General features: G+C 46.2%; 1 protein-coding gene across 2 annotated transcripts; it reads left to right on the top strand.

Moving 5' to 3' along the window:
* The first annotated feature begins 39,650 nt into the window (after positions 1 to 39,650).
* LOC143768056 (uncharacterized) lies at positions 39,651 to 117,117 on the top strand. Of its 2 annotated transcripts, none has more exons than XM_077256725.1 (7): positions 39,651 to 39,746; positions 77,668 to 77,808; positions 77,934 to 78,110; positions 78,193 to 78,316; positions 78,400 to 78,497; positions 78,696 to 78,786; positions 114,420 to 117,117. In XM_077256725.1, exons 2-7 carry the CDS (start codon positions 77,731 to 77,733, stop codon positions 115,877 to 115,879), a joined length of 2,028 nt encoding a protein of 675 aa, XP_077112840.1. In that variant the 5' UTR covers positions 39,651 to 39,746; positions 77,668 to 77,730; the 3' UTR covers positions 115,880 to 117,117. The 2 variants fall into 2 exon arrangements, with proteins under 2 accessions (XP_077112840.1, XP_077112841.1); XM_077256726.1 differs by lacking the exon at positions 39,651 to 39,746 and adding an exon at positions 62,190 to 62,325.
* Positions 117,118 to 144,179: the final 27,062 nt, after the last annotated feature.

Raw genomic sequence — 144,179 nt, 5'->3', positions numbered from 1 at the left:
GAAGTCCGGGGAGGAGGGGGCGGAGTTTTGGCCACGCATGCGCGGTAGAAAATGGCAGATGCGACGGACGTGCCAACGGTCCGCCAAAACATGACGCATCCGTTGCACGATGGACACGACGTGTGGCCATCCATCGCGATCCTTCACTAATACACGTCTATGGGTAAAAAACGCATCCTGCCAGCACATTTGCAGGATCCGTTTTTTTCCCAAAAAGATGGATTGCGGAAAACGCAAGTGTGAAAGTAGCCTTATAGAAACATCGGCCTTTCTATTATATATCTATGGATATATCTATCTATAGATATATTTATCTATAGATATATCTATAGATACATAGATGTACCTATCCATATATTTGGCTGCTTTCACACATCAGGTTTTTGCCGTGAGGCACAATCTGGCGAGTTTTGAAAAAACGGATCCATTTTTTTCCGTCGGATCCGTTTTTTTCTCATAGAGTTTCATCCGTTTTTTGCCGGATCCGTCAAAAAAGCTGTTTCCGCCGGATGGAAAACACATACAGAGGAACGTTTTTTCTGTCCGGCGAAAAAACGCACAGCGATGGATCCGGCAAAAAAACGTATGAAACTGAGCTGTGAAATTATGAATCCGGCCTTGGAATCCGTTTTTTCATGCACGTTTCCATTCAAATCATGCACATTTTCCGTTTATTTACTTATTTCCAAAAACGGCATTAAAACCGCGCATAAACCGCACCAAAAAAAGCATCAAAACTGCACCAAAAACTGCATCAAAACTGCACCAAAAACTGCATCAAAACCTGGTGCAGTTTTGCAGTTTTGGTGCGGTTTTGATACAGTTTTTGGTGCAGTTTTGATGCAGTTCTTGGTGTGGTTTTGGTGCGGCTTTTTCCGCAGCATGTGCACAACAAGTCTGCGGCTCCCATAGACTTACGAGGGGCGATCCAAAAGTAATGATAATCGGTTATTTCTATTGCACACAGAGATTAAAATAAAATGTTTTCTTCTCTCTCAGGTACCCACTAGTCCAGGAAAAAAAAATCACTTAAATAGACCACAATTCCCGGGAGCTACATTCATTTGAATATGAACTGCCGAGGAGTGAACATCAAAATGGAAAAAAACGAGCTCAGAACAGTCATCAAATACCTCTGCTAGAAAAAAAATGACTACCATGACTCTTCTCCTCCATATTCCACTGTTGCACGCTGGGCCAAGGAATTTAAGCTGGGAAGAACATCGACGGAAGATGAACATCGTGAAGGACGACCATTCACTTCCCTCAATGAAGAAAACATGAAAAAAGTTGAAGAAGTTGTATTGGCAGATCGAAGAGTGACTATCAGGCATGTAGCTGAAGTCACAGGGATCTCATATGGCAGTATTCAAAGAATCCTTGCAAAAGAATTGCATATGAGAAAGGTCTCCGCGCGTTGGGTGCCAAAAATGTTAACCGACGAGCAAAAGAAGAAACGAGTTGACATTTCAATAGCAAATCTCGAAAAGTTCCAAGCAGACAAGGAAAATTTTTTGTCACGTTTTTTGACCATGGACGAGACCTGGATCCACCACTTTGATCCAGAAACTAAACAACAATCGATGACATGGAAACGAGCCGACGAACCGACGCCGAAGAAATTCAAAGTGTCAAGCTCAGCAGGGAAGGGTATGGCGTCCGTTTTTTGGGACGCTGAAGGAATTATTATGGTGGACTATTTGGAGAAGGGAGCCACTATTACGGGCTCCTACTACGCAGAACAAATAAGAAGATTGCGGGAGGCTATCAAGGAGAAAAGGCATAGCAAACTGCGGGCTGGAGTGCTGTTTCACCAAGATAACGTGCCGGCTCACAAAGCTGCAGTTGCCATGGCTACCATTCAAGAAGCGGGCTTTGAACTGGTGGAACACCCCCCCTATTCACCAGATCTAGCCCCCAGTGACTTCTTTCTCTTTCCTCGGCTCAAGGAACACTTCCGGGGCAAGAAATTTGACGACAATAGCGACGTGATAACCGCTGTTGGGGATTTTTTTGAGGGTCAAGATCAAGAATTTTTTTCAAAGGGAATTCTAAGTTTAGAAAAGAGATGGACTAAATGTATAGACTTGTTAGGAGACTATGTAGAAAAATAATTTTTTTTTTTACTATATTCATTGTGTTTAGTATTGATTATTGGTTACTTTTGGATCGCCCCTCGTACATTGGTTGTACACTACACTGCGGATTTGATGCAATTCAGTGCAGCAAAAAACGCTGCGGATCTGCAATCAGATCCGCAACGGGTGCACACAGCCTTAGCATTTAGTGAACCTAGCCAAAAAGCCAAGCAAAAAAACAAGTGTGGGATTGCACTTTTTTGCCATTTCATTGCACTTTGAATTTTTTTCACATTTTCTGCTACACGACATGGTAAAACCAATGGTGTCGTTCAAAAGTTGTCACGCAAAAGATCACATGGCCATATTGACAGAAAAATTATGGCTCTGGAAAGAAGGGGAGCGATAAACGAAAACAAAAAAGCTCCAGGGGTGAAGGGGTTTAGAAACATGGATATGGACATAGATAGATAGATATATCTGTATCTATCTATCTTTTATCTATCTATCTATCTATCTATCTATCTATCTATCTATCTATCTATCTATCTATCTATCCCATATCTATCTATCTATCTATCTGTCTATCCCATATCTATCTATCTATCTATCTATCTATCTATCTATCTATCTATCTATCTATCTATCCATTTATCTGTGTGTAATGGAGTGTGGGTTGGACAAATGTAAAGAGGAGGTTGGACAGAAATGACATCACAAATCTTTCTGAAGCTAGAGGAGGGAGAGGAGGGAGGGGTTGGGTGTGTTTTGGAGTGGGTGTGGTAGGTTCGTGCTTAGTAGCAGTGCAATGCATCATGGAACTTGTAGTATTAGAGCACAGTAACTCAGGAGAAAGGAAGTTGTCGATTAACCCCATGAGAGCTGAATCCAGCACTAAAGATGTGCTGCTACAGCATGATAAAAGGTAATATTGCTAAAATAAACACAGTAGATGTTTTCAGTGGCCCATAATAGCAAGATTTATGAAAAAAAAAAAAAAGGTTATAGTAGTGGACAACTTCTTTAAGAAACTGATAGTCAAGTAATAGGTGTTACCATACACATGTGTGGTATCCAATTAGGGAATATCAAATGCCATACAAAAATTAAAAAAGTGCTCGTACAAAATAGAAATACAAATGAATTATTAAGCAAAGCATAGCAAGTAATGACAAACCCATTTGCATATAAAAATATTGTTAATATTGAAGAATAAGATCTTGTATTAAAAGAAACCCATCTGGTTTCTAGCATAAATATCCAAAAGGATTCTGTATTAAATAGTTTACGTTTATACAATTTTTCTATCACTGAAAATCTTAAACTAGAGACATCTCTACTATGGATCCTAGAAATAATGTTTAGACATCTGGAAGACATCCTTGAAGAAGGCACTTAAAATGATTGGCCTCCGGCTGTAGTAGTGGAGCATAGATATGTCTCGTCAAACTCAATTTGACAGGTGGACACGCCCCTATCAAAGTGTATCAAAGTGTGTAACCCCACCCCTCCCTGTCTTCTAACAGCAGCTGTGTGCCTGCTCCCCCTCCCTTTTTATATAGTTTAATATTATTATCACTGTATTTGATACAGTGAATGTTATCCCCGTAATTGTTTTATATTAGAGTTTTATATCTCATTTATATGTGATTTATAATGTTATCACTGAACACATTCTAATTGCAGAAACGACAGGCAAGGACTCTCCTACATAATTACACTAACAGCTGTGATCGTGATGCTTGGGATATGTCCGCGAAGTCTGTTCACACACACACACACAACATGCAATCGCCGGCATCATCATACACATGGTTCATCAATCAACGCAGCAAAACTGTCTGCATATGCTTCAAACCGATGTTTGTGGGGCTCCCCGCAGCTGTTTCTCTGGTACCCCAAATAACTGCGCAAACAGAGGATGGCTAAAAATATTTTACTGTGTGAAGTAAAGCATGGTAGAATTCCCACTAGCTGACCAAACACAGAATTTGCTAGCAGCTGTCGCCCTTGAACGTCCTCTAACTAGATAACAGGCCTAAACAATTATTTAGATCAGTGAAGACAAGTGCAGTTTTGATTAAATTGATAATTACAATTAGAACGAGTTAAATTTGAAAATGTTGACGAAATAAAAGCTGTTACGGTTCTTTCGTTACAAAATAATATGTTGTTACAAGTCATTTATCCACTATAAGTTGTGCTTCATTATCACTGAGCACATTCTAATTGCAGAAACGACAGGCAGGGGCTGCCTCCTACATAAGTAACTGCTAACAGATGCTAAGATTTTCAGTGATGGAGATACAAACATTCCACTAGCTAGCAGCTGTTAAAATGTATCTGTACTGATCACTAACTAGATGTCAGGGTCTGTGTGTTAAGAGGTGTTTACCAAATATGTGAAACTTCTTACAAAATAATATGTTGTTACAAGTCATTTATCCGCTATAAGATGTGCTTCTGACATTTTCATAAACCTATAGTCCCAATAATATTTATTTGGCCAGCAGATAATTAATTAAAAACGGATAAAATGTGTTAAATAGACATCATAGTGAGTATAAAATGTATTAAATTGGTTACTGATACTCTTCCAACAAATTAATAATAATATCAAAAGTGTACCAATAATATTTATTCTCTTTTTATTGACATTTTCATAAACCTATAGTCCCAATAATATTTATTTGACCAGCAGATAATTAATTAAAATCGCATAAAGCGTGTTAAATAGACATTACACCAAAATCATAGCGAATCAAAATGTATTAAATTGGTTACTGATACTCTTCCAACAAATTGATAATAATATCAAAAGTGTACCAATAATATTTATTCTCTTTTTATTGACATTTTCATAAACCTATAGTCCTAATAATATTTATTTGACCAGCAGATAATTAATTAAAATCGCATAAAGCGTGTTAAATAGACATTACACCAAAATCATAGCGAATTAAAATGTATTAAATTGATTACTGATACGCTTCCAACAAATTGATAATAATATCAAAAGTGTACCAATAATATTTATTCTCTTTTTATTGACATTTTCATAAACCTATAGTCCCAATAATATTTATTTGACCAGCAGATAATTAATTAAAATCGCATAAAGCGTGTTAAATAGACATTACACCAAAATCATAGCGAATCAAAATGTATTAAATTGATTACTGATACGCTTCCAACAAGTTGATAATAATATCAAAAGTGTACCAACAATATTTATTCTCTTTTTATTGACATCGGATATCGTAGTGACTGTGCCGTCTATTTGCACACAACCATTTTGAATCCATGTTTTGCTGACCTTAAACATTTTGTATAACAGCTGTGTTTCTCCTGATTTTTCTAGCGCGGCTCGCTGAGCGTTACCACTGCACTCATTTCTCTTTGCTGCTTCTGAATGTACACTATTCCCACCCATGGACAGTTTTCCTTTAAAAAATATGAGTATTATTGAATATAATGTTTTACATATGTTACAGTATTTTATTTTTTATTAATAGTTACTTTTAACTATTCTTTTAGAGTGTCTAGTAGATTTATATTCTTTGCCTGATATATTTCTACACAATGCTTCAAACTATTTTGTAATTTATAATGTATCACAGTAGTTTCATATGAAGTTACATCTTAGGCCCCATTCAGACTATTGTAATATCTGTAGCTTAAAATAGAGTCAAATAGCTACTTTCAAATCCGGACATACACCATTGATTTTAATGGGGTCTAAGGGGGTTCTATCAAGGTTTCCACATAATAGTTATGGAAAGAATAATGCTACAGAATTGGCCGCTCCAGTTATAAAACAAAAATGATGAAAATTATCCATGATGATAATGTGAAAAAGGCTTATGCAGTGGGTTTATGGATCTCTACAATAAACACCATGTGTAGAAATTTGGTTCTAGAACTTGTTGGATTAGTGAATATAATAACGTTTGTCATATTTTATAACATGCAGCTAATGATTCTTGCTTTCAACTTGTATGTAACTGGATTAAAATAAAGAATAATGACCTAGCTGATTTGGGTGATATTGTAAAACCATTTATTGTTTCTACTACTTGGCAATTGTTACATTCAGTTATTTTTATTTATTTATTTATTTATTTTTATTTTTATTTATTTATTTATTTATTTATTTTTTCCTTGGAATTTGTTAGTCATTACAATTATTTTTGCTCCCAAGATAGGTTTTTAGAGCCACCAAGCTACATAAATGTGCAGGCTCCTGAATATTACAATTACAAAACATTCAAAGTTTGTTTCTCTACTTTTTGCAGATAATAAATCTTAATTTCTTTATAATTTGACTTTTAGTTATAGTTTGTTTCAGTTCTTTGGCGTTCTATGTATACCGTAAATTTTGCTTCCTTTCAGTGAATGATATAAGACAAATTATTTTTATTCAAAAACATCTAACTTATGTATACTTTTAAAGCTTTGTTACATTTTTAGCCAGTCTACACCATGCTGTGTAACATAAATACATGCGGCCTTGTAGTGATTTAATATAGTGCACCAAACATGATATGGTTTTTGGTTTCTCTGAACTGGCGCAAACAAAACATATAAGGTAGTACGGCACAAGACGTGAGCGTACCCGCAGCTCACTGAGCATTACCACGGTACTCACTTCTCGTTGCTGCTTCTGAATGTACACTATTCTCATCCATGGAGAGTTCTCCTTTAAAATATGGATATTATTGAATATAATGTTTTACTTATGTTACAGTATTTTATTTTCCTGGTGTTACTTTTGTTCATGTATTACTGGTCTCTTCTGCAGTTGTGATTCGTACCTTTTCTATAAAAATATGGATAAATGAATTGTCCATTATAGAACCATTTTGAATCCATGTTTTGTAGACCTTAAACATTTTGTATAACAGATGTGTTTCTCTTGATTTTTTATTTTTTTATTTTTATTTTTTATTTTTTATTTTTTTTTTCTTGGTTAAGGGATCACTGATGTTTTAATAAACTTTGAATAAATAACTGTGCATACATAAGAAACCTTGCAATATATCTTTATAGAAATAATACTTCTGCACTCATGGCCACTTCTCCTCCACCTTTGCCTCCTAAACTCATCATTCACTGTGAAATAATGCAAAAATCCATCATAGCAGCTACTTTTCAATCACTACGTTGACTCAGCAGAGCCTTCAGCAGCACGCGTGTGTTGTGTGTGTTTGTGTTTCTTGTGTGTGTTGCATGTGTTGTGTGTGTTCTGTATGTTGTGTGTGTATGTTTGTTGTGTGTGTTGTATGTGTTGTGTGTGTTTGTTGTGTGTGTGTTGCATGTGTTGTGTGTGTTCTGTATGTTGTGTGTGTGTATGTTTGTTGTTTGTGTTGTATGTGTTGTGTGTGTTCTGTATGTTATGTGTGTTTGCTGTGCGTGTGTTCTGTGTGTATGTTGTGCGTGTGTTCTGTGTGTTTGTTGTGCGTGTGTTCTGTGTGTTGTGTGTGTCTGCCTCCAGCTCCTTTCGACAATTCTCATCTCTCTTTACAGAGCCATAAACTTATAATGGCAAAATGTTGATGCCTCCATCAGCACAAAGATGGATTTTTGCATTATTTCACAGTGAATGATGAGTTCAGGAGGCAAAGGTGGAGGAGAAGTGGCCATGAGTGCAGAAGTATTATTTCTATAAAGATATATTGCAAGGTTTCTTATGTATGCACAGTTATTTATTCAAAGTTTATTAAAACATCAGTGATCCCTTAACCAAGAAAAAAATAAAAAATAAAAAAAATAAAAAAAATAAATAAAAAAAAAAATCCAAAAAAAAAAAATCAAGAGAAACACATCTGTTATACAAAATGTTTAAGGTCTGCAAAACATGGATTCAAAATGGTTCTATAATGGACAATTCATTTATCCATATTTTTATAGAAAAGGTACGAATCACAACTGCAGAAGAGACCAGTAATACATGAACAAAAGTAACACCAGGAAAATAAAATACTGTAACATAAGTAAAACATTATATTCAATAATATCCATATTTTAAAGGAGAACTCTCCATGGATGAGAATAGTGTACATTCAGAAGCAGCAATGAGAAGTGAGTACCGTGGTAATGCTCAGTGAGCTGCGGGTACGCTCACGTCTTGTGCTGTACTACCTTATATGTTTTGTTTGCGCCAGTTCAGAGAAACCAAAAACCATATCATGTTTGGTGCACTATATTAAATCACTACAAGGCCGCATGTATTTATGTTACACAGCATGGTGTAGACTGGCTAGAAATGTAACAAAGCTTTAAAAGTATACATAAGTTAGATGTTTTTGAATAAAAATAATTTGTCTTATATTATTCACTGAAAGGAAGCAAAATTTACGGTATACATAGAACGCCAAAGAACTGAAACAAACTATAACTAAAAGTCAAATTATAAAGAAATTAAGATTTATTATCTGCAAAAAGTGGAGAAACAAACTTTGAATGTTTTGTAATTGTAATATTCAGGAGCCTGCACATTTATGTAGCTTGGTGGCTCTAAAAACCTATCTTGGGAGCAAAAATAATTGTAATGACTAACAAATTCCAAGGAAAAAATAAATAAATAAATAAAAATAAATAAATAAATAAAAAATAACTGAATGTAACAATTGCCAAGTAGTAGAAACAATAAATGGTTTTACAATATCACCCAAATCAGCTAGGTCATTATTCTTTATTTTAATCCAGTTACATACAAGTTGAAAGCAAGAATCATTAGCTGCATGTTATAAAATATGACAAACGTTATTATATTCACTAATCCAACAAGTTCTAGAACCAAATTTCTACACATGGTGTTTATTGTAGAGATCCATAAACCCACTGCATAAGCCTTTTTCACATTATCATCATGGATAATTTTCATCATTTTTGTTTTATAACTGGAGCGGCCAATTCTGTAGCATTATTCTTTCCATAACTATTATGTGGAAACCTTGATAGAACCCCCTTAGACCCCATTAAAATCAATGGTGTATGTCCGGATTTGAAAGTAGCTATTTGACTCTATTTTAAGCTACAGATATTACAATAGTCTGAATGGGGCCTAAGATGTAACTTCATATGAAACTACTGTGATACATTATAAATTACAAAATAGTTTGAAGCATTGTGTAGAAATATATCAGGCAAAGAATATAAATCTACTAGACACTCTAAAAGAATAGTTAAAAGTAACTATTAATAAAAATAAAATACTGTAACATATGTAAAACATTATATTCAATAATACTCATATTTTTTAAAGGAAAACTGTCCATGGGTGGGAATAGTGTACATTCAGAAGCAGCAAAGAGAAATGAGTGCAGTGGTAACGCTCAGCGAGCCGCGCTAGAAAAATCAGGAGAAACACAGCTGTTATACAAAATGTTTAAGGTCAGCAAAACATGGATTCAAAATGGTTGTGTGCAAATAGACGGCACAGTCACTACGATATCCGATGTCAATAAAAAGAGAATAAATATTGTTGGTACACTTTTGATATTATTATCAACTTGTTGGAAGCGTATCAGTAATCAATTTAATACATTTTGATTCGCTATGATTTTGGTGTAATGTCTATTTAACACGCTTTATGCGATTTTAATTAATTATCTGCTGGTCAAATAAATATTATTAGGACTATAGGTTTATGAAAATGTCAATAAAAAGAGAATAAATATTATTGGTACACTTTTGATATTATTATCAATTTGTTGGAAGAGTTTCAGTAACCAATTTAATACATTTTGATTCGCTATGATTTTGGTGTAATGTCTATTTAACACGCTTTATGCGATTTTAATTAATTATCTGCTGGTCAAATAAATATTATTGGGACTATAGGTTTATGAAAATGTCAATAAAAAGAGAATAAATATTATTGGTACACTTTTGATATTATTATCAATTTGTTGGAAGAGTATCAGTAACCAATTTAATACATTTTATACTCACTATGATGTCTATTTAACACATTTTATCCGTTTTTAATTAATTATCTGCTGGCTAAATAAATATTATTGGGACTATAGGTTTATGAAAATGTCAGAAGCACATCTTATAGCGGATAAATGACTTGTAACAACATATTATTTTGTAAGAAGTTTCACATATTTGGTAAACACCTCTTAACACACACACCCTGACATCTAGTTAGTGATCAGTACAGATACATTTTAACAGCTGCTAGCTAGTGGAATGTTTGTATCTCCATCACTGAAAATCTTAGCATCTGTTAGCAGTTACTTATGTAGGAGGCAGCCCCTGCCTGTCGTTTCTGCAATTAGAATGTGTTCAGTGATAATGAAGCACAACTTATAGTGGATAAATGACTTGTAACAACATATTATTTTGTAACGAAAGAACCGTAACAGCTTTTATTTCATCAACATTTTCAAATTTAACTCGTTCTAATTGTAATTATCAATTTAATCAAAACTGCACTTGTCTTCACTGATCTAAATAATTGTTTAGGCCTGTTATCTAGTTAGAGGACGTTCAAGGGCGACAGCTGCTAGCAAATTCTGTGTTTGGTCAGCTAGTGGGAATTCTACCATGCTTTACTTCACACAGTAAAATATTTTTAGCCATCCTCTGTTTGCGCAGTTATTTGGGGTACCAGAGAAACAGCTGCGGGGAGCCCCACAAACATCGGTTTGAAGCATATGCAGACAGTTTTGCTGCGTTGATTGATGAACCATGTGTATGATGATGCCGGCGATTGCATGTTGTGTGTGTGTGTGAACAGACTTCGCGGACATATCCCAAGCATCACGATCACAGCTGTTAGTGTAATTATGTAGGAGACAGTCCTTGCCTGTCGTTTCTGCAATTAGAATGTGTTCAGTGATAACATTATAAATCACATATAAATGAGATATAAAACTCTAATATAAAACAATTACGGGGATAACATTCACTGTATCAAATACAGTGATAATAATATTAAACTATATAAAAAGGGAAGGGGGAGCAGGCACACAGCTGCTGTTAGAAGACAGGGAGGGGTGGGGTTACACACTTTGATACACTTTGATAGGGGCGTGTCCGCCTGTCAAATTGAGTTTGACGAGACATATCTATGCTCCACTACCGGCTGTATTCAAAGAAGGAATTGGGTATCAGTAAGAAGGCTGACCACTTCAATTTGTAGGACACCGCATTAATTTGATGACTTCAAAGGGATTTGATGACCATTGAAGCGAGGACATAAGTTGCAGAATGGGAATTTAAGACAAATGTTCTTAAAGGACAACCACACCTTATCTCCATGACAATGTGAATTCAATAATCTTTATTACACATGTTTATTCATACGCAGAGTCTCCCCAGAGTGACCTTAGTGTCAAACCATATCTTCAAGAAATCCCCAGTAAGATCATCGGTGGCATGAACACCAGAAGCCGCCGATACATGACGAGGAATTCCTGGCTGTTGTCCAAAAACAATTGTGATGACACAGCATTTGATCTTAATTTTCCAGACATCTATTTTCAGTAGGCCAGGAGACATAGGCTATTGTCTGAACGTGGACTATTGAAATTGTGTTTTTTCTTTAGTTGTTCAAGACACATGGACTATTGTCATATGAATCTGAATGTTGACTCTAGAATGGATGATTGTGAAATTGCTGAATGGATGCTGTTTACCTCTTATATCAGCTCCTGCAGGTTATCGTCTGCTATCTTTGCAAGCAAGGGAGGCAGGGTCATTGAACAATCAATGTTTGCTATTGTGTTCATTACTCATTGTACCAGATCATCCAGTTTGTTAACCTGAAAAACAGAGGACAAACTATGCAGATTGATTAAATATTCAAACATTGAGAGATGAGCCCCTGCCACAATTCACCCAATCCTGTGGAAAAATGCCTGAATAAGAGCTGTGAACTATAAAAGGGATCTGCCCGTTTATCAGAGTTACTTTACAAAACCACAGCCAGGAACACAATACAGGACATCTGCCAAGCTCCACCATGGCTCCATCAAAAGGAACAAAGATTTGACATTGTACAGGATGCCAGCTTAAGGACCATGGCCCTAGCTGCAAGAATACAGATCTGCTCCACTGATCATCACTGAACCCATGGTACGTTTGGGGAAGCACCCTTCACCTTGCTCCATGGAGATGTACGGACAAGCCAGGTTGTGACCCTTCAGTCATATGCCTCAATGGACTGTCAGCTTCCTAAGCTTGTCCTTACCTCCTCTCTGTGGATGCCTGACAAAAGTGGGGTGCCACAAGTGGGAGTAGTTGGCCCTGAAAGCTCCGAAGTTGCATCTGCTCTACACCCAGCGAGTCAGCGGAGGGTGAAACCTTTTAATTTTGCACCACCATGTTATTGTCTGTTGGTTCAATAAAATATTGCTACACTGTTTTTCCATCATCCTGTGTTTCCTGAGTGGTATTATGCCCACGGGAAAGGAGTTTGGATGTTCGGTGGGATGAGCCCAGGTCCATGCGGTCTTTTTTAAGGCAGCCGGGCTAGCTGATGATAGCAACTACTAACCCGCGTGTCTCTACAACAATGGAGAACTTGCAAAAGACTCACTTATGTGGTTGTTATAGGAGAACTCTGCTCAAGGTAAGAGTTTGACCCAATTGTCATGATGTGCATTAGTGAAGTGCCTCAAGAGGTTTGCCAGTATCTGCCACTTGTCCATTAGATTGAGGATGGTATGCAGATGAGAAATTCAAGACAAGGTTTAGAAGTTTACACAAAGCCCACCAAACTTCATATCTGAACTGGCCACCTTAGTCAGAAATGATGTGACACTAATTTCCATGAAAACAGAAGGTGTGCTGAATGAAGTTCTCAAGTTCTGGAGCAGACTGAAAACCTGACAATGGAGTGAAATGTGCCATTGTCGTGAAGTGATCTACCACTATCTAAGTGACAGTACAGCCTGAGGACACAGGAAGATCTTTGAAAAAAAAACACAGGAAAACCCTAAAAACGTTACTTTTATTAAATATGCTTTAAAAATTCCAAAAAAATGCAGATACAAAAAAGCACCTTTCAGTCCTTAAGACCAAGGTTTGTGTATATTAGTATAGACACACTTATACAGGGATTTTATGAAAAAAATATTCCTGTCATGTCCCTACCAACACCCTAATAATCTGGTAGCCTTCCTGACAGCAGAGGTTGGCACCCTAAATTCGATATGGCGCCCCCGCTCCATGTTGACTGTCCCTTATATCCCTGCAAACCCCTCGTCTAGGAGAATATGTCCAACATGCATACCAAACAACAAGATGTGTATGACACTAAGTTCAGCCCAGCTAGGATATAAAATAAAAATGGGTGGAAATGGGCTGTTCACGCCTCTTATTTATAGCCACGGACCCATGATTACCTCAGAGGCACTTGTGAGACCCTAGCTGTCTTTGCAATCTCGTGTCTGCTGCGCTGGATAGTACTTCCGGTATTCGGATATTCTTCCGGTCGGTGGAACGTATATGCGTGTCAGCCTAGCTTCCTAAAAGCAGACTTCCGGTCTTTGGCACGCAGATTGCGTTCCACTGATAGTAGGAGCGCACCGTATTTACTATTCTGCAGCTACAGGCATTCTTTCCGCATTATCCATCTAGCCCGTAGTCAGACAGTTTAATCTGTTATACGTATTTAAATCCACTGAGGTGCGCATTATGCATCTTTATTACAGATGTTTATTTATTTTTAAAGCGCCCCCGATATATAATTTAAAACTTAGCGGCTGATTAAAGACAAGTTTTGATTGTCTTTTGTAAAATTGTGCACAGTCCACAAGGTAGGTTATACATATTGGATCCAAAGAGAATAATGGGACCCAGAAGAAGGGTTATCGATAACCCCCTCCCGTATATTTACATACTATTATAAGTGCTTCCATTGCTATAGTGCTCAATCCAATATTGGCACACATCAACCGATAGTAGGTTCAATTAATAGGGTTCTTTTATCAGAAATTTTTCTACAAAACAACAAACTCATATGAAACTTACAAAGCTAATTTGCTCATTTAAACCAGCTGGACTCAAACTCTCTAGCCAAAATGTCCACCTACTTTCCCTCTGTAGAATTTTCTTGTATCAGTTGCCTTGTCTTAGAGATGGAGTAACCACTTCAATGGTTCTAAATCTAATGTTTTCAAGGTCACCCAGATGTTGAGAATTCACATGCCTTGCTATTGGGGTGTGTCTCTTGTTCCTGATATCTCCCAGATGCTCTCCTATTCTAATACGTAATTGTCTCTTGGTTTTACCCACATAATCTTTTGGGGCAGGAACATGTGCACAAGCAGATCACCCCCTCGGTCCTACAGTTTGCAAAGCATTTGTTTTTATAAATTCTTTTGGTAACTGAGCTCTGAAATGTGTTTGAAGGTGTAATTTATTTACAGAAGCTGCAATGTCCACATCTAAAGGTCCCTACCGATCTCTGATCTAACCATGTCCCTTCTTTTTTTGGGGGGAGGTATAATGGCTGCTAATGATTTGACATCCCCATCCCCAAACACCACGGTATCCTCCCAGCAGCCCAGGAGCAGGTTAGCATAGGTGGGGGCAAGGGGCTCCCCATTGCTGTGCCCCTGAGCTGGTGGTAGAATTTTCTGTTAAACAGTAAAAAGTTATGTCTTAGGATATACTCAAGCAATTCCACTACAAACTTGTGTGGAAATAGATGTCTGCCTCTTGTATTAAGAAAATATTCGGTGGCTGCAACACCTGCCTCATGATGTATGCTTGAGTATAGAGCTTCAACATCAATGGATATAAGAATGGTGTTTGGTTCCACTATTACCCCATCAAGTTTGGTTATGAGGTCAGTGGTGCCCCTTAAATATGAGGGCAATGCTGTAACGAATGGTCTTAATAGCATATCGAATTTAGGGTGCCAACCTCTGTTGTCAGGAAGGCTACCAGATTATTAGGGTGTTGGTAGGGACATGACAGGAATCATTTTTTCCTAAAATCTCTGTATAAGTGTGTATATACTAATATACACAAACCTTGTTCTTAAGGACAGAAAGGTGCTTTTTTGTATCTGTGTTTTTTTGAAATTTTTAGAATTTTTGAAGCATATTTAATAAAAGGAACATTTTTAGGGTTTTTCTATGTGGTTTTTTTTCAAAAATTACAACCTAAGTGAAAATTTGACACAGGAAGATCTGTAATAAAATCCATACCAATATGCTGCCAAGGAGCTGAGGACACCAGGAGAAGTAGGAGTCGCCCAGATGGGATTTGCTTAGCATTCTTGTTACAGGCACAGGGAGAACAAGTGGAAACCAACTCCACAATTTCGTTATGCATGGTAGGCCACCAGTAGTGGCGAGATATAAGCTGCAAAGTCTTTTTCTGTCCAGCCACCTTGGAATAATGCCCTCATTGCAGAACTCACCTCCTAGCCGGCTCTGCCACTAAAGTCTTTTCCAGCAGAATTTGGGACAGGTTTTCCTGAGCCTCAATAACCATCTTGGATGGCTTGATGAGGATTTGAGGTTCTTGCTCTTGATCAGCGGACAGAAAGGAGCAGGAAAGTGCATCACCAGGCTGAAAATGCCGGATGAATTCCTAATGGGCAAAAAACAGGAGACTTCTGAGTAAGAATGGCTTTAGCTCCAGATGATGAAGCGTCAACCTCCAGAAGTACTGTTTGTTCATGTCTGGACAATGTAATACTGGAGCAGAGAAGAAGGCCTGCTTTAGAGAAAGAAAAGCACTCTCGGCTTCTGGAGTCCATACGTTAGGGTCGGCATCCTTACGGATCATGGTGGAGATGAGTGGTCCAGGGTGAGAAATGTGGAATGAACTGCCAGTAGTAGTTGGCGTATCCCAGGAATTACTGGATAGCTTTAACTCTGTCAAGACGCAGTCACTCAAGGATGAAAGACACATTTTGTGGATCCATCTCCTATATAACCTAGGAAAGGGAGAAGAGATTGTATAAAGAAACATTTCTCAAATTTAGCATACAGGCGGCTCTGAGTCATTGCAGAATTGACGGACTTTCCACCTATGACGGTCTGCTGAAAAGATCAAGGTATCTAACAGGTAGAAGACACAAATGTAGAGAAGGTCTCACAAAAGATATTATTTGTAAATTTTTGGAAGGTAGCTTTGGCATTGCTGAGCCTGAACGGCATAACTCAGTACTCATAATGATCGCCCCGGGTTTTAAAAGCTGTCCCATCTTTTTCTTTTTTTTAACAAAGAAGAAGCAGGCTCCAGCTGGAGAAGATTTTTGAATAAAACCCCTAGCCAAATTTTACTTGACATACTCAGACATGGCTAGAATCTATGCTTGGGACAACAGGTAAATATGGCCTTGTGGAGGTTAGGATGCCGGAAACAGGTCTATAGGACAATCATGTGGCCTATGTGGAAGCAACGTCTCAGCTTCTTTCTTGTCAAATACGTCCTCATATGCCCAGTAGGCACATGGTAATCCCATTGGAGAAGATGGTGCCACCAGTGGCAGGATTGGACATATATGTACAAGACACTTCTCATGACAATACTGAACCCAATGAAGCACCTCTCCAGATCTCTAGTCCAGAATGGGTTGAAGCAGGTGGAGCCACGGAAGGCCCAGAAGAAGCTGATGAGACAGGCAAGGAAGCACGTAGAAGGCGATCCTCTTATTGCAGCATTCCTATCTGGAACTCAACTTGCTCGGTAACCAGTTGAAGGGCTAAAGATAGGGGCTTCATATCAACTGTGTAGTGCTTGAACTGTAATTTGGTAGAGATCTACCACAGCTTGCTGTATGAAGTTCCCAGCTACGCCGGAATCTAGATAAGCTGTCTCTGCGACCAGGGAACCTCCACAAATCACAGATATGGTCAAAATCAAGGGCGGAGAGGAATTGTTTTTGCCCAGGGCAGCCTCTCCTAGCAGCCCTAGGCTTGGACCTTTTCTGGTTTCTTGGGAAAAGCATGAATGAGATGACTGGTGTCTACACAATAGAAGCACAAACTCTTGTCTAGGCAAATCTGCCATTGCTCAACCAGACCCATGTCATCAACTTACATAGGTTCAAGAAAAGCTGAGGATGTGGCAGGTTAAGAAACAAGCAGCCTTTGGAAGGACAGAGACAGGCAGCGTGACTTTCGCTCCTGGAACCGGAGGTCAATTCGGATGACAGAGAAACTAGGACGTCCAATGTAGTAGAAATGTCTCGGCCTGCTTGTTAATCCTTGTTAATTCTTCTGGATAATCCCTCCCTGAAGGCAGCTACCAGCTCCTCGTTGTTGCAGCCAAGTTTAGAAACGAGGCTGTGGAAACTGTCTGTGGGCTAATACTCAGTCTGAGTGGCCTGACGTAGTCTGAGGAGGAATGAGGCAGCAGAAGAAACTCAGTCTAGTTCATCAAACACTTTGGGGAATGCTTCCTGGAAGGTTTGCAGATGCGAAACTATCGCATCTCCTCTTTCCCACAAGAGGTTGATCCATGCCAGAGTTTTTCCTCCAAGATGAGACATTAGAAAGGCTACCTTTACCATGTTGGTGGAAAACGGGTGGGCTAGCAGTTCAAAGTGCAGTGAGCGCTCATTGATAAAACCTTAGCGTTGCTTTGGATCTACATCAAAGCATTTTGGTGTAGACATATTGGGTCTAGGGCTAGAAGCATGACTTGCAGATTGAATGCCAAGGTTGCCGCTGCTTGAATCGGGGTGATTGTGGTGACTGTTGTCAAGACATCTAGACGGTTATTAACAGTCCGTAGGTAAGATAGGATCTTGTCTTGCTGATCACTCTGAGTCATCTCATTGTATAGGTCCAAGACTGGAAGAGTATGAGAGTCAGCGGATCCCATGGCCTTACCAAACAGTTATGCATGTGGTTGTGGAACCACTGTGCCACTTTCCGGGGAGAGCCTGGATGGACATAGCTAAGCCCGCCCCTGACTCTTCACTAGAGCCCCTGATGGTTGACTTAGACTTAGCTCCAGGTGCATGCCAGGTGCTACTGCAAGATGGACCCATGGATTCATTGCAGTTGACCTCCCCCACGGGGACAGGGAAGCAGGACTGGCCAGTAACTAGTGAGGTGGTACGGTCCAAGCATGACTGGAACAGGAATACAAGATGGGCACAATCCTGGACCAAGGTGCAGTTTCTCAGGTGCAAGTTCAAAGTGCCTAGATAAGCGCCACGAGAACAGGTCATGTGGATTAGCATCGGGGTAAGGCACATGCAGGCCAGATTTGGGGATGAAAATAGCAGGGTGGACTGGCACAGGAACAGATAGAGCAGATTGGATCAAGAACACGGGGACCTAAGCCCAGTCCCAGGAGACCTGCGTGCCATGCACAGGTTCTGCAAGCAGAAAGACTCTGAGGGAGCACAGATGGGAAAGTACACTCACATGCATCCCTGCAGTATGAAGGAAGGGGACACGTGCAGGGGCGACGGTAATTTCCTAACCCCACTAATGCAAATGCTACCCATGCAGCATTTTCCTTGCCCTGCAGCGAACCGAGAACCTCATCATCTTGAAGGAGTTTACAAACCTGAGGTCCAATAAAGACTTAATGAGATACTTAAATGCTTATGCATTTTTATCCATTGCCTTTACAAAGTTCTTCATTATGCCCAATATGATATGCAATGGTGGTAACAAAATTTTATGTGGGTCAACAAGCACTGGACGCAGGACCTTTTACTCCCTGGCTGAACTGAATGATGGAGAGGCCTGTCTTTTTTTTTTGTAGTGATAGTCTCTTGCACGCCTATCCCACTCACAGAAAGCAGCACTACTTTGTGTGTCTCACATGCCATCAACCATCAACAATCAACGCATGCGCTGTGTCTGGCGGTTACGTCCCGGACTTCCGTTTGCATCGGCGGCTAGTGCATGTTAGTATACTTATCTGCGTATGGGGGCATATTTGGGCTTCTTTATCATGGCGGTTGCTTTAGCTGTGCATTGCGCTGTTGATTGTACTGAAGGACAATTGATCTAGGGGTATAGTGGATCGTTAAACAGGAAGTCACTTTACTTTAGCGTGGATATTTAAGCGGGACCCACAGGTAACTAACTGCAGCCCTATCTTTTGGACAACTCCATACAGCCATGTTTTCATCCTGTCTCTCCTGATGAACCCAGTTATGTGGGGGAAACGCGTCGAGAGTTTTTTTAGAGGTCTTTTCGCCTTAAAGTCATCTTAAGAGCCACTATATCTGGACTAGCAATCATCTGTGGACCATGAATGCAGCAGATGAGTATACTATTATCCTGATTATGTACATGTACTAATTGCATTGTCCACTCTGCTGTTTTTAGCAGTTTATTATAACCATATATCCAGGTGTATGTGGTGGCATTCTGTTATATGTATGGTAAATGTATCCTTTATGTGAGGTTATTAGTCAGCAAAGAATGGTTATTGGTTGCACATTGGTACTTTTTTTTAAACCAAATATTTTTATTGTTATTATACATAAGAAAGACAATAAAATCCATTCAAATAACAGGGTACATTTGTGTTTTTGATTTAAAAGAAACAACCCCTCCCTCCCCCCCTACCCCTCTGGAAGACCAACTCCCACCATACAATACACCTAAAAAGAAGGGAATAAATATCACATACATATTCCACTATTAGCATCATTTTACCACAATTTCTCAGTCGTTCCCATCTAGCCATGGCTGCCATAACTTTTGAAAAAAAACCATCTTATTCCTCTTATTATATATGCTTTTTTCGAGATGGACAATATGATTCGCCTGAGCAATAAATTCTCGTCTAGTAGGAGGTTCCTCCCTTATCCAATACCTTGCAATCACCTTTCGTGCAATGAATAATAATCTAGCAATTGCCATTTTAGTAGTTTCATCGGTCATGATTTCCTCCACATACCTGAGTACACAAACCACCGGATCCCTGGGAATCGAGCACCCATATATCACCCCTATCTGGTTCAGCACCACAACCCAGTATGCAAATAGTCTGGGACAAAGCCACAGCATGTGCAGTATACCTGCCCGAGTCTGTGAACACCTAGGGCACCCAGAATCACCTCTCAACCCGGCTTTAAACAGCATATCAGGTGTCCTATAAGCCCTATTTACCACGTACAGTTGCGACAATCTCCCAGGTTCACTCATCGACAGCCTAGGTATGTATTCCAATATAGATTCCTACCTATCGTCGTCTATTTGCCCCAATTCGGCCTCCCACTTCTCTCTGGCCTTAATAGGGTAATCTATTAGAAAGGTGTGTAGTAAATCACCATATATTCCGGATATTGCCCCCTTTGTACCGTTGTTATTTAATATAAAGTCCAGCATTAAATCTATCTGAATCTTTATAGGCCCTCTCCTTTTTTGCGCCTGAAAAGCATGTTGAACCCTTCTATACTGATATACCTGTAACCCGGAAACTGAAATTCCTGCTGCAGTATACCATAAGATTTAAGATTCCCCTCATGAATCAACTGACCTATCAACCAAATACCTTTTTCCCTCCACTCTCCCATTCCTTCCATTTGATTGAATTCTTGAAAAGAGGGGTTATCCCAAATAGGTGAAAACTCTATGAATTTCGTAACTCCCCTTATTCGTTTAAGCGTCTGCCAAACCTTATGAATTAAATTTATGGTGTGGAGACAAGTTCCAGATTTCCTAAATATTCCTGCTTCTAGACCTTGGGTTAAGGGCCAAACACCAATAATGTATTCCAGACTGCTATGACTTTGACCCCTCTCACGCCCTTTCCCCCATCCCCTAAGATGTTGGCTCTGCGCAGACAAAAAATATAACCAGGGATTAGGCAGGGCAAGTCCCCCCTCATCTTTCGGTGTCTGTAGTATCTCCTGCCTAATTCTCGGACTCCTCCCGCCCCATACCAGTTCTCCAAATAATGTTCTTAATCTATGGAATCTGGTTAGTGGAATCCATACCGGAGAATTATGCAAAACATACAAAACCTGTGGCATCACAACCATCTTAAGGAGATTTACTCTACCCACTACTGACAGATGCAACTTATTCCAAGCCAAGACCTTGGCTCGTAGTTTGGACAATATTGGCTCAAGATTAAGCTCCTCAAATTTTGTCAAGGGGAGGGATACCTGGATCCCTAAATATTTAAATTGTGAGACCACCCTTAATTCTGTACTTTCCTCCATCTCCCTCGTACAATCCACTTCCCTATCCACCTGCAAAACACTTGATTTATCCCAGTTGATAACCAATCCTGAAATTTGTCCGAATCCTTCAATTATTGAAATTACATTCTTTAAAGGTTCCCCAGGCCCCTCTAGAAAAAGCAAAATGTCGTCAGCATACAGAGCAATTTTTTCCTCCCTCTTCCCATATACAAACCCCTTTACTGTCTGTGACCCTCTAATAGCCGCTGCCAGAGGCTCCACAGCCAGAGCAAACAGCAACGGGGACAACGGACACCCCTGCCTCGTACCTCGAAACAGTTGAAAGCTTTCAGAAACCGCATTATTCACCCTGATTTTAGCCACTGGAGAGGAGTATAGAAGTCTCACCCACGAGATAAAAACTGGTCCAAACCCACAGCGACTCAGCACCGACCACAGGTATTGCCATTCTATACTATCGAAGGCCTTATGTGCATCGAGGGAAACCACTACCCTCCTACCAGCGTTCTCCGCCGGGATCTGCATATTAAGAAATAGCCTTCTCAAGTTGATGGCAGTAGATTTGTTAGGCATAAAGCCCGCTTGGTCCGAATGAACCACCTTTTCTATCACCCTGGTCAGTCTGTTCGCCAGGGCCTTGGCCAAAATCTTAACATCAGTTGTTAGAAGTGATATCGGTCTATATGACTCCGGCAACCGTGGTTTTTTTTCGGGCTTAGGAATGACCACAATAATGGCCTCCCTCATGGAAGTAGGCAATATTCCCCTCTGCAGTGACTCCTCAAATACCCCCAGCAATTTAGGCAGCAGCTCCTCAGAAAGAGTTCTATAGGTCTCAACAGGGATGCCATCAGCCCCCGGAGCCTTCCCCCCCGCCATGGACCCCAAGGCACCCTCCAGCTCCTCCACCGTAAGCGGCATATCTGTCATGTTCCCAATGGCAGGGAATTAAACACATAACACGGGCAAAAACAGGACGAGCTCTAGGGTGATGGAACCTGAGCTGACCGCGATCCTGAACCTCAACACTCAACTAACAGCAGCCGGGGAACGTTCCTGGGGGGACTCTAGACGTCTCGAGCCAGCCGGAGATCTAGCTACCCCTATCAGAAGAATCACAGACCTATCTTGCCTCCAGAGAAATATTCCCACAGAAATAGCAGCCCCCCACATATAATGACGGTGAAATGAGAGGAAGGCACAAACGTAGTTATGAAAACAGATTCAGCAAAATGAGGCCCGCTTAAGCTAGATAGCAGAGGATACAAAAGGTGAACTGCGCGGTCAGCTTAAAACCCTTCAAAATACCATCCTGAAATTACTTGAACTCATGTGCCAACTCATGGTACATGAGTGGTAATTTCAGCCCACTAGAGCAACCAGCAGCAGAGAATTACATATCTGCAAGCTGGACAAAAAACATGAAAGCAAACATGAAACAGGGAAATCTGTTGTGAAATTGGATTTTGGGCTCCCCCGGTGGCCACTGGTGGAATTGAACTGGTGTGCATCATCCCCTCTGTTCACCTGTTTCCATCAGGATGTGGGAGTCGCTATTTAACCTTGCTCCTCTGTCACTTCCATGCCGGTCAACATTGTAATCAGAAGCCTTTCTGTGCATGTTCCTGCTGCTAGACAACTCCCAGCTAAGTTGGACTTTAGTCCTCGTTTGTTTTTGCATTTTGTTCCAGTTCACAGCTGTAGTTTCGTTTCTGTGTCTGGAAAGCTCTTGTGATCTGAAATTGCCACTCTGATGTTATGAGTTAATACTAGAGTCTTAAAGTAATTTCAGGATGGTATTTTGATAGGGTTTTCAGCTGACCATGAAAGTGCCCTTTCTGTCTTCCTGCTATCTAGTAAGCGGACCTCAATTTTGCTAAACCTATTTTCATACTACGTTTGTCATTTCATCTAAAATCACCGCCAATATATGTGGGGGCCTCTGTCTGCCTATCGGGGAAATTTCTCTAGAGGTGAGCCAGGACTATATTTTCCTCTGCCAGGATTAGTTAGTCCTCCGGCCGGCGCTGGGCGTCTAGGGATAAAAACGTAGGCAACGCTACCCGGCTACTGTTAGTTGTGCGGCAGGTTTAGTTCATGGTCAGTTTAGTTTCCATCCTTCCAAGAGCTACTACCTATGTTTGCTGGGCTATGTTCTCTTGCCATTGAGAACCATAACAGTTTGACCGGACCAAAAAAGGGTTAAATTAATTGACAGAGAAAGGAGAGAAAAGAGAAGTCTGCTGAAGATTTTTTTTTTTTTTTCCTTCCCTTCAGTTCTGAGTGTGCTTGTAATTGAATCTCTTGCAAGTCTGCCTATATTGCAGCCTTTCTCTCTCTCTCTCTCCTTCTAATCCTGGAATGGCTCTGTGTTCACCTGTTTAAAATGGATATTCAGAGTTTAGCTGCAGGTTTGAATAATCTCACCACGAAAGTTCAAAATTTACAAGATTTTGTTGTTCATGTTCCTATATCTGAACCTAGAATTCCTTTGCCTGAATTTTTCTCGGGGAATAGATCTTGCTTTCAAAATTTCAAAAATAATTGCAAGTTGTTTTTGTCCCTGAAATCTCGCTCTGCTGGAGATCCTGCTCAGCAGGTCAGGATTGTGATTTCCTTGCTCCGGGGCGACCCTCAGGATTGGGCTTTTGCATTGGCTCCAGGGGATCCTGCGTTGCTCAATGTGGATGCGTTTTTTCTGGCCTTGGGGTTGCTTTATGAGGAACCTCAGTTAGAGCTTCAGGCGGAAAAGGCCTTGATGTCCCTATCTCAGGGGCAAGACGAAGCTGAAATATACTGCCAGAAATTCCGTAAATGGGCTGTGCTTACTCAGTGGAATGAGTGCGCCCTGGCGGCGAATTTCAGAGAGGGTCTCTCTGATGCCATTAAGGATGTTATGGTGGGGTTCCCTGTGCCTGCGGGTCTGAATGAGTCCATGACAATGGCTATCCAGATCGATAGGCGTCTGCGGGAGCGCAAACCTGTGCACCATTTGGCGGTGTCTACTGAGAAGACGCCAGAGAATATGCAATGTGATAGAATTCTGTCCAGAAGTGAACGGCAGAATTTAAGACGAAAAAATGGGTTGTGCTTCTATTGCGGTGATTCAACTCATGTTATATCAGCATGCTCTAAGCGTACTAAGAAGCTTGATAAGTCTGTTTCAATTGGCACTTTACAGTCTAAGTTTATTCTATCTGTGACCCTGATTTGTTCTTTATCATCTATTACCGCGGATGCCTATGTCGACTCTGGCGCCGCTTTGAGTCTTATGGATTGGTCCTTTGCCAAACGCTGTGGGTATGATTTGGAGCCTCTTGAAACTCCTATACCCCTGAAGGGGATTGACTCCACCCCATTGGCTAGTAATAAACCACAATACTGGACACAAGTAACTATGCGGATTAATCCGGATCATCAGGAGATTATTCGCTTTCTTGTGCTGTATAACCTACATGATGTGTTGGTGCTTGGATTGCCATGGCTGCAATCTCATAACCCAGTCCTTGACTGGAAAGCTATGTCTGTGTTAAGCTGGGGATGTAAGGGGACGCATGGGGACGTACCTGTGGTTTCCATTTCATCATCTATTCCCTCTGAGATTCCTGAATTCTTGACTGAATATCGTGACGTTTTTGAAGAGCCTAAGCTTGGTTCATTACCTCCGCACCGGGAGTGCGATTGTGCCATAGATTTGATTCCGGGTAGTAAATACCCTAAGGGTCGTTTATTTAATCTGTCTGTGCCTGAACATGCTGCTATGTGAGAATATATAAAGGAGTCCTTGGAAAAGGGACATATTCGTCCTTCGTCATCTCCCTTAGGAGCCGGTTTTTTCTTTGTGGCTAAGAAAGATGGCTCTTTGAGACCGTGTATTGATATCGGCTTTTGAATAAAATCACGGTTAAATATCAATATCCGTTGCCACTGCTGACTGATTTGTTTGCTCGCATAAAGGGGGCCAAGTGGTTCTCTAAGATAGATCTCCGTGGGGCGTATAATTTGGTGCGAATTAAGCAGGGGGATGAGTGGAAGACCGCATTTAATACGCCCGAGGGCCACTTTGAGTATTTGGTGATGCCTTTTGGTCTTTCAAATGCCCCTTCAGTCTTTCAGTCCTTTATGCATGACATTTTCCGTGATTATTTGGATAAATTTATGATTGTGTATCTGGATGATATTTTGATTTTTTCGGATGACTGGGACTCTCATGTCCAGCAGGTCAGGAGGGTTTTTCAGGTTTTGCGGTCTAATTCCTTGTGTGTGAAGGGTTCTAAGTGCGTTTTTGGGGTTCAAAAGATTTCCTTTTTGGGATATATTTTTTCCCCCTCTTCCATCGAGATGGATCCTGTCAAGGTTCAGGCTATTTGTGATTGGACGCAACCCTCTTCTCTTAAGAGTCTTCAGAAATTTTTGGGCTTTGCTAACTTTTATCGTCGATTTATTGCTGGTTTTTCTGATGTTGTTAAACCATTGACTGATTTGACTAAGAAGGGTGCTGATGTTGCTGATTGGTCCCCTGCTGCTGTGGAGGCCTTTCGGGATCTTAAGCGCCGCTTTTCTTCCGCCCCTGTGTTGCGTCAGCCTGATGTCGCTCTTCCTTTTCAGGTTGAGGTCGACGCTTCTGAAATCGGAGCTGGGGCAGTTTTGTCGCAGAGAAGTTCCGATTGTTCCGTGATGAGACCTTGTGCCTTTTTCTCGCGTAAATTTTCGCCCGCCGAGCGGAATTATGATGTTGGGAATCGGGAGCTTTTGGCCATGAAGTGGGCTTTTGAGGAGTGGCGTCATTGGCTTGAGGGGGCTAGACATCAGGTGGTGGTATTGACTGACCACAAAAATCTAATTTATCTTGAGTCCGCCAGACGCCTGAATCCTAGACAGGCGCGCTGGTCGTTGTTTTTCTCTCGGTTTAATTTTGTGGTGTCCTACCTGCCGGGTTCTAAGAATGTTAAGGCGGATGCCCTTTCTAGGAGTTTTGAGCCTGACTCCCCTGGTAACTCTGAACCTACAGGTATCCTTAAGGATGGAGTGATATTGTCTGCCGTTTCTCCAGACCTGCGGCGGGCCTTGCAGGAGTTTCAGGCGGATAGACCTGATCGTTGCCCACCTGGTAGACTGTTTGTTCCTGATGATTGGACCAGTAAAGTCATTTCTGAGGTTCATTCTTCTGCGTTGACAGGTCATCCTGGAATCTTTGGTACCAGGGATTTGGTGGCAAGGTCCTTCTGGTGGCCTTCCCTGTCTCGAGATGTGCGAGGCTTTGTGCAGTCTTGTGACGTTTGTGCTCGGGCCAAGCCTTGTTGTTCTCGGGCTAGTGGATTGTTGTTGCCCTTGCCTATCCCGAAGAGGCCCTGGATGCACATCTCGATGGATTTTATTTCGGATCTTCCTGTTTCTCAGAAGATGTCTGTCATCTGGGTGGTGTGTGACCGTTTCTCTAAGATGGTCCATTTGGTTCCCCTGCCTAAGTTGCCTTCTTCTTCCGAGTTGGTTCCTCTGTTTTTTCAAAATGTGGTCCGTTTGCATGGTATTCCGGAGAATATCGTTTCTGACAGAGGAACCCAATTCGTGTCTAGATTTTGGCGAGCATTCTGTGCTAGGATGGGCATAGATTTGTCTTTCTCGTCTGCTTTCCATCCTCAGACAAATGGCCAGACCGAGCGGACGAATCAGACCTTGGAGACATATTTGAGGTGTTTTGTGTCTGCAGATCAGGATGATTGGGTTGCTTTTTTGCCTTTAGCGGAGTTTGCCCTCAATAATCGGGCCAGCTCTGCCACCTTGGTGTCTCCTTTTTTCTGTAATTCGGGGTTTCATCCTCGATTTTCTTCTGGTCAGGTGGAATCTTCGGATTGTCCTGGAGTGGATGCTGTGGTGGAGAGGTTGCATCAGATTTGGGGGCAGGTAGTGGACAATTTGAAGTTGTCCCAGGAGAAGACTCAGCTTTTTGCCAACCGCCGGCGTCGGGTTGGTCCTCGGCTTTGTGTTGGGGACTTGGTGTGGTTGTCTTCTCGTTTTGTCCCTATGAGGGTTTCTTCTCCTAAGTTTAAGCCTCGGTTCATCGGCCCGTACAGGATATTGGAGATTCTTAACCCTGTGTCCTTCCGTTTGGACCTCCCTGCATCTTTTTCTATTCATAATGTTTTTCATCGGTCATTGTTGCGCAGGTATGAGGTACCGGTTGTGCCTTCTGTTGAGCCTCCTGCTCCGGTGTTGGTTGAGGGCGAGTTGGAGTACGTTGTGGAAAAAATCTTGGACTCCCGTGTTTCCAGACGGAAACTCCAGTATCTGGTCAAATGGAAGGGATACGGTCAGGAGGATAATTCTTGGGTGACTGCCTCTGATGTTCATGCCTCCGATCTGGTCCGTGCCTTTCATAGGGCTCATCCTGATCGCCCTGGTAGTTCTGGTGAGGGTTCGGTGCCCCCTCCTTGAGGGGGGGGGTACTGTTGTGAAATTGGATTTTGGGCTCCCCCGGTGGCCACTGGTGGAATTGAACTGGTGTGCATCATCCCCTCTGTTCACCTGTTTCCATCAGGATGTGGGAGTCGCTATTTAACCTTGCTCCTCTGTCACTTCCATGCCGGTCAACATTGTAATCAGAAGCCTTTCTGTGCATGTTCCTGCTGCTAGACAACTCCCAGCTAAGTTGGACTTTAGTCCTCGTTTGTTTTTGCATTTTGTTCCAGTTCACAGCTGTAGTTTCGTTTCTGTGTCTGGAAAGCTCTTGTGATCTGAAATTGCCACTCTGATGTTATGAGTTAATACTAGAGTCTTAAAGTAATTTCAGGATGGTATTTTGATAGGGTTTTCAGCTGACCATGAAAGTGCCCTTTCTGTCTTCCTGCTATCTAGTAAGCGGACCTCAATTTTGCTAAACCTATTTTCATACTACGTTTGTCATTTCATCTAAAATCACCGCCAATATATGTGGGGGCCTCTGTCTGCCTATCGGGGAAATTTCTCTAGAGGTGAGCCAGGACTATATTTTCCTCTGCCAGGATTAGTTAGTCCTCCGGCCGGCGCTGGGCGTCTAGGGATAAAAACGTAGGCAACGCTACCCGGCTACTGTTAGTTGTGCGGCAGGTTTAGTTCATGGTCAGTTTAGTTTCCATCCTTCCAAGAGCTAGTACCTATGTTTGCTGGGCTATGTTCTCTTGCCATTGAGAACCATAACAGAAATCCAGACTTAGCTTGTCTTGAAGGCCTAGGAGCAGGTAGCAAAGGTAACAGAGACACACTGATACATTGATAGCCGGCAAGGGAATGACAGGAAAGCCAGGTTAAATAGGAAACACCCAGCCTCTGATGGACAGGTGGAAACCAGAGACCGCAACCCACCAAAGTCACCCAGTACCAGTTGTAACCACCAGAGGGAGCCCAAAAACAGAATCCACAACAGTACCCCCCCCCTTGAGGAGGGGTCACCGAACCCTCACGAGAACCCCCAGGGCGATCAGGATGAGCTCTATGGAAGGCGCGGACCAAATCAGTCGCATGAACATCAGAGGCGACCACCCAGGAATTATCCTCCTGACCATAACCCTTCCACTTAACCAAATACTGGAGTTTACATCTGGAAACACGAGAATCCAAGATCTTCTCAACAACATACTCCAATTCTCCCTCCACCAGCACCGGAGCAGGAGGCTCAACCGAAGTAACAACGGGCACCTCATACCTCCGCAATAACGACCGATGGAACACATTATGAATAGCAAACGATGCTGGGAGATCCAAACGAAAAGATACAGGGTTAAGAATCTCCAAGATCTTATAAGGACCGATGAACCGAGGCTTGAACTTAGGAGAAGAGACCTTCATAGGGACAAAACGAGAAGACAACCACACCAAGTCCCCAACAAGAAGTCGGGCACCCACGCGGCGACGGCGATTAGCAAACTGCTGAGCCTTCTCCTGAGACAACTTCAAATTGTCCACCACCTGATTCCAAATCTGATGTAGCCTGTGCACCACCACGTCCACTCCAGGACAATCCGAAGGCTCCACCTGACCAGAGGAAAAACGAGGATGAAACCCCAAATTACAAAAGAAAGGAGAAACCAAAGTAGCAGAACTAGCCCGATTATTAAGGGCAAATTCGGCCAGTGGCAAAAAGGCAACCCAGTCATCTTGATCAGCAGAAACAAAACACCTTAAATAAGTTTCCAAGGTCTGATTAGTTCGCTCCGTCTGGCAATTCGCCTGAGGATGGAATGCCGACGAGAAAGACAAATTAATGCCCATCTTAGCACAAAACGTCCGCCAAAATCTAGACACAAACTGGGATCCCCTGTCAGAAACGATATTCTCCGGAATCCCATGCAAACGAACCACGTTCTGAAAAAATAAAGGGACCAACTCAGAGGAGGAAGGCAACTTAGGCAAGGGTACCAAATGAACCATCTTAGAAAAGCGGTCACACACAACCCAGATAACGGACATTTTCTGTGAGACAGGGAGATCTGAAATAAAATCCATGGAAATGTGCGTCCAAGGCCTCTTCGGGATAGGCAAGGATAACAACAACCCACTGGCCCTAGAACAGCAAGGCTTAGCCCGAGCACACACTTCACAAGACTGCACAAAGGTGCGCACATCCCTTGACAAGGAAGGCCACCAAAAAGACCTGGCCACCAAGTCTCTAGTACCAAATATTCCAGGATGACCAGCCAACACAGAAGAATGGACCTCGGAGATGACTCTACTGGTCCAATCATCCGGAACAAACAGTCTTTCTGGTGGACAACGATCAGGTTTATCCGCCTGAAACTCCTGCAATGCACATCGCAAGTCTGGGGAGACGGCGGACAATATTACCCCATCCCTAAGGATACCAGTAGGCCCAGAGTCTCCAGGAGAGTCAGGCACAAAACTCCTGGAAAGAGCATCTGCCTTCACATTCTTTGAACCTGGCAGGTATGAAACCACAAAATTGAAACGAGAAAAAAACAACGACCAACGAGCTTGTCTAGGATTCAGACGCCTGGCAGACTCAAGGTAAATCAGATTTTTGTGATCAGTCAAGACCACCACACGATGTCTAGCACCCTCAAGCCAATGACGCCACTCCTCAAATGCCCACTTCATGGCCAAAAGCTCCCGATTACCCACATCATAATTGTGCTCGGCGGGCGAGAATTTTCTAGAAAAGAACGCACATGGCTTCATCACCGAGCCATCGGAACTTCTCTGTGACAAAACCGCCCCCGCTCCAATCTCGGAAGCATCAACCTCAACCTGAAAAGGAAGTGAAACATCTAATTGACATAACACAGGAGCAGAAGAAAACCGGCGCTTAAGTTCCTGAAATGCCTCCACAGCCGTAGGAGACCAATTAGCAACATCAGCACCCTTTTTAGTCAAATCAGTCAAAGGTTTAACAACACTGGAAAAATTAGTAATGAACCGACGATAAAAATTAGCAAAACCCAAGAACTTCTGAAGACTCTTAACAGATGTAGGTTGTGTCCAGTCACAAATCGCCTGAACCTTGACGGGATCCATCTCAATAGTAGAAGGAGAAAAAATGTACCCCAAAAAAGAAATCTTCTGGACTCCGAAGAGACATTTTGAGCCCTTCACAAACAGAGAATTGGCCCGCAGGACTTGAAACACCTTCCTGACCTGTAGAACATGAGACTCCCAGTCATCAGAAAACACCAAAATATCATCCAAATACACAATCATAAACTTATCCAGATATTCACGGAAAATATTGTGCATAAAGGACTGAAAGACTGAAGGAGCATTAGAAAGTCCAAAAGGCATTACCAAATACTCAAAATGGCCCTCAGGCGTATTAAATGCGGTTTTCCACTCATCACCCTGCTTTATCCGCACAAGATTATACGCACCGCGAAGATCTATCTTAGTGAACCACCTAGCCCCCTTAATGCGAGCAAACAAATCAGTCAATAATGGCAATGGATACTGATATTTGACTGTAATCTTATTCAGAAGGCGATAATCTATACAAGGCCTCAGGGAACCATCTTTTTTAGCCACGAAAAAAAAACTTGCTCCCAGAGGGGACGAAGATGGACGAATATGTCCCTTTTCCAAGGACTCCTTAATATAATTCCGCATAGCAGTATGCTCTGGCACTGACAGATTAAATAAACGACCCTTAGGGAACTTACTGCCAGGAATTAATTCTATAGCACAGTCACAATCCCTATGAGGAGGGAGCGAATTGAGTTTAGGCTCCTCAAAAACATCCCGATAGTCAGACAAAAACGCAGGGACCTCAGAAGGAGTAGATGAAGCGATTGAAATCAGAGGTGCATCATCATGAACCCCCTGACATCCCCAGCTTAACACAGACATTGTTTTCCAATCCAGGACTGGATTATGAGTTTGTAACCATGGCAGCCCAAGCACTAGTACATCATGTAAATTATACAGTACAAGGAAGCGAATCACCTCCTGATGAACGGGAGTCATGCGCATGGTCACCTGTGTCCAGTACTGCGGTTTATTCATAGCCAATGGTGTAGAGTCAATTCCCTTCAAAGGAATAGGAACTTCCAGAGGCTCCAGACTAAAACCGCAGCGTTTGGCAAATGACCAATCCATAAGACTCAGGGCAGCGACCGAATCCACATAGGCATTGACGGAAATGGATGACAGTGAACAAATCAGAGTTACAGACAAAATGAACTTAGACTGCAGAGTACTAATGGCAAAAGATTTATCAACCTTTTTTGTGCGTTTAGAGCATGCTGATATAACATGAGCTGAATCACCACAATAAAAACACAATCCATTTTTCCGCCTATAATTTTGCCGTTCACTTCTGGACTGAATTCTATCACATTGCATAGTCTCAGGTGCCTGTTCAGAAGACACCGCCAACTGGTGCACAGGTTTGCGCTCCCGTAAACGCCGTTCAATCTGAATGGCCATAGCCATAGACTCATTCAGACCTGTAGGCGCAGGGAACCCCACCATAATATCCTTAATGGCCTCAGAAAGACCATCTCTGAAGTTTGCAGCCAGGGCGCACTCATTCCACTGAGTAAGCACCGACCATTTCTGAAATTTTTGACAATATACTTCCCCTTCATCATGCCCCTGAGAGAGGGCTAATAAAGCCTTTTCAGCCTGAATCTCCAGGTTAGGTTCCTCATAGAGCAATCCCAGTGCCAGAAAAAACGCATCCACACTGAGCAATGCAGGATCCCCTGGTGCCAATGCAAATGCCCAATTCTGAGGGTCGCCCCGCAGGAAAGATATTACAATCTTGACCTGCTGAACAGGGTCTCCAGAGGAGCGAGATTTCAAAGAAAGAAACAATTTGCAATTGTTCCTGAAATTCAGGAAGGTAGATCTATCTCCAGAAAAAAACTCTGGAATAGGAATTCTAGGTTCAGACATAGGAGTGTGAACAACAAAATCCTGTATGTTTTGAACTTTTGCAGCAAGATTATTCAGGCTGGAAGCCAAACTCTGGACATCCATGTTAAACAGCTAAGGTCAGAGCCATTCAAGGGTTAAGAGGAGGTAAGAAGCAGCTAGACAGCAATTAAGGGCTAGGCAGCAAAACTCTGAGGGAAAAAAAAAAAAAATTTCCCTTCAACACTTCTTTTTCTCCTGCTTCAGCCCAAACAATTAACACTTTGTGGTCCGGCTATACTGTCATGTTCCCAATGGCAGGGAATTAAACACATAACACGGGCAAAAACAGGACGAGCTCTAGGGTGATGGAACCTGAGCTGACCGCGATCCTGAACCTCAACACTCAACTAACAGCAGCCGGGGAACGTTCCTGGGGGGACTCTAGACGTCTCTTGCCAGCCGGAGATCTAGCTACCCCTATCAGAAGAATCACAGACCTATCTTGCCTCCAGAGAAATATTCCCACAGAAATAGCAGCCCCCCACATATAATGACGGTGAAATGAGAGGAAGGCACAAACGTAGTTATGAAAACAGATTCAGCAAAATGAGGCCCGCTTAAGCTAGATAGCAGAGGATACAAAAGGTGAACTGCGCGGTCAGCTTAAAACCCTTCAAAATACCATCCTGAAATTACTTGAACTCATGTGCCAACTCATGGTACATGAGTGGTAATTTCAGCCCACTAGAGCAACCAGCAGCAGAGAATTACATATCTGCAAGCTGGACAAAAAACATGAAAGCAAACATGAAACAGGGAAATCCAGACTTAGCTTGTCTTGAAGGCCTAGGAGCAGGTAGCAAAGGTAACAGAGACACACTGATACATTGATAGCCGGCAAGGGAATGACAGGAAAGCCAGGTTAAATAGGAAACACCCAGCCTCTGATGGACAGGTGGAAACCAGAGACCGCAACCCACCAAAGTCACCCAGTACCAGTTGTAACCACCAGAGGGAGCCCAAAAACAGAATCCACAACACATATCTAACCAATCTCTATCCCCAACTTCTAGGCTAGGTAAATTTGCCTCTTCAAGAAATCTGTCAATTTCTCCCTGTCTGTGCCCCGTTTGTGATGTATACAATCTGCTATAGAATCCCTTAAAACCTTCCAAGATTTGGACCCCCTGTGTTACAATATTACCACTCTCCAATTCTAAGGCATATATACGTGTGACGAATCCCTCTGTGCAGATGTTATCACTGATAGCAGGTGGCCCACCTTCTCTCCTTCCGCGTAAAAGGCCTCTTTTTGGAAAGCTCTCGTCCTCTCAGCCCTGCGTAAATGCAATTTATTCACCTCCTCCTGAGCCGCCCTCACACGGTTCATATTGTCCTGTGTACTCAAATTACTCAGTGCAGCCTCCGCCACCCTCAATTCCTCAAATATCACTTTGTCAGCGTCCCTTGTTTGTGTTTTATGCCTAGATATCTCTTTGGATAATATTCCCCTCAAATAAGCTTTCATGGTGTCCCAAACCACATGTTTCGCTGCACTACCATCATTAAATGTAAAGAATTCCTTTATTTCTTCCCCAATCTTTCCCATATCAAGAATTTGTAACCAGAAGGGATTAATATTCCACCCCAATTTAGCCATCTCCCCAAGGCCTTCAATTTGCAATGATACTACCTATGGGCTGTGATCCGACACTACTCTGGGCATATAATCCACCTCCTGTACCAGCCTATCCATTGCTTCATTACCCAGGGCCATATCAATATGGGATAAAGTGCCATATGTCGCCGAATAACAGGAGAAACAGTATGTGTCAGTATTACGCACCCTCCACAAGTCCTTCCATGCCACTTCTCTCAAATAACTGCCGAACGCTGTTAAATTCCCCTCCTTCTTCAACATAGCATGTTTCCCCCTATCCCAGTGATCATCAATAATATTGTTAACATCTCCAATTATGAGCAATGGGACTCCTCCCCACCTACCAGATATGTTGAGGATTTCCTGTAATTTTTTCCCCGAGTACGGTGGAGGAATATACACTGACACGACACATATCAGTCTAGCGAACACCTTACACACAAGGAATACATATTGTCCATCATTATCTATTACCACCTCTACCTCCTCGAATGGTACGCTTGTATGCACAAGGATTGACACTCCCCTAGCATAAGCCGAGAATGTCGCATGGTATGCCTTCCTCACCCATCTCTTATTCAATATACCGGTTTTTTCTTTAACTAAATGAGTTTCTTGAAGGCACACCAGCGAGGGTCTCTGTTTCAAAATATATTGCAAAATAGCCTTACGTCTTGTATCATTCGAAAGACCCCTAATGTTCCAGCTCAAAATTTTGACCCTATCTCCCATCATTTTGCATAATAGTAAAATTACCCCTCTTCCCTCCATTGGTCTCCCTTGTCCCTCTAAACTGGTCCCCCCTACCCAGAATTCCCCCCCCAACCTTCCTCATTACAAAGTAAACCTTGCCCTTACCCTTCCCTTCCCTCAATAACTTCCCTCCCCAGAACTTTACAACAATCAACTTATAGTCTCCTTCTCCCTCTCTGTATGAGAAAGGGGAACGTGCTGTCGCAGTCTCAACAGTGGCTCAAAAGCCGACACCAACCTCCAATAGGTTAACACTCTCCTACGGTCGTTCCTCCCCCCGCCCTATATAAACAGAATATAGAAACAGTTGCGCCGCCGAACACAACTTTAATCAACCAACAGTTCAACTTTCTTCTCCTCCCCCAAAATCATCGCAATAGCCAGAAGTCCACATCTGGTCCTCCTCAGCGGGTCTTTTCTGCTCCAATACGTTTCGCATTTAAATCCAGCCAATGAGACACCTCCTCAGGATTTTGAAAAAAGTGGACCTTTTCCATGGCCACCACACGTAGTTTAGCTGGATACAGCATAGAGTAGGCCAGCCCCAGTTCACGTAAGCGTCTTTTAGCCTCTCCGAACTTCATCCTGAGCTTCTGTACAACTGTGGAATAGTCAGGATATATAGATATTCGGTTGCCGTCAATAGTTAGTTCCTCCATATTCCTGGCTTTTCTTAGCAGAATATCCCGGTCTCTGTAATTTAGGATTTTGGCTAGAAAGGTCCGTGGGGCGGAGCCAGGGGGCAGAGGTCTGGTCGGCACCCGGTGGGCTCTTTCGACCGCAAAAAGTTTTGTGAGACTGTCCCCTCCAACCTTAGTTTTCAGCCATGTCTCAATAAAGTCAGTGGGGTTATTTCCTTCTGCCTTTTCAGGTACGCCAATAATTCTTAAATTGTTCCTGCGCGAACGATTCTCCAAATCATCAGTTTTAAACTCCAACTCCGCAATGCGCTGGACATATTTTTTCTCTCTTTTTGCCATTTCAGCTATCTGATCTTCTGCACCTCCCACACGTTCCTCCAGAATTTCCACTCTCCCCTCCATTTTGTGCATAGCTGAACGAAAAGAGGCAACTTCCCCCTTCAGATCGTCTACCTGGACAGTTAGGGTTGTTAAAGTGGAGTTGCAAAACAACACTGCAGAAAATATGTCTTTCAGGGTCGGCTCCCCGGCCCCATCACCACTCACAGACCCCATTTGTGCAGCATAATCCTGGGTCTGCTCAGCTGCTACATTGAGAGGATCAGACCTCATATCCGGTACCATACTATTTGTTATGGGGGACCTACTCACTATCTCCTCTGCCTGTGCCCCGGATGTCACATCCATCCGCTCCCCCGAGTCTCTCTCTTCTCCTGTTACCTTTCCACCAGTTTCTTGTACAAGCCGCTCTGAGTTTTCTGCCCTGGCAAACTGCTCCAGCCGGGCGATCACCTCAAGTCTTCTCTGATAGGCAGCATCTGCCTTTGCTGCCTCTTCTGCAGCGCTGTCGGCGCAATCTTGTGAGCACGTGCTGCCCGCCATGCCCGTCTGCGCGTCATCTTGCTGCTTTCCCCACAGCGCGGCCGGCTCCCTCCGCTCCTCGGGGACTCAGAAGCTCCTTCCACAGGTACTTGGCGTTCGGCGGCGCCACTAATATTGCAGGATCACCTGTCGGGCATTAGGAGAGGTCCGGCACACGTCCGCTCACATCTCCTGCCAGGCCACGCAGTGTTCTGCAGTATACCCTATTATTAATATTTTTTGCTATATGTAGTGGTACTCATATTGATTTAAGTGACATGACCTCTATCCTTTGGTCTTACATCACACTGGAGGGAAGGGCCTGAGATGCTATTTAGATTGTATCACATATTGTTACACGTTATTATCAGCCATCTGGCCTTCTGTTTCTTACCCTATTCCTTATAGGGAGGAGATAGATTAGGGATAGCCATCGCATGAGCGGGGGCGCCATTCTCGTTATCTCTCCTAGGGTGCCAACCTCCGCATCTAGGTAGGAGCATCTTTAGGGGTTGTTTGCAGCTTGTAGGGATATCTCACGTATATCTGTACACCCTTGTACCAAATACTAGATAGCACACGTGTTAATCACCTTTATTGTTTGATATCTAAAGTATTATACGTGCCGTCTTTAATTATTATCAATCAATAACCATTGTAGGGTATTATCTCACTTCCCTTTTCTGGGCTGACCCAGTAGATAGGGTTTCTGTTTTTGGGTAATTTTTTGGTAATTTTTTCAATAAAGTATCTATTTTTTACGGGGGGTTTTCTTTTGTAAACTGACCTGTTCACACAGGAAGAGAAGTGCAAGGCTGCAGATAGGAGCGGAAGAGCAGCAAGAGATAGCGTAGCAACAAAAGCTAAGCAGAACTGCAAGGAATGCGGAAAGGAGCTGCAGCAAGAGGTTTCTGCAGCAGCAGAGCAGAACCGCAAGGAATGTGGAGAGGAGCTGCAGCAAGAGATTACTGCAGCAGCAGAAGCTAAGCAGAGTAGAACGGAGCAGAACCGCAGGAGTTCGGAGCAGAGGTAAAGCCACAAAGGTACAGAGCAGGCAGAGCCGCAACAGTGCGGAACATAAGCAGACTGAGAACACAAGGAAAGACACAACAGGGAAGGAAGCCACAGACAAGGAGACCGAGATAAGACTAAATTCAGACAAGGCAATGGAACAAGACACAAGGACAAAGATACAGGGACCAGGATATTCTGCCTCCTGGAGGGCGGAAAACAAGATCAAGGCAAGGCAAGGAGAAAAGCCTCTAGAGAGGGAGTAACACAGAGCAAGGCCTGGCAAACTCAGAAGCTGAACACAAACTGAGCTAACACATTGCACAGGCCCAGTCCACTGGGTGGAGCTGCACTAAATACTGGAGGCCTCTTGGTAATTGGTCAGGAACAGATTAGACAGGTGCACCTGATTCCTATAAGAACCAGAGAGTTCAGGTGCCGCCCCCCTATGCACACAGCCAGGAAGCATGCAGAGAGCAGAGGAACAGAATATGGAGCTGGCAAGAAACAGAAACCACATCATGGCCTGGAGCAGTGGGTAAGATAGTGTGAGAGATGAGAGGCCATGCCGTGATGCTAGCAGAGTTGTTACACCAACAAACAGGGAAACACTGGGAATAGGGGAGACAGAGGGAGTCAACAGACACGGGGCAAGTCAGGGATCACAGCAGGACAAATCAAGAGCTACCAGAGTCAGGTACACACGCTGAAGGCAGAACTAGAGCTGACACCGCCAGCAGGATGCAGCGGAGCTAAATAGCAATCCTGAACCCAGAATGAGTCGGAGCAAAGTTAACCCTTGACATGATCCACCCTAAAAGAGGTATTAAACCCTGGAACAAATCATGACAATATGAAGCTAGGTCTGGACAATGGAGATGTTTACAAATTTAACATATGTGTGTATGCATTAAAATACATATGTATTTATGTCAGCTAAGTATTGATTTATGAAGATTTTAGTAGACATTTGTCTAAATGGAGATTTGAGAAAACACACTTTTGTAAGGTTAATATGTTATGAAAAACATACACAGTAACTTACGGATTAAGCTCCATGATTGGCCTGAGAAATACTAAATTGCGGGAGTACACATATTGTCTCATTTTTGAAGCACCTGATGTGCAGTGGAGGGTATTAAATTCACTCCTGAACTGGTTCCTCGCTGAGCTCCATCGCCGTTTAACCAAATCAACTGTTGGAACTTTAAAAAAGCACACTGATGACATCCTGTGCGGTACGTGTTTACACAGACCCATTGACTTGTATAGGTCCATGTGATCCGAGCAGCTGCACAAAAATGAACATGTCTCCAGGTGGGGCACACGGTCTGTGGAAACACTGACATGTGCACAGATTCATTCATAGGCGTGTGTACGGGACACACTGACGAGTGAAAGAGGCCTAACATAGATTTCTCCCAGTTAATACAAAGCCTCGAAAAATCCCCAAACTGGTTAATCATAGATATAGAGTTTATCAATGACTCCTCTGTAGCCTCAAGAAAACCAACAGGTCATCTGCATCCAATGTCACCCTTCCTTCCACAGAGCGATGCACAAAGCCCTTTATCTCCCCACTAGTCCGGAGTTTAATTATTATTATTTCTATAGCACCATTAATTCCATGGTGCTGTACATGAGAAGGGGTGACATCAAAATACAAATATCACTTACAGTAAACAAACTAACAATGACAGACTGGTACAGAGGGGCGAGGACCCTGCCCTAGCGGGCTTACATTCTACAGCCAGGGGTTGTATCACCAATGCGAACAGCCCAGGGGGGACAGGGGGCAGCCCGGCCTAGTTCCCCTACACAGCTCAAAAGCCGCTGACGGACAACCATTTATTGTAATTCTGGCAGATGGATTGCAGTATAAAAGCTTCACCAGGACAGGAATACGGGACCGAAACCCAAGACCCTCATGACCGACCACAAGTACTGCCACTCCACGCTATCAAAAGGTTTCACCGCATCGAGCGAGAGATCTGCCCTCCCCCTACATTCTGCGACTGTGCCTGTAGATTAATAGAGACGTCGCAAATTCACACCTCGTACACACACGGCTCTGCTACATCCACACTGTAAACCCCTCCTGACCCCACACAGAAACTGCCCCTCATCCAGCACCATGACAACCAGCAAGCAGAGTCCTGCATACACTGAGGGCCCTGATCATGTGACCCTGACTCCTCCCCTCATGTGACCTCATCACAGGTCCTGTGCGGCTCTGCGGGTGGAGGTCGGTGCTGGAGGCTCCATTATTCTCTATGTGGAGTGCAGCTCTGCAGGTGGAGGTCGGTGCTGGAGGCTCCATTATTCTCTATGTGGAGTGCGGCTTTGTGGGTGGAGGTCGGTGCTGGAGGCTCCATTATTCTCTACTAGCTATTGAACCCGTTCTACGCCCGGGTGGCGAGCATTTATATTGGTATATGGTCTCCATCCTGGTATGTGCTGCTCCCATCTTGCTCTCCCATCCTATCATGTGCTCCCATCCTGCGCGCTGAGTGCGGGCGGCTGTGCGTGTCGGTGCTGAGTGCGGGCGGCTGCGTGGCTGTGCTGAGTGCGGGCGGTGGTGCGTGGCTGTGCTGAGTGCGGGCGGCGGTGCGTGGCTGTGCTGAGTGCGGGCGGCGGTGCGTGGCTGTGCTGAGTGCGGTCGGCTGTGCGTGGCTGTGCTGAGTGCGGGCGGCGGTGCGTGGCTGTGCTGAGTGCGGGCGGCGGTGCGTGGCTGTGCTGAGTGCGGTCGGCTGTGCGTGGCTGTGCTGAGTGCGGGCGGCGGTGCGTGGCTGTGCTGAGTGCGGGCGGCGGTGCGTGGCTGTGCTGAGTGCGGGCGGCGGTGCGTGGCTGTGCTGAGTGCGGGCGGCGGTGCGTGGCTGTGCTGAGTGCGGGCGGCGGTGCGTGGCTGTGCTGAGTGCGGGCGGCGGTGCGTGGCTGTGCTGAGTGCGGTCGGCTGTGCGTGGCTGTGCTGAGTGCGGGCGGCGGTGCGTGGCTGTGCTGAGTGCGGGCGGCGGTGCGTGGCTGTGCTGAGTGCGGGCGGCGGTGCGTGGCTGTGCTGAGTGCGGGCGGCGGTGCGTGGCTGTGCTGAGTGCGGGCGGCGGTGCGTGGCTGTGCTGAGTGCGGGCGGCGGTGCGTGGCTGTGCTGAGTGCGGTCGGCTGTGCGTGGCTGTGCTGAGTGCGGGTGGCTGTGCTGAGTGCGGGCGGCGGTGCATGGCTGTGCTGAGTGCGGGCGGCGGTGCGTGGCTGTGCTGAGTGCGGTCGGCTGTGCGTGGCTGTGCTGAGTGCGGGCGGCGGTGCGTGGCTGTGCTGAGTGCGGGCGGCGGTGCATGGCTGTGCTGAGTGCGGGCGGCGGTGCGTGGCTGTGCTGAGTGCGGGCGGCGGTGCGTGGCTGTGCTGAGTGCGGGCGGCGGTGCGTGGCTGTGCTGACTGCGGGCGGCGGTGCGTGGCTGTGCTGAGTGCGGGCGGCAGTGCGTGGCTGTGCTGAGTGCGGTCGGCTGTGCGTGGCTGTGCTGAGTGCGGGCGGTTGTGCTGAGTGCGGGCGGCTGTGCTGAGTGCGGGCGGCTGTGCTGAGTGCGGGCGGCTGTGCTGAGTGCGGGCGGCTGTGCTGAGTGCGGGCGGCTGTGCTGAGTGCGGGCGGCTGTGCTGAGTGCGGGCGGCTGCGCGTGGCGGTGCTGAGTGCGGGCGGCTGCGCGTGGCTGCGCTGAGTGCGGGCGGCTGCGCTGAGTGCGGGCGGCTGCGCTGAGTGCGGGCGGCTGCGCTGAGTGCGTGCGGCTGCGCTGAGTGCGGGCGGCTGCGCGTGGCGGTGCTGAGTGCGGGCGGCTGTGCGTGGCGGTGCTGAGTGCGGGCGGCTGCGCGTGGCGGTGCTGAGTGCGGGCGGCTGTGCTGAGTGCGGGCGGCTGTGCTGAGTGCGGGCGGCTGTGCTGAGTGCGGGCGGCTGTGCGCGGCTGTGCTGAGTGCGGGCGGCTGTGCTGAGTGCGGGCGGCTGTGCTGAGTGCGGGCGGCTGTGCTGAGTGCGGGCGGCTGTGCTGAGTGCGGGCGGCTGTGCTGAGTGCGGGCGGCTGTGCTGAGTGCGGGCGGCTGTGCTGAGTGCGGGCGGCTGTGCTGAGTGCGGGCGGCTGTACGTGGCTGTGCTGAGTGCGGGGCGGCTGTGCTGAGTGCGGGGCGGCTGTGCTGAGTGCGGGGCGGCTGTGCTGAGTGCGGGCGGCTGTGCGTGGCGGTGCTGAGTGCGGGCGGCTGTGCGTGGCGGTGCTGAGTGCGGGCGGCGGCGCTGAGTGCGGGCGGCTGCGCGTGGCGGCGCTGAGTGCGGGCGGCTGCGCGTGGCGGCGCTGAGTGCGGGCGGCTGCGCGTGGCGGCGCTGAGTGCGGGCGGCTGTGCTGAGTGTGGGCGGCTGTGCGTGGCGGTGCTGAGTGCGGGCGGCTGTGCGTGGCGGCGCTGAGTGCGGGCGGCTGCACGCGGCTGTGCTGAGTGCGGGCGGCTGTGCTGAGTGCGGGCGGCTGTGCTGAGTGCGGGCGGCTGTGCGTGGCTGTGGTGAGTGCGGGCGGCTGTGGTGAGTGCGGGCGGCTGTGCGTGGCGGTGCTGAGTGCGGGCGGCTGTGGTGAGTGCGGGCGGCTGTGGTGAGTGCGGGCGGCTGCGCGTGGCTGTGGTGAGTGCGGGCGGCTGCGCGTGGCTGTGGTGAGTGCGGGCGGCTGCGCGTGGCTGTGGTGAGTGCGGGCGGCTGCGCGTGGCTGTGGTGAGTGCGGGCGGCTGCGCGTGGCGGTGGTGAGTGCGGGCGGCTGTGCTGAGTGTGGGCGGCTGTGCGTGGCGGTGCTGAGTGCGGGCGGCTGTGCGTGGCGGCGCTGAGTGCGGGCGGCTGCACGCGGCTGTGCTGAGTGCGGGCGGCTGTGCTGAGTGCGGGCAGCTGTGCTGAGTGCGGGCGGCTGTGCGTGGCTGTGCTGAGTGCGGGCGGTTGTGCTGAGTGCGGGCGGCTGTGCTGAGTGCGGGCGGCTGTGCTGAGTGCGGGCGGCTGTGCTGAGTGCGGGCGGCTGTGCTGAGTGCGGGCGGCTGTGCTGAGTGCGGGCGGCTGTGCTGAGTGCGGGCGGCTGCGCGTGGCGGTGCTGAGTGCGGGCGGCTGCGCGTGGCTGCGCTGAGTGCGGGCGGCTGCGCTGAGTGCGGGCGGCTGCGCTGAGTGCGGGCGGCTGCGCTGAGTGCGTGCGGCTGCGCTGAGTGCGGGCGGCTGCGCGTGGCGGTGCTGAGTGCGGGCGGCTGTGCGTGGCGGTGCTGAGTGCGGGCGGCTGCGCGTGGCGGTGCTGAGTGCGGGCGGCTGTGCTGAGTGCGGGCGGCTGTGCTGAGTGCGGGCGGCTGTGCTGAGTGCGGGCGGCTGTGCGCGGCTGTGCTGAGTGCGGGCGGCTGTGCTGAGTGCGGGCGGCTGTGCTGAGTGCGGGCGGCTGTGCTGAGTGCGGGCGGCTGTGCTGAGTGCGGGCGGCTGTGCTGAGTGCGGGCGGCTGTGCTGAGTGCGGGCGGCTGTGCTGAGTGCGGGCGGCTGTGCTGAGTGCGGGCGGCTGTACGTGGCTGTGCTGAGTGCGGGGCGGCTGTGCTGAGTGCGGGGCGGCTGTGCTGAGTGCGGGGCGGCTGTGCTGAGTGCGGGCGGCTGTGCGTGGCGGTGCTGAGTGCGGGCGGCTGTGCGTGGCGGTGCTGAGTGCGGGCGGCGGCGCTGAGTGCGGGCGGCTGCGCGTGGCGGCGCTGAGTGCGGGCGGCTGCGCGTGGCGGCGCTGAGTGCGGGCGGCTGCGCGTGGCGGCGCTGAGTGCGGGCGGCTGTGCTGAGTGTGGGCGGCTGTGCGTGGCGGTGCTGAGTGCGGGCGGCTGTGCGTGGCGGCGCTGAGTGCGGGCGGCTGCACGCGGCTGTGCTGAGTGCGGGCGGCTGTGCTGAGTGCGGGCGGCTGTGCTGAGTGCGGGCGGCTGTGCGTGGCTGTGGTGAGTGCGGGCGGCTGTGGTGAGTGCGGGCGGCTGTGCGTGGCGGTGCTGAGTGCGGGCGGCTGTGGTGAGTGCGGGCGGCTGTGGTGAGTGCGGGCGGCTGCGCGTGGCTGTGGTGAGTGCGGGCGGCTGCGCGTGGCTGTGGTGAGTGCGGGCGGCTGCGCGTGGCTGTGGTGAGTGCGGGCGGCTGCGCGTGGCTGTGGTGAGTGCGGGCGGCTGCGCGTGGCGGTGGTGAGTGCGGGCGGCTGTGCTGAGTGTGGGCGGCTGTGCGTGGCGGTGCTGAGTGCGGGCGGCTGTGCGTGGCGGCGCTGAGTGCGGGCGGCTGCACGCGGCTGTGCTGAGTGCGGGCGGCTGTGCTGAGTGCGGGCAGCTGTGCTGAGTGCGGGCGGCTGTGCGTGGCTGTGGTGAGTGCGGGCGGCTGTGGTGAGTGCGGGCGGCTGTGCGTGGCGGTGCTGAGTGCGGGCGGCTGCGCGTGGCTGTGGTGAGTGCGGGCGGCTGTGGTGAGTGCGGGGCGGCTGCGCGTGGCTGTGGTGAGTGCGGGCGGCTGCGCGTGGCTGTGGTGAGTGCGGGCGGCTGCGCGTGGCTGTGGTGAGTGCGGGCGGCTGCGCGTGGCTGTGGTGAGTGCGGGCGGCTGCGCGTGGCTGTGGTGAGTGCGGGCGGCTGCGCGTGGCGGTGGTGAGTGCGGGCGGCTGTGCGTGGCGGTGGTGAGTGCTGGGGGCCTGAGCAGGCGGGGACACCGGCGAGCTGTGGGGGTCAGGTGCCGGAGTCGCCGCTAGCTCAGGCCCCCGGCACTTGCTATATTTACCTGCCCCCCGTTCCACTGCTGCGCGCCGCTCCATCTTCCGGGTCCTCTTCCTGTGACTGTTCAGTCAGAGGGCGGCGCGCATTAAGCGCGTCATCGCGCCCTCTGAACCGTTCAGTTCAGAGGGCGCGATGACGCGTTAATGCGCGCCGCCCTCTGACTGAACAGTCGCAGGCGGAGGATGGAGCAGCGTGCATCACTGGAACGGGGACAGGTAAATATAGCATATACTCACCCTCCTGGCTCGTCCCTGCTTCTCCGTTGGAGATCGCGGTGTGCGTTCAGTGTTTACGCATACCGCGATCTCCTGGGAGCGTCACTCTGTGGGGTCCAGACTGCGCCGGCGCTTGCGCAGTCTATAAAGGCTTCGGACAGCGTGACGCTCCCAGCGTTATATTATAGATGTGGAGTGCGGCTCTGCGGGTGGAGGTCGGTGCTGGAGGCCCCATTATTCTCTATGTGGAGTGCGGCTCTGCGGGTGGAGGTCGGTGGTGGAGGCTCCATTATTCTCTACGTGGAGTGTGGCTCTGTGGGTGGAGGTCGATGGTGGAGGCTCCATTATTCTCTATGTGGAGTGCGGCTCTGCGGGTGGAGGTCGGTGCTGGAGGCTCTGTTATTCTCTATGTGGAGGGCGGCTCTGCGGGTGGTGGCTGGTGCTGGAGATACAGGGTCAGTGGTTGCCCTCGTCCGCTGTCTCGGTTGTCTTTAGTAAGACTGTATGGACCAGGGCTCACACCACTGCATGCCCGCCCTTTATCCCCGTGGGCAGGAAACTACTCAGACAACACAGGGTGAGGGTAACACAGTGTGGCAATGCTTTTAAGTTTCCCGCCAGGGCCGTGGGGTTCTTGGTACCGTTTCCGGTGCTTAAATGGGATGTCACGGTGGCTGCGACCCTGTTCGTGGCCCTGAGCGCCCAATTAAAGGGAAAGGTCTTTTTTAGGGGAATTGTAAGTAAAGTCTATTGTTCTAATAGAAGATAGAGGGCACCATCAACAATAATATTCTATGTGCTCAACCCGCAGCATGTTATACATAGACAATGTAATAAAAAAAAAAGAAACATGCATAAACGCGGGGATCAACAAACAAGATAACAAATTTTATTAAATGTGTTTTAACCACACAACTTGAATTTAAAAACATTTAAAACCGCAAAAAGCACAAAAATTACACCCAAGAAAACAATAAGGGAAGACATAGGATAATAAACAAGGGGGAACAGTCCCTAATACACTCTCCTCTGAAGTCATATAGTATCCAATAGAAAATGGTTAGCTCTGATTTGTACCATAAATAACCCCAATATTGTGGATTGGTACCCAATATAGGCAAAAAGGTGCAAAGTGCAATCTGAGTAATAGCCTGATAACCAGGAGAAATAAACATACATATATGTAGCCTAAATGCACAGATAACAATTTAGTACCATACCCACACCCATATAAACAATTCAATGGCACATTAGCACGTTGTGCCAAAAAGATGAACCAAACCAGTGTGTGCAGAGCAAAAAATAATAATAAGCTCCTAATGGACATGCTCACACTCTGTATGTAGCTGAGGAGTTCGAGATGGAAAACAGGAACCGGCCCGCATGTAGCCCACCCAACGCGTATCGTCACCTAATTGACTTCATCAGGCGTGAAGACACCCCTGATGAAGACACCATTGGGTACCAATCCACAACATTGGGGTTATTTATGGTTGATCCCTGCGTTTATGCATGTTTCTTTCTTCTTTTTTTTGTTATAAAGTCTATTGTTCGTGAAGCCACCTGTGGTATTCGGTCAGTAAGGACAGACGCTGCTTAAAGGGGTCCTCTGGGGTGATGGTATTGGAGCTAGATGGTATAACTTCCCACAGGTGAAGTAGGTCCCCAGGGCTCCCGTGTGTGTAGATGCAGATGGTGAATGATGCAGTGAAGAACGAGGACACAGGTTTGCAGTCTCTTTACTGAAACTTCAGGCAACCGCAGTCCAGGGCACCAGATCACAGGTACAGGCAGGGTTCGGCCGGCTTGGAAGAGAGTTCAGAGTCCCTTTCATCAGGTGGAGATGAAAGCCTTCCTCAAAGCGCGGTGGTGTTTTAGCCCCTTCCTGCCTATGGCTTTTGATAAGGTTCTCGCAGTTCCTCTCTGTCCCCCATATAGGTTAGGACACAAACCCGTATGACAGGTGACTCGAGCCTTTTTATAGGGAGTCTATCATTACCCGGGCCCTATACGTCACTGTGCCTCCTGGGTGTAAAGTCAGACAGGTAACTTAAAGTTCAGCTGTCCTGCAATTTTCAGCTATGTCCCTTAGAGTCCGACATAGACTCGGTCTTCCGGCTACCGGAATCTGCGCTAGCCAGTGAGGTAGCCAAATCACTGCTCTGCTCCCCTGGTGTCACTCTCCTGTGCCTTTTCTCTCCTGCACACTTTCCACAAGTTGTTCTTTCCTTCTAAGTTTCCTCTCTCCAGGAGCTGTAGTACCTCTGACTACACATCCCCTTCAGACCTTCTGACACTCTATGTCCGTCTGCCTTCGTCTCTGTCCTCTGACAGAATCTTTCCTCCGCCACTGTCTGCTTCAGACTGCTGTCTGGCACACTCCCCCTCCAGCCAGAATATAAGGAAGTTCCCCTTAATCTGGGCTCAGAGCTCCCCCTTCTGGCCTGGAGTATGAACGTGTTGTGTTTATGTAATTCCCTGGTGAAAGATATCCTTCATCATTTCCAAGCGTGACATCACTCTCCCCGGGAGGAAAACAGTGCCACTGTGACGACCAGGGCCCTGGGGTGTCACACTTTATTGAACCAAAAAACAGGCAGATATCGCATAAAACAGTCACGGCACAATACCCAAGATGTTGCACATTACAGAGTCTCACCCTTCCGCTGACTCGCCAGGATAATGGCAGCTGTGACTTCAGATCTTCCAGGGTCGCTACCCCACCTGTGGCACGCACACAGAGAGGAGGTAACGACAAGTGTAGGAAGAGGACAGTCCATGGAGTCCACACAAGGTGCAAGACCAGTTGTTCAAATGATCACAACCTGGCTTATCAACATCTCCATGGAAACAGACGACCGGCAGGTCCCAATCATGGCTTTCTCCAAACGTATCCATGGTTCAGCAATGGTCAAATGTGGCAACTCTGTATTTCTTCAGTTGGAGTGATGATGCCATGACTTCTGTAATGTAGACTCCCCGAACACAGGCAGATCCTCCTTTTTATAGGTCACAACTTCTCATTCAGTGATTCCTCCACAGTCTTGGGGGAAGGTGGAAGGAGGCCATCCCTCACTGTTGGAGTGTGAAAGCATGCATAGATTGTCCTTCATATTACAGAACACCAATGGGTCATCAACATATTAACAAACATTCAAACATTGTGCCTTTATTTCCCAATGATAGTAGAACAATGCTAGGACAGATACAATAGCTAATCGGCAGCCAGTGAATAATAATTAAGTGACAATAAAGGCCAACATTCTTTGTCACATGAACTCTAACTCATGTCCCTGGGCCTACTGAAATAATATGTCTGGATAATTCGGATTAAATGCGATGTTGCCATGATGGGCGTTGGGGACTTTAACCCCTTCAGCACTGAGACTATTTTGAGGTCTCTGTGTGGTATCACAGTCACCTAACAGCTGCCACTTTGCCTGGCTCTTCCCGATTGCCTTGGTGCGTTTGCATTCAAGGTAATAATTTGATTAATAACCCAGTAAGCTGAAAGGAAAAAAAAGCACTCAGAAAAATATTTTGTTTTTAAAAAACTAACCTAACCCCTGGTACACCAATTTATTAAAAACAAAAAATTTAAAAGCCATGCTGGTTCGAAGGAGTCCAAGGATTCCAACATAGTCCACAAATGGCAACCTGAAAAAACTAAAATAAAAAGGGAAATAAATGAATAGACAAGAGACAGTCCTTCATTCACCATCATGGTATAACATGGAGCCTTGTTCCAAGATCGAAGCATCATAGGTCACTATGGTTCTCACAGTACAACCATTCCCTCACACAGTATAATGTTCCACAGTACCACCATCCCCCCCCCCACCCCCCCAAACACTGTATATTTGTGATGCTAGTTACTACTCATGGACAAGCTGCAAGGCTGGGTAATCAAAAGGTCAGGAGCCAGGAGGGTACGTTATAGACGGGTGATTCAAAAATACTGTCAGGTCATGGTCCTGGAATCAAAATACCAGGGAGATAGCAGATAAACAAAGGGTGAAAACACATTGAATCAGAGCACGGTCCCAGGTCAGGCAGCAGTAGAACAGAGCAAAGTGAAACACGGCAAACATACACCAGTGAGGAAGAAGCTACAATTTGCACTAATCTGAGGCAGAGAGCTGCCTAAATACCCAGGTAATTATCTGAACCATCGTCAGTACATGAATACATCATCATTATTATTATTATTATACAGCACCATTGATTCCATGGTGCTGTACATGAAAAGGGGTTACATACAAATTACAGTAAACAAACTATCAATCACAGACTGACACAGAGGGGAAATGACCCTGCCCTTGCGGGCTTACATTCTGCAGGGTGGTAGGGAAGGAGACAGCAGGTTGTGGGTTTGCAGCAGCTCTTGTGTTGGTGAGGCGGTAGCTCCGGTAGTGGTGAGGAGGCAGCGGGGTCATTGCAGGCTGTAAGCTTTGCTGAAGAGGTCGGTTTTCAGGTTGTCTGAAGGATCTGAATGTGGTTGTGTAATGACACCAATGGTGTCACAGGCGCAATATAGGGGGTGCTATCGGGCCAAGGGAACGAGGGCACGGAGTAGGGGAACAAAGCACACAGCACAAGGACCTAAGACTAAGCAGTGAGCACAGGACCTGGAACTAAGCAGTCATGTGATAACAAGGCGGAGGAGACAACGCGCGTACAGCCAGGGAAGGCAGCTGGGACTACAGGGCACAGAATGTAAGTGTAGTCAAAGGAGAGCCGAAGGTCAAAATCCAGATGAGAGCATGGTACCTAGGGATAAGACAAAGAGACGAGCCAAGGGGTCAGATAACCAGGAAGGGCAGGGCAGTACAAACGCAGGATAAAGTGGCAAAAGTCAGGAGACAAACTGAGTCATACACAGTTAAAATGTAACGCCCTCCAGGCTGCTCGTCATCTCGTCCTCCATGTTCCTGCCTGCTTCACCATCTGGTTCTCGCTCTCTTCTGTGGGGGCAGAGTGTTATGATCCCAGTGGCTGAGGATCACAGGAAATACTAGCTAAGTTACTAGGCATAGAACAAGCTCTAGGGAGGTGGTAACTGGACTGACCGCAAACCTGATCCTATCCAAACACACTAAAGGTAGCCGGTGAACGTCCCTAAAATCCTGGACGTCTCGACGCAGCCTGAGAAACTGACTACCCCTAAAGAGAGAAAGCAAGACCTCACTTGCCTCAAGAGAAATAACCCCAAAGATATAGGAAGCCCCCAACAAATAATAACGGTGAGGTAAGGAGAAAAGACACACGTAGGAATGAAAACAGATTCAGCAAATGAGGCCCGCTAATACTAGATAGCAGAAGACAGATAGAGAACTGTGCGGTCAGTGGAAAACCCTACCAAAATATCCATGCTGAGAATTCAAGAACCCCCACACCAACTAACGGTGTGGGGGGAGAAACTCAGCCCCCTAGAGCTACCAGCAAGCAGGGAAATCACATATTAGCAAGCTGGACAAGAAACATATTGAACACTGATGATCAAAAAATGAACAAAACGGAAACTTAGCTTCTCTTGAAGAGACTCGTAGCAAGGTAGTCAGAAGGAATCAGAATAGCACTGAATACATTGACAGCAGGCATAGACTGAGAGTCCAAGTGAGCTTAAATAGAAAACCAGCCCACAGATAACGAGACAGCTGATGCCAGTCACAAACCTGCAGAAAGACAGCACTCACACAGTACCACTTGTTACCACAAGAGGGAGCCCAGAAATAGAGTTCACAACAGTACCCCCCTCTTGAGGAGGGGTCACCGAACCCTCATCAAGACCCCAAGGGCGATCAGGATGAGCCGCATGGAAGGCACGAACCAAATCAGCCGCATGAACATCAGAGGCGACAACCCAGGAATTATACTCCTGACCATAGCCCTTCCACTTAACTAAATACTGAAGCCTCCGTCTGGAAATACGAGAATCCAAGATCTTCTCCACCACGTACTCCAATTCGCCCTCAACCAGCACCGGAGCAGGAGGCTCAACAGAAGGAACCACAGGCGCCACATACCTCCGCAACAAAGACCTATGGAACACATTATGAATGGGAAACGATGCTGGGAGGTCCAAACGAAAAGACACCGGGTTAAGGATTTCCAAAATCTTATAAGGACCGATGAAGCGAGGCTTGAATTTAGGAGAGGAAACCTTCATAGGAACATATCGAGAAGACAGCCATACCAAATCCCCAACACGAAGTCGGGGACCAACACCGCGACGGCGGTTGGCAAAGCGCTGAGCCTTCTCCTGTGACAACTTCAAATTGTCCACCACATGGTTCCAAATCTGCTGCAACCTATCCACCACAGAATCCACCCCCGGACAGTCAGAAGACTCAACCTGACCCGAGGAAAAACGAGGATGAAAACCAGAATTGCAGAAAAAAGGCGAAACCAAAGTAGCAGAACTAGCCCGATTATTAAGGGCAAACTCGGCCAATGGCAAAAAAGTCACCCAATCATCCTGATCAGCAGAAACAAAACATCTTAAATAAGTTTCCAACGTCTGATTAGTTCGCTCAGTTTGGCCATTCGTCTGAGGGTGGAAGGCCGACGAAAAAGACAAATCAATGCCCATCTTAGCACAAAAAATCCGCCAAAATCTGGACACAAACTGGGATCCTCTGTCAGACACAATATTTTCAGGGATGCCGTGCAAGCGAACCACATTCTGAAAAAATAAAGGAATCAAATCGGAGGAGGAAGGCAACTTAGGCAAGGGCACCAAATGGACCATTTTGGAAAAACGATCACACACCACCCAGATGACAGACATTCTCTGAGATACTGGAAGATCTGAAATAAAATCCATGGAAATGTGCGTCCAAGGCCTCTTCGGCAAAGGCAAAAGCAAACCGCTGGCACGAGAACAGCAAGGCTTAGCCCGAGCACAAATCCCACAGGACTGCACAAAGGAACGCACATCCCGCGAAAAGGAAGGCCACCAGAAGGACCTAGCCACCAAATCTCTGGTACCAAAAATCCCAGGATGACCTGCCAACACCGAAGAATGAACCTCGGAAATAACTCTGCTGGTCCATCTATCTGGGACAAACAGTCTCTCTGGTGGGCAACGGTCGGGTCTATCAGCCTGAAATTTCTGCAGCACTCGTCGCAAATCTGGGGAAATGGCAGACAAAATCACTCCCTCTCTGAGGATACCAGCCGGCTCCGAAACTCCCGGAGAGTCAGGCACAAAACTCCTAGAAAGGGCATCAGCCTTCACGTTCTTCGAACCAGGCAGGTACGAGACCACGAAATCGAAACGGGAGAAAAACAACGACCAACGAGCCTGTCTAGGATTCAGGCGCTTGGCAGACTCGAGATAAATCACATTTTTGTGATCAGTCAAGACCACCACACGATGCCTAGCTCCCTCGAGCCAATGTCGCCACTCCTCAAATGCCCACTTCATAGCCAACAACTCCCGATTACCAACATCATAATTCCGCTCGGCAGGCGAAAACTTTCTTGAAAAGAAGGCACAAGACTTCATCACAGAGCCATCAGAGCTTCTCTGCGACAAAACAGCCCCTGCTCCAATCTCAGAAGCATCCACCTCGACCTGGAAAGGAAGAGAGATATCAGGCTGACATAAGACTGGAGCTGAAGAAAACCGGCGCTTCAGCTCCCGAAAGGCTTCCACTGCCGCAGGAGACCAATTAGTCACATCAGAACCCTTCTTGGTCAAATCCGTCAAGGGCTTAACCACGCCAGAAAAATTAGCGATGAAGCGACGGTAAAAATTAGCAAAACCCAAGAACTTCTGAAGACTCTTAACAGATGTAGGCTGAGTCCAGTCATGAATAGCCTGGACCTTGACTGGGTCCATCTCAATAGTAGAAGGAGAAAAAATAAAACCCAAAAAGGAAACCTTCTGTACTCCGAAGAGACATTTTGAGCCCTTCACAAATAAAGCATTAGCACGCAGGACCTGAAACACCATCCTGACCTGCTTCACATGGGACTCCCAATCATTAGAAAAGACCAAAATGTCATCCAGATACACAATCATAAATTTATCCAGATATTCTCGGAAAATGTCATGCATAAAGGACTGAAACACAGAAGGAGCATTAGAGAGTCCAAAAGGCATCACCAAGTACTCAAAATGGCCTTCGGGCGTATTAAATGCTGTTTTCCATTCGTCCCCCTGCTTAATACGCACAAGGTTATACGCACCACGAAGATCTATCTTGGTGAACCAACTGGATCCCTTAATCCGAGCAAACAGATCAGACAATAATGGCAAAGGATACTGAAATTTGACCGTGATTTTATTTAGAAGACGATAATCTATACAAGGTCTCAGAGAACCATCCTTCTTGGCCACAAAAAAAATCCTGCACCAAGAGGGGAGGAGGATGGGCGAATATGTCCTTTCGCCAAAGACTCCTTTATATAACTCCGCATCGCGGCATGTTCTGGTATAGACAAATTAAAAAGTCGTCGCTTAGGGAACTTACTGCCAGGAATCAAATTTATAGCACAATCACAATCCCTATGAGGAGGCAGGGCACCGGATCTGGGCTCATCAAATACATCCTGGTTGTCCGACAAAAACTCAGGGACCTCAGAAGGAGTGGAAGAAGCAATTGACACCAAAGGGACATCGCCATGAATCCCCTGACAACCCCAACTTGACACAGACATAGCTTTCCAATCCAAAACTGGATTATGGGCCTGCAGCCATGGCAGACCCAAAACTACAACATCATGCAAATTATGCAGCACAAGAAAGCGAATCACCTCCTGATGTACAGGAGTCATGCACATGGTCACTTGAGTCCAATACTGAGGCTTATTCTCAGCCAATGGCGTAGCATCTATTCCCCTCAGTGGAATAGGAAATTCCAAAGGCTCCAGAACAAAACCACAGCGCTTGGCAAACGACAAATCCATAAGATTCAGGGCAGCACCTGAATCCACAAAAGCCATAACCGAGTAGGATGACAAAGAACAGATTAAAGTAACAGACAAAATGAACTTAGGCTGTAAAGTACCAATGGTGACAGGTTTAGCGATTTTTTTTTTTAAGCGCTTAGAGCATGCTGAGATAACATGAGTAGAATCACCACAGTAAAAGCACAACCCATTTTGACGTCTATGACTTTGTCGCTCAATTCTAGTCAGAATTCTGTCACATTGCATTGACTCAGGTCTCTGTTCAGAGAACACCGCCAGAGGATGCGCAGATTTGCGCTCCCGCAAACGCCGATCAATCTGAATGGCCAAAGCCATTGAATCACTCAGACTTGCAGGCGTGGGGAACCCCACCATAACATTCTTAATGGCTTCAGAAAGACCCTCTCTGAAATTTGCATCCAGGACACACTCATTCCATTGAGTAAGCACTAACCATTTCCGAAATTTTTGACAGTACACCTCAGCTTCATCCTGACCTTGAGAGATAGCCAGCAAAGCCTTTTCTGCCTGGTTCTCAAGAATTAGGTTCCTCATAAATCAGTCCAAGCGCCAGAAAAAATGCATCCACATTCAGCAATGCAGGATCTCCTGGCGCCAGAGAGAAAGCCCAATCTTGAGGGTCGCCGCGTAACAAGGAGATAACAATTTTAACTTGCTGAGTGGAATCACCAGAGGAACGAGGTCTCAAAGACAGAAACAATTTACAATTATTCCTAAAATTCAAAAACCTAGATCTATCTCCAGAAAACAACTCAGGAATAGGTATCTGTTATGACCCCAATGGCAGAGGGTCTCAGGAATAAATACCAAGTCTGCAAACACAAAAAACCAGCTCATAGGGCAGTGGTAACTGGGCTGACCATATATCTAATCCTAGCACCACAAATAGAAGTAGCCGGGGAACGTGCCTACGTTGGTTCTAGACGTCTCGCGCCAGCCGGAGAACTAACTAACCCTAGAAGGGAAAAGAAAGACCTTTCTTGCCTCCAGAGAAAAGCCCCCAAAAGTTGGATACAAGCCCCAACAAATAATAACGGTGAGGTAAGAGGAAAAGACAAACATAAGAATGAGCTAGGTATTTAGCAAAGAGAGGCCCACTAGCTAATAGCAGAATATAGTAAGATGACTTATATGGTCAGCAAAAACCCTATTAAAATATCCACGCTGGATATTCAAGAACCTCCGAACCGTCTAACGGCCGGGGGGAGAACACCAGCCCCCTAGAGCTTCCAGCAAGGTCAGAAATCACATTTAGTACAAGCTGGACAAAAATAGTAGCAAAGCAAGTAACTCAAAAAACAAAGAAGCAAGACTTAGCTTAATTTTGCAAGAGCCAGGACCAGCAGACAGGAGCAACAGAAGGATCTGATTACAACGATGCCAGGCACTGGACTAAGGATCCAGGAAGTTAATATAGCGACACCCCTGGACTAACGACCCAGGTGAGTGCCAAACAGAAAAAAGACAATCCCAGAGTCATACCACTAGTGACCACAAGAGGGAGCCAAGAAGTCTAATTCACAACAGTACCCCCCCTTAAGGAGGGGTCACCGAACCCTCACCAAGACCACCAGGGCGATCAGGATGAGCAGCGTGAAAGGCACGAACTAAATCGGCCGCATGCACATCAGAGGCAACAACCCAGGAATTATCCTCCTGACCATAGCCCTTCCACTTGACCAGATACTGAAGCCTCCGCCTGGAGAGACGAGAATCCAAGATCTTCTCCACCACGTACTCCAACTCGCCCTCAACCAACACCGGAGCAGGAGGCTCAACAGAAGGAACCACAGGTACAACGTACCGCCGCAACAAAGACCTATGGAACACGTTGTGAATGGCAAACGACACAGGAAGATCCAAGCGAAAGGACACAGGATTAAGGATTTCCAATATCTTGTAAGGACCGATGAAGCGAGGCTTAAATTTTGGAGAGGAGACCTTCATAGGAACAAATCGAGAAGACAGCCATACCAAATCCCCAACACGAAGTCGGGGACCCACACCGCGGCGGCGGTTGGCAAAACGCTGAGCCTTCTCTTGTGACAACTTTAAGTTGTTCACCACATGATTCCAGATCTGCTGCAACCTATCCACCACAGAATCTACCCCAGGACAGTCAGAAGGCTCCACATGTCCCGAGGAAAAACGAGGATGGAAACCAGAGTTGCAGAAAAATGGCGAAACCAATGTAGCGGAACTAGCCCGATTATTAAGGGCAAACTCAGCCAACGGCAAGAAGGTCACCCAATCATCCTGATCCGCAGAAACAAAACACCTCAAATAAGCCTCCAGAGTCTGATTAGTTCGCTCCGTTTGTCCATTAGTCTGAGGATGAAAGGCAGACGAAAACGACAACTCAATGCCCATCCTAGCACAAAAGGATCGCCAGAACCTGGAAACAAACTGGGATCCTCTGTCAGACACAATATTCTCAGAAATGCCGTGTAAACGAACCACATTCTGAAAGAACACAGGAACCAGATCGGAAGAGGAAGGCAGCTTAGGCAAAGGTACCAAATGGACCATCTTAGAAAAGCGATCACATACCACCCAGATGACAGACATGCCCTGAGACACCGGGAGATCTGAAATGAAATCCATGGAAATGTGTGTCCAAGGCCTCTTCGGGACAGGCAAGGGCAAGAGCAACCCGCTGGCACGCGAACAGCAAGGCTTAGCTCGAGCACAAGTCCCACAGGACTGCACAAACGACCGCACATCCCGTGACAAGGAAGGCCACCAAAAGGACCTAGCCACCAGATCTCTGGTGCCAAAAATTCCCGGATGCCCTGCCAACACCGAGGAATGAACCTCGGAAATGACTCTGCTGGTCCACTTATCAGGAACAAACAGTCTGTCAGGTGGACAAGAGTCAGGTCTACCAGCCTGAAATCTCTGCAACACACGTCGCAAATCCGGAGAAATGGCTGACAAGATAACTCCCTCTTTAAGAATACCAACTGGTTCTGCGACTCCCGGAGAGTCAGGCACAAAGCTCCTTGAAAGAGCATCAGCCTTCACATTCTTTGAACCTGGTAAATATGAGACCACAAAGTCAAAACGGGAGAAAAACAATGACCAGCGGGCCTGTCTAGGATTCAGGCGTTTAGCAGACTCGAGATACATCAGATTTTTGTGATCAGTCAAGACCACCACACGATGCTTAGCACCCTCGAGCCAATGACGCCACTCCTCAAATGCCCACTTCATGGTCAACAACTCCCGATTGCCAATATCATAATTCCGCTCAGCAGGCGAAAACTTCCTAGAGAAAAAGGCACAAGGTCTCATCACAGAGCAACCAGGGCCTCTCTGCGACAAAACGGCCCCTGCCCCAATCTCAGAAGCATCCACTTCAACCTGAAAGGGAAGTGAGACATCAGGCTGGCACAAAACAGGCGCCGAAGTAAACCGGCGCTTCAACTCCTGGAAAGCCTCCACGGCTGCAGGAGCCCAGTTAGCAACATCAGAACCTTTCTTGGTCATATCCGTCAAAGGTTTAGCAATGCTAGAAAAATTAGCAATAAAACGACGGTAGAAGTTAGCAAAACCCAAGAACTTCTGAAGACTCTTAATTGACGTGGGTTGAGTCCAATCATGAATAGCACGGACCTTGACTGGGTCCATCTCCACCGCAGAAGGGGAAAAAATAAACCCCAAAAAGGGAACCTTCTGTACTCCAAAGAGACACTTTGAGCCCTTAACAAATAAAGCATTCTCACGCAAAACCTGAAACACCATCCTGACCTGCTCTACATGCGAGTCCCAGTCATCAGAAAAAAACAGAATATCATCCAGATAAACGATCATAAATTTATCCAGATACTTCCGGAAAATATCATGCATAAAGGACTGAAACACTGAAGGAGCATTAGAGAGCCCAAAAGGCATCACCAAGTACTCAAAATGACCTTCGGGCGTATTAAACGCGGTTTTCCATTCATCTCCTCGCTTAATGCGCACAAGGTTGTACGCACCACGAAGATCTATCTTGGTGAACCACTTGGCACCTTTAATTCGGGCAAACAAGTCTGACAACAGAGGCAAAGGATACTGAAATTTAACAGTGATTTTATTCAAAAGCCGATAGTCAATACAAGGTCTCAAAGATCCGTCCTTCTTGGCCACAAAAAAGAATCCCGCACCAAGAGGGGAAGAGGAAGGACGGATATGCCCCTTCTCCAGAGATTCCTTGATATACGAACGCATTGCGGTATGCTCAGGTACAGACAGATTAAATAGTCTTCCCTTAGGAAATTTGCTACCTGGAATCAAATCTATGGCACAGTCACAGTCCCTATGAGGAGGCAGAACACTGGACCTGGACTCGCTGAACACATCCTGATAATCAGACAAATACTCAGGAACTTCCGAAGGAGTAGAGGAAGCAATAGACACCGGCGGGGAATCACCATGAATACCTTGACAGCCCCAACTTGACACCGACATTGCCTTCCAATCCAAGACTGGATTATGAGTCTGTAACCATGGCAACCCCAAAACGACCAAATCATGCATTTTATGCAGAACAAGAAAACGAATCACCTCCCGATGTTCAGGAGTCATGCACATGGTTACCTGTGTCCAAAACTGCGGTTTATTTTCCGCCAATGGCGTAGCATCAATACCCCTCAGAGGGATAGGATTAACCAACGGCTCAAGAACATAACCACAGCGCTTGGCAAATGACAGATCCATAAGACTCAGGGCAGCACCTGAATCCACAAATGCCATAACAGGGTAGGAGGACAATGAGCAAATTAAAGTCACAGACAAAATAAATTTAGGTTGCAAATTACCAATGGCGACAGGACTAACAACCCTTGTTAGGCGTTTAGAGCATGCTGATATAACGTGTAGAATCACCACAGTAAAAACACAACCCATTCTGACGTCTATGATTTTTCCGCTCATTTCTGGTCTGAATTCTATCACATTGCATCAAATCAGGTGTTTGTTTAGACAACACCACCAGAGGATTAGCGGTTTTGCGCTCCCGCAAACGCCGGTCAATTTGAATAGCCAGCGCCATGGAATCATTGAGACTTGTAGGAATGGAGAAACCCACCATCACATTCTTAATGGCTTCAGAAAGGCCATTTCTGAAGTTTGCGGCCAGAGCACACTCATTCCACTGAGTAAGCACGGACCATTTCCGAAATTTTTGGCAATACACTTCAGCTTCATCCTGGCCCTGAGAAATAGCCAGCAAGGCTTTTTCTGCCTGAATTTCAAGATTGGGTTCCTCGTAAAGCAATCCGAGCGCCAGAAAAAACGCATCAATATTTGCCAATGCCGGATCTCCTGGCGCTAGCGAGAAGGCCCAATCCTGAGGGTCGCCCCGTAAAAAGGAGATAACAATTTTAACTTGCTGAACTGAGTCTCCAGATGAACGGGGTCTCAGGGATAGAAACAATTTACAATTATCCCTGAAATTCCTAAACTTAAATCGGTCTCCAGAAAACAGTTCAGGAATAGGTATTTTAGGTTCAGACATAGGACTACTGGTAACAAAATCTTGTATGCTTTGCACACGAGCAGCAAGCTGGTCCACACTAGTAATCAAGGTCTGGACATTCATGTCTGCAGCAAGCTCAAGCCACTCAGAGGTAAAGGGGAGGAAGAGAGGAAAAAAAAAAAAATAAATCAGAATTTCCTTTCTTATATCCCACTTCTGCAATGCATTAAACATTCAATGTAGGCCTGGCATACTGTTATGACCCCAATGGCAGAGGGTCTCAGGAATAAATACCAAGTCTGCAAACACAAAAAACCAGCTCATAGGGCAGTGGTAACTGGGCTGACCATATATCTAATCCTAGCACCACAAATAGAAGTAGCCGGGGAACGTGCCTACGTTGGTTCTAGACGTCTCGCGCCAGCCGGAGAACTAACTAACCCTAGAAGGGAAAAGAAAGACCTTTCTTGCCTCCAGAGAAAAGCCCCCAAAAGTTTAATACAAGCCCCCAACAAATAATAACGGTGAGGTAAGAGGAAAAGACAAACATAAGAATGAGCTAGGTATTTAGCAAAGAGAGGCCCACTAGCTAATAGCAGAATATAGTAAGATGACTTATATGGTCAGCAAAAACCCTATTAAAATATCCACGCTGGATATTCAAGAACCCCCGAACCGTCTAACGGCCGGGGGGAGAACACCAGCCCCCTAGAGCTTCCAGCAAGGTCAGAAATCACATTTAGTACAAGCTGGACAAAAATAGTAGCAAAGCAAGTAACTCAAAAAACAAAGAAGCAAGACTTAGCTTAATTTTGCAAGAGCCAGGACCAGCAGACAGGAGCAACAGAAGGATCTGATTACAACGATGCCAGGCACTGGACTAAGGATCCAGGAAGTTAATATAGCGACACCCCTGGACTAACGACCCAGGTGAGTGCCAAACAGAAAAAAGACAATCCCAGAGTCATACCACTAGTGACCACAAGAGGGAGCCAAAAAGTCTAATTCACAACAGGTATCTTTGGCTCAGACATAGGGCTATGAACAACAAAATCCTGAATATTTTGCACCCTTGCAGCAAGATGATCCACACTAGAAGTCAGACTCTGAATATCCATGTCTGCAGCTGAGCTCAAAACCACCCAGAGATTAAGGGGATGAGAGAAGCTGGACAGACTGCAGCAAAGGAGGAAGAAAAAAAAAAAATTGTACTCAGGACTTCTTTTATCCCACTTCATGAGATGCATTAAACACTTTTTGGCCTGCTGTACTGTTATGATCCCAGTGGCTGAGGATCACAGGAAATACTAGCTAAGTTACTAGGCATAGAACAAGCTCTAGGGAGGTGGTAACTGGACTGACCGCAAACCTGATCCTATCCAAACACACTAAAGGTAGCCGGTGAACGTGCCTAAAATCCTGGACGTCTCGACGCAGCCTGAAAAATTGACTACCCCTAGAGAGAAAGCTAGACCTCACTTGCCTCAAGAGAAATAACCCCAAAGATATAGGAAGCCCCCAACAAATAATAACGGTGAGGTAAGGAGAAAAGACACACGTAGGAATGAAAACAGATTCAGCAAATGAGGCCCGCTAATACTAGATAGCAGAAGACAGATAGAGAACTGTGCAGTCAGTGGAAAACCCTACCAAAATATCCATGCTGAGAATTCAAGAACCCCCACACCAACTAACGGTGTGGGGGGAGAAACTCAGCCCCCTAGAGCTACCAGCAAGCAGGGAAATCACATATTAGCAAGCTGGACAAGAAACATATTGAACACTGATGATCAAAAAATGAACAAAACGGAAACTTAGCTTCTCTTGAAGAGACTCGTAGCAAGGTAGTCAGAAGGAATCAGAATAGCACTGAATACATTGACAGCAGGCATAGACTGAGAGTCCAAGTGAGCTTAAATAGAAAACCAGCCCACAGATAACGAGACAGCTGATGCCAGTCACAAACCTGCAGAAAGACAGCACTCACACAGTACCACTTGTGACCACAAGCGGGAGCCCAGAAATAGAGTTCACAACAGCAGAGCTTCTTCTTCCTCCTCCCGCCATTAAGGATCAGGAGGAGGATCTCAGTTACTGATGGGCATGTCCTCATGGTGCAAAGGTATTTGGAGTGGGCAGCCATTGTTTTCGTGCCCCACAGCTAGTCTCTGCCCACGATGGCGCACTTTTCCAGCGCTCCTCGTGGCGCTATAATGGCGGCAGTTTTTGTGGCAATTCACAATAAACAGTCTCTCAATAAATCACAATTAGGCACAGTCTCTTAGGCGCACATGACCTGATTCTCAGGGTCGGTCCATCCTGTTCGTGACCCCAAAAATGAGTGGCCCACCAGAGCCGTAAGGTACCCGGTATCGTGTCCGGTATCGTGTCCGGTATTCACGGGGATGTCACGGTGGCGACCCGGTCCGTGGCCCTGGGCGCCCATGTAAAAGGGAAATTGAATAAAGTTTATGTTCGTGACGCCACCTTTGGTATTCAGTCAGTGAGGACCGACGCTGCTTTAAGGGGTCCTCTGGGGTGGTGATATGGCAGCTAGATGGTATAACTTCCCACAGGTGAAGTATATCCCCAGGGCTCCCTGTGTGTAGATGAAAGATGGTGAATAGTGCAGTAAAGAACGAGGACACAGGTTTGCAGTCTCTTTACCGGATTTACTGTAGCTTCAGGCAACCGCAGTCCAGGGCACCAGATCACAGGACAGGCAGGGTCCAGCCGGCTTGGAAGCGAATTCAGAGTCCCCTTTACTAGGTGGAGTTAAAAGCCTTCCGCATAGCGCGGTGGTGTTGTCCCTTATTGCCTATGGCTTCTGATAAGGTCCTCACAGTTCTCTCTGTCCTCTATAAAAGTGGGACATAAACCCGTATTGCAGGTGACTCGAGCCTTTTTACATGATCTCTATCATGACCCGGGCTCTATGTGTCACTGTGCCTCCTGTGTATTAGGGCAGACAGGTGATGTGCAATCCAGCTCTCCTGCCGGTTCCTGCTGTCAGTCTTAGAGTCCCTCAAAACCGGCTACCGGTATTCTGCGCCAGCCAGGGAGGTAGCTAATTCACTGCTCTGCTCCGCTGGTATCACTCTCCTGTTCTTCGCTCTCCCACACGCTCACTACAATCGGTTCAGCTTTCGGTATTATCTCTGTCTAAGAGCTGCAGCACTTTCTCGTGGCTGCACGGATCCTCATATGTTCTTCCTACCTCAGACTGCTCCAGTCTGCTCTCTGGCACTATCTGACTAACTTTCCCTCCAAACCACAATATATCCCTATATGCAGGGGAGTCATCTAGAAATAGGATCACAAGCTCCCTCTTGTGGCCTGGAGTGTGAACATGTTGCATGTTTGTGTTACCTAGTGAGAGTTATCCTTCATCGCTTCCAAGCGTGACATCACTCACCCAGTGAGGAAAGCAATGCCACTGTGATGACCAGGACCCTGGGGCGTCATAAAAGCTCACACGCACAGAGGCACAACGATTACGGACGAGTAACCTGGGTGAGCAACCACAAACAGAGTAGACGGAAGTATCATTGACACCAAACCCAGGAACTACCAAAATTAAATAGCCACCCCAGAACCAAAGAAAGGTGGACTAGAATGAACCATTACCTGACCAGGATGGAGGTGGAACTATCCTGTCATAGTCATGACAGGTTGATAGTCAGACTTGTTGGGGCAAAGAATTCCAGAGGATGGGAGATATTCTGGAGAAGTCTTGGAGGCGGTTGGGTGAGCAGCGAATAAGTGTGGAGGAGAGAAAAGGAAGTCTTGGGAGGATCAGAGATTACGTGAGGGAAGATATCGGGAGATTAGTTCAGAGATATATGGAGGAGTGAGGTTATAGATGGCCTTGTAGGTCATTATTAGTAATTTGAACTGGATACGCTGAGGGAATGGGAGACAGTGAAGAGATATGCAGAGGGGAGAAGGGGAGGAGTAGTGAGGAAAGAGATTAATTAGTTGGGCAGCAGAGTTAAGGATGGACTGGAGAGGTGCGAGGGTGTTAGCAGGTAGGCCACAGAAAAGGATGTTGCAGTAGTCAAAGTGGGAGATGAGGGCATACACAAGCATTTTAGTAGATTGAGGGTTGAGGAAAGGACAGATTCTAAAAATATTTTTAAGCTGGAGGCGACAGGAGGTGGAAAGAGCTTGGATGTGCAGTTTGAAGGACAGGGAAGAGTCAAGGGTTACTCCGAGGCAGCAGACTTCCGGTACAGGTGAAAGCGTGATGTTGTTAATTGTGATAGATAGGTCAGGTAAGGAAGATCTGTGAGATGGAGGAAAGATGATGAGTTCAGATTTGTCCACATTGAATTTGAGGAAGCAAGAGGAGAAGGAGGATATGGCTGATAGACACTCTGGGATTCTGGACAGCAGAGAGGTGACATCTGAGCCAGAGCGGTAGATCTGAGTGTCATCAGCATAAAGGTGGTACTGGAATCCATGGGACTTTGAGTTGTCCCAGGCCAAGTGTATAGATTGAGAAGAATAGGGGTCCTAGAACAGAGCCTTGGGGGACTCCAACAGAGAGAGGGTGGGATGAGTTAGTGTGGGAGGTATGCGGTTGGAAAGATGTGAGGAGATCCAAGATAGGGCGAGATCTTTGATGCCATATGAGGAGGGGTATACATAATAAAAACAAGTACAGTAATCTTAAATGGTACAAGTCACGACTGGTACAGGAGGAGAGAGGACCCTGCCGGCGAGGGCTCACAATCTACAAGGGATGGGTGAGGATACAGTAGGCGAGGGTAGAGCTGGTCGTGCAGCGATTGTTGGATCGGTGGTTACTGCAGGTTGTAGGCTTGTCAGAAGAGGTAGGTCTTCAGGTTCTTTTTTGAAGGTTTCCATGGTAGGCGAGCGTCTTATATGTTGGGATAGAGAGTTCTAGAGTAAGGGTGATGCGCAGGAGAAATCTTGAATGTATTGTGGGAAGGCAAAATAAGGGAGTATAGAAGGAGATCTTGTGAGGATCTGAGGTTGCGTGCAGGTAAGTACCCGGAGACAAGTTCACAGATGTATGGAGGACACAGGTGGTGGATCGCCTTGTGTGTCATGGTTAGGATTTTGAACTGGAGTCTTTGGGTAATGGGGAGCCAGTGCAGAGATTGACAGAGGGGAGAGGCTAAGGAATAGCTGGGGGACAGGTGGATTAGTCAGGCAGCAGAGTTTAGAGTAGATTAGAGGGGTGCGATAGTGTTAGAGGGGAGGCTGTTGTGAATTCTGTTGTGGGTTCTGCTCTTGGGCTCCCTCCTGTGGTCATAAGTGGTAGTGCTGCTGTTTGTCCTTCACAGCAGTCATCAGGTGTGACCACTTTGGACAGGGCTATTTAGTTTGGCCTCACCCTTTGGTGAGTGCCAGTTGTCCATTGTCTTCTGGAGAATTCACATCTCTGCTTGGTTTCTCCTGCTGGATTGTCCAAATCATCAAAGATAAGTCCTGGCTTTGTTTTTGCAGTCCACATGCGGTGGACTTTATAGTTCAGTGAATTGCTATGTTTTTTCTTGTCCAGCTTTGTCTGTGTAAGGATTTATTCAGCCAAGCTGGAAGCTCTGGAGTTGCAGAGTTACCCTCCATGCCTTTAGTTAGGTGTGGAGATTTTTGTATTCTCTGTGGTGGATTTTTGTAGTATTTTAATACTGACCGCACAGTACTCTGCCCTGTCTTTTCTTTCTAGGTAGCGTGGCCTCTTTTGCTAAATTCTGTTTCCAGTCTGCGTTTGTAATTTCCCTCTCCTCTCACAGTCAATATTTGTGGGGGGCTGTCTTTCCTTTGGGAATTTTCTCTGAGGCAAGATAGTTTTCCTGTTTCTTTATTTAGGGGTAATTAGTCCTCCGGCTGTGACGAGGTGTCTAGGGAGTGACAGGAACATCCCACGGCTACTTCTAGTTGCACTGTTAAGTTCAGGGTCTGCGGTCAGTATAGAGGCCACCTACTCCAGAGCTCGTCCATGGGGCTCCTAGGCCACCAGATCATAACAGGAGGCCACAGAGCAGAAGGTTGCAGTAGTCAAGGCGGGAGATGATGAGGGCATGGGCTAGGGTTTTTGCAGATTCTCGGTTGAGGAATGTACGGATCTGTGAAATATTTTTGAGTTGAAGTCGGCAGGAAGCGGAAAAGACTTGGAAATGTGGTTTGAAGGAGAGATCAGTGTCAAGGATTACCTCGAGGCAGCGAGCTTGTGAGACTGGGGAGAATGAGCAGCCATGTATTTTAATGGATAGGTCTGTTGGGGGGGGGTCGAGTAAGATGGGAGAAAGATGATGAATTCTGTTTTGTCCATATTAAGTTTTAGAAATCTAGCGGAGAAGAAGGATGAAATGGCAGACAGACATTGTGGGATTCTTTTTAGTAGTGAGGTGAAATCTGGTCCACAGATGTAGATCTGTGTGTCATCAGCATAGAGGTGATACTGAAAGCCATGAGAATCTGTGAGCTGTCTGAGGCCGAAGGTGTAGGTGGAGAAGAGCAGAGGCCCTAGGACTGAACCTTGCAGGACTCCGACAGATAGGGGGCGAGGTGAGGAGGTGGTGTGCGAGTGGGAGACGCTGAATATCCGTTCTGTTAGGTATGACGAGATCCAAGATAGGGCCAAGTAAATGATGCCAAGAGATGAGAAGGTCTGTAATAGGGAATGGTCCACTGTTTCAAAGGCAGAGGACAGGTCTAGGAGGAGGACGACAGAGTAGTATCACTTGGCTTTGGCGGTTAATAGGTCATTGGTGACTTTAGTTAGGGCAGTTTCAGTGGAGTGATGCGGCTGGAAGCCAGGTTGTAAGCGGTCAAAGAGGGAGCAAGAAGAGAGGTGGGAGGACAGTTCAAGATGGACGTTTTGTTCCAGCAGTTTTGAGGCATAGGGGAGAAGTGATATGGGGCAATAGCTAGATTTAGACGATGGGTCAAGAGAGGGCTTTTTGAGGATAGGTGTGAATGAGGCATGTTTAAAGCTTGAGGGGAAGACACCAGTTGTTATAGGTTGAAGAGATGGGTTAGGGTTGTGATGAAGACTGTGGTGAGGATTAGGATGAAGTGGGATGGAATCGGGTCAAGTGCACAGGTGGTGAGATGTGATCTTGAGAGTAGAGTGGATCTTCTGTAATGGAGAAGTTTGTTTTGGAGGAGGGCTGAGTAATTAGAAGAAAGGGCTCTGGGTGTTGTCGACCAAAACTGGTTCTGATGCTATCAATCTTCTGCTTGAAAAATGAGGCAAAGTCTTCGGCTGAGATGAGTGGAGAGGGAGGAGGTGCTGGGGGACGAAGGAGAGAATTGAAAGTGAATAACTGTTTAGGGTTTTGAGACAGGGAGGATATGAGAGACGAGAAGTAGGTTTGTTTTGCTGCATCGAGTGTGGCCTTGAAAGTAGTGAGGGACTGTTTGAATGCGATGAAGTCATCGTTGGAATGGGATCTTTTCCAACTCCTCTCAGCAACCCTGGTAGCCCGTCTCAGTTCTTTGGTAAGGCTGGTGTGCCAGGGCTGTCTGTTGATTTTTTGAGCTTTTTTATCTGTGAGAGGGGCGACCGTTTCCAGAGCTACAGCTATTGTGGTGTTATATAGAGCAGCAGCGGCATCCGCATTGTGTAGGGAACTTATGTCTGTAAGAGGGAGGAAGGATTCGGACAGTGAGTGTAGATCGAGGTGTTTAAGATTTCTGCGAGGGTGTGTGAGTTCATGGAGTGGGGATTGTGGACAAGGAGTAGAAAAGAGAGAGAATGTGAGTAGGTTGTGGTGAGAAAGAGAGAGAGGTGAGTTAGAGGTTAGAGGGGGAGCAGAGGTGAAGATGAGGTCCAATGTGTGGCCATCTTTGTGAGTTGCTGCAGAAGACCATTGATTGAGGCCGAAGGAGGAAATGAGAGATAGACGTTTAGTAGCAGCTGAGAGGGAAGTGCCAGTGGGGATGTTGACGTCACCCATGATGATAGTGGGGATGTCAGCGGAAAGGAAATTAAGTAGCCAGGTAGTGAAGTGGTCAAAGAAAGAAATGGCTTGCCCTGGGGGGTGGTAAATGACAGCCGGTTGGAGGGGGAATAGATGCGCACAGAGTGCACCTCAAAGGAAGGGAGGGTAATAGAGGGTGGCAGTGGAATTGGGGTGAAGGAGCAGTTATCTGACAGGAGAAAACCAACTCCTCCACCATGTGTGCTGCTGTGGCGGGTGGTGTGTGAAAGGTGGAATCCACTGTATGAGAGTGCAGCAGGAGAAGCTGTGTCAGAGGGGTGAGCCAGGTTTCAGTGATAGCGAGGAAGGAAAGTTTGTTAGTAATAGATCATGGATGTAGGAAAGTTTGTTGCAGACAGAGCGAGTGTTCCATAGAGTTCCAGTTAGTAGGTTTGGGGAAGCGGGGGCTGGGCGAATGGGTGTAAGGTTAGAGAGGTTACGGAAAGCTATGATAGAGCGTGGATGGGAGGTAGAAATGACTGTGGGAATGTGGTGAGGAGGACCAGGATTTGGAGCAATATCACCGGTAGTGAGGAGGAGCAGAGAGTGTTAGCAGGAGAAAGCATGAGGGGGCTGTCTGTGTTTGGAGACAGAGAATTGTATGTTGAGGAACAGTTTTGAGGAGGAGGTGAGCTGGATGGATGGGGAGAATTGAAGAACAGATGGACAGTTCCTTACTAGGTGTAGGGATTAGGGGGGTTAGCAGAAAGTGAAGGATTATAGGGGTCAGAGTGAAAACAAATAGAAACATTGTTTTCAGTGTATATTCAGTAAATGCACTCCATACTTGGCCGGGGCTCCTTTGACATCAATTACTGTATCCAAGCAGCATGGAAGCGATCAGCATGTGGCACTGCTGAGGTGTTATGGAAGCCCAGGTTGCTTTGATGGCAGCCTTCAGCTCGTCTGCATTGTTGGGTCTGGTGTTTCTCATCTTCCTCTTGACAATACCCCAGAGATTCTCTATGGGGTTAAGGTCAGGCGCGTTTGCTGGCCAATCAAGCAAAGTGATACTGTTGTTTTTAAGCGAGGTATTGGTACTTTTGTCAGTGTTGACAGGTGCCAAGTCATGCTGGAGAATGAGGCCATGTTCACACGTTGCGGATTTTTTGACGCTGCGGATGTGCAGCAGTTTTCCATGCGTTTAACAGTGGCATGTTAAACTATGGAAAACCAAATCCGCTGCGCACATGCTGCGGAAAAAACCACGCGGGAACTCCGCGTTGTTTTTTCCGCAGCATGTCAATTCTTTGTGCGGATCTGCAGCGTTTCTGCACCCATTGACTTGCATTGAGTCAGGCAGATCCGCAGAAAGACCGCAGATGTAAAAAAAGATCTGCGGTTTAGCTGCGGGGGAAATGCTGCAGATCAGGAGGAGGGAAGAGTGTGGGCGGAGACTGTGCGTGCATGTGTGTGCGGGTGGGGTCCGCGTGTCTGTGTGAGTGGGGTCTGTGCAGGGCTGTCCCGGGGTCTGCGGGGATGTGCGGGGGGGTCTTTGTGTGTGTGTGTGCAGGCATCGTCCGATGGGAATAAAAGTCCCATCGGGCTATGCCTGCTACAGTCAGTGATTGACACATTAGCCAATGATGGGACACTAGCAGTCCCATCGTCCGGCTAATGTGTTGAATGTAAAAAAAACACATATAACATACAGTACATACAACATAGGACATACAGAACATACAACAGTACATACAGAACATATTACATACAACATATGACATACAGAACATACTACATACAACATATGACATACAGAACATATTACATACAACAGTACATACAACATATGGCAGTACATACAACATGACATACAGAACACTTCATACAACATTACATACAACATATGACATATAGAACATACAACAGTACATAAAACAACATACAACAGTACATAAAACATATAACATACAACACAACATATAGCGCATACAACAGTACATACAACATATGACATACAGTACATACAACAGTACATACAACATATGACATACAGCACATGCAACATACAACAGAACATTCAACATATGACATACAGTACATGCAACATGCAACAGTACATATGACATACAGTACATACAACATGCCACACATGATGTACATAACATACTACATACAACAGTACATACAGAACATACAACAATAAATACAACATACAACAGTACATAAAACACATACCTATATCTACAGTACAGTATATTGTTGTGGATTCTGTTTTTGGGCTCCCTCTGGTGGTTACAACTGGTACTGGGTGACTTTGGTGGGTTGCGGTCTCTGGTTTCCACCTGTCCATCAGAGGCTGGGTGTTTCCTATTTAACCTGGCTTTCCTGTCATTCCCTTGCCGGCTATCAATGTATCAGTGTGTCTCTGTTACCTTTGCTACCTGCTCCTAGGCCTTCAAGACAAGCTAAGTCTGGATTTCCCTGTTTCATGTTTGCTTTCATGTTTTTAGTCCAGCTTGCAGATATGTTATTCTCTGCTGCTGGTTGCTCTAGTGGGCTGAAATTACCACTCATGTACCATGAGTTGGCACATGAGTTTAAGTAATTTCAGGATGCTATTTTGAAGGGTTTTAAGCTGACCGCGCAGTTCACCTTTTGTATCCTCTGCTATCTAGCTTAAGCGGGCCTCATTTTGCTGAATCTGTTTTCATAACTACGTTTGTGCCTTCCTCTCATTTCACCGTCATTATATGTGGGGGGCTGCTATTTCTGTGGGAATATTTCTCTGGAGGCAAGATAGGTCTGTGATTCTTCTGATAGGGGTAGCTAGATCTCCGGCTGGCGCGAGACGTCTAGAGTCCCCCCAGGAACGTTCCCCGGCTGCTGTTAGTTGAGTGTTGAGGTTCAGGATCGCGGTCAGCTCAGGTTCCATCACCCTAGAGCTCGTCCTGTTTTTGCCCGTGTTATGTGTTTAATTCCCTGCCATTAAGAACATGACAGTATAGCCGGCCCACAAAGTGTTAATTGTTTGGGCTGAAGCAGGAGAAAAAGAAGTGTTGAAGGGAAATTTTTTTTTTTTTCCCTCAGAGTTTTGCTGCCTAGCCCTTAATTGCTGTCTAGCTGCTTCTTACCTCCTCTTAACCGTTGAATGGCTCTGACCTTAGCTGTTTAACATGGATGTCCAGAGTTTGGCTTCCAGCCTGAATAATCTTGCTGCAAAAGTTCAAAACATACAGGATTTTGTTGTTCACACTCCTATGTCTGAACCTAGAATTCCTATTCCAGAGTTTTTTTCTGGAGATAGATCTACCTTCCTGAATTTCAGGAACAATTGCAAATTGTTTCTTTCTTTGAAATCTCGCTCCTCTGGAGACCCTGTTCAGCAGGTCAAGATTGTAATATCTTTCCTGCGGGGCGACCCTCAGAATTGGGCATTTGCATTGGCACCAGGGGATCCTGCATTGCTCAGTGTGGATGCGTTTTTTCTGGCACTGGGATTGCTCTATGAGGAACCTAACCTGGAGATTCAGGCTGAAAAGGCTTTATTAGCCCTCTCTCAGGGGCATGATGAAGCGGAAGTATATTGTCAAAAATTTCGGAAATGGTCGGTGCTTACTCAGTGGAATGAGTGCGCCCTGGCTGCAAACTTCAGAGATGGTCTTTCTGAGGCCATTAAGGATATTATGGTGGGGTTCCCTGCGCCTACAGGTCTGAATGAGTCTATGGCTATGGCCATTCAGATTGATCGGCGTTTACGGGAGCGCAAACCTGTGCACCAGTTGGCGGTGTCTTCTGAACAGGCACCTGAGACTATGCAATGTGATAGAATTCAGTCCACAAGTGAACGGCAAAATTATAGGCGGAAAAATGGATTGTGTTTTTATTGTGGTGATTCAGCTCATGTTATATCAGCATGCTCTAAACGCACAAAAAAGGTTGATAAATCTTTTGCCATTAGTACTCTGCAGTCTAAGTTCATTTTGTCTGTAACTCTGATTTGTTCACTGTCATCCATTTCCGTCGATGCCTATGTGGATTCGGGCGCTGCCCTGAGTCTTATGGATTGGTCATTTGCCAAACGCTGCGGTTTTAGTCTGGAGCCTCTGGAAGTTCCTATTCCTTTGAAGGGAATTGACTCTACACCATTGGCTATGAATAAACCGCAGTACTGGACACAAGTGACCATGCGCATGACTCCCGTTCATCAGGAGGTGATTCGCTTCCTTGTACTGTATAATTTACATGATGTACTAGTGCTTGGTCTGCCATGGTTACAAACTCATAATCCAGTCCTGGATTGGAAAACAATGTCTGTGTTAAGCTGGGGATGTCAGGGGGTTCATGATGATGCACCTCTGATTTCAATCGCTTCATCTACTCCTTCTGAGGTCCCTGCATTTTTGTCTGACTATCGGGATGTTTTTGAGGAGCCTAAAGGCCCCGTCTCACTAAGCGATTTACCAACGATCACGACCAGCGATATGACCTGGCCGTGATCGTTGGTAAGTCGCTGTGTGGTCGCTGGGGAGCTGTCACACAGACAGCTCTCCCCAGCGACCAACGATCAGGGGAACGACTTCGGCATCGTTGAAACTGTCTTCAACGATGCCGAAGTCCCCCTGCAGCACCCGGGTAACCAGGGTAAACATCGGGTTACTAAGCGCAGAGCCGCGCTTAGTAACCCGATGTTTACCCTGGTTACCAAAAAAAACAAACACTACATACTCGCCTTTCGGTGTCCAGGTCCCTTGCCGTCTGCTTCCTGCTCTGACTGAGCCGCCGTACACTGAGAGCAGAGCGCAGCGGTGACGTCACTGCTGTGCTCTCACTTCTCACTGTACGGCCGGCAGTCAGTGAGAGCAGGAAGCAGACGGCAAGGGACCTGACGGACATCAGAAGGCGAGTATGTATTGTTTGTTTTTTTTTACATTTACGCTGGTAACCAGGGTAAACATCGGGTTACTAAGCGCGGCCCTGCGCTTAGTAACCCGATGTTTACCCTGGTTACCAGTGAAGACATCGCTGGATCGGTGTCACACACACCGATTCAGCAATGTCAGCGGGGCCTCAACGACCAAAAAAAGGTCCAGGCCATTCCGACACGACCAGCGATCTCGCAGCAGGGGCCTGATCGCTGGTACGTGTCACACATAGCGAGATCGCTATGGAGGTCGCTGTTGCGTCACAAAACTTGTGACTCAGCAGCGATCTCGCTAGCGATCTCGCTATGTGAGACGGGGCCTTTAGCTCAATTCGCTCCCTCCTCATAGAGATTGTGACTGTGCTATAGAATTAATTCCTGGCAGTAAGTTCCCTAAGGTCGTTTATTTAATCTGTCAGTGCCAGAGCATACTGCTATGCGGAATTATATTAAGGAGTCCTTGGAAAAGGGACATATTCGTCCATCTTCGTCCCCTCTGGGAGCAGGTTTTTTTTCGTGGCAAAAAAAGATGGTTCCCTGAGGCCTTGTACAGATTATCGCCTTCTGAATAAGATTACAGTCAAATATCAGTATCCATTGCCATTATTGACTGATTTGTTTGCTCGCATTAAGGGGGCTAGGTGGTTCACTAAGATAGATCTTTGCGGTGCGTATAATCTTGTGCGGATAAAGCAGGGTGATGAGTGGAAAACCGCATTTAATACGCCTGAGGGCCATTTTGAGTATTTGGTAATGCCTTTTGGACTTTCTAATGCTCCTTCAGTCTTTCAGTCCTTTATGCACAATATTTTCCGTGAATATCTGGATAAGTTTATGATTGTGTATTTGGATGATATTTTGGTGTTTTCTGATGACTGGGAGTCTCATGTTCTACAGGTCAGGAAGGTGTTTCAAGTCCTGCGGGCCAATTCTCTGTTTGTGAAGGGCTCAAAATGTCTCTTCGGAGTCCAGAAGATTTCTTTTTTGGGGTACATTTTTTCTCCTTCTACTATTGAGATGGATCCCGTCAAGGTTCAGGCGATTTGTGACTGGACACAACCTACATCTGTTAAGAGTCTTCAGAAGTTCTTGGGTTTTGCTAATTTTTATCGTCGGTTCATTACTAATTTTTCCAGTGTTGTTAAACCTTTGACTGATTTGACTAAAAAGGGTGCTGATGTTGCTAATTGGTCTCCTACGGCTGTGGAGGCCTTTCAGGAACTTAAGCGCCGTTTTTTTCTGCTCCTGTGTTATGTCAACCAGATGTTTCACTTCCTTTTCAGGTTGAGGTTGATGCTTCCGAGATTGGAGCGGGGGCGGTTTTGTCACAGAGAAGTTCCGATGGCTCGGTGATGAAGCCATGTGCGTTCTTTTCTAGAAAATTCTCGCCCGCCGAGCGCAATTATGATGTGGGTAATCGGGAGCTTTTGGCCATGAAGTGGGCATTTGAGGAGTGGCGTCATTGGCTTGAGGGTGCTAGACATCGTGTGGTGGTCTTGACTGATCACAAAAATCTGATTTACCTTGAGTCTGCCAGGCGTCTGAATCCTAGACAGGCTCGTTGGTCGTTGTTTTTTTTCTCGTTTCAATTTTGTGGTTTCATACCTGCCAGGTTCAAAGAATGTGAAGGCAGATGCTCTTTCCAGGAGTTTTGTGCCTGACTCTCCTGGAGACTCTGGGCCTACTGGTATCCTTAGGGATGGGGTAATATTGTCCGCCGTCTCCCCAGACTTGCGACGTGCATTGCAGGAGTTTCAGGCGGATAAACCTGATCGTTGTCCACCAGAAAGACTGTTTGTTCCGGATGATTGGACCAGTAGAGTCATCTCCGAGGTCCATTCTTCTGTGTTGGCTGGTCATCCTGGAATATTTGGTACTAGAGACTTGGTGGCCAGGTCTTTTTGGTGGCCTTCCTTGTCAAGGGATGTGCGCACCTTTGTGCAGTCTTGTGAAGTGTGTGCTCGGGCTAAGCCTTGCTGTTCTCGGGCCAGTGGGTTGTTGTTATCCTTGCCTATCCCGAAGAGGCCTTGGACGCACATTTCCATGGATTTTATTTCAGATCTCCCTGTCTCACAGAAAATGTCCGTTATCTGGGTTGTGTGTGACCGCTTTTCTAAGATGGTTCATTTGGTACCCTTGCCTAAGTTGCCTTCCTCCTCTGAGTTGGTCCCTTTATTTTTTCAGAACGTGGTTCGTTTGCATGGGATTCCGGAGAATATCGTTTCTGACAGGGGATCCCAGTTTGTGTCTAGATTTTGGCGGATGTTTTGTGCTAGGATGGGCATTGATTTGTCTTTCTCGTCTGCATTCCATCCTCAGACGAATGGCCAGACGGAGCGAACTAATCAGACCTTGCAAACTTATTTAAGGTGTTTTGTTTCTGCTGATCAAGATGACTGGGTTGCCTTTTTGCCACTGGCCGAATTTGCCCTTAATAATCGGGCTAGTTCTGCTACTTTGGTTTCTCCTTTCTTTTGTAATTCGGGGTTTCATCCTCGTTTTTCCTCTGGTCAGGTGGAGCCTTCGGATTGTCCTGGAGTGGACGTGGTGGTGGACAGGCTACATCAGATTTGGAATCAGGTGGTGGACAATTTGAAGTTGTCTCAGGAGAAGACTCAGCAGTTTGCTAATCGCCGTCGCCGCGTGGGTCCCCGACTTCTTGTTGGGGACTTGGTGTGGTTGTCTTCTCGTTTTGTCCCTATGAAGGTCTCTTCTCCTAAGTTCAAGCCTCGGTTCATCGGTCCTTATAAGATCTTGGAGATTCTTAACCCTGTATCTTTTCGTTTGGATCTCCCAGCATCGTTTGCTATTCATAATGTGTTCCATCGGTCGTTATTGCGGAGGTATGAGGTGCCCGTTGTTCCTTCGGTTGAGCCTCCTGCTCCGGTGCTGGTGGAGGGAGAATTGGAGTATGTTGTTGAGAAGATCTTGGATTCTCGTGTTTCCAGACGTAAGCTCCAGTATTTGGTTAAGTGGAAGGGTTATGGTCAGGAGGATAATTCCTGGGTGGTCGCCTCTGATGTTCATGCGACTGATTTGGTCCGCGCCTTCCATAGAGCTCATCCTGATCGCCCTGGGGGTTCTCGTGAGGGTTCGGTGACCCCTCCTCAAGGGGGGGGTACTGTTGTGGATTCTGTTTTTGGGCTCCCTCTGGTGGTTACAACTGGTACTGGGTGACTTTGGTGGGTTGCGGTCTCTGGTTTCCACCTGTCCATCAGAGGCTGGGTGTTTCCTATTTAACCTGGCTTTCCTGTCATTCCCTTGCCGGCTATCAATGTATCAGTGTGTCTCTGTTACCTTTGCTACCTGCTCCTAGGCCTTCAAGACAAGCTAAGTCTGGATTTCCCGGTTTCATGTTTGCTTTCATGTTTTTAGTCCAGCTTGCAGATATGTTATTCTCTGCTGCTGGTTGCTCTAGTGGGCTGAAATTACCACTCATGTACCATGAGTTGGCACATGAGTTTAAGTAATTTCAGGATGCTATTTTGAAGAGTTTTAAGCTGACCGCGCAGTTCACCTTTTGTATCCTCTGCTATCTAGCTTAAGCGGGCCTCATTTTGCTGAATCTGTTTTCATAACTACGTTTGTGCCTTCCTCTCATTTCACCGTCATTATATGTGGGGGGCTGCTATTTCTGTGGGAATATTTCTCTGGAGGCAAGATAGGTCTGTGATTCTTCTGATAGGGGTAGCTAGATCTCCGGCTGGCGCGAGACGTCTAGAGTCCCCCCAGGAACGTTCCCCGGCTGCTGTTAGTTGAGTGTTGAGGTTCAGGATCGCGGTCAGCTCAGGTTCCATCACCCTAGAGCTCGTCCTGTTTTTGCCCGTGTTATGTGTTTAATTCCCTGCCATTGGGAACATGACAGTATATATATATATATATATATATATATATATATATATAGTACATACAACATATGACATACAGAACATATTACATACAACAGTTCATACAACATATGGCAGTACATACAACATGACATACAGAACACTTTATACAACATTACATACAACATATGACATACAGAACGTACTACACATGACATACAGAACATACAACAGTACATACAACATACGACAGTTCATACAACATATAGCATACAACAGTACATATAACATGCAACACAACATATAGCACATACAACAGTACATACAACATATGACATACAGCACATGCAACATACAACAGAACATACAACATATGACATACAGTACATGCAACATACAACAGTACATATGACATACAGTACATACAACATAAAACAGTACATACAACATGCAACATATGATGTACATAACATACTAAATACAACAGTACATACAACATGCAACATACAGAATGACATACAGTACATGCAACACATACATATAGACATACAGTACATATACACAACACATATAGTAGATACAACATAGAGTACATACTCACCATCACCTTGATCCCCGAAGCCATTGCTCACCTGTAAAAAATATTAAAATAATAAACAAACAATATACTCCCTGATCCGCAGATATCCAGTTAATACTAGTGTCCCATGACGATCTCCCGTGGAGAGCTGCCACATCAGCTGATGTGACCGCTCTCCAGGGGCTCTAAGATTCAATGACTGAAGGTATCCTTACGCACTGTATGCCTTCGCTGCTGTGAGAAATAGTTCTTACTCTCACTTGTGGCACTGCTGTGTGGGAAATTTCCCACTCAGCTTTGCCATAAAGTGAGACCAATGAACTCAGGTAACCTCTTCAGTGATGCACTGCAGGAGCCATTGTCTCCTGTCAGTGTATCACTGGAGGCCTATAGAGCGGTGACATCACCCGATGTCACTGTTCTGTTGGGGAGATCGTCATGGGACACTCGTTATTAATTGGACTGCGTCGGACAGGGAGTATACGGTTGGTTTATTATTTTTAATTTTTTGTAGGAGATCGAGTATGATAAGTATGGTGAAATTAAGAATATTAAAATACTTTTTTCTGGATCTTTTTTTTTAACTTTCACTACTATAGGATTAGTAGTTTTTCACTATTTGCAACGGATCCGTTTTTTCAAAAATTCGCCGGATCCTGCCTGCCTGAAAAAAACCTGATGTGTGAAAGTAGCCTAACTATCCATATATCTATCTACATCTATCCATAGATATATCTATCCATACATATATCTATAGATAGATAGATACATAGATCTATCTATTCATATATCTATAGATCTATCTCATTCCTTCTATCTATCTATAGATATGGGATAGATACAAGGAACGGGATAGATAGATAGATAGATAGATAGATAGATAGATAGATAGATATGGGATAGATAGATATATCTATCTCATTCCTTCATCTCATTCCATCTATCTATCTATCTTATCTATTTATCTGTGTGTGTAATGGAGTGTGGGTTGGACAAGAAATTACATCACAAATATTTTTTTTTGTTCAATAATACATCTTTATTTAGCTTTCAAAAACACATCAAAAATGCACCTGCGTTTTCAGCCAAGAGATGCAGATTCAGTGCAGAAAAATCCGCAGGCAAATTTGCAACGTGTGCACATACCCTGAAATTTCCATCTCCAAAAAGCTTGTCGGCAGAGGGAAGCATGAAGTGCTCTAAAATTTCCTGGTAGACGGCTGCACTGACTTTGGTCTTGATAAACCACAGTGGACCTATACCAGCAGATGACATGGCTCCCCAAACCATCACTGATTGTGGAAGCTTCGCTCTAGACCTCCACTCTTCCTCCAGACTCTGGTACCTTGATTTCCAAGGTCTAGTGTGAAGTATCCACAATCAATGATGGTTTCAGTCCCCAAAAACATATGATTCCTACAGCCAATAAGTTGCCTAAGCAGTGGCCAACTTAGCCTGTGATTGGGAACATGGAAGAGATGTCGTGGTCAGCAATTCAACTTGTGTTCCTGTCCATACAAGACTAGAGAATACAATATCTACATATTCTTTCTCCTGGTATGCCTCCCCTTGTTGTCATTCTTTATGATGTTGCATTGGCTCATTTTCTTCCTATTCATTTCCCTACAGTATCAGATCCTCTCAGTGGACATCTTGTATATTAAGAGAATTTTTCTGAATTAATCCTCAAAGATGGATATGGACAGGGACAAGATGGCAGAAAGGATATTACACCTCACCCTAGAGATCCTCTTCCGGCTTACTGGAGAGGTGAGAGATTCTGATGACGTCACATTACATTATTCTTATCTATGAAAATAACAGGCAGAACTGGAGAGGTGAGGACTCTGGAAATGTCTGTAGTGAGATTTATTAATGTGTCTCTCCATAACCAGGATTACACAGTAGTGAAGAAGACCTCTAGTGAACGCTGTCAGGACCCTGTGTCTGAGGGATGGAGAAGACCCCTGAGCCCAATCACGGGGCCTCCACCTCACCTGATACATGAGGACATCAATGACCAGAAGATCCTAGAACTCGCGTACAAGATGATTGAGCTGCTGACTGGAGAGGTGACACTGCTGGGAATGCTGGGACATTATACAGTAACTCTATGAAGAGATCGGGGGATGATGGTATCATTGTATGTGTCAGGTTCCTATAAGGTGTCAGGATGTCTCCATCTATTTCTCCATGGAGGAGTGGGAGTATTTAGAAGGACACGAAGATCTGTACAAGGACGTCATGATGGAGGTTCCCCAGCCCCTCACATCACCAGGTAATAGACAGGACTAAATACACACGGCCTATAATTATCTGTATATAAAGAATGAATTCAGTCCCTGTATGTGTTTCCTCCAGATCTATCCAGTAAGAAGACAACACCAGAGAGATGTCCTCATCCTCTTCTTCCACAGGACTGTAAACAAGAAGATCCCAGTGTTCCTCAGGATCATCAGGTAGATGGAGAGAAGGTGTCATGAGATCTCCCCTATGATGTGTAGACGGCTGTGAAGGTCTTGTGCTCAGTCTTGTTTTATCCACCAGTATTCTATATTTTATACTTGTGTAATGAGAACGGTGGAGATGGCAGGATTAAAGCTGATCATAGATGTGACTTCTCCATCTGTCGGTGACTTTTACAATATTTGTTTCAGGGTGAAGATCTGACCCATATTAATACTACAGAGACATGTGTGAGGGGTGATGAGGTGTGCAAAGAGGAGATTCCGACATATGGGTACCCAGGTGAGTAGTGACCACTAAATGCAGAGAAGTCACAGATTCTTCTCAGTGACCGGCTGTGGCTACTTTATCAGTTGTGTAGTTCGGCCGTATCACAATTGTGTGATCACCATTTTGCCTCTAGAATAGAACATTCTCCTCCATCTGAAAATGTTCAAATGATTTTGTGAAAGCCCTTTTCTAGTGAACTTACAACATGGAGGATCCACCTACCCCCTGGGATTAGTGTGGCACCCCAGGAGTTCTGGTACCACAGTAGTCCTGCCTTCCTCTCGGAGAGGGTAGTGCTGTGCCTGGGAACAAGAAGAATTTATTTGGCAGGTAAACCACACACACAACACCTTCTGAATCCAGGCCAGGAGGGGGAGCTCTAAACCCAGTTTCAGTGCAGCTTCCCTGAATAAAGATCCTGGTCTGGAGGAGGAGTCAGTTTAGTCTGGAGCAGACAGTGAAGGGTAAGGAGCAGAGGAGAGATCGAGGGCTAGAGGAGGCTGCGAGTGGGCCTCCTTAAGCCAGAGCGCAGAAACTGGGTACCGGGAGCCCAAGGCTAGGCTGTGGGGAGCTGCAAGCCCCATAGCAAAACCGGAGGGCATAGGACTATGTGTGAGTTGCCCACACCACACCTGTAGTACAGCAGCATTCTGGAGCCTGGAGTTACCATGCAGAGACTCCAGAAGGAACGGCTCAAGCTGCCTTCCATGCAGGTACTGTCCCAGGACAGGGAAGAACGAGGACCTTGTGATGACATTTCAGGTAGCAAGGGACTAATAGTGAGTGCAAAGTGGAAGGCTCCAAACCTGACCTGCCAAGGGGACTTCCACTTGTTTCCGGGCTGCCTGGACTCCTTTTGTACCTGTTGCCGGTACCCTGGACTGAGGCTGAATATCATCTCAGTAAACCAGGTAAAGACTGCAACCCTGTGTCCTCTATTTATATATACCTTAGGAGCCCTGGGGACCCCGCTTCACCTGTGGAAAGCATCACCATCTAGCTGCCGTACCATCAGCCCAGAGGACCCCTTTAAGCGGCGTCGGTCCCCTCTGACCGAACACCACAGGTGACGTCCAGACAAACTTTATTAAAAAACCCCTTTAAAGACCGTTCCCCTTTAATTGGGCACCGAGGGCACGGACCGGGTCGCAGCCACCGTGACATCCCCTTTAAGACCGGACCTGGTACCGAGTACCCCAGGCCCTGGCGGACGACCCATTAGAAGATTCTGATCTTTACCTGTCCAGATCTGTAAAATCCAAATAACAGTGCACGTAGAATGTGCTGACAAGTTAGAAAATCACTTGAAAAAAATATTATGATGGGTCTGTAAGAGAAAGCGGAGGGTAATGATGCTGTTGGCTTCCTAGAATCTCGATTAGGGATGAGCGAATGTGCTCAGTGATACTCGGATATCACTTGATTATCTGGGTGCTCGGATGTGCTCGTTACTCGGTGAGCATTATCCGGTGCTCACTTTCAAAATTGAATCCCCACCCCGCATGTATAGCCCCTGTTACACAGCCAAAAAGCATGCGGGGATTGTCTGTGGGTCTCTGTAATGCTGTAGCCATCTTGGTAGTGGCATTACACTCATTCCTGGCTGTGTGACATTATCAGGGGGTTGTTAAAATGGTAGGCGGCGTCAGGCTCGGCACAGTGACGCCATTGCAGAGCTCTGTGACAGTTGTTATTGGAGGGAGAGAGTGCTTGTCCAGGCGTGTGTGTGCGCAGTACAACATCTCAAAGTCCTGTAGTGTAGATACTGGTGCTGAAGCTGAACCATCATACTAACAGCCCTTCTAATCTTGTGCATCTTTGTATCAGATGCAATCTGCTTTTAGCCTAGGGAGGAAGGGAGAGTTGCAGGAGCAGGGAGAGTGGCTGAATACAGTCTGTAGGCAGTGATTAGGGCAGGGGTGGGGAACCTCGTGCGGCCTGCAGGCAGGTCCCCGGAGTCAACAAGGCTCGGGCAGCAGCCATATCCTGCCAGCTGCCGGCCCCTTAACCCTCAAGTGCACAGTATTCAGCGTTCATTACAGAACGCTGCCTGCATATGAATGATGTCATTGGGGTGGGCGGGATTAGTTCCCAATGCACTCCCGTCCTCCTGTTCCGGAAGAGGAGCTGCTGCTAGAGAGTTCAGAGTGATCTGTGTCTGCAGCTCTGTACTTTTCTGCTGGTGAGCTCTGCCCCTCAGCTGTGTGCCCTCACAGTTATTTGCCCCAATATGATCTCTGCGCCCCCCCACTCTATGACCCCCCTCTGATCTGTGTTTCCAGCTATGGGCAGCCCTGTGATCTCTGTGCCCCAAAGCTATATATCCCCTGTGATTTCTGTGACCCCCCCCAGCTATGTGCCCCCCTTTCTATGATCTTTGTGCCACCCCACAGTGATCTGCTCCCCCAGCTATATTCCCCCCCCCTGTGATCTGTGCCACCCCTGTGATCTATGTCATTCCTGTGTCCCCCTACTTTGTACCCCCTGTGGTATTTGTGCACCCATGTGTTCCCTGTGCCCCCTGTGATCTCTGTCCCCTCCAGCTATGTGCCCCCCCCGTGATCTCTGTGCCACCCTGTTTTCTTCATGCCCCCCCCTTCCCCCCGGTGATCTGTGTCCCCTTGGCGATCTATGTGCCTGCGTGATGTCTGTCCCTTCCAGGGCTATATATTCCCCTTCCCCCAGTGCTGTATATCTCCCTCAGGGCTGTATGTGCCCTCAAATGATATGTATATGGAGTGCCCCCAGACGCAGGGCCGCGGGGTACTCGGTACCGGGCCTCTCTGTCTCGGTCCTGGGGTTGTCACGGTGGCTAGACCCGGTCCGTGACCCTGCTAAGGGGCGTCCAATGATAGGTGATGGTGCGTGGTACAAGATGCGATGAATAACGAGGACACAGGGTTGCAGCTACACTATTATTAACAGTAAACAGCTTGGCAAGTGTGACATATTTGGTTAGGTGGACTTCTTCCTCCCCACAGTTAAGAACACGTACTGGCACCCTCCCCTTGCGGACGTCAACCACCCCTTGGGCTGTCAGGAGGGTAGGCCTATTATCTGAATACACAGGTTCTACCAGGGCCTGATAGTCTTTACCCCTGAGGCCTATGGCTGCCCGACACCATATCAACATTTCACTCCTGGGGGGTATCGCAATGGGGTTTGAATCACTCACTGTGACCCGGCCAATTTCAACACCAGTCAACTCCACCTGCTGTCTCTGCATCAGAGCTCTGATTTCTTTCTGCAAGGCACGTTGTTCACTGTAACCAGCTGTTTCTGCTACCTGCTGCAACAAGACAATAACTTCTGCAAGACAATTTTCTATGACAATAGTACCGATGGTCATCATGGGGTTACATTCACGTCGGTCAATATCAACAATGACAATTCCCTGGGCCTCCAATTCTACCCGCCCCAGCTTAATGGTGACCTCTTTATACCCCACTTGTGGCAGTGGCTGACCATTACTAGCTATTATGGTAAAATCATCATCGGGCCCACGGGTAATATCGGTGTCCTCCCAATAACATTTATAAAGGATGTAAGGCATAGTCGTCACCTGGGAACCAGCAAAGCATTCATGGGGATACCGTCGATCACAATGGGGAGAACTGGTCGCCCTCCGATGTATTTGGCTCTCCAATTTTGCGGGCCTGACCGTCCTATTCCTGGGGGTTGGCCCTCTGCCCCAGGGGTTGCTCGTTTAAATGACAGTACCTTGCAAGATGGCCCACCTGGTGGCAGCGGCGGCAGATAGGTCATCCATCCCGATGAAAGCGATCGTCGTCTCTGCCTCTGGTCGACGGAACCCTCCTCTGTCGCTGCCAGGGGACATCTTCCGGTCTGGAAGCCAGCTGGATCTTCTCCTTGGGGGCCTCCTGTAGGGACTGGACGGTCCGGGCTAGGGCTGCAACTCTCTTGGTCAGCTCCTGCATCTGGAGGCGTAGTCCTGCAGGGGAGTTGTCTTCCAGGATCTGGGCATCGGCCTCAGCGGAAACGGGCGCATCCGGCGCCACCTCCTGGTGGTACGTGAGGGCTTGATGCCTGGGAAGTACGGCACGGCTGGGCTGTCGCTCTGGTAGCGCCTGGATGGCTTTATCTTTGAATTGCGCAAAAGTCAGGTCTGGATTCTACATGGCCAGGAAGTGTATCTGGGCCCTTTGGTGACTGCACATGAGCCCCTCGATGAACCGCTCTTTCAGGAGTTTATCTTCATCTTGCATGCTGTTTGGGTCACTCTGCTTGATGGCCCGCAGTGCCTCCTGGAGATTAAGTGCATAGTCCCGTAAGTTATCCTGCGGCCTCTGCTTGCACCCATAGAACGTCAATTTAATTTCTGTAGCAGTGCGGGTGTCAAAGGTGGTTTTAAGCTTTGCAAAGACCTGTTGCGCAGTTCTCTTATCTGCGGCGGGCCATGACTTCACTTCTCTCAAAGCCGCTCCAAAGAGTTGGCCTGTTATCATATGAACTTTCTGAGGCTCTGTCAAGGGATAAAACTCGAGCAGGCTACAAATCCCCTCTTTAAAGTCAGTTAATGTATGGGATTCTCCAGAGTATCGCGGGAGCCAGGCTGCACCACGTAGATACGGCATAGAGAAGGGCATTATGGCTGCCGTAGCCGCGGCGGTATCCGGCTGGCTGATGGGGGCGGCAAGCTCCGCGGCATCCGGCGGTGATACAAGGCCCGCGGCTGCGTCTACTGCGGGGCCTGGAAGTGCCCCCGAGTCTGCGGCTGCGGCCGCCGCCTCAGCTCCTCCGGGACCCGACATGGCCGTTCCTCCCCCCTGCTAATCTGCCGGGGTCGGGGTTCCTCTTCCGGAATCGGCACCTCACCGCGCCTTCTCGCTCCGCGCTCTTTTCGGCCAGCTCCGCCCACAAAGCTATGGCTCCTCCCCTCGTGCTCCGCGCGGCGATGGCAGATTTTGGCGGCAAATAGCAATGCACAGTGTTTGCAATAAGTCACAGTTCAAGCACAATTCAATCACAGTTCCAAGGCACACATGACCTGATTCTTCAGGCTTAAAGCGAACCTGTCACCCCCCAAAATCGATGGTGAGGTAACCCAGGACTAACCCAGGCTGCAGCCTTTATTGCTGGGGTTATTGTGGACTGCAGTTGGGAGAGTTAGGACCCAGGAAGTGGTGCATGGACTGCGGGACCTAGGGTTGTGAGAAGAAACAAGGAGGTGAGCCAGGACCAGGACTTGAGAAATGCTATGGTGCCCACTAGCCACAAGGTACCCACAATTGGCATCTTGGGTGAGGTCACTGCATACAACTGGCATCGGAGATGGGAGCCCATAGAGTTCAGGTTCCTTCATCACATCTCGTTCAACCAGTGGGCAGTAGAGGAGGAACACTTGCTTTGAAGGCTGCAACTGCTGCCTGCTGGAACCAGTTGTCACGTTCCTCAAAATGGAGGGGCAACATCGCTGTTATGCAGTGGGTATGATCTGAGAAGGAAGGGAGCAGGATCAACCCTTCTTGAAGAATGAACGGGCCTGGGATAAGCTCCTCGATGCCGCTTGAGACCACTCCCGAGAGATCGTACTGTTCCCGGATTCTCCTCCTCTTATGTGAGAGCAGCCGATGTTGCAGGTGACAGAGTTCTGTTGCCCATTTCTATATGTTGGGGACTCCGGCACAGCCCGCAGTCAGGTCACTTACAGCCCTTGCACCTGGGCAGGGCTGCCACTAGAAATTTCGGGGCCCCATAGTGGCAAAATTTTCGGGGCCCCCTTGAGACTCCACCCAGGCTCCACCCCAGCCCCGCCTCCACCCCTCGAACTGTCCACAGTCCCACCTCTCTCTCTCTTGGAAAAACTCCACTTCTCACACATTAACAGTTCCCATCACTAGATCACACATATAGCTGGCAGCTTTTGTTTTGGCAAAAAGATTTTTGAAGCCCTGACGAAGAAGGTCCGGAGACCTTTGAAACGTGTAGGCAATTCGGTCCTGTGCGGCATCCGTCCTTTGCTCCTTACCTCTCTATCTAGGTGACGTCACCCAGAATAGGCCGCTCCCCTTTTCCTTCACCGCTCTTTGCAGCGGCTCTTTTCCGGCCCACGTGCACCGGTCAGCGGCGCTTCAGGCGCGCGGCGGTTGAGCACCTACCAGGGAGGACGCTCCCTACATCATCAGGTGTCTCTGCCGCCCCACGCTGCCTTTTTCGGACTGCATACCCTTGGATACCCGGACCGCTAGTGATCCCGCTCTGATCTAGCTCAGCACAGCGCCGGTACCTCCACTGCAATCACACCATTACCAGTAAGTGTGCGGTCTGCTAATTATATTTATTTATACATCTGCCACACATTTATATATCCCCTTTGAGACTTCTGTCTTATTTGTAATACTGCGGCAATAGGAGGTATTATGCTGGCTTTGTGAACACCTATTTATGAGCATTTATTAGCATTTACTTACATTTTGTGACACCCTCATTGTGCTACGCCCTTTTACTGTTGATTTTTCTGCTGGTGGTCACGGCCATCCCTATGGCTGTGTCCACTGTTGGTTAACTTCTATTCTAGTATTATGTTCACCCACTCCTCTGATTGTGTTCATATCTAGTTAGCGCGGTGTCCTAATATATTTTTTATTTCTCCTGTTACCCAATGACAGATCTAGCACAGTAGCTGTCTAGGCACCTGCAGCTCTCTAGTATATCCCTCTGGGAGCGCCGGTGTGTTTTTTTCCTTTTGAGATTTTTTAAGCTGCCACCATAACACTGTAGACACTTTTGGCCGGGCCCCACTCTGCTGTAACCTATTAAATATTTGTTAAAATACGCAATTCAATTTAGGTATATTTTTAATTATTTTTTAATTTTTAAAATGACCAATAATATCACATACAACGAACAAATACTGCTACACCAAGTCCAGACCACATATTACCACCACAGTGATCGAATAATATCACAAACAAGGGACAAATACCACAACACCATGACCAGACCACATATTGCCACCACAAAATGACCAAATAGCACATACAAGGGATAAATACTGAAACACCATGTCCAGACCACATATTACCACCACATAGTGACTGAATACTACAATACTGATCAGTAATAAAAAAAAAATACAATACTATCACCATAAGTGCCATTATTCACAGGAGATCTGTACTTAGTATACAGTGTCTGTGTACAGGTAATACAGTGATCACTGGTGACATTATACACAGGAGCTCTGTATATGGTATACAGTGTATAGTGTCAGTGTATAGGTAAGGCTGGTTTCACACTAGCGTTTTGAGGAGCTGCGGACTTCCTCCGTGAAGCCCCGCCCTCGGCCGCTAGCTCCGCCTACTTCTGCATGCGGCCTGCGTACCTATCTTTAACATTAGGTATGCAGGTCGTGCCGCTGTATGCGGATGCTTCCGCATGTGTCTTTTTGAGTATGCGGAGAAAAAAAATTGCTACAAGCTGCGTTCTACGCTGGTCACCGCATCGTCAAAACGACGCATGCGGAAGCATCCGCATAAAGCGGCACGACCTGCGTAACTAATTTTAAAGATAGGTATGCCGGCCGCATGCAGAAGTAGGCGGAGCTAGCGGCGGGGGTGTGGCCGAGGGCGGGGCTTCACTGAGGAAGTCCGCAACGATAATGTGAAACCGGCCTAACACACTGACTCACCAGTGACGTCTCTAGGTGAAGTCCTTCATCTTTGTTTTTCATCTTTCATCCAGCACAGCCTGGGCTCGTCTCTGCAGGAAATTACACAGTTATCTCAAGCTCCGCTTGCAGAACACATTAATTAATTTTTCCCAACTTCTACAATACACCACATGAAGAAAAAAAGGCTACATAGTATCACTCTACACATTAACAGGACCGCCCCCCCCCCCCATTTAAAGCAGTATACTCAAAAAATAAATACATCACTAAAGTAATAATATCCCTTAATTAGCCCCTATGGTAATATTAATTCCCCATCCTGGCCCCTGTGTGTCTCATTCCTGGCTTCAGCCATATGGTCTCCCATTCTACCCTCATGAGTATCCATTCTGCCCCATATGATCTCCCCATCCTGCCCCATCTGTCTCCATCGTATCCATCCTGCCCCATGATCCTGCCCCATCTGTCTCCAATCATGCCCCCATGTCTTTCATCCTGCCCAGTGTCTCCAATCATGCCCCCATGTCTTTCATCCTGCCCAGTGTCTCCAATCATGCCCCGCATCTCCATTCTGCCTCCTATGTCTCCAGTCATGCCCCCATGTCTGCAATCCTGCCCCGTGTCTCCAATCATGCTCCGTGTCTCCAATCCTGCCCCATCTGTCTCCAATCCTGCCCCATCTGTCTCCAATCCTGCCCCCAGTGTCTCCAGTCATGCCCCGTATCTCACATTCTGCCCCCATGTCTGCCCCATGTCCACTATTCTGTCCCCATGTCCACCGTTCTGTCCCCAAGTCCACCATTCTGGCCCACCTTGTCCAGCATTCTGCCCCCCCCCCCCCGTGTCCAGCATTCTGCCCCCCCCCCCTTGTCCACCATTCTGCCGCCCCCCCCCCCCCCGTGTCCAGCATTCTGCCCCCCCGTTTCGACCCTGTGGGTCTTTTTCAAACCTTACTTATGGTAGAGGGAAATGAGAAGAAAGCATAATCCCAGAAGAGGTGCAGGAGTCCCGTTAGGAGCTATCCGTATGTCGCATCAGGCATCTGCGGTGGTAGATGCCTGATGCGACAGATGCTTGATCCGCAGATGCCTGATGCGACATACGGATAGCCCCTAACGGGACTCCTGCACCTCTTCTGGGATTATGCCCTCTTCTCATTTCCCTCTACCATAAGTAAGGTTTGAAAAAGACCCACAGGGTCGAAACGTTACCTTACACCTTACAACACTGCGGTGAATTATTCTATATATTTTGTTGGTGTTTTTCAAAATAAAAAAAACCATTTGTTTGGCTAAAACTCTGAAGATACTTTCTGAGTGCGACTGTTTTGCTTGAGACTATATCTTGGAGAATTCTCCACGTTCAGTCTGCACCACCACTAGCGAGAGTGCACGTCTTTTTTTTTCTCTTCTCTGATGGCAGCCCTGCACCGGGCTTCAGGAAACAGGGGACGCAGTCACTCAAGCCTACCGAGGAAGAAGATGCTCACACCTGAAGATGATTACTGCATTACCCTCCTTATAATTTGTGATGAGCGAGTATACTCGTTGCTCGGGTTTTTCCGAGCACGCTTGGGTGGTCTCCGAGTATTTGTTACTGTTCGGAGATTTAGTTTTCATAGCAGCAGCTGAATTATTTACAGCTACTACCAAGCCTGAGTACATGTGGGGGTTGCCTGGTTGCTAGGGAATCCTCACATATGTAATCAAGCTGGATAGTAGCTGTAAATCATTCAGCTGCAGCGATGAAAACGAAATCTCCGAACATTAACAAATACTCGGAGACCACCCGAGCGTGCTCGGGAAAACCCAAGCAACGAGTATACTCGCTCATCATTACTTATAATGTTTTCATGGCTTTGCACATTTTACCAAGCCTTTTTTGATTGTAGGAGTACAGCAAATACATTTTAAAAATATTTGAATGAGGCCTGCCAGTTGTTGCCTTTCAGGGGTCTATGGATTATCTTCCTTTATAACAGGGGTTGGGAACCTCAGGCTCCAGGGCCATTTATAGCCCTCAATGACCTTTTATCAGGCCCCTAGCAGATTCTCAGGGACCTGTTATGACCTGGTGGTTAAGGAGCAACACTGATATGACCTGGTGGTTAAAGAGCAACATGGGACGAGCTCTGAGGTGGTAGTATCTTTACTGACCGCAGTTCCTAATTCTAACACCAACACTAGCAGTAGCCGTGGGATGTTTCTGTCACTCCCTAGACACCTCGTCACAGCCTGAGAACTAACTACCCCTAAAGATGGAAAACAGAAAGCTATCTTGCCTCAGAGAAAACCCCCAAAAGGAAAGATAGCCCCCCACAAATATTGACTGTGAGTGGAGAGGGAAATGACACACAGAAATGAAAACAGAATTTAGCAAAGGAGGCCAATACTAATCTAAATAGACAGAATAGGAAAGGTTACTGTGCGGTCAGTATTAAAAACTAAAAATCCACGCAGAGTTTACAAAAATGATCTCCACATTGACTCACAGTGTGGAGAGGCAAATCTGCTTCCCCAGAGCTTCCAGCTAGCCTGAAAATATCATGATGACAAGCTGGACAAAAAGAAACATAACATGAGCAGAGCAATTAAGTCCACAGCAAATGGACAACCAAAGAACTAGCAAAAACTTATCTTTTGCTGAAATGGACAGGCCATAGGAGAAATCCAAGAAGAGATCTGAATCCAACCCAGAAAACATTGACAGCTGGCATGAACTGAAGACCAGAGCCAGGTTAAATAGCAAAGCCAGGAGAGACGATAAGTGAAAGCAGCTGCTACAGCTAAACTCAAGGAGCAGCAGTTCCACTCGAAACCACCAGAGGGAGCCCAAGGGCAGAACTCACAAAAGTACCATTCACAACCACAAGAGGGGGCCCAAGAACGGAATTCACAACAGGGACCGCTTTCTTGGGCAAAGAGGTCTATTTTGATTACAACCAGCTCATTAATTTCTTCTTGGTCTGTTAGCACACATATGCAGTGTTCACTACTAAACACTGAAGGACATGCAATGAAAGATTACATCCTGAAACCAGTGCCAGTCAGGATGTACTTTTTGGGCGGAGTTTGTACAACCCCCGAAGGATTGTATAAATATCCAAATGGCCCTTGGCAGAAAAAAGTGTCAGGAGAAACCGCTGGATGGGCACTTAACAGCAGTTTCAGCAGTCCTGATAGTGAGAGCCAGCGCCTCAGACAAACTGTGACAGCTGAACTCGCAGCATCCGGGAGCTGGGCGAGATTACAGCTGTACAGTGGGGCTGCAGAGAACAGAGCGCTGGGTGGTGAGTGTACTGACAGGACCTGTGGCACGTGACCGCAGGTCAGAGGGGAAGGAGGCGGGGCCTCGCGCGCTGCTCCTGAAGATGAGTGATGGATGCTACCGGGACTACGGGGCCAGGGAGAGGGGAGAGAGACCTGCCAGACACCAGTGGAATAACAGAAAACAGGAGGAAGACGGAATCCAAGACAAGAGGTGGTCAGTGAACCAGAAAGGCAAACACAGTACACAGGGGGCAGGCTTATCAAGAAAATTCAGGGACGAAGCAGGAGTCAGAACATCGGAGAAGCAGATACAGAGTACAGAATCAAAGGACAAAACCACAACGGGGAACAGAACCAGGTCAAAACCATACAAGCAAGCTAGAACACAGGCACAAGGCACAGGCACACAGGGGTCGTCACTCTAAGCCGAGGGCAGAAGTATAAACAACAAAGCAGGTCCCAGAAAGAGGCTATAAAAAGCCTCAGAGAAACCAAAATGAGGCTATCCGGATTTAACCCTAGATACTCCAAACAGAATATATCCAACAGATCATGACAGTACCCTCTTCTCAACAGGGGAGGCCTCCGGACCCCCAGGTTTCTCAGAATACCGAGCATGGAAAGCTCGAACCAACCGGTCAGCGTGCACCAATCTGGCAGGCACCCATGATTGATCCTCAGGCCCGTTTCCCCTCCAATGTACCATGTACTGCAATGATCTGTGAACTCGGCGGGAGTCCACAATGTGTTGCACCTCAAACTCCTTGTGTCCATCTATCAACACCGGGGAAGGAACCGAACCAGGATCTTCTACTACCGAACCCGGTTTTAACAGAGACCTATGGAACACATCATGAAGTTTCAAAGAGGGAGGAAGTCGCGAGCGATAAGCCACAGGATTAACTAACTCAATGTTTTTATAGGGACCAATAAATTTAGGCTCTAGCTTAGTCGAAGGTACCTTACGACTGATGTTTCGCGTAGAAAGCCACACCTTATCCCCAAGCTGTAACCCCTGGTCAAGATTTATTTTCCTATCAGCTAAAAATGTATACTTCCCCTGAGCATTGGAAATATTTTGCTGGACCTCTGCCCACAAATTACTGAATTGTTTGACACACCCCTCCGCCCGCGGACAGCCAGAATCCATATGTGAGAATTCCCCAAAGTGTTGGTTAAACCCGTAATTGATAAAAAATGGAGACCTACCAGTAGATTGATTCACCCGATTATTGAAGGCGAATTCTGCTAAAGGCAGAGCATCACACCAGTCATCTTGCAAAACCGAGGTCAAACATCAAAGAATCTGTTCAATTGATTGGTGTGCTCTGTTTGACCGTTATTTTCAGGATGATATGCTGAAGAGAAAGACCAGGAAATCCTTAGCCTTTTACAAAAAGCCCGCCAAAATTTAGCCACAAATTGTACCCCCCTGTCAGACACCATATTCATAGGTACACCATGCAAACGCACAACATGTAGGAGAAAATATCTGGAGAGAGTTTTCGCAGAAGGTAAGGCTGCCATAGGTATAAAATGGGCCTGTTTGGAAAACCTGTCCACAATGACCCATACCACCGTATTACCCTGGGAAGGAGGGAGCTTAGTAATGAAGTCCTGGACAGATGAGTCCATGGTTTTTTGAACTGGTAAAGGAACCAATTCCCCGGCCGACCGGGAATGAGAGCTCTTAGAACGGGCACAGACCCCACACGCAGAAACATGTTTTTTAACATCAGAAGTTATTAAAGGCCACCAAAAAACCCTTGCTACTGTTTCACGTGTGGCCGAAATACCAGGATGAGCACTTAGTTTAGACTCATGAAATTCCCGCAGGAGCTGAGAGCGCAACTGCTCGGGAACAAATAATTTGCCTTCGGGTTTAGACCTTGGAGCTAAAGACTGAGCTTCCACAATCTCCCGCTCCAAATCCGATGAAACCTCAGCTACCACCACCCCAGGTTGAAGAATGGAGAATGGCGGCTCGGGGGCGGACACTGGCTCAAAACTACATGATAAAGCATCTGCTTTAACATTTTTCGACCCAGGGCGAAAGGTGATAGAAAATAGAATTCTAGAAAAAAAACAGCGACCAACGAGCCTGCCTGGGGGTTAACCCTTTAGCGGACTCAATATACGCAAAATTTTTATGGTCCGTGATCATAATTAGGGTTGAGCGACTTTTACTTTTTTGGGGTCGAGTCGGGTTTTGCGAAACCCGACAATCTCAAAAGTCGAGTCGAGTGCAATCGGCCGATTATCGCGAAAAGTCGGGGATCGACCGAAACACGAAACCCAATGCAAGTCAATGGGGAAGCATAGTCGGCAGTGAGTGGAGGCCAGTAAAACACCTACAGTGCCCATTTTAATGGCAAAAACATCCATTCTTGTTACTGAAGCTTGTCAATCTTAATTTACTTTATAATAATAGATAGTCATTGGAAATTGGTGGTCATTTGGCTAAAGTTGTGGGGGGTAGGGCTGGTTCAAGTTTTTAGTGGGCCCAGGAAACGTGGACTATGTCACGGCGGTGGAGCAGTGAGAGGTACGTATTTCAAGTTTGCAAGTGCTGTGATCCTGAGCAAGCAGGGGGGCCCACTCGTTGGCATTGGCACTGGCACAGGACCCCTCAAAGTACGGTGGTGTGTTTGCACGGCGGGGGCACATCCCACCGGCAGCGACACTTTTGCGTACTATGAGGGGCCCTGTGCCAGTGACATCGCCAACGTGTATGCCCCCCCCCACGTGATGAAGGAACCTGCACTTTCATCTGCACCTTCCTCTTTGTCCCTGTGTAAGGTGGTATAGCATGCGGGAAGGGGAACCTGATTTTCAGCAGGGTCAGATTCTGGCTGTGTAGAGTGCAAGGGGAAAGTAGTGGTCTGGGTCAATGTACCAGGAGACTCATCTAGCAGTGGCTGGGCAATGGGCAGGATGAGGAGGAAACACAGATATAGGGCCAAAGAATAAAGTAGGCTAAATGCAGTTCAAAATTGGTAACAGGACTAAACAGGCGGCATTGCTTTGTTCAGTGGAGTAGAAAACCCAGGAGCGGCAGACACCGTTTTAAGGGCCCAACCACACTAGTAGGTTCAATGCAGTTTAATATTACAAATATAGCCCGAAAGCCTGAAGATTGCAGCTCTTGAAAATAACACAGGACAACACCAAGGTGCGGCAGACACCGTTACTAGGCCCAACCAAAATAGTAGGCCAACTGCACTGTCTTATTAACAACAACTACTTAATGAGAGCCTGAAGATTGAAGCTCAGCTTTGTGCAGTGGAGGACAACACCAGGGAGCGGCAGACACCGTTAGTAGGCCCCAACCAAAGTTGAAGGCCAAATGCAGTTTAATATCTGATACTATACACCCAAAGCCTAAAGACAGAAGCACAGCTTTATATAGTGGAGGACTACACCAGGGAGCGGCACACCGTTAGTAGGCCCCAACCAAAGTTGAAGGCCAAATGCAGTTTAATATCTGATACTATAGGCCGAAAGCCTAAAGACATAAGCTCAGCTTTATACAGTGGAGGACAACACCAGGGAGCGGCACACACCGTTAGTAGGCCCCAACCAAAGTTGAAGGCCAAATGCAGTTTAATATCTGATACTATACACCCAAAGCCTAAAGACAGAAGCTCGGCTTTATACAGTGGAGGACAACTGTAATGGGAGACAGACACAATAAGTAGGCCTAAATAAGAAGTTTGGCAAAATGCAGTTCAAAATTGGTAAGTGGAGTACACTTGCATTATAGCGTGATTCAGCGGAGGAGGGCATGTGTAATTAGTGGCTCTGACACACGAAGTAGGCCTTAAATAAAAATGAAGGCTATATTCAGTTCAAAATTGGTAAAAGGCGTACACAAGTGGCATAGCTGGGTTCTGTGGTGGAGGACAACTGTTATGCGAGGCTTACACAGTTACTAGGCTCAAATAAGTAAGTACGATAAATGCAGTTCAAAATTGGTAACAGGAGTACACAGGCGGCATAGCTTTGTTCATTGGAGGACAACTGTAAGGAGTGGACTGGCCGAGACAGACACAGGTAGTAGGCCTACAATAGAAAGTAGGCTCTATGCAGTTTAAAGTAGGCTACAGGGGTACACAGGCAGCATTGCTGTGGTCAGCGGAGGACAATTGGAAGGAGGGACCGCAGACAGACTTAGTAGGCCTCAAATAACAAAATAGGCTCTATGCAGCTTCCATGATGTGGCAGGGGTACACAGGCAGCATTGGTGTGCTCAGTGGAGGACAATTGGAAGGAGGGACCGCAGACAGACTTAGTAGGCCTCAAATAACAAAATAGGCTCTATGCAGCTTCCATGATGTGGCAGGGGTACACAGGCAGCATTGGTGTGCTCAGTGGAGGACAATTGGAAGGAGAGACCGCAGACAGACTTAGTAGGCCTCAAATTACAAAATAGGCTCTATGCAGCTTCCATGATGTGGCAGGGGTACACAGGCAGCATTGGTGTGCTCAGTGGAGGACAATTGGAAGGAGGGACCGCAGACAGACTTAGTAGGCCTCAAATAACAAAATAGGCTCTAGGCAGCTTCCATGATGTGGCAGGGGTACACAGGCAGCATTGTTGTGCTCGGCGGAGGACAATTGGAAGGTGGGACCGCAGACAGACATAGTAGGCCTCAAATAACAAAATAGGCTCTATGCAGCTTCCATGATGTGGCAGGGGTACACAGGAAGCAGTGGTGTGCTCAGCGGAGGACAATTCGAAGGAGGGACCGCAGACGCTAAGTACTCCAAAAAACTAAATAGATGTCAATGTCTCGCCCCAAAAAATAAAAAATAAAAAAAAGGGGGGGCATACTTCGGTACAGGGGAGGGCTCCTATGCTGACTTTCAGACATTGTAATTTGGCGCAAAGTATTTACTGTTGTAAAAGTAGGACAGGGCCCCTGCCTATTTTAAATAGCATCATACATGTCAACAAATCGTTATTGTCAGTGCCAGGCATTGAAGGATTTCAGCGCATAGACTAAACAGTGGTGGAGCAGCGAGAGATAATTTTGCAAGTGGTAGAGTACTGTTTGAGCTGGGGGGGGGGCACTCTCTCGTGGCCGGCGGTACAGGCCCAGGGCCCCTCATGTTACAACGGTGTGTCTGATGTTGGGTGCGCGCCACCACCGCCAGAGACACTTCATTGTACTATGAGGGACCCATCGGCAGTGCCGTCGACCAAAAGTGGGCACACCCACCTCTTCAGACAAACAGCACTCTGACGGGTGTTTGGCGAGACCACGGCCCCGTGGGGGGAGTTAGGCCATTTAGGGAGGTGTAAACATGTCGTATGCTGTACAAACAGCAGCTGCAAATTAAGAGATTGGAACAGTCAGTAACACCAATCCCAAAGCAAGACCTTTTTTCAGGAAAGCTAGGTGTCAGCCGGGAAAGGTGGGGCAAAATAATTAGAAATCCATGAGTGGTTCATTTTAATGAAGGTTAGATCAGCAACATTTTGGGTCGCCAGACGAGTCCTTTTTTCTGTCAGTATTGAACCAGCAGCACTGAAAACTCTTTCTGATAGCACACTAGCTGCTGGGCAAGCAAGCTCCTGCAATGCATATTCGGCCAATTCAGGCCAGGTGTCTATTTTGGATGCCCAGTAATCAAAGGGGAATGACGGCTGAGGGAGAACATCGATAATGGAGGAAAAATAGATAGTAACCATACTGGACAAATGTTGTCTCCTGTCACTTTGAATTGATGCTGCAGTACCTGTCATGTCTGCGGTCATTGCGAAATCACTCCACAACCTGGTCAGAAAACCCCTCTGTCCAACGCCACTTCTGATTTGTGCACCTCTAACACCTCTGCCCTGTTGCCCCCTGCAGCTCGTGTGAGAACCATCACCGGCGCTGTGTGCTGGGAATGCCTGAATCAAACGGTCTACAAGAGTAGCTTGTTTGGTTGCCAATATTTGTTTGAGGTTCTCATGTGGCATGATATTTTGCAATTTGCCTTTATAGCGAGGATCAAGGAGGCAGGCCAACCAGTAATCGTCATCGGTCATCATTTTTATAATGCGTGGGTCCCTTTTGAGGATACGCAAGGCATAATCCGCCATGTGTGCCAATGTTCCAGTTGTCAAATCTGTGCATGTGCTGGGTTGAGGAGCACTTTCGGGCAAATCAACGTCACTTGTCTCCCTCAAAAAACCTGAACCCGGCCTTGCAACGCCAGCAGTTTCTGTTGCCCCCTGAGAAGCTTCCTCATCCAAAAAATACTCATCCCCATCATCCTCCTCGTCCTCCACCTCCTCTTCGCCCGCCACCTCGTCCTGTTGACTTCCCTGAGCAGACAATGGCTGACTGTCATCTAGGCTTCCCTCGTCCTCGGCTGCAGATGCCTGCTCCTTTATGTGCGTCAAACTTTGCATCAGCAGACGCATCAGGGGGATGCTCATGCTTATTATGGCGTTGTCTGCACTAACCAGCCGTGTGCATTCCTCAAAACACTGAAGGACTTGACACAGGTCTTGTAGCTTCGACCACTGCACACCTGACAACTCCATGTCTGCCATCCAACTGCCTACCAGTGTATGTGTATCCTCCCACAAATACATAACAGCACGCCTCTGTTCGCACAGTCTCTGAAGCATGTGCAGTGTGGAGTTCCACCTTGTTGCAACGTCGATGATTAGGCGATGCTGGGGAAGTTTCAAAGACAGCTGATGGTTCTGCATACGGCTGGAGTGTACGGGCGAACGGCGGATGAGCGAGCAAAGTCTGCGCACTTTCAGGAGCAGGTCGGGTAACCCCGGATAACTTTTAAGAAAGCACTGCACCACCAGGTTTAAGGTGTGAGCCAGGCAAGGAATGTGTTTCAGTTGTGAAAGGGCTATGGCAGCCATAAAGTTCCTTCCGTTATCACTCACTACCTTGCCTGCCTCAAGATGTACAGTGCCCAGCCATGACTGAGTTTCTTGCTGCAAGAACTCGGACAGAACTTCCGCGGGTGTCTGTTGTCGCCCAAACACTTCATTGCCAATACTGCCTGCTGACGCTTGCCACTAGCTGTTCCATAATGGGACACCTCGTGTGCAACAATGGCAGCTGCGGATGGAGTGGTCGTGCGACTGCGGTCTGTGGACGAGCTCTCGCTTCTGCTGGAGGACGAGGAGGAGGAGGGGGGAACAACGCCTACAGCCAAATGTTTCCTAGACCGTGGGCTAGGATGAACTGTCCCAATATTGCTGTCCCCTGTGGACCCTGCATCCACCACATTAACCCAGTGTGCCGTGATGGAGACGTAACGCCCCTGGCCATGCCTACTGGTCCATGCATCTGTTGTCAGGTGCACCTTTCTACTCACAGATTGCCTGAGTGCATGGACAATGCGGTCTTTTACATGCTGGTGGAGGGCTGGGATGGCTTTTCTCGAAAAGAAGTGTCGACTGGGTAGCTCGTAGCGTGGTACAGCGTAGTCCATCGGGGCTTTGAAAGCTTCGGTTTCAACTTAACGGTAGGGCATCATCTCTAACGAGATTAGTCTAGCAATGTGGGCGTTCAAACCCTGTGTATGCGGATGCGAGGATGAGTACTTCCTTTTCCTAACGAGAGTCTCATGTAGGGTGAGCTGAACTGGAGAGCTGCATAGGGTGGAACTAGCGGGGGTGCCGGTGGACATGGCAGACTGAGACAGTGTTGGTGATGGTATTCTTGCTGTTGCCCTACATACAGTGTTTGCTACCACAAACCTGGTGATTCCCTGACGGCTTTGGCCTTGCGAAGAAACCGCCACATTTACTGCAGGTGGTGTGGTAAACGGTGGGCTTACAGTGAGAGAATGGATGTAGCGTTGCTGACTAGCTTCATTGTGAGAGGGTGCTACAACGTTAAGGGACGTTTGGTAGTTAGTCCAGGCTTGCAAGTGCATGGTGGTTAAATGTCTACGCATGCAGCTTGTATTTAGATTTTTTACATTCTGACCTCTGCTGAAGGTCCTTGAGCATTTGTTACAGATGACTGCGCTGATCATTTGGATCTTGGTTAAAAAAATACCAGACTGCACTCTTCCTATTATCGGATACCTTTTCAGGCATTGCACACTGAGCTACTTTAACCAGATGGCCACGCTGTCCTACAACTGGTTTTGGTTTTGCCACACATTTTTGACCAGATACGGGCCTGCCAGATGGAACCTGTTGCGATGTTGATGCCTGCTGCGGCTCCTCCTCCTCCGCTTCAGAGCTACTGCCGCCTGCACCCTGTTCCCCCAATGGCTGCCAATCGGGGTTAATAACTGTGTCATCTATGACCTCCTCTTCTATGTCCTGGGCACCTTCCTCTGGGTCACCGTGTAAGCCGGTGCTATAGCGTTCCTGACGGGGCTTAATAGTGTCATCAGGGTCAGATTCTGGATCAGTACACTGCGAGGGCAATGTTCTGATCTGAGTCAAAGGAACAGCATAATAATCTGGCTGTGCATCTGTGCACTCCATGTCCGATTCATCTTGTAATGGGCATGGCCTGTTAACAATTTCCCTTTCTAACCCACGAACGGTATGTGTAAATAGCTCCATGGAGTAACCTGTTGTGTTGCCTGACGCATGCTTCTCTGTTGTTCTGGGTGAAGAACACAAGGAAGCGACTTATCCCTGACCGGGAACATCCACTGACGACGCACTGCTCTTACATTTTGCACTTTCCGAGGAGGAGGCAAAAGAGCTAGAGGCAGAGTCAGCAATGAAAGCCAAAACTTGTTCCTGCTGCTGGGGCTTCAAAAGCGGTTTTCCTACTCCCAGAAAAGGGAGCCTTCGAGGCCTTGTGTAGCCAGATGATGACGCTGGCTCAACAACTTGAGACTTAGGTGCCATTTTGCTTTTCTCACTACCACCAGATGCGCCACCACCATCATTACCAGCTGGCAATGACCGCCCACGGCCACGACCTCTTCCACCAGACTTCCTCATTCTTGGAAAAATTAAACCAAACTAACAACCGTTATGTGGTCCTGTACAAGCTGGTAGAAGGTGAACGTAAACTTGTTGTGAATTAAAATCTCCCTTTTTTATGTGTGGGCGAATGCTGGAAAAAATGAGGCCCACTGTATTACACTACACAGTTTGATTGGCAGAAAGAGGCTGGCAGATATGCCACAAACAGGACTGACGCACGCAGATGCACACACTGTCAATAGAAATTTCCCTCTTTATGTGTGGGAGAATGCAGGATTTAATCAGGCCCACTATATCACAGTATATTTTCTGTGGCAAAAAATGAATGACATATACCACAGACAGCACTGGCACAGATTTGGCAAGATTATTCTCCCTTTAATATATTTTTTTTTTATATGGGAGACAAGTGAATAAATCAGGCCCACTATATCACAGTATATTTTCTGTGGCAAAAAAATGAAAGACAGATACCACAGACAGCACTGGCACAGATGCACTGATTGGCAATATAAATCTCCCTTCTTAGGTGTGGGACACTGCAGAAAAATACAGGCCCACTGTTTTACACTACACAATTTCAGGGGCTGAAAGTGGCTGGAAGATATTAAAAAAATAAAAAAGGGACCGTAGTACAATTACTATCTCGCTACAATAATCTCTGAAAAGTATGGCAGGCAGCAATAAAAAGGACTGCTGCACACAAAAAATGAGGACAAACAAACAAGATAGCTGTGCAGAAAGGAAGGAGCAACAGGATTTGTGCTTTTAAAAAAGCAGTTGGTTTGCACAGCGGCGTACACACAGCACCGCAGCGATCAGGGAGCCTTATAAGCTACAGAGCTGTTGCACAGAAATCTTGCCTCCACTGTCCCTGCAAACAAAAGGTGGTGTTGGACAGTGGAAATCGCTACAGCACAAGCGGTTTGGGGGTTAATATACCCTGCCTAACGCTATCCCTGCTACTGACGAAGCGGCAGCAACCTCTCCCTATGCTCAGATCAGCAGCAGTAACATGGCGGTCGGCGGGAACGCCCCTTTATAGCCCCTGTGGCGCCGCAGAAAGCAAGCCAATCACTGCCATGCCCTTCTCTAAGATGGTGGGGACCAGGACCTATGTCATCACGCTGCCCACACTCTGCGTGCACCTTCATTGGCTGAGAAATGGCGCTTTAAGCGTCATTTGAAACGCGACTTTGGCGCGAAGATCGTGTACCGCATGGCAGATCCCACGCTGGGATCGGGTCGGGTTTCATGAAACCCGACTTTGCCAAAAGTCGGCGACTTATGAAAATGACCGATCCGTTTTGCTCAACCCTAATCACAATGATAAGTTGAGCCGCCCCTCCAAAAAATGCCTCCATTCTTCGAATGCCAATTTAACAGCTAGGAGCTCCCTATTGCCCATATCATAGTTCCTCTCGACCGAAGAGAACTTCCTGGAGAAGAAGGCTCAGGGCATAAGGTTAGTTAAAGTAGCGGGCCCCTGGGACAACACTGCTCCCACCCCCACCTCTGAAGCATCATCATCAGCAACAAATGGTTTGTACAGGTCAGGTTGTATCAAAATTGGGGCAGATATGAAACATTTCTTCAGAGTTAGAAAAGACCGTTTAGCCAATGAAGACCAATTTTTAACATCCGCCCCCTTACATGTGAGGTCTGTGAGGGGCTTAACTATCTGCAAAAACCCTTTGATGAATTTGCGGTAATAGTTAGCGAATCCTAAGAAGTGCTGGAGTCCTCTGAGGCCCTGGGGTTGAAACCACTCAACTATATCTTGCACCTTCTTGGGATCCATTCGAAACCCCTCTGCTGATACAATAAGTCCAAGAAAAGATAACTCCTGTACAAAGAACGAACATTTTTTCAAGTTAGGGAGAATCAACTGTTTGTCAGAGTTTCTGGAGAATACATCAGAATGTCATCTCAGTAAATTACCACAAAGCGGCCTATGAGGTCCGCAAAAACCACATTTATAAAATTTTGTAATACAGCTGAGGCATTAGTGAGACCGAATGGCATCACCAAATTTTCAAAAAGACCCTCTGACTTGAGAGAGGCAGTTTTCTATTCATCCCCTTCCCGTACCCTAATCAGATTGTAAGCCCCCCGAAAGTTGAGTTTGGAGAACCATTTAGCCCCAGAGCTGATTACACAAATCTGGAATAAGAGGAAAGGGGTAAGTGTTCCTCACCATAATTTTGTTAAGTTCCCGAAAGTCAAGGCAGGGGCGTAAACCGCCATCTTTTTTCTTAACAAAAAAGAAACCAGCACCCACAGGAGAAACGGAAGGCCATATATATACCCCTTACGAAGGCTTTCAGCAATATACTCCTTCATGGCTAATCTCTCCAGACATGACAAATTAAATAAACAAGCTTTAGACAGTTTAGCCCTGGAAATTAAAGGCCCCGTCTCACACAGCGACGCTGCAGCGATACAGACAACGATGCTGATCGCTGCAGCGTCGCTGTGTGGTCGCTGTGTGGTCGCTGGGGAGCTGTCACACAGACAGCTCTCTCCAGCGACCAACGATCAGGGGAACGACTTCGGCATCGTTGAAACTGTCTTCAACGATGCCGAAGTCCTCCTGCAGCACCCGGGTAACCAGGGTAAACATCGGGTTACTAAGCGCAGGGCCGCGCTTAGTAACCCGATGTTTACCCTGGTTACCAGCGTAAATGTAAAAAAAACCAAACAGTACATACTCACCATCTGTTGCCCGTCAGGTCCCTTGCCGTCTGCTTCCCGCTCTGACTGAGCCGCCGTACAGTGAGAGCAGAGCGCAGCGGTGACGTCACTGCTGCGCTCTCACTTTACGGCGGCAGTCAGAGCAGGAAGCAGACGCCAAGGGACCTGACGGACATCAGATGGTGAGTATGTAGTGTTTGGTTTTTTTTACATTTACGCTGGTAACCAGGGTAAACATCGGGTTACTAAGCGCGGCCCTGCGCTTAGTAACCTGATGTTTACCCTGGTTACCAGTGAAGACATCGCTGGATCGGTGTCACACACACCGATTCAGCGATGTCAGCGGGACCTCAACGACCAAAAAAAGGTCCAGGCCATTCTGACATGACCAGCGATCTCGCAGCAGGGGCCTGATCGCTGGTACGTGTCACACATAGCGAGATCGCTACTGAGGTCGCTGTTGCGTCACAAAACTTGTGACTCAGCAGCGATCTCGCTATGTGAGACGGGGCCTTAAATCAGTAGCGCAATCATAGGGTCTATGCAGTGGTAAAGCCTCGGCCTCGCTTTCAGAAAATACATTCTCGATGTCTTTTAGGTACTCCGGAATACCCTCCAGACTAACAGATGACACAAACAGAATTTGCAGGTTCCACACATAAAATTGATTTATAACAGGAATTAACACATTCCGAACCCCACATGACAATCTCGCCCGACTCCCAGATAATGACAGGGTTATGGCGTTGCAGCCACGGCATTCCCAGCACCAGCCCTGAAGGCAGATTGTCCAAAACAAAACATTTTAACTCCCCCACGTGAGAAGCACCAATTTGTAACTAAAAAGACTCAAACATAAAGAATCCCAGCTTGGGTGAGGGGAGATGAGTCAATGGCCACGATTTTGAGTGGGGTCTTGAGCCTGACTATCCTTATCTTGAATTGGGAAACAACACAATTGCTGATCAGATTGATGGATGAACCACTGTCCACCAAAGCTGTGGAAGAAAAATGACAGTTGTCCACCAACAGTTCAACTTTTAGGCTGCTGTCACACTAGCAGTATTTGGTCAGTATTTTACATCAGTATTTGTAAGCCAAAACCAGGAGTGGAACAAATAGAGGAAAAGTATAACAGAAACAGATGCACCACTTCTGTATTTATCACCCACTCCTGGTTTTTGCATACAAATACTGATGTAAAATACTGAGCAAATACTGCTAGTGTGACAGCAGCCTTAGTAACATTTTAGAGCATGAGGAGAAATGTGCCTAAATGTCTAGTCAGCTTCCTCGACCACCACCCAAACCTAGTCGTTTCCTGTCACCTTGGAGGACTCTGGACAGGAAGGACAATCCCTCTTCCAGTGTCCAGGTTATCCGCAGTAAAAACATAGTTGCATCTCACGGCGGCGTCTCCTTTCTTTTTCCCTTAAGTGTAATGGTACCAATTTCCATAGGCTCTGGAGTGGCACCAGTTCCTTTACAACTGGAGAATAGAGGGGTATCATGCTGCATTACCCCTCTTTCCCGTAATCTGAGATCTATGCGTACAGCTTGGGTCATAGCGTCCTCCAAAGAGTCGGGTGGAGGGTGAAGTGCCAGAGCATCCTTAAGGCATTTGGACAAGCCTCTCCGGAACAAACCCTGCAAGGGCCGAGTGCTTCCCCTTACACACACTCATTACCATGTCCTCCGCCAGGCGCAGTCTGTCAGATTCATCATAAATATGCCCCAAAGCTTCAAAGAAAGCATCCACCGTCAATCTCTCAGAGGCTGAGGGAAGATGGGGAAAAAGCCCAAGCTTGGGGGGGCCCCTCTAAGTAAAGATATAACGACCCCCACTCACTGAAACTCATCACCCGAGGAACAGGTTCTTAGGGAAAAATAAAAGTTTGCACCCCTCTTTGAAGGCTCAAAGATCCTTGTTGTGTCCTGAAAATGTATCCGGAAGCTTACCCGGGGTTTCAGGGGACACCAAGGCAACATCCCGACTACCCCCGATCCCATGTTACCAGCAGAAACTGCCCCTTGCACAGTATCAGCTAATTGCCGCTGTGCATGAGTCATGGTACGCTGCTCCACATTAAGTTTCTGAAACAGCTGAGTCAGGTGTTGGATCTGCTCAGACAATACCTGCATGGGATCCATAACTTCCCCACCCTTCCCCAGAGAAGGAAAGTTAAGAAAATACGGGGTCGGTTATAATGTCAGGCGAAACTGTCGGATGGGCACTTACCAGGGGTTTCAGCAGTCCTGATAGTTAGAGCAGGGAGCCTCCGGCAAACTGTGACAGCTGAACTCACAGCATCCGCGAGCTGGGTGAGATGACAGCTACTGAGCGGGGCTGCAGAAAGCCGAGCGCTGGGTGGGGAGTGTGCTGACAGGACCTGTGGAACGTGACCGCAGGTCAGTGGGGAAAGAGGCGGGGCCTCGCGCTGCTCCTAAAGATGAGGGCGGGACGCTACTGGGACCCCAGGGACAGGGAGAGGGGAGAGAGGTCTGCCAGACACCAGGGGAATAACAGAACACAGGAGGAAGACGGAATCCAAGATAAGCCGAGGTCTGTGAACCAGAAAGGCAAACGCAGTACACAAGGGACAGTCTGATCAAGAAAAGTCAGGGACGTAGCAGGAGTCAGAACACCAGAGAAGCAGATGCACAGTACAGAATCAAAGGACAAAACCACCGCAGGGAACAGAACCGGGTCAAAACCATACAAGCAAGCTAGAACACAGGCACAAAACACATGCACACAGGGGTATAACTGACAAAGCAGGTCACAGAAAGAGACTATAAAAAGCCTCCGAGAAACCAAAAGGAGGCTATTCCGGATTTAACCCTAGACGCTCCAAACAGAATATATCCAACGGACCATGACAAACAGATTCCGCACTCTTGCTTTATAATGTTTTCCTTGCTTTGCACCTTCTGCAAAGCTTTTATAAGTGTAGAAGTACATCAACTACACTTTCAAAATATTTACTTTAATTAAAAAAAAATTCTGGATTCAGTTAGTCATCCATACAGTTGAACGTGGTTATTGCAACATTACGGTGGTATATAAAACTACAAAAAGTGTTGAAAAATATTTCTGGATTTAATTAGTTATCCATATAGTATTTGGTGCTTTTTGTGACATTTTGGTGATCTATAAGGCAATAAAAAAATCTCTTAAAATTTATCTGATTTAATTAGTCATCCATAAAGCATTAGTTGCTTTCTGTTAAATTTCTATGATATATAAGAAAGATATATATCTTGGTACCGTGTTAGCCAGTAGATAGAAAAATATTTAGAATTGAGAATCATCAGTGGTTGATACCTTTTAATGGCTAACTGAAAAGATGGTAACAAATTGCAAGCTTTCGAGACTACACAGGTCTCTTCATCAGGCAAAGACTAAAAGAAATTCTGTAGAATCACATATTTATGCACAACGTAGCACAGGGGGGAAAAAAAAAAGGAAAAACCATGGATAAGACAGGTGACATGAAGCAGAATTACCATGAGTGATAAACAGTTATGTCTATAAATATTGGGCCAGTTCTTAGATAAGGAATGTTTTATTGTCCTCTGGGGTCTCGTTCTGTTGTGATGACCCCTCATACTCTGAGGGGCAAGTTCCTTAGTTGATGAAAAAAGACATAAATCCGTGCGACACACATATTGCTATTCCTGATGACTTCATTATTAAATTGTATGAATCATTGTTGAACCGCATGGATGCAGTCCTTCAAGCTCATGGAAGTCACACAAAATATGAACTAGCACCACAACTTCATTCACCAATGTTAGGCAACATATATTTGTATTTTAAGTTAATTATTTGTTTGAATATCACATTACTTTCTGTGGGCGACAAAACTTTTGTCTTGCCAAAATCTGACCATTCTGTGAAATATTAACTAATCAATATTTCTGCATTGATGCCAATTTATTTTCTTAACCTAAACCACATTTCGGAGGGTTTCAGCTTTCAAAAGAATAATTTATACAACCAATGGATTAATTTAATGTCAGGTTATAAGCTTTTATTTACATAACATGGATAAGCCACATAACTTCTGTCAGGGAGTGTACATAGTGTATAACCTGCTTTGAGTGACATTTTTTGTTTGAAATGAAAAAGAAAAATTGGCCTGCTACAGGTCTGCACATTTGGTTGTTCCAAAACTGACTATTGTCATATATACTGTAGAACTTGGTTTATGTGAAATTCCCATAGTTAGAAATAAATAAAAAAAAATGGCCTGCTACAGGTATACACATTTGGTCCTTTGCTACTTGGTCCCCAGCTGCCACTATTTGTCCTGGTATTTGTCCTGGTGTGGCGTCCCCCCCCCCCTCCCCTTATACCAGCACGTGTTCACTATGATCACCCATGTCCTTTCCAACATGGTTACTGTGATTGTCCAATTAACGTCCAACACGTTGATAATCGTGTGTGCTCAGGCATGCTACAATTCCCTGACAGCACACTGAGTGATTTTGTGGAGGCTGGGCCCGAGTCCCACCATGGCATGGCACATGTGCTGCCTACACGTAGGATTGTTGGACCTACTTCTATCAGGGTTTCCTCCACATCCTACTCCAGTTCCTGGAGCCCCTACTTCTCATCTATCATCTTTGATTTGCTATCTCAGAGCATGTTGTCTACATCAGCTGGAAGCTCTGCAGCACTGCCTTAGCAAAGCGGAAACAGACTCCTCTGAAAGTAATTTGTCAAGGAGACAAACCACACACCGCTGCAGAGTTATTGAAAGGAATAACAGACCAGACTACAACCAGCTATGGTGGTGTGTGATAATGGGTGTAACCTGGTGGAGTTTCTGAAGGTTGGCAAGCTCACACACGTACCATGCTTGTGTAAGGTGACTGATTGAGGTATTTGTGGGCGAGCTGCTGCTTCTGCACACTCTGGCACCCTACAGACAAAATATGTCCCAGTCCCAGAGTGCTGCTGTGTGTGGGGTGCACCACACTTACTTGTGGCCCATAGGCTTCCATTGTCTCTATGCTCCCATATTCCAGAACCTTCAAAGCAAACAATCCGGGGGACATTGAATTTGTTAAAGTAGTCAAACTTTTATTGGCAGCTTTCGGTCATTACAATAAGGCATATAGGATAGGGCCCAATGGGTTAAGGACTTTCCCACAGGTACTGGACTTAACTTTAGCCCTAATTCTCGGTATGGGCAGAGCATCTCTCTTGCTAACTCCGCTAGCCCTAGGAATTCTTCTCCATCACAAGCAATGCACCCAAATTCCATCACCTCCTGCCTCTGAGAGTTTAAGTCCTTCTTTCCCTCCAGCTCCGCAGGCTTAGAGCACTTACAGGCCCCGATGTTCATCTCAGGGTTCCCAAGCCTGCAGATGGATTTGCATGGAAGGGTTTTTGACAATGCACTTGCTTGAGTAACATACTCACACTTTCCCTAGCAGCCTATTGACTGTGACTGCTGCAGTCACCTCACCACACTTTCTCTAACTGAATGTGACACTTAATGAAATTGGCCCTAGCCCTCAGTTGCTGAAAACCTACACAGTTGCCAGAGCTTCTGATCAAAGTACGCCGCATGGGCGCCCATTTCCACAGTCAGCTACAGCTACCGTCGCTCTGGCAGTGTTGCAGCAGCACATGCAGGTGCCAGCTCACCGACTGGTGTGCGACGTGGCCATGCATTGGAATGCCACACTGCACAAGCTGGCAAGGCTTTGTGAGTGGCAGAGACCAGTTGTGAAATACCAGCTCCATCGTGCTTGTCTATATTCTGGTCAGACTCCGCACATAACTGAAGAGTCAGCATGGATGTATGACATGTTTGCGGTTCTCCAAGACTTTGAGAACTCCACAAAGATCATGAGCAGTGATGATGCCATCACCAGCACAACGATCCTGCTTCTGTGCCTACTTCAACAGTTGCTGCTGACAAACATGAAGCTTTACATGCAGATCAGGTGGAGATGGAGGAAGACATGAGACATGGAGATACTACCTAGCTCAGCCTCATTTAATATGCTCAGTGCAACAGTGTCTAGTACACACACAAGTTTCCTATGTGGATGGGCTGAGGAGGGGAATGAGTAGGAAGAGATTAGAGGAGATGGGGAATAGTCATTATGGTGGAGACAGGGAAGTGTTGGCTGTAGGGAACTTGGCACATATGGCATACTTCATGTACTGCTGCCTTTCCCGTGACTCTCGTGTTATATTCATTTTAGGCAGAAAAGAGCACTGGTTGTACACCCTCCTAGACCCATGCTTCAAGGAGAAGTTTGCACCCAGGGGTGAACCTAGCCACACTGCTGCCTGAGGCAAACTTCAAAACGGTGCCCCCTCAAACACATATACAGTACAGCCCCCCTATAGGGCTCCCATCTCATAGACAGTCCCCCATACATTACATGAGTGATAGCTATTGTACATTCTACAATAGGTCATAAATCAGACAGTATAGTCCTCTATACAGTATTCTGGGCACCACAGTGCTCTATACAGAATAATGAGCCCCATATATTGCTCCATACACATGCTGCATACTGTATATTGGCCACACATGATGCTCCATACTGTGTAATGGCCGCACATGATGCTCCATACTGAATAATGGCCACACATAATGCTACATACTGTATAATGGCCCCACATGATGCTCCATACTGTATAACGGCCGCATCCATACTGTATAACGGCCACACATGATGCTCCATACTGTATAATGGCCCCACCTGATGCTCCGTACAGTATAATGGCCCCACATGATGCTTCATACTGTATAATGGCCCCACATGATGCTCCATACTGTATAATGGCCCGACATGATGCTCTATACTGTATAATGGCCCCACATGATGCTCCATACTATATAATGGCCCCACATGATGCTCCATACTGTATTATAGCCCCACATGATGCTCCATACTGTATAATGGCCACACATGATGCGCCATACTGTTTATTGGCCACAAATAGTGCTCCATGCTGTATATTGCCCATACATGATGCTCCATACTGTATAATGGCCACACATGATGCTCCATACTGTATATTGGCCACGCATGATGCTCCATACTGTATAATGGCCACACATGGTGCTCCATACTGTATAATGGCCACACACAGTGCTCAATACTGTATAATGGCCGCACATGATACTGCATACCGTATAATGGCCACACATAGTTACTCCTACACACGCGGCTGCGCTCCGTACACCTTCACACACGGCTGCGCTCCATACACCTCATACACACCCGGCTCTGCTCTGCTCACCTCATACACACACGGCTCCGCTCCGTACACCTCATACATACGCGGCTCCGCTCCGTACACCTCATCCACATGTTGCTCCGCTCCGTACACCTCGTACACATTCAGCTCCGCTCCATACACCTCGTACACACACTTCTCTGCTACATCCACACTGTAAACCCCTCCTGACCCCACACATAAGGTAGCTTACCATGGCAACCAGCACAGCAGAGTCCTGCAATCCATGGATGTCCCGATCATGTGACCCCTGACTACTCCCTTCCTGTGACCTCATCACAGGTCCTGTGCGCACAGAGCAGCCAATAGGTTCTGGGTTGTGAGCAGGGGTGCGCGCACCGCACTAGTGACACTCAGCAAATGTCAGGGATTATGGAGAGTCGGCACCACGTGTTCTGACTGCCGCTCTGCCGCCCCCTGTCTTTCAGTGATGACTGCCGCCTGAAGCAAAGGGCTCAACTTGCCTCATGATAGCGGCGCCCCTGTTTGCACCTCTCCCTCCTGAGATGGAGAGGTATACTGAAATGGTGATATACCAGAAGGCCAGAAGGAAAAGATGTTGACACAAATTCTCCATCAGACAACACTAGCAGCAGGGGGCAGCTTGCCCATCCAAGGAGGCAAGGCGAGTGAGGCACACACCATGTACAGCAGATGCAGGGGTACACTGTCAAAGACCTGGTCCAATATCATGACACCCTCTTAGCGTCTAGGCCCTGATGACTGGGTATTTTTGACAAGGATGGAAACGTTTTTAAATAGGGTCAAGCAATAACTGGCTTACAAAACAAGCATACTCCATAATTCCTCTGTGACGTTCAGATATTGGGTCTCAAAGCTGGACACCTGGCATGATCTGTCCCTCTATGCCTTGGAGGTGTTGTGGTTTCCTGCGCTAGCATCTTGTCTGAGCGAGTTCTTAGTGCCGCTGGGGAATCATAATAGACTGGCGCTTTCACCTGTCAACAGAAACTGCTGACAGGCTCATTCTGCTAGAAATGAACAAAGCCAGGATTAGACCCGGTTTTTTCACACCACCAGATGACAGCAGTACTAGAACTACACTTTGTTCACAATATTTGAATAAGGTAGTACAGTTGGTGCCTTCAAGTGTGTATGAATGACCCCGCTTTTAATTTTTGGCACTTGGCGTATAGCTTTATGGGTTTACAAGTACCACTGCATGACAATTTGAACAGAATGTGTAGGAGAACCTCCCTTATGTCTAATACAGGGTGTATCGGAGTCCTTAATTTTTGTCTCTTCTTGCTTTCTTCATAAATTACACTGAAATTTCCAGTTTTTGAATTAAAAAAATCAATTTCGGTTTACTTTAATTGATTTTTTTAATAAATACTTTTTATATGCAAGTCATTATATAGTAAAAGTAAAGTACTTTTTTCCCTGTAAACTCTTAATTTCTCTATTCTTGAATGACTTGTGTGAGTCCCTGCAGCCGCATGTTTTGCGACTGTTAGACAGCCACAAAACGTGCAAGAATTACGAATCCACATACTCTAATTACTCCAGAGAAGTTTCACCATTAGTTACTCATGTTTTACTGATGAGGACTGTTGAGTTTGATCATTTCAGTAGATGTTATTTTCTATACTCGGTTTTTGATTACAGTAGTTAGTTCCCGAAAGACTTTGATTTAACCACTAACCACAGCCAGTTTTATCTTCCTAGTCAGGTCTCATATTTCAATTTTGACATTTGTCACTTTATATGGTGATATCTTTGGAATTCATCAAAAAGTGTAATAGGAAACAAATGGACCTTACAAATAATTTTACAACTTCTCTTGAATCCAACAATACCCTAGATACAGTTGTACACTACAGTCTGGGCACATAGTGGAGTTAAGACGAGAAGGAGCGCCATTTAGCTATTTGAATGTAAATCTTGCTGGAATAGTTTGGAGACACAATATATTGGCGGCACTGTTCATGGTCACCTGGCAACTCAAATGTGGCTACTACGAACAAGCTTGGCGCGATCTACTCCGTTTTCCATATCACAGGGATTGCCTTGCTCATCTTCCTTTAACCCCTTATCGACCAGAGGTATTTTTGGTTTTGCATTTTCATTTTTTGCTCTTCCCAGAGCCATAACTTTCTTATTTTTTGGTCAAAATGGCTGTGAGGGCTTGTTTTTTGCAGGACAAGTTGTGCTTTTGAACGACACAATTGGTTTTACCATGTCTCGTACTCGAAAACAGGAAAAAAAATTCCAAGTGCGGTGGAATTGCCAAAAAAACGTGCAATCCCACACTTGTTTTTCGTTTTTGCTTTTTTATTAGGTTCACTAAATGCTACAACTGACTTGCCATTATGATTCTCCAGGTCATTACTTGTTCATAGACACCAAACATGTCTACGTGGTGAAATAAAATTCCAAACTTTGTTTTAAAAAAAATTTAAAAAATTGCGCCATTTTACGATACTAGTAGTGTTTTCAATTTTCAGGATCTCTGGTTGGGTGAGGGTTTATTTTTCGCGTGCTGAGCTGACGTTTTTAATTATATCATTGTGGTGCAGATACGATCTTTTGATCTCCCGTTACTGCATTTTAATGGAATGTCGCAGTGACCAAAAAAAAAATATTATTCTGGTGTATTTAAGTTTTTTTCATGTTACGCCGCTTAACGATGAGGTTAATCCTTTTTTTTAGTTGATGGATCTGGCTATTCTGAATGTGGTTATACCAAATATGTGTATGTTTGATTTTTTTTAATTATTATTATTGTTTTATTTTGAATGGGGAGAAAGGTGGGTAACTTGAACTCTTATATATTTTTTTTATGTTAAAAACTTTTTTTTTTACTTTTGGCATGCTTCAATAGTCTTCATGGGAGACTAAAAGCTGCCATAGCTCGATCAGCACTGCTACATACAGGCGATGATCAGATCCACCTGTATGTAGCAGAATTACTCACTTGCTAAGAGTGCTCATAGCAATCCAGCAGTGACAAACCTAGAGGTCTCCAGGAGAGTTCTAGTAGTAATGCCAATGCATCGGTGACCTGCCATCACATTACGGGGTCACCGGTGGGCGAGATTTCTGGCCATGATTACCGGAAGAGCATGTTAAATGCCTCTGTCAGCGTTTGACAGTGGCATTTACGATACGATACGATACGATACACTTTATTGATCCCGTGGGAAATTATGGTATCACAGCAGCACAACTTACATCATAAGAATCATAAAATGAATTACATAATTGACATGACAGTGGAGTTGACAGAAGAACATTATACATTATACATTAGAATAGGACAAACACAGCGGGTGAACTGAAAAGTAGAAGAAATAAAGTAGACAATCCCCTTTATGATTTAACCCTAATGTTATTGTTGTACATCCCCATAGCAGTTGGCACAAACGATTTCCTAAATTTTTCCTTCTTACACCTCAGAAGTATTAGCCGGTTACTGAAGGTGCTCTTCTGTCTCATGAATAGCTCATATAGTGGATGTGCATTATTGTTCATGATTGCCCTACACTTTCTCAGAGTTCTTCTCTCCACTACCTCCTCAAGAGAGTCCAGATTGCAGCCGACAGCAGAGCTTGCCTTTTTGATAAGCTTATTCAGCCTATTAGCATCAGAGGCCCGCACACTATTACCCCAGCATATGATTGCAAAAAAGATGGCACTTGCCACTACAGATTGGTAGAACATTTCTAACATTTTGCTACACACATTAAAAGACCTCAGTTTCCTTAGGAAATACAATCTGCTCATCCCCTTCTTGTAGACAGTCTCTGAGTGGCATCTCCAGTCCAGTTTGCTATCCAAATGGACCCCCAAATATTTATAACTCTCCACCTGCTCTACCTCCTGACCAGCAATAGTGATCGGTAAGCATTCCAACTTAATCCTGCTATAGTTGGCCACCAACTCCTTAGTTTTCTTAACATTTAGTTGTAGATAGTTACCATTGCACCAATCCACGAAATTCGACACCACCCTTCTATATTCCTCATCCCCCCGATCTCCCCTAATACATCCCACAACCACGGAGTCATCCGAAAATTTTTGAAGGTGGCAAAGATCAGATTTATACTGAAAGTCCGATGTATACAGTGTGAATAGAAAGGGTGCAAGCACCGTTCCCTGGGGGGCACCTACACTGCTCAATAATCTGCTTGACACAACTGCTCCCATCTGTACAAACTGTGGCCGATCTGATAGGTAGTCAGTTATCCAATTTCTCATCCCCACCTCCACCTTCATATCAGTCATCTTTTTGTGTAGTAAAGGTGGCTGCAGGGAATTAAATGCACTCGAGAAATCAAAGAACATCGCTCGCACCATGGTTCCGTCAGTCTCCAGAAATGAATGTACACTATGTAACAGAGAAAGAATAGCATCATCCACCCCCAATCTATGTCGGTAAGCAAACTGAAGGGGATCGATAAAAGCATTGACCCTTGGTCTTAAGTGAGCAAGCACTAATCTTTCCAAGGCCTTCATAGCGTGAGATGTTAAGGCTACCGGACGATAGTCATTTAGGGTTGCAGGAGAAGAAGTCTTGGGTACCGGCACCAGACAGGAAGTTTTCCATAACACAGGTACCCTCTGTGTTTGTAGGCTTCCATTAAATAGGAGTGTAAAGACAGTACACAGCTGGTCTGCACACACTTTAAGGACACGTGAGCTGAGTCCATCAGGTCCAGCAGCTTTACCAATGTTAAGTGACTTAAACTGCCTCCTCACATCATTTTCGGATACTCTAAAATTAGTCTGCTCCTCCTCCAATATCGATGTTGCAGAATTTGCACCCAATTCCCCTCCACTTCCAGTTGGCAGTACACATGTACTGCTAAATCTATTGAAATACTCGTTCATCTCATTAGCCTTGTCCAGATTTCCTCCCCCGTGATCAGACCTTACCTTAAGCCCAGTCAGTAATTTCATTCCTGACCAAACGTCCCTGGTATTATTGTGGGACAGTTTCTTTTCAAGTTTAATTCTGAAGGCTTTCTGGGCCTCCTTTATTTTATACTTCAATTCATGCTGTATCATTTTAATTTCCTCTTTGTCGCCTAATTTAACGGGTTAATAGCTGCGGGAGGATTGCGATTCCACCCCCGGCTGTTCTGGGCACATGGCAGCTGTTCAAAACAGCTGACCTGAGTGGAAAGATGAGGGCTCATCGCCAGTGCCCTCATCAAAGGCAGAGTGTTCGACAGCAGCGGACTATTATGCCCATATGTCAGAAAGAGGTTAAAAGATATACACGGATTTGGACTTACATAGAGACCCCTAGGCTTGGGCCACGTTGTTACCTGCTGTTCTGTTGTGAGAGATAAGAAGAAGAATAGTCAGGTTGCCGGGTCAGAACCAGGAAGGCAGAGAAAATGCCAAATCAGAAGATGCAAGAGTAGTCAGTAACAGGTAACGAATTCAGAAGTCGGGAGCTGAGAACAGAGAACTGAACCAGAGGAGAATAAGCTTGTATCTGGCACCTTCCGGCAGAGCTGATATTGCTGGATTGGTTTTTAGAAGCCATGTTGCTTTTCAAAAGACTTTGAGCCACTAATAATGTGCAAATCTGTTTTTCCACTAACAGATGATGGACCTGAGCAGGGACTTTTTTTTTTCAAATGAGTATAGTTTTAATTGGTATTATTTTTGCCTACAATACAGTTTGGTGGCTTTTTATTCGAGCACCACAATCTACTTGTGCATGTTATGAGGTTTTCGATTAGCCAATGAACTGTTATTGTCTTGGTAAATCAATATTTTTGCATAACTTGCTATGTTTACAGACAGTTTAAGTAGAAATGTTCAAAAATATAAGTTAAAGATATATTAAAAATTAATAACTGATTTTATTCTTGGCAGATGACTGTACCAGGAGAACAGAGGGACAGCTGATATCTTCAATTTTTCAATCAGATAATATTGAGATTCCACAGGATACAAATAAAGGGACTGCCATTACTCCAGATACACCAACATCCCTTCACAGCGATAATCTCTCATCTGATCCTTTCAAACATGTCCTGTCGTCTGATTCATTACAGACTGCTAAGGAAAATCAAAGTCACAAAATAAGCATTCAAAAACTAACTGCTCATGAAGCAAACAAATCATTTTCAGGTTTAGAATATGGAAATCATTTTCCTTTTGAAAAATCTTTACTGAAACATCAAAACATTCATTCAGTAAAGAATAACTATTCTTGTTCCAAGTGTGGGAAATGTTTTAACAAGAAATACAATCTGGTTAGTCACCAGAGAACTCACACAGGGGAGAAGCCTTTTTCATGTTCACAATGTGAGAAATATTTTACAAGGAAATCAAATCTTATCACACATCAGAGAACTCACACAGGGGAGAAGCTATTTTCATGTTCAGAATGTGGGAAATGTTTTACGAATACTTCACATTTTAGCGCACATAAGAGAATTCACACAGGGGAGAAGCCTTTTTTATGTTCCGAATGTGGGAAATGCTTTACAGAGAAATCAAGTCTTGTCAAACATCAGAGAACTCACACAGGTGATAAGACTTTTTTGTGCTCACAATGTGAGAAACATTTTACAAGGAAATCAAATCTTATCAAACATCAGAGAAGTCACACAAGGGAGAAGCTATTTTCATGTTCAGAATGTTGGAAATGTTTTGCAAATGCATCACATCTTAGCGCACATCAGAGAATTCACACAGGGGAGAAGCCTTTTTCCTGTTCAGAATGTGAGAAATATTTTACAACAAAATCAAATCTTCTCACACATCAGAGAACTCACACAGGGGACAAGCTATTTTCATGTTCAGAATGTGGGAAATGTTTTACAAATACATCAAATCTTAGCACACATCAGAGAACTCACACAGGGGAGAAGCCTTTTTCATGTTCAGAATGTGGGAAATGTTTTGCAGAGAAATCAAGTCTTGTCAAACATCAGAGAACTCACACAGGGGAGAAACCTTTTTCATGTTCACAGTGTGAGAAATATTTTACAAGGAAATCAAGTCTTATCACACATAAGAGAAGTCACACAGGGGAGAAGCTATTTTCATGTTCAGAATGTTGGAAATGTTTTGCAACTAAATCACATCTTGGCGCACATCAGAGAACTCACACAGGGGAGAAGCCTTTTTACTGTTCAGAATGTGGGAAATGTTTTACAGAGAAATCAAGTCTTGTCAAACATCAGAGAACTCACACAGGTGAGAAGCCTTTTTCATGCTCACAATGTGAGAAATATTTTACAAGGAAATCAAGTCTTAACACACATCAGAGAACTCACACAGAGGAGAAGCCTTTTTCTGTTCAGAATGTGGAAAATATTTTGTGAAGAATTCATCTTTTCTTATTGACCAGAAAAGTCTCTTCGGAGAGATGCCTTTTTTATAATCTTATTGTGGTAACTGTTTTGCTTGAAAATCAACTCTTAATAAACATCAGAGCAGTCACACAGGGGAGAAGCTTTTTTTCCATGTTCATTATGTTGGAAATGATTTACCCGACAACAACCCCTTGTCATTTCCCATGTTTGGCCTCGTTAAAATAAAAACACTCATCTCGACTTCCGTGCCGGTGCCATTCCACTGATGTCGGGACTTGCATTCCCGAGGCTCATGTGAGGTTGTTGCATCACATGAGCCCTGTTCCCAATCAGTGCCAGCTTTTCTGTCCCCCCCCACCTTGGATATATTGAATATCAACTGGAAGCCAGGGCTGCAGCTGTTCTCTGACTTTGTGATGTTTGATTTGGGAATGTGGAGATGGTGACACCAGTGCTGATTGGGGGCAGGTTTCACATAATGTAACAACCTTACATCAACCCCAGGAATGCAAGTGCCGACACCGCTGGAAAATGCCACACAGAGAGAATGCATTATCATACCTATAGTGTGAAAAATGAATTACTGGAAAATCATATTTTATTGACCGTCAAAAACAACTCAGAAGGGGAGAAACAATATATGTTATTGACAAATTGTACAAAAAGATATAACAGACAGTCGTATAATTAAATAAGAAAGGGAAATTACTTTACAACTTACCATAGTTTTTTGACTATAAGACACTATAATAGAAAACAATAAAATCCATAAAGCAATGCCTGCCTATAAGCCCCAAATCAGTAGATCGCTGACTCCAGCCATGTCATGTTTATTATCTATATGGAAGGGTAAAATCGCGCTAAATAGCATAGCGGCGACCTTGAACTTCTGCAGTCTTCAGGAGTGATGCTATTGTTATTGTTGGTAATTATATAAAATCCTGAAGGGCTGAGAACATCCCACTACGCAGCCCACGTGAGGTCATCAAGGAGGGGAGTCTGGGTGTAACTTAGGTGCTGATAAAAAGTCAAGGTTAATTAAGATCTGGGTTCATGCAGAAAGATATACTGTATATCGGTGTATGCACAATCCCCTTCACTGGACATCCCCAATCAAAGTGCTCTCCTTCCCTAAGCCAAATCATGTCTGTGATCACCATAGTAAGATTCCTGCTTTAATCTTGTTTATTTTATGCACTGCATATGCTGTATTCTTTGTCCCCTTAGTAAAATCTTTTGTATATTTTTTTATAAACCCTGCCTATCATTCTGGATTATATTTGAAAAAACTGACCGTCACATCCATACATAGACTAAGTGTGAACAGGTGCTGAACCCAGAGTAACCAACTCATATATAGTCAAGTAAAAAAGGCAGCACACTGCAGCGCTAAGACATGCAAACATGAAACATGAAAACTGAACTGCAATACTGCACTAGAAATATGAAAAATGAAAGCGTTTAGCGCATAAAAATGGCCAATTTTATGTGTACCTGATAGCCCCTTTACGGCATCTCTCGTATATCAGGTCCTACGCTTGCCTACCTCGCTGAGAATAAACGTCTCCATGTGAATGGGTACCTGTGAAAACCTCTGCCTAGACTCATATTCTCTCTCTCTGTGGAGGGGTGCTGGACCTGCTGCGATTAAAACACCTGGGCTAGGAGGCGGAGTGCTCAGTCAGAAGGCTAAATAATATATTTGAAAAAACTGACCGTCACATCCATACATAGACTAAGTGTGAACAGGTGCTGAACCCAGAGTAACCAACTCATATATAGTCAAGTCAAAAAGGCAGCACACTGCAGCGCTAAGACATGCAAACATGAAAACTGAACTGCAATACTGCACTAGAAATATGAAAAATGAGAGCGTTTAGCGCATAAAAATGGCCAATTTTTTGTGTACCTGATAGCCCCTTTACGGCATCTCTCGTATATCAGGTCCTTCGCTTACCTACCTCGCTGAGAATAAACGTCTCCATGTGAATGGGTACCTGTGAAAACCTCTGCCTAGACTCATATTCTCTCTCTCTGTGGAGGGGTGCTGGACCTGCTGCGATTAAAACACCTGGGCTAGGAGGCGGAGTGCTCAGTCAGAAGGCTAAATAATATATTTGAAAAAACTGACCGTCACATCCATACATAGACTAAGTGTAAACAGGTGCTGAACCCAGAGTAACCAACTCATATATAGTCAAGTAAAAAAGGCAGCACACTGCAGCGCTAAGACATGCAAACATGAAACATGAAAACTGAACTGCAATACTGCACTAGAAATATGAAAAATGAGAGCGTTTAGCGCATAAAAATGGCCAATTTTATGTGTACCTGATAGCCCCTTTACGGCATCTCTCGTATATCAGGTCCTACGCTTGCCTACCTCGCTGAGAATAAACGTCTCCATGTGAATGGGTACCTGTGAAAACCTCTGCCTAGACTCATATTCTCTCTCTCTGTGGAGGGGTGCTGGACCTGCTGTGATTAAAACACCTGGGCTAGGAGGCGGAGTGCTCAGTCAGAAGGCTAAATAATATATTTGAAAAAACTGACCGTCACATCCATACATAGACTAAGTGTGAACAGGTGCTGAACCCAGCTACAGACATTCTTTCCGCATTATCCATCTAGCCCGTAGTAAGACAGTTTAATCTGCTACTGTACATGTATTTAAATCCACTGAGGTGCACATTATGCACCTTTATTACAGATGTTTATTTATTTTTAAAGCGCCCCCGGTATATAATTTTAAACTTAGCGGCTGATTAAAGACAAGTTTTTATTGTCTTTTATAAAATTGTGCACAGTCCACAAGGTAGGTTATACATATTGGATCCAAAGAGAATAATGGGACCCAGAAGAAGGGTTATCTATAACCCCCTCCCGTATATTTACATACCATTATAAGTGCTTCCATTGCTATAGTGCTCAATCCAATATTGGCACACATCAACCGATAGTAGGTTCAATTGGCTTAATAGGGTTCTTTTATCAGAAATGTTTCTACAAAACAACAAACTCATATGAAACTTACGAAGCTAATTTGCTCATTTAAACCAGCTGGACTCAAACTCTCTAGCCAAAATGTCCCCCTACTTTCCCTCTGTAGAATTTTCTTGTATCAGTTGCCTTGTCTTACAGATGGAGTAACCACTTCAATGGTTCTAAATCTAATGCTTTCAAGGTCACCCAGATGTTGAGAATTCACATGCCTTGCTATTGGGGTGTCTCTCTTGTTCCTGATATCTCCCAGAGGCTCTCCTATTCTAACACGTAATTGTCTCTTGGTTTTACCCACATAATCTTTTGGGGCAGGAACAGGTGCACAAGCAGATCGCCCCCTCGGTCCTACAGTTTGCAAAGCATTTGTTTGTATAAATTCTTTTGGTAACTGAGCTCTGAAACGTGTTTGAAGGTGTAATATATTTACAGAAGCTACAATCCTACCGATCTCTGATCTATCCATGTCCCTTCTTTTTTTGGGGGGAGGTATAGTGGCTGCTAACGATTTGACATCCCCATCCCCAAACACCACGGTATCCTCCCAGCAGCCCAGGAGCAGGTTAGCAGGTGGGGGCACAGGGGCTCCCCATTGCTGTGCCCCTGAGCTGGTGGTAGAATTTTCCATTAAACAGAAAAAAGTTATGTCTTTGGATATACTCAAGCAATTCCACTACAAACTTGTGTGGAAATAGATGTCTGCCTCTTGTATTAAGAAAATATTCGGTGGCTGCAACACCTGCCTCATGATGTATGCTTGAGTATAGAGCTTTAACATCAATGGATATAAGAATGGTGTTTGGTTCCACTATTACCCCATCAAGTTTAGTTATGAGGTCAGTGGTGCCCCTTAAATATGAGGGCAATGCTGTAACGAATGGTCTTAATACCATATCGAATTTAGGGTGCCAACCTCTGTTGTCAGGAAGGCTACCAGATTATTAGGGTGTTGGTAGGGACATGACAGGAATATTTTTTTCCTAAAATCTCTGTATAAGTGTGTATATACTAATATACACAAACCTTGTTCTTAAGGACTGAAAGGTGCTTTTTTGTATCTGTGTTTTTTTTTAATTTTTAGAATTTTTGAAGCATATTTAATAAAAGGAAAGTTTTTAGGGTTTTTCTATGTGGTTTTTTTTTCAAAAATTACAACCTAAGTGAAAATTTTGTTTGGGTTTTTGACACAGGAAGATCTGTAATAAAATCCATACCAATATGCTGCCAAGGAGCTGAGGACACCAGGAGAAGTAGGAGTCGCCCAGATGGGATTTGCTTAGCATTGTTGTTACAGGCACAGGGAGGACAAGTGGAAACCAACTCCACAATTTCGTTATGCATGGTAGGCCACCAGTAGTGGCGAGATATAAGCTGCAAAGTCTTTTTCTGTCCAGCCACCTTGGAATAATGCCCTCATTGCAGAACTCACCTCTTAGCCGGCTCTGCCACTAAAGTCTTTTCCAGCAGAATTTGGGACAGGTTTTCCTGAGCCTCAATAACCTGTTATGACCCCAATGGCAGAGGATCTCAGAGGTTACAACAAAGTCTGCAAACACAAAAAACCAGCTCATAGGGAAGTGGTAACTAGGCTGACCGTATACCTGATCCTAGCACAACAACTAGTAGTAGCCGGGGAACGTACCTACGTTGATTCTAGACGTCTCGCGCCAGCCGGAGAACTAACTAACCCTATAAGGGAAAATAAGACCTTTCTTGCCTCCAGAGAAAAGACCCCAAAGTTGAATACAAGCCCCCAACGAATAATAACGGTGAGGTAAGAAGAAAAGACAAACATAAGAATGAACTAGGTTTTAGCAAAGAGAGGCCCACTGACTAATAGCAGAATATAGGAAGATGACTTATACGGTCAGCAAAAAACCCTATCAAAATATCCACGCTGAATATTCAAGAACCCCCGAACCGACTAACGGTGTGGGGGGAGAATATCAGCCCCCTAGAGCTTCCAGCAATATCAGGAATCACATTTTGTACAAGCTGGACAAAAATTTGAACAATGCAAATAACCAAAAAATAAGGAAGCAGGACTTAGCTTATCTTGCAAAGAACCAGGACCAGCAGACAGGAGCAAACAGAAATGAACTGATTACAACGATGCCAGGCACCAGACTGAGAATCCAGGAAGTTTAAATAGCAACACCCCTGGCCTAACGAACCAGGTGGGTACCAAGCTGGGGAAAGACAATCCCAGTGCCATACCACTAGAGACCACAAGAGGAAGCCAAGAAGTATAGTTCACAACAGTACCCCCCCTTTAAGGAGGGGTCACCGAACCCTCACCAAGACCACCAGGGCGATCAGGATGAGCAGCGTGAAAGGCACGAACCAAATCGGCTGCATGAACATCAGAGGCGACCACCCAGGAATTATCCTCCTGACCATAGCCCCTCCATTTGACCAGATACTGAAGCCTCCGTCTAGAGAGACGAGAATCCAAGATCTTCTCCACCACGTACTCCAACTCGCCCTCAACCAACACCGGAGCAGGAGGCTCAACAGAAGGAACCACAGGCACAACGTACCGCCGCAACAAAGACCTATGGAACACGTTGTGAATGGCAAACGACACCGGAAGATCCAAACGAAAGGACACTGGATTAAGGATTTCCAAAATCTTATAAGGACCGATGAAGCGAGGCTTGAATTTAGGAGAGGAGACCTTCATAGGAACAAACCGAGAAGACAGCCATACCAAATCCCCAACACGAAGTCGGGGACCCACACCGCGGCGGCGGTTGGCAAAACGCTGAGCCTTCTCCTGTGACAACTTTAAGTTGTCCACCACATGATTCCAAATCCGCTGCAACCTATCCACCACGGAATCCACCCCAGGACAGTCAGAAGGTTCAACATGTCCCGAGGAAAAACGAGGATGAAAACCAGAGTTGCAGAAAAATGGCGAAACCAAAGTAGCGTAACTAGCCCGATTATTAAGGGCAAACTCAGCCAATGGCAAGAAGGTCACCCAATCATCCTGATCTGCAGAAACAAAACACCTCAAATAAGCCTCCAGTGTCTGATTAGTTCGCTCCGTTTGGCCATTAGTCTGAGGATGAAAGGCAGACGAAAACGACAAATCAATGCCCATCTTAGCACAAAAGGATCGCCAGAACCTGGACACAAACTGGGATCCTCTGTCAGACACGATATTCTCAGGAATGCCGTGTAAACGAACCACATTCTGAAAGAACAAAGGAACCAGATCGGAAGAGGAGGGCAACTTAGGCAAGGACACCAAATGGACCATCTTGGAAAAACGATCACACACCACCCAGATGACAGACATTCCTTGAGACACCGGAAGATCTGAAATGAAATCCATGGAAATGTGTGTCCAAGGCCTCTTCGGGATAGGCAAGGGCAAAAGCAACCCGCTGGCACGAGAACAGCAAGGCTTAGCCCGAGCACAAGTCCCACAGGACTGCACAAATGACCGCACATCCCGTGACAAAGAAGGCCACCAAAAGGACCTAGCTACCAAATCTCTGGTGCCAAAAATCCCCGGATGCCCTGCCAACACCGAGGAATGAACCTCGGAAATGACTCTGCTGGTCCATTTATCAGGAACAAACAGTCTGTCAGGTGGACAAGAGTCAGGTCTACCAGCCTGAAATCTCTGCAACACACGTCGCAAATCAGGAGAAATGGCCGACAAGATTACTCCCTCTTTAAGAATACCAGCTGGCTCTGAGACTCCAGGAGAGTCAGGCACAAAGCTCCTAGAAAGAGCATCAGCCTTCACATTCTTCGAACCAGGCAGGTACGAGACCACAAAGTCAAAACGGGAGAAAAACAATGACCAACGAGCCTGTCTAGGATTCAGGCGCTTAGCAGACTCGAGATACATCAGATTTTTGTGATCAGTCAAGACCACCACACGATGCTTAGCACCCTCGAGCCAATGACGCCACTCCTCAAATGCCCACTTCATGGCCAACAACTCCCGATTCCCAACATCATAGTTCCGCTCAGCAGGCGAAAACTTCCTAGAAAAAAAAGCACATGGTCTCATTACAGAGCAACCAGAGCCTCTCTGCGCCAAACAGCCCCTGCACCGATCTCAGAAGCATCCACTTCAACCTGAAAGGGAAGCGAGACATCAGGCTGACACAAAACAGGCGCCGAAGTAAACCGGCGCTTCAGCTCTTGGAAGGCCTCCACGGCTGCAGGAGCCCAATTAGCAACATCAGAACCTTTCTTGGTCATATCCGTCAAAGGTTTAACAACGCTAGAAAAGTTAGCGATAAAACGACGGTAGAAGTTAGCAAAACCCAAGAACTTCTGAAGACTCTTAACAGACGTGGGTTGAGTCCAATCATGAATAGCTCGGACCTTGACTGGGTCCATCTCCACAGCAGAAGGGGAGAAAATAAAACCCAAAAAGGGAACCTTCTGCACTCCAAAGAGACACTTTGAGCCCTTCACAAACAAAACATTCTCACGCAAAACCTGAAACACCATCCTGACCTGCTTTATATGAGAGTCCCAATCATCAGAAAAAAACAGAATATCATCCAGATAAACAATCATAAATTTATCCAGATACTTCCGGAAGATGTCATGCATAAAGGACTGAAACACTGAAGGAGCATTAGAGAGCCCAAAAGGCATCACCAAGTACTCAAAATGACCTTCGGGCGTATTAAATGCAGTTTTCCATTCATCTCCCTGCTTAATGCGCACAAGGTTGTACGCACCACGAAGATCTATCTTGGTGAACCACCTGGCACCCTTAATCCGGGCAAACAAGTCCGACAATAGAGGCAAAGGATACTGAAATTTAACAGTGATTTTATTCAGAAGCCGATAGTCTATACAAGGTCTCAAAGATCCGTCCTTCTTGGCCACAAAAAAGAATCCCGCACCAAGAGGGGAAGAGGATGGACGAATATGCCCCTTCTCCAAGGACTCCTTGATATAAGAACGCATTGCGGCATGCTCAGGTACAGACAGATTAAATAATCTTCCCTTAGGAAATTTACTACCCGGAATCAAATCTATAGCGCAGTCACAGTCCCTATGAGGAGGAAGAACACTGGACCTGGACTCACTGAATACATCCTGATAGTCAAACAAATACTCAGGAACTTCTGAAGGAGTAGAGGAAGCAATAGACACCGGCGGGGAATCGCAATGAATTCCCTGACAGCCCCAACTTGACACAGACATAGCCCTCCAATCCAAAACTGGATTATGGGTCTGTAACCATGGCAGACCTAAAACGACCAAATCATGCATTTTATGCAGAACAAGAAAACGAATCACCTCCCGATGTTCAGGAGTCGTGCACATGGTCACTTGTGTCCAAAACTGCGGCTTATTTTCCGCCAATGGCGTAGCATCAATTCCTCTAAGAGGGATAGGATTTACTAAAGGCTCCAGAACAAAACCACAGCGCTTGGCAAACGACAAGTCCATAAGACTCAGGGCAGCACCTGAATCCACAAATGCCATAACAGGGTAGGAAGACAATGAGCAAATTAAAGTCACAGACAAAATAAATTTAGGTTGCAAATTACCAATGGTGACAGGACTAACAACCTTTGTTAGGCGTTTAGAGCATGCTGATATAACATGTGTAGAATCACCACAGTAAAAACACAACCCATTCTGACGTCTATGATTTTTCCGTTCGATTCTAGTCTGAATTCTATCACATTGCATTAAATCAGGTGTCTGTTCAGACAACACCACCAGAGGATTAGCGGCTTTGCGCTCCCGCAAACGCCGGTCAATCTGAATGGCCAGCGCCATAGAATCATTCAGACTTGTAGGAATGGAGAAACCCACCATCACATTCTTAATGGCTTCAGAAAGGCCATTTCTGAAATTTGCGGCCAGAGCACACTCATTCCACTGAGTAAGCACGGACCATTTCCGAAATTTTTGGCAATACACTTCAGCTTCATCCTGGCCCTGAGAGATAGCCAGCAAAGCTTTTTCTGCCTGAATTTCAAGATTGGGCTCCTCATAAAGCAATCTGAGCACCAGAAAAAACGCATCAATATTTGCCAATGCCGGATCTCCTGGCGCCAACGAGAAAGCCCAATCCTGAGGGTCGCCACGCAAAAAGGAGATAACAATTTTAACTTGCTGAGCAGAGTCTCCAGACGAACGAGGTCTCAAAGATAGAAACAATTTACAATTATTCCTAAAATTCCTAAATTTAAATCGATCTCCAGAGAACAGCTCAGGAATAGGTATTTTAGGTTCTGACATAGGACTACTAGTAACAAAATCCTGAATGCCCTGTACACGTGCAGCAAGCTGATCCACACTAGTAATCAGAGTCTGGACATTCATGTCTGCAGCAAAGCTTTAAGCCACTCAGAGAAAAAGGGGAGGAAGAAAAAAAAAAAAAACTCAGAATTTCTTTTCTTTTAATCCCACTTCTGCAATGCATTAACTATTCACTTAGGCCTGGCATACTGTTATGACCCCAATGGCAGAGGATCTCAGAGGTTACAACAAAGTCTGCAAACACAAAAAAACAGCTCATAGGGAAGTGGTAACTAGGCTGACCATATACCTGATCCTAGCACAACAACTAGTAGTAGCCGGGGAACGTACCTACGTTGATTCTAGACGTCTCGCGCCAGCCGGAGAACTAACTAACCCTATAAGGGAAAATAAGACCTTTCTTGCCTCCAGAGAAAAGACCCCAAAGTTGAATACAAGCCCCCAACGAATAATAACGGTGAGGTAAGAAGAAAATACAAACGTAAGAATGAACTAGGTTTTAGCAAAGAGAGGCCCACTGACTAATAGCAGAATATAGGAAGATGACTTATACGGTCAGCAAAAAACCCTATCAAAATATCCACGCTGAATATTCAAGAACCCCCGAACCGACTAACGGTGTGGGGGGAGAATATCAGCCCCCTAGAGCTTCCAGGAATATCAGGAATCACATTTTGTACAAGCTGGACAAAAATTAGAACAATGCAAATAACCAAAAAATAAGGAAGCAGGACTTAGCTTATCTTGCAAAGAACCAGGACCAGCAGACAGGAGCAAACAGAAATGAACTGATTACAACGATGCCAGGCACCAGACTGAGAATCCAGGAAGTTTAAATAGCAACACCCCTGGCCTAACGAACCAGGTGGGTACCAAGCTGGGGAAAGACAATCCCAGTGCCATACCACTAGAGACCACAAGAGGGAGCCAAGAAGTATAGTTCACAACAATAACCATCTTGGATGGCTCGATGAGGATTTGAGGTTCTTACTCTTGATCAGCGGACAGAAAGGAGCAGGAAAGTGCATCACCAGGCTGAAAATGCCGGATGAAATCCTAATGGACAAAAAACAGGAGACTTCTGAGTAAGAATGGCTCCAGCTCCAGATGATGAGGCGTCAACCTCCAGAAGTACTGTTTGTTCATGTCTGGACAATGTAATACTGGAGCAGAGAAGAAGGCCTGCTTTAGAGAAAGAAAAGCACTCTCGGCTTCTGGAGTCCATACGTTAGGGTCGGCATCCTTACGGATCATGGTGGAGATGAGAGTGGTCCAGGGTGAGAAATGTGGAATGAACTGCCAGTAGTAGTTGGCGTATCCCAGGAATCACTGGATAGCCTTAACTCTGTCAAGACGCGGTCACTCAAGGATGAAAGACACCTTTTGTGGATCCATCTCCTATAAAACCTAGGAAAGGGAGAAAAGATTGTACAAAGAAACATTTCTCAAATTTAGCATACAGGCGGCTCTGAGTCATTGCAGAACTTGACGGACTTTCCACCTATGACGGTCTGCTGAAAAGATCAAGGTATCTAACAGGTAGAAGACACAAATGTAGAGAAGGTCTCACAAAAGATATTATTTGTAAATTCTTGGAAGGTAGCTTTGACATTGCTGAGCCTGAACGGCATAACTCAGTACTCATAATGATCGCCCCGGGTGTTAAAAGCTGTCCCATGTTTTTTTGTTTTTTTTTAACAAAGAAGAAGCAGGCTCCAGCTGGAGAAGATTTTTGAATGAAACCCCTAGCCAAATTTTACTTGACATACTCAGACATGGCTAGAATCTATGCTTGGGACATCAGGTAAATATGGCCTTGTGGAGGTTAGGATGCCGGAAACAGGTCTATAGGACAATCATGTGGCCTATGTGGAAGTAACGTCTCAGCTTCTTTCTTGTCAAATACGTCCTCATATGCCCAGTAGGCACATGGTAATCCCATTGGAGAATATGGTGCCACATGTGGCAGGATTGGACATACATGTACAAGACACTTCTCATGACAATACTGAACCCAATAAAGCACCTCTCCAGATCTCTAGTCCAGAATGAGTTGAAGCATGTGGAGCCACGGAAGGCCCAGAAGAAGCTGATGAGACAGGCAAGGAAGCACGTGGAAGGCGATCCTCTTATTGCATTATTCCTATCTGGAACTCAACTTGCTCGGTAACCAGTTGAAGGGTTAAAGATAGGGGCTTCATATCAACTGTGTAGTGCTTGAACTGTAATTTGGTAGAGATCTACCACAGCTTGCTGTATGAAGTTCCCTGCTACGCCGGAATCTAGATAAGCTGTCTCTATGAACTGGGAACCTCCACAAATCACAGATATGGTCAAAATCAAGGGCAGAGAGGAATTGTTTTTGCCCAGGGCAGCCTCTCCTAGCAGCCCTAGGCTTGGACGTTTTCTGGTTTCTTGGGAAAAGCATGAATGAGATGACCGGTGTCTACACAATAGAAGCACAAGCTCTTGTCTAGACAAATCTGCCATTGCTCAAACAGACCTATGTCATCAACTTACATAGGTCCAAGAAAAGCTGAGGATGTGGCAGGTTAAGAAACAAGCAGCCTTTGGAAGGACAGATACAGGCAGTGTGGCTTTCACTCCAAGATGAGACATTAGAAAGGCTACCTTTACCATATTGGTGAAAAACTGGTGGGCTAGCAGTTCAAAGTACAGTGAGCGCTCATTGATAAAACCTTAGCGTTGCTTTGGATCTACGTCAAAGCGTTTTGGTGCAGACATATGGAGTCTAGGGCTAGAAGCATGACTTGCAGATTGAATGCCAAGGTTGCCGCTGCTTGAACCGGGGCGATTGTGGTGGCTGTTATCAAGGCATCCAGATGGTTATTAACAGTCCGTAGGTAAGATAGGATCCTGTCTTGCTGATCTCTCTGAGTCATCTCATGGTATAGGTCCAAGACCGGAGGGGTATAAGAGTCAATGGATCCCATGGCTTTACCAAACAGTTATGCATGTGGTTGTGGAACCACTGTGCCACTTTCCGGGGAGAGCCTGGATGGACCTAACTAAGCCCGCCCCTGACTCTTTACTAGAGCCCCATGGTTGACTTTGACTTAGCTTCAGGTGTATGCCAGGTGCTACTGCAAGATGGACCCATGGATCCGTTGCAGTTGACCCCCCCACAGGGACAGGGAAGCAGGACTGGCCAGTAACTAATGAGGTGGTACGGTCCAAGCATGACTGGAACAGGAACACAAGATGGGCACAATACTGGACCAAGGTGCAGGTTCTCAGGTGCAAGTTCAAAGTGCCTAGGTAAGCGCCACGAGAACAGGTCAGATGGATTAGCATCGGGGTAAGGCACATGCAGGCCAGATTTGGGGATGAAAATAGCAGGGTGGACTGGCACAGGAACAGATAGAGCAGATTGGATCAAGAACACGGGGACTTAAGCCCACTCTCAGGAGACCTGCGTGCCATGCACAGGTTCTGCAAGCAGACAGACTCTGACGGAGCGCAGATGGGAAAGTACACACACACGCATCCCTGCAGGATGAAGGAGGGGGACACGTGCAGGGGCGACGGTAATTTCCTAACCCCACTAATGCAAATGCTACCCAGGCAGCATTTTCCTTGCCCTGCAACAAACCGAGAACCTCATCATCTTGAAGGAGCTTACAAACCTGAGGTCCAATAAAGACTTAATGAGATACTTAAATGCTTATACATTTTTATCCATTGCCTTTACAAAGTTCTTCATTATGCCCAAAATGATATGCAATGGTGGTAACAAAATTTTATGTGGGTCAACAAGCACTGGAGGCAGGACCTTTTACTCCCTGGCTGAACTGAATGATAAAGAGGCCTGTCTTTATTTTTTTGCAGTGATATTCTCTTGCACACCTATCCCACTCACAGAAAGCAGCAGTACTTTGTGTGTCCACCATGAAAACCAAGTAAGAGGGCAACCACCTTGATGGCATGTGAGAATGGACAAATGGAGGGGCTTCTGCCGAGCATCTAGTGCGCTGAGACAAAAAACAGTCAGAAGCAGAAGTACCAAAAGTAGCAGCAGTATACATGGTCAGGAACAAGCCAGGGACTTCAGCAATGGTCAGAAGCAGATAAGACAAAGACAGAAGGCAGAAGCGAGTCCAAATACGAGCCAAGTCAAAAACCAAAGAATCAAACCAACTGTCACGCTCACACCCTGACTGGTGGGCATGAGCTCGGGGGGTTTGTGGCCCCACTGTGTCACAAACCAGACTACCCTGGAAGGGGCGTGACTATGACAGCTGCCTGGGTTTTCACTGGAGCCTCTGATGGTGAGGTAAGGCTTGTGCAGCAGGCAGCTGCCAAGTGCTACTTCAGGGTGGTGTCTGGCTGTGGCTGCTGATCCCACTTGGAGAACAGGAACACTAGGACAGGTGCGGGCATCAGGCAGGAACTCAGAGGAGTAGGCTGGCACGACTGAGACACAGGGCTGGCAGAGACATGACAGAGAACACAGGGCTGGCAGGCATGGCAGAGAACACAGGGCTGGCAGGCACGGTGTATGAAGGTGTGGTGTATGAAGGAACAGGTAGGGACCTGTTCACACAGGAGATGCAGGTACGGAAACAAGCCAGAAGGAAAGGAGAATGAAGGAACAGGTTGGGACCGGTTCACACAGGAAGAGAAGTGCAAGGCTGCAGATAGGAGCGGAAGAGCAGCAAGAGATAGCGAAGCAGCAAAAGCTAAGCAGAGCAGAACTGCAAGGAATGCGGAGAGGAGCTGCAGCAAGAGGTTTCTGCAGCAGCAGAGCAGAACCGCAAGGAATGTGGAGAGGAGCTGCAGCAAGAGATTACTGCAGAAGCTAAGCAGAGTAGAACGGAGCAGAACCGCAGGAGTGCGGAGCAGAGGTAAAGCCACAAAGGTACAGAGCAGGCAGAGCCGCAAGAGTGCGGAGCATAAGCAGACTGAGAACACAAGGAAAGACACAACAGGGAAGGAAGCCACAGACAAGGAGACCGAGATAAGACTAAGTTCAGAAAAGGCAATGGAATAAGACACAAGGACAAAGACACAGGGACCAGGATATTCTGCCTCCTGGAGGGCAGAAAACAAGATCAAGGCAAGGCGAAAAGCCTCTAGAGAGGGAGTAACACAGAGCAAGGCCTGTGTTGTGAATTCCGTTCTTGGGCTCCCTCTGGTGGTTGTAAATGCACTTTTGTGAATTCTGCCCTTGGGCTCCCTCTGGTGGTTTCAAGTGGAACTGCTGCTCCTTGGGTTTAGCATTAGCAGCTGTTTTCACTTATCTTCTCTCCTGGCTTTGCTATTTAACCTAGCTCTGGTCTTCAGTTCATGCCAGCTGTCAATGTTTCTGGGTTGGATTCAGATCTCTCCTTGGATTTCTCTTGCTAGTTCTTGCTAGTTCTTTTGTTGTCCATTTGCTGTGGACTTAATCGCTCAGCTCATGTTATGTCTCTTTTTGTCCAGCTTGTCAGTATGATTTATTCAGTCTAGCTGGAAGCTCTGGGGAAGCAGATTTGCCCTCCACACCGTGAGTCGGTGTGGAGATTATTTTTGTAAACTCTGCGTGGACTTTTAGTTTTTAATACTGACCGCACAGTATCCTTTCTATTCTGTCTATCTAGATTAGTAGTGGCCTCCTTTGCTAAAATCTGTTTTCATTTCTGTGTATGTCATTTCCCTCTCCACTCACAGTCAATATTTGTGGGGGGCTATCTTTCCTTTTGGGTTTTTTCTCTGAGGCAAGATAGCTTTCTGTTTCCATCTTTAGGGGTAGTTAATTCTCAGGCTGTGACGAGGTGTCTAGGAAGTGAAAGGAAAATCCCATGGCTACTGCTAGTGTTGGTGTTAGGATTAGGAACTGCGGTCAGTACAGATACCACCTCCTCAGAGCTCGTCCCATGTTGCTCCTTAACCACCAGGTCATAACAGTACAGCTGGCCAGCAATGTGTTGAATGCATCTCAAAAGAGGGGAAAAAAAAGTTCTGAGTCATTTTTTTTTTTCTTTGCAGTTTGTTTGGTCTTTTTTTTTTCCCTTAATCTCTGGGTGGTTCAGGATTCTGGTGCTGAAATGGATGTTCAGGGTTTGTTCTCTCGTGTGGATCAACTCGCTGCAAGGGTACAGAGTATCCAAGATTATGTTGTTCAGACTCCGGTTTTAAAACTTAGAATTCCTACTCCTGATTTATTTTTTGGGGATAGATCCAAATTTTTGAATTTTAAAAATAACTGCAGATTGTTTTTTGCTTTGAGACCCCGTTCCTCTGGTGACCCCATTCAGCAGGTGAAGATTGTTATTTCTCTGCTGCGTGGAGACCCGCAGGACTGGGCATTCTCCCTTGAGTCAGGGAATCCTGCATTGCTCAATGTAGACGCATTTTTTCAAGCACTTGGATTGCTGTATGACGAACCTAATTCTGTGGATCAGGCAGAAAAAAATCTTGCTGGCTCTGTGTCAGGGTCAGGAAGCGGCAGAAGTATACTGCCAGAAATTTAGAAAGTGGTCTGTGCTCACAAAATGGAATAAGTATGCCCTTGCAGCAATTTTCAGAAAGGATCTTTCTGAAGCCCTTAAAGATGTTATGGTGGGGTTCCCCACGCCTGCTGGTTTGAACGAATCAATGTCTTTGGCCATTCAGATTGATCGGCGCCTGCGGGAGCGCACGGTGGTGCACCATATGGCGTTGTCCTCTGAGCAGAGTCCTGAGCCTATGCAATGTGATAGGATTTTGACTAGAGCAGAACGGCAGGAATTCAGACGTCAGAATAGGCTGTGTTTTTACTGTGGTGATTCTGCTCATGCTATTTCTGATTGCCCTAAGCGTACTAAGAGGGTCGCTAGGTCTGTTACCATTAGTACTGTACAGCCTAAATTTCTCTTGTCTGTTACCCTGATTTGCTCATTGTCGTCCTTTTCTGTTATGGCATTTGTGGATTCAGGCGCTGCCCTGAACTTAATGGACTTAGAGTTTGCCAGACGCTGTGGTTTTTCCTTGCAGCCTTTGCAGAGCCCTATTCCCTTAAGGGGGATTGATGCTACCCAATTGGCCGAGAATAAACCTCAGTACTGAACACAGTTGACCATGTACATGGCTCCAGCACATCAGGAAGATTGTCGTTTTTTGGCGTTGCATAATTTGCATGATGTTGTTGTGCTGGGTTTTCCATGGTTACAGGTACATAATCCGGTGCTGGATTGGAAATCTATGTCTGTGACTAGTTGGGGTTGTCAAGGGATACATAGTGATGTTCCTTTGATGTCAATTTCCTCTTCCCCTCTTCTGAGGTTCCTGAGTTTTTGTCGGATTTCCAGCATATATTTGAGGAGCCCAAGTCCAGCTCCCTTCCTCCTCATAGGGACTGCGATTGTGCTATTAACTTGATTCCTGGCTGTAAGTTCCCTAAGGGCCGACTTTAAAATCTGTCTGTGCCAGAGCATGCCGCCATGCGGACTTATGTTAAGGAGTCTTTGGAGAAGGGGCATATTCGCCCATCTTCGTCACCGTTGGGAGCGGGATTCTTTTTTGTTGCCAAGAAGGATGGCTCCTTGAGACCCTGTATAGATTATCGCCTTCTCAATAAGATCACGGTCAAATTCCAATACCCTTTACTGTTGTGGATTCTGTTTTTGGGCTCCCTCTGGTGGTTACAACTGGTACTGGGTGACTTTGGTGGGTTGCGGTCTCTGGTTTCCACCTGTCCATCAGAGGCTGGGTGTTTCCTATTTAACCTGGCTTTCCTGTCATTCCCTTGCCGGCTATCAATGTATCAGTGTGTCTCTGTTACCTTTGCTACCTGCTCCTAAAGCCTTCAAGACAAGCTAAGTCTGGATTTCCCTGTTTCATGTTTGCTTTCATGTGTTTAGTCCAGCTTGCAGATATGTAATTCTCTGCTGCTGGTTGCTCTAGTGGGCTGAAATTACCACTCATGTACCATGAGTTGGCACATGAGTTTAAGTAATTTCAGGATGGTATTTTGAAGGGTTTTAAGCTGACCGCGCAGTTCACCTTTTGTATCCTCTGCTATCTAGCTTTTAGCGGGCCTCATTTTTGCTGAATCTGTTTTCATAACTACGTTTGTGCCTTCCTCTCATTTCACCGTCATTATATGTGGGGGGCTGCTATTTCTGTGGGCATATTTCTCTGGAGGCAAGCGAGGTCTTTGATTCTTCTGATAGGGGAAGCTAGATCTCCGGCTGGCGCGAGGCGTCTAGAGTCCCCCCAGGAACGCTCCCCGGCTACTGTTAGTTGAGTGTTGAGGTTCAGGATCGTGGTCAGCTCAGGTTCCATCACCCTAGAGCTCGTCCTGTTTTTGCCCGTGTTTTGTTGTTAAAATTCCCTGCCATTGGGAACATGACAGTATAGCCGGCCCACAAAGTGTTAATTGTTTGGGCTGAAGCAGGAGAAAAAGAAGTGTTGAGGAGAAATTTTTTTTTTTTTTTTTTTTTTCCCTCAGAGTTTTGCTGCCTAGCCCTTAATTGCTGTCCAGCTGCTTCTTACCTCCTCTTAACCCTTGAATGGCTCTGACCTTAGCTGTTTAACATGGATGTCCAGAGTTTGGCTCCCAGCCTGAATAATCTCGCTGCTAAAGTTCAAAACATACAGGATTTTGTTGTTCACACTTCAATGTCTGAACCTAGAATTCCTATTCCAGAGTTTTTTTCTGGAGATAGATCTACCTTCCTGAATTTCAGGAACAATTGCAAATTGTTTCTGTCTTTGAAATCTCGCTCCTCTGGAGACCCTGCTCAGCAGGTCAAGATTGTGATATCTTTCCTGCGGGGCGACCCTCAGAATTGGGCATTTGCATTGGCACCAGGGGATCCTGCATTGCTCAGTGTGGATGCATTTTTTCTGGCACTGGGATTGCTCTATGAGGAACCTAACCTGGAGATTCAGGCTGAAAAGGCTTTATTAGCCCTCTCTCAGGGGCATGATGAAGCGGAGGTATATTGTCAAAAATTTCGGAAATGGTCGGTGCTTACTCAGTGGAATGAGTGCGCCCTGGCTGCAAACTTCAGAGATGGTCTTTCTGAGGCCATTAAGGATATTATAGTGGGGTTCCCTGCGGTTCCCTGCGCCTACAGGTCTGAATGAGGCTATGACTATGGCCATTCAGATTGATCGGCGTTTACGGGAGCGCAAACCTGTGCACCAGTTGGCGGTGTCTTCTGAACGGGCACCTGAGACTATGCAATGTGATAGAATTCAGTCCAGAAGTGAACGGCAAAATTATAGGCGGAAAAATGGATTGTGTTTTTATTGTGGTGATTCAGCTCATGTTATATCAGCATGCTCTAAACGCACAAAAAAGGTTGATAAATCTTTTGCCGTTAGTACTCTGCAGTCTAAGTTCATTTTGTCTGTAACTCTGATTTGTTCACTGTCATCCATTTCCGTCGATGCCTATGTGGATTCGGGCGCTGCCCTGAGTCTTATGGATTGGTCATTTGCCAAACGCTGCGGTTTTAGTCTAGAGGCTCTGGAAGTTCCTATTCCTTTAAAGGGAATAGACTCTCTACACCATTGGCTATGAATAAACCGCAGTACTGGACACAAGTGACCATGCGCATGACTCCCGTTCATCAGGAGGTGATTCGCTTCCTTGTACTGTATAACTTACATGATGTACTAGTGCTTGGTCTGCCATGGTTACAAACTCATAATCCAGTCCTGGATTGGAAAACAATGTCTGTGTTAAGCTGGGGATGTCAGGGGGTTCATGATGATGCATCTCTGATTTCAATCGCTTAATCTACTCCTTCTGAGATCCCTGCATTTTTGTCTGACTATCGGGATGTTTTTGAGGAGCCTAAGCTCAATTCGCTCCCTCCTCATAGGGATTGTGACTGTGCTATAGAATTAATTCCTGGCAGTAAGTTCCCTAAGGGTCGTTTATTTAATCTGTCAGTGCCAGAGCATACGGCTATGCGGAATTATATTAAGGAGTCCTTGGAAAAGGGACATATTCGTCCATCTTCGTCTCCTCTGGGAGCAGGTTTTTTTTTCGTGGCTAAAAAAGATGGTTCCCTGAGGCCTTGTATAGATTATCGCCTTCTGAATAAGATTACAGTCAAATATCAATATCCATTGCCATTATTGACTGATTTGTTTGCTCGCATTAAGGGGGCTAGGTGGTTCACTAAGATAGATCTTTGTGGTGCGTATAATCTTGTGCGGATAAAGCAGGGTGATGTTATGACCCCAGTGGACAGGGTCTCAGAGGAACGTGTAAGTCTGCGAGATACAAAAATCCAGCTCATAGGGCTGTGGTAACTGGGTTGACCAAATAGCTACTCCTAACGCCAACACTAGAAGTAGCCGGGGATCATGCCTACGGTGATCGCTAGATGACTCGCGCCAGCCGGAGAATCTAACTACCCCTAGGAGAAGAAAACAAAGACCTCTCTTGCCTCCAGAGAAAGGGACCCCAAAGCAAGATACAAGCCCCCCACAAATAATAACGGTGAGGTAAGAGGAAATGACAAACACAGAAATGAACCAGGTTCAGCAAAGAGAGGCCAGCTTACTAATAGCAGAATATAGCAAGATAACTTATCTGGTCAACAAAAACCCTATAAAAATCCACGCTGGAGATTCAAGAACCCCCGAACCGTCTAACGGTCCGGGGGGAGAACACCAGCCCCCTAGAGCTTCCAGCAAAGGTCAGGATACAGATTGGAACAAGCTGGACAAAAATACCAAACAAAACAAAAGCAAAAAGCAAAGAAGCAGACTTAGCTTGAAATACAGGAACCAGGATCATAGGACAAGAGCACAACAGATTAGCTCTGATTTCAACGATGCCAGGCATAGAACTGAAGGTCCAGAGAGCTTATATAGCAACACCCCTGAACTAACGGCCCAGGTGAGGAAATAAGAAAAGACAGACGCTCAGAGTCAATTCACTAATGACCACTAGAGGGAGCAAAAAGCAAAATCACAACAGTACCCCCCCCTTAGTGAGGGGTCACCGAACCCTCACCACGACCACCAGGGCGATCAGGATGAGCGGCGTGAAAGGCACGAACTAAATCGGCCGCATGAACATCAGAGGCGACCACCCAGGAATTATCTTCCTGACCATAGCCCTTCCACTTGACCAGGTACTGAAGCCTCTGCCTGGAGAGACGAGAATCCAAGATCTTCTCCACCACGTACTCCAACTCGCCCTCAACCAACACCGGAGCAAAAGGCTCAGCAGAAGGAACCACAGGCACAACGTACCGCCGCAACAAGGACCTATGAAACACGTTGTGGATAGCAAACGACACAGGAAGATCCAGGCGAAAGGATACAGGATTAAGGATTTCCAATATCTTGTACGGACCAATAAAACGAGGTTTAAATTTTGGAGAGGAAACCTTCATAGGAACAAAGCGGGAAGAAAGCCACACCAAATCCCCAACACGTAGTCGGGGACCCACACCGCGGCGGCGGTTGGCAAAGCGCTGAGCCCTCTCCTGTGACAACTTCAAGTTGTCCACCACAAGATTCCAGATCCGCTGCAACCTATCCACCACAGAATCCACCCCAGGGCAGTCAGAAGGTTCCACATGACCCGAAGAAAAACGAGGGTGGAAACCAGAGTTGCAGAAAAACGGCGAAACCAAGGTGGCGGAACTAGCCCGATTATTAAGGGCAAACTCAGCCAACGGCAAGAAGGTCACCCAATCGTCCTGATCAGCAGAGACAAAACACCTCAAATAAGCCTCCAAAGTCTGATTAGTTCGCTCCGTCTGTCCATTAGTCTGAGGATGGAAAGCAGACGAAAACGACAAGTCAATGCCCATCCTACTACAAAAGGATCGCCAGAATCTGGAAACGAACTGGGATCCTCTGTCTGACACAATATTCTCAGGGATACCGTGCAAACGAACCACGTTCTGGAAAAACACAGGAACCAGATCGGAAGAGGAAGGCAGCTTATGCAAAGGAACCAAATGGACCATCTTGGAGAAGCGATCACATATCACCCAGATAACAGACATGCCTTGAGACACCGGAAGATCAGAAATGAAATCCATGGAGATATGTGTCCAAGGTCTCTTAGGGACAGGCAAGGGCAAGAGCAACCCGCTGGCACGAGAACAGCAAGGCTTAGCTCGAGCACAAGTCCCACAGGACTGTACAAATGACCGCACATCCCTAGACAAGGAAGGCCACCAAAAGGATCTGGCCACCAGATCTCTGGTGCCAAAAATTCCTGGGTGACCTGCCAACACCGAGGAATGAACCTCGGAAATGACTCTGCTGGTCCACTTATCAGGCACAAACAGTCTGTCAGGTGGACAAGAATCAGGCCTATCAGTCTGAAATCTCTGCAACACACGTCGCAGATCTGGAGAAATAGCTGACAAGATAATTCCATCCTTAAGAATACCAACAGGTTCAGCGACTCCAGGAGCATCAGGCACAAAGCTCCTGGAAAGAGCATCGGCCTTCACATTCTTTGAACCTGGTAAATACGAGACCACAAAGTCAAAACGGGAGAAAAACAATGACCAGCGGGCCTGTCTAGGATTCAGGCGTTTAGCAGACTCGAGATACATCAGATTTTTGTGATCAGTCAAGACCACCACACGATGCTTAGCACCCTCGAGCCAATGACGCCACTCCTCAAATGCCCATTTCATGGCCAACAACTCCCGATTGCCCACATCATAATTTCGCTCCGCAGGCGAAAACTTCCTAGAGAAAAAGGCGCAAGGTCTCATAACAGAGCAACCAGGGCCTCTCTGCGACAAAACGGCCCCTGCTCCAATCTCTGAAGCATCCACCTCAACCTGAAAGGGAAGCGAGACATCAGGCTGGCACAAAACAGGCGCCGAAGTAAACCGACGTTTCAACTCCTGGAAAGCCTCCACGGCAGCAGGAGCCCAATTAACCACATCGGAGCCCTTCTTGGTCATATCCGTCAAAGGTTTCACAATGCTAGAAAAGTTAGCGATAAAACGACGGTAGAAGTTAGCGAAACCCAAGAACTTCTGAAGACTCTTAACTGACGAGGGCTGAGTCCAATCAAGAATAGCTCGGACCTTGACTGGGTCCATCTCCACAGCAGAAGGGGAAAAAATGAACCCCAAAAAGGGAACCTTCTGTACACCAAAAAGATACTTTGAGCCCTTGACAAACAAAGAATTTTCACGCAAAATTTTAAAGACCATCCTGACCTGCTCCACATGCGAGTCCCAATTATCAGAAAAAACCAGAATATCATCCAGATAAACGATCAAAAATTTATCCAGATAGTTCCGGAAAATGTCATGCATAAAGGACTGAAAAACTGAAGGGGCATTAGAGAGCCCAAAAGGCATCACCAAGTACTCAAAATGACCTTCGGGCGTATTGAATGCGGTTTTCCATTCATCCCCTTGCTTAATGCGCACAAGGTTGTACGCACCACGAAGGTCTATCTTGGTAAACCACTTGGCACCTTTAATCCGGGCAAACAAGTCAGACAACAGCGGCAAAGGATACTGAAATTTGACAGTGATCTTATTTAAAAGCCGATAGTCAATACAAGGCCTCAAAGATCCGTCCTTTTTAGCCACAAAAAAGAATCCCGCACCAAGAGGGGAAGAAGACGGACGGATGTGTCCTTTCTCCAGAGACTCCTTGATATATGAACGCATAGCGGTATGTTCAGGTATCGACAGATTAAACAGTCTTCCCTTAGGAAATTTACTGCCTGGAATCAAATCTATAGCACAGTCACAGTCCCTATGAGGAGGCAATGCACTGGACCTGGACTCGCTAAAGACATCCTGATAATCAGACAAATACTCCGGAACTTCCGAAGGCGTAGAAGAAGCAATAGACACAGGCAGGGAATCCTCATGAATACCACGACAGCCCCAACTAGACACTGACATAGCCTTCCAGTCAAGGACTGGATTATGGGTCTGTAACCATGGCAGCCCCAAAACAACCAAATCATGCATTTTATGTAGAACGAGAAAACGTATCACCTCGCGGTGTTCAGGAGTCATGCACATGGTAACCTGTGTCCAATACTGCGGCTTATTTTCTGCCAATGGCGTAGCATCAATACCCCTAAGAGGGATAGGATTTTCTAATGGTTCAAGAATAAAACCACAGCGCTTAGCAAATGAGAGATCCATAAGACTCAGGGCAGCACCTGAATCTACAAACGCCATGACAGGATAAGATGACAGTGAGCAAATCAAAGTTACAGACAGAATAAACTTAGGATGCAAATTACCAACGGCGACAGGACTAACAACCTTAGATATACGTTTAGAGCATGCTGAGATAACATGTGTAGAATCACCACAGTAGTAGCACAAGCCATTCCGGCGTCTATGAATTTTCCTCTCATTTCTAGTCAGGATTCTATCACATTGCATCAAATCAGGTGTCCGTTCAGACAACACCATGAGGGAATTTGCGGCTTTTCTATCACATTGCATCACATCAGGTGTCTGTTCAGACAACAACATGAGGGAATTTGCGGTTTTGCGCTCCCGCAACCGCCGGTCAATTTGAATTGCCAGGGACATGGTATCATTCAGACCTGTGGGAATGGGAAAACCCACCATAACATTCTTAATGGCCTCAGAAAGGCCATTTCTAAAATTAGCGGCCAGTGCACACTCGTTCCAATGTGTCAGCACGGACCATTTCCGAAATTTTTGGCAATACACCTCAGCCTCGTCCTGGCCCTGAGACATAGCCAGCAAGGCTTTCTCTGCCTGAATCTCAAGATTGGGTTCCTCATAAAGTAAACCGAGCGCCAGAAAAAACGCATCAATATCAGCCAATGCCGGATCTCCTGGCGCCAACGAAAAAGCCCAATCTTGAGGGTCACCCCGTAAGAATGAAATAACAATTTTTACTTGTTGAGCAGAGTCTCCAGACGAACAAGGTTTTAGGGACAAAAACAATTTACAATTATTCCTGAAATTCCTAAACTTAAATCGGTCTCCTGAAAACAGTTCAGGAATCGGAATCTTGGGTTCAGACCTAGGATTTCTGGTAACATAATCTTGTATACCCTGCACACGAGCGGCAAGCTGGTCCACACTTGTAATCAAGGTCTGGACATTCATGTCTGCAGCAAGCTTAAGCCACTCTGAGGTAAAGGGGAAAAGAAAAAAAAAAAAAAATGAGAGAGGGAAAAAAAAAAAAAACTCAAAATTTTCTTTCTTATAATCCCACTTCTGCAATGCATTAAACATTTAATACTGGCCTGGCATACTGTTATGACCCCAGTGGACAGGGTCTCAGAGGAACGTGTAAGTCTGCGAGATACAAAAATCCAGCTCATAGGGCTGTGGTAACTGGGTTGACCAAATAGCTACTCCTAACGCCAACACTAGAAGTAGCCGGGGATCATGCCTACGGTGATCGCTAGATGACTCGCGCCAGCCGGAGAATCTAACTACCCCTAGGAGAAGAAAACTTAAGACCTCTCTTGCCTCCAGAGAAAGGGACCCCAAAGCAAGATACAAGCCCCCCACAAATAATAACGGTGAGGTAAGAGGAAATGACAAACACAGAAATGAACCAGGTTCAGCAAAGAGAGGCCAGCTTACTAATAGCAGAATATAGCAAGATAACTTATCTGGTCAACAAAAACCCTATAAAAATCCACGCTGGAGATTCAAGAACCCCCGAACCGTCTAACGGTCCGGGGGGAGAACACCAGCCCCCTAGAGCTTCCAGCAAAGGTCAGGATACAGATTGGAACAAGCTGGACAAAAATACCAAACAAAACAAAAGCAAAAAGCAAAGAAGCAGACTTAGCTTGAAATACAGGAACCAGGATCATAGGACAAGAGCACAACAGATTAGCTCTGATTTCAACGATGCCAGGCATAGAACTGAAGGTCCAGAGAGCTTATATAGCAACGCCCCTGAACTAACGGCCCAGGTGAGGAAATAAGAAAAGACAGACGCTCAGAGTCAATTCACTAATGACCACTAGAGGGAGCAAAAAGCAAAATCACAACAGGTGATGAGTGGAAAACCGCATTTAATACGCCTGAGGGCCATTTTGAGTATTTGGTAATGCCTTTTGGACTTTCTAATGCTCCTTCAGTCTTTAAGTCCTTTATGCACAATATTTTCCGTGAATATCTGGATAAGTTTATGATTGTGTATTTGGATGATATTTTGGTGTTTTCTGATGACTGGGAGTCTCATGTTCTACAGGTCAGGAAGGTGTTTCAAGTTCTGAGGGCCAATTCTCTGTTTGTGAAGGGCTCAAAATGTCTCTTCGGAGTCCAGAAGATTTCTTTTTTGGGGTACATTTTTTCTCCTTCTACTATTGAGATGGATCCCGTCAAGGTTCAGGCTATTTGTGACTGGACACAACCTACATCTGTTAAGAGTCTTCAGAAGTTCTTGGGTTTTGCTAATTTTTATCGTCGGTTCATTACTAATTTTTCCAGTGTTGTTAAACCTTTGACTGATTTGACTAAAAAGGGTGCTGATGTTGCTAATTGGTCTCCTACGGCTGTGGAGGCCTTTCAGGAACTTAAGCGCCGGTTTTCTTCTGCTCCTGTGTTGTGTCAGTCAGATGTTTCACTTCCTTTTCAGGTTGAGGTTGATGCTTCCGAGATTGGAGCGGGGGCGGTTTTGTCACAGAGAAGTTCCGATGGCTCGGTGATGAAGCCATGTGCGTTATTTTCTAGAAAATTCTCGCCAGCCGAGCGCAATTATGATGTGGGTAATCGGGAACTTTTGGCCATGAAGTGGCCATTTGAGGAGTGGCGTCATTGGCTTGAAGGTGCTAGACATCGTGTGGTGGTCTTGACTGATCACAAAAATCTGATTTACCTTGAGTCTGCCAGGCGTCTGAATCCTAGACAGGCTCGTTGGTCGTTGTTTTTTTCTCGTTTCAATTTTGTGGTTTCATACCTGCCAGGTTCAAAGAATGTGAAGGCAGATGCTCTTTCCAGGAGTTTTGTGCCTGACTCTCCTGGAGACTCTGGGCCTACTGGTATCCTTAGGGATGGGGTAATATTGTCCGCCGTCTCCCCAGACTTACGACGTGCATTGCAGGAGTTTCAGGCGGATAAACCTGATCGTTGTCCACCAGAAAGAGTGTTTGTTCCGGATGATTGGACCAGTAGAGTCATCTCCGAGGTCCATTCTTCTGTGTTGGCTGGTCATCCTGGAATATTTGGTACTAGAGACTTGGTGGCCAGGTCTTTTTGGTGGCCTTCTTTGTCAAGGGATGTGCGTACCTTTGTGCAGTCTTGTGAAGTGTGTGCTCGGGCTAAGCCTTGCTGTTCTCGGGCCAGTGGGTTGTTGTTGTCTGTTGTGAATTCTGTTTTTGGCTCCCTCTGGTGGCCACTGCTGGTACTGGCTTACTTTGGTCTTTTGTTCTCAGCGCATCTGTTTTCATCAGGCTATTGGGAGTTTCCTACTTAAGCTGGCTTCCCAGCCATTCTTGTGCCGGCAATCAATGTTATCAGACCGTCTCTGATTTTGTTACCTGCTCCAAGTCTGCAACTCAGCTAAGTTGATCTTTTTGCATCTTGATATTTGTTTTGTCCAGCTTGCATTTATATTTCCTGTGCGGCTGGAAGCTCTGGTGATCTGAAATTACCACTCCGGTATCATGAGTTGATAAACGGAGTTAAGGTAATTTCAGGATGGTTTTTCAGGGTTTTGAGGTAACCGCGAAGTCCTCTTTTGTATCTTTCGTTATTTAGCTAGAGGGCCTCGCTTTGCTGAATCTATATTCATACTGCGTTTGTGTTTTCCTCTTACCTAACCGTTATTACATGTGGGGGGCTACTATATCTTTTGGGGATTCCCTTGAGGCAAGCCAGGTCTGTGTATTCCTCTACTAGGGGTAGTTAGATCTCCGGCTGGTGCGAGGGGTCTAGAATCAACGTAGGAACCCCCCCTGGCAACTTTAAGTTGTGTGTTAGGTTCAGGGTCGCGGTTATCTAAGATACCATCTTCCCAGAGCTTGTCCGTTTTGTCCCTGTTTCCCTGCCATTGGGAAATCATGACAGTTGTCCTTGCCTATCCCGAAGAGGCCTTGGACGCACATTTCCATGGATTTTATTTCAGATCTTCCTGTCTCACAGAAAATGTCCGTTATCTGGGTTGTGTGTGATCGCTTTTCTAAGATGGTTCATTTGGTACCCTTACCTAAGTTGCCTTCTTCCTCTGAGTTGGTCCCTTTGTTTTTTCAGAACGTGGTTCGTTTGCATGGGATTCCAGAGAATATCGTTTCTGACAGGGGATCCCAGTTTGTGTCTAGATTTTGGCAGACGTTTTGTGCCAAGATGGGCATTAATTTGTCTTTCTCGTCTGCATTCCATCCTCAGACGAATGGCCAGACGGAGCGAACTAATCAGACCTTGGAGACTTATTTAAGGTGTTTTGTTTCTGCTGATCAAGATGACTGGGTTGCCTTTTTGCCACTGGCCGAATTTGCTCTTAATAATCGGGCTAGTTCTGCTACTTTGGTTTCTCCTTTCTTTTGTAATTCGGGGTTTCATCCTCGTTTTTCCTCTGGTCAGGTGGAGCCTTCGGATTGTCCTGGAGTAGACGTGGTGGTGGACAGGCTGCATCGGATTTGGAATCAGGCGGTGGACAATTTGAAGTTGTCTCAGGAGAAGGTTCAGCAGTTTGCTAATCGCCGTCGCCGCGTGGGTCCCCGACTTCGTGTTGGGGACTTGGTGTGGTTGTCTTCTCGTTTTGTCCCTATGAAGGTCTCTTCTCCTAAGTTCAAGCCTCGGTTCATCGGTCCTTATAAGATCTTGGAGATTCTTAACCCTGTGTCTTTTCGTTTGGATCTCCCAGCATCGTTTGCTATTCATAATGTGTTCCATCGGTCGTTATTGCGGAGGTATGAGGTGCCCATTGTTCCTTCGGTTGAGCCTCCTGCTCCGGTGCTGGTGGAGGGAGAATTGGAGTATGTTGTTGAGAAGATCTTGGATTCTCGTGTTTCCAGACGTAGACTCCAGTATTTGGTTAAGTGGAAGGGTTATGGTCAGGAGGATAATTCCTGGGTGGTCGCCTCTGACGTTCATGCGACTGATTTGGTCCGCGCCTTCCATAGAGCTCATCCTGATCGCCCTGGGGGTTC

Source organism: Ranitomeya variabilis, chromosome 4 (assembly GCF_051348905.1).
Source record: "Ranitomeya variabilis isolate aRanVar5 chromosome 4, aRanVar5.hap1, whole genome shotgun sequence".
Classification (NCBI taxonomy): Eukaryota; Metazoa; Chordata; class Amphibia; order Anura; family Dendrobatidae; genus Ranitomeya; species Ranitomeya variabilis.
The sequence above is the reverse complement of the archived record's forward strand: the minus strand, read 5'-3'. Positions and strand labels throughout refer to the sequence as shown.

Excerpts from the sequence above, each read along its gene's own strand:
- LOC143768056 (XM_077256725.1), top strand. The coding sequence starts at position 77,731 with ATGGATATGGACAGGGACAAGATGGCAGAAAGGATATTACACCTCACC. Across the intron at positions 78,317-78,399 it reads CCAGCCCCTCACATCACCAG|ATCTATCCAGTAAGAAGACA; the intron begins GTAATAGACAGG and ends TGTTTCCTCCAG. Across the intron at positions 78,498-78,695 it reads GTGTTCCTCAGGATCATCAG|GGTGAAGATCTGACCCATAT; the intron begins GTAGATGGAGAG and ends TATTTGTTTCAG.